Below are 144,179 nucleotides of genomic sequence, written 5' to 3'. Positions count from 1 at the left end.
CGGATCAGCAGGGACACGGTCTTTGTCACAACACCGGCCTGCTCCCCATTGAGTGAACGCCCGTCCATTCACTTTGGTTTTACTCTGGTGTCCACATTCACTCCAGCTGGTCCACAGTAACATGGGGATGGCGACTGGGTAAAATAATTCCTCTTCCTGTTTTGGTTGCACATTAGCAGACACGCTTCCTCTTTTTGACTTTCATTTTCAAATCCAGTCTGATGGAAGACTGAAGGACAAGACTCATGGAACCAGTCTACAGCCACTACACTGTGCAATCAGTATTTACTTCAGAATGAAGTTAAAGAACAGAAAGTATTCTATTGCAAGTTTAAGGAGTCAAAACATTAAAAAAGCAGCCAGAGACCATCGTTCCCTCTCCACCACACTCTAGATGTCACTATCATGTGGACGTGTGAGCCGCTGTCGTATAAGTGAGAGACGACGAAACATGATTCCATCTCTTCACTACAACCAGTTTCTACTGCAGAGGTTCGTCACTGGAGTCTACATGGCAGTATGCTCGATTCTTTTCACCTAGCAAAGGCTCCAGTCGAGGCTTCCACATTCACAATTGGTGACTCACAAACAAGTGCATGAGGAGGTAAAGCAGAAATCTCTTTACAACACACGCTTCCTGAAGCCATAATTGGTAAAACAGCATCAAGACCGTTATCGTCCTGCTTATTTCTGCTGGTTTTCATCTCAGAACTTTCCAGCACTGCAGGACGAACGTACACTATATAAACCACTTGTACTGATATACAAATTACTACACCAGCGTACCTCGTCTACATTTGGCACAATAATCCTCAAACACAAGCTACTTCTGGCTCTCCTCCCATCTAAGGTGCATAAAGAAAGGAAGAACTGAACAAACTGTAAAATCATAAACACTGTTGCGCATTATGACATTGTTTATAGTAGCTTATGAAAAACTGGCATGGTTAACACACTGCATATTATGAGCTGGAAAGATAGACTCCCTGACAAAACTTAGTAAAATGGTGCTTTACTTAGCAGGTCCAGTGGCAGTCTCATTAATCTGTCGTCCACAGAGGGAGGGAAGGTTTTTCAATTATCATCTTAACTGGGTGAAGCGTAAAGGGCACAATACTGTGGCAGAGACAATTACTTTGGCTTACTGTGGGTATATGAACTGTTTATTCTTATCAGCATGTAACTCACCATGAAGTGGATGGAGAGTGCTATCCATCCACTTCACACAGTTCAGGCTGCCACAGTTCAGGCTGCCACATCAAACATGCCACATCAAACATGACACTGTCATATCGTAAGTGACAGCACAACCTCAGGTAGACACATCTCCAGACAACACTTTGCACCCCAGGATTTTGGAAACTTTAAGGACTCACTATAAAAACTACACAGGGAAGAGAAAAACATGTTCATATAAATAAAAGTAATATGGATGACAAGGCATGCCGTGCGATCACTGCTTTAAGAGACTGGAATTCTCATATCTGTTTGTTCAGTCATGACTAGATGAAGATAAAACGTTTGGGGAGATGGGGAGAGATGAATTATTTAATCCACTTTGTGACGGGGAAATAGATTCCTATAGGTTAGAGGAAGCACATAATAACACCTGACTTAAAAGAGGCGTATTATGCTAATGTTCAGGTTCATAACTGTATTTTGATTTGTACTAGAATAAGTCTACATGCTTCAGTGCTCATAGTGTCCAGAGCTGCAGCTGTATCCCACATCTGTCTGAAACACAGCCGTCCTCTCCTCTGATTGGTTGGTTCACATGCCCGACGCATCGCTGCTAACAACAAAGCAGCTGTGCTAAATCAACCCTTCCGTGCCAGGCTAGCCACTTGGCATAAATCGTGCAAATGAGTGACACTATGATGTAGTGTGATGTCACAAAGTCACGGAATTAAAGGTGACACTACTGACGAGGTGTTTCAGGCCAGAGGAGCTTTTCCTGATGCAAACATTGACCTTTTTAAGTTTAAGATATTTTACATGCAGAAGAAACTATAAAAGCAAAACACTGAAGGAAAGGAACAAAAAAAAAAAAAGAAAGCATACAAGGTAATATTAACTGAGGCAGCTCAGGGATGCTACTACCTACAGAGGTGAAAATGAGATCTTCTCTAAATCAGACCTTAGACTGCTGTGTGGTTCAGTCCACTGGAGCTCTGGGTTCATTGTGCCGGTTTGCTGATGGCACAGAGCTTGGCGTTCCCTTGGAGCTCGCAGTAAGCTGAGAACGGCTCAGTCTTTGTCATTCAGGCAGGCAAAGTCAAGTCATTGGCAGGATGTCGGTGGTGAAAGCAGCTTTGAGGTTGTGTGTTGAGTCATGGCATGGCAGTATCCTGGTGTAAACCTTTCACTGCCCCTGTACTGCCCCATATATACCCTTTTAAGACTGTTGCCTTGCCACAAAAAGAGATTGATATATTGGGTGCACCTGAGTTTTTATAGCAAGAAGAGCCGGCCTGTCTCTTTATGATGAGACATTCTAGGTTGCAGTCCATGTGGATTAGCTATCACATGCATGATGAGTGCAGGAGCTCCCTGTCTATTCCCTCAGCAGAAGTAGGAAGAATGGCTTGATCTTCTCTTTCTTACAGATTCTTCTCAACTTGTTGCCCTCCTGGGGGGCCTGGATGTTATAGATGTTCCTCTGTTGCTGGCCCGATCCCGGTTGATAAAACTCTTGGTACGGGTAGAAGGTTACATCATCTATTTCAGTGTAAATCCAGCAGGCAGATTTCAGGGGTTCTGGTGAGACACAGCAGGAGTTTAAAATCTGAAATAGTTCTCAGTAGAAGGCGTTCAGAATGTAGGTTGTAGTGGTGGAAACAAACTTAACGCAGCAGAGAACACATTTTTCTTTGTTATGGTCGTTTCAGGGGCAGCAGTGATAGTTTCTGTGGTTAGTAGCTGTTGTGTTGTGCTGGCTAGCATGCAATCTAAACAAGGTTATATGTTACACATTGTAGAACAATACATAACAATCCACACATCCTTTTTCTTTTTTGATTAATTAGGTCTCAAACATTATGTCCCTATGACAGCTTGAATTCATGAAGTTGCTTGTCACACACTATCATCAAAATCCCTCTCAGCAGGGAAGACGCAGATGTCAGCTATGTAAATGATGTCACTGACTGTGTTTACATGTCGCTTTCCTACCATACTGGACACAGTACGAGCTCTAATTCAGTGGTTGAGTCAGGATGAGTCTTGCTCAAGGGCTCTTCAACATGTGGCCACCAAGCTTGCAATTAATGGACGACTTGCTGCAGCTGCTGAGCCACAACATCTGCACACTATGTCTCATGCTCCTCATAGTGAGGAAGATAAGTAACCTTGCTGGAGGTGTTGCTGCCACCGAGGACTAGGTCATGTTGGAGCAATGCAAATTAAGCTAGGCGTGACTCCCCTCAAGTGACGGCACACAAACCCCTCCTTGGTGCCCCGACATCTCCATACGACTTGCTGGCCTTCATCTCAGATTCAATACAAAGACTTCAGTGGCTCAAGGGAGAACAAGCAAGACTGCGCTGACATCCGAGCTCCTGAGCCCACACACACACACACACACACACACACACACACACACACACACACACACTCACACTCACACACACACACACTCACTATCAGTCATCATACCTGAGAAGTACAGCAGCAGTGGTTTGATGCTGCTGTACAGAGGTTAAGCTCACTGTGTCAGTTGAGAACAGAACCACTTACTGCACAATGGATTATAGCAGCTTTTCAGCAAGCATTAACAAATTAAACAAAGTTTGCACTGTAATCTCAAGTTTAGTGATAAGACCAAAGACACACATGACATTTATTATCTCAACTGTAGAAATTCCTGTTTGGCCTACAGGGTTGTGTGTGTGTGTGTGTGTGTGTGTGCGCGTGCGTGTGTGTGTGTGTGTGTGTGTGTGTGACACTATATGTGCAACTCAGATGGGATAACAGCAGCTGGAACATTTCAGCAACATTTCCAAAGATCAACCAATAAATAAAGGCATATATATACAATGTAATTTCACAAACGCAGATTGTTTTTCTTGCCATGACTAACGTGAAGGGAGAGAGGATAAATGTTTGCAGTTTGCATTAACGGATATGTGTCAACTTAACATCTGCTATCTCGAAACTGTAGTTCTTTCAATATTCATTTGTACGTTGCGACAAGCTGTGCTTTGGGTCCTGATAGGTTCAGAGTTAGTTCATGTTTAACTGGTGCTGTTGCGTGTGCAAAAACGGCTGGAAGTTTTCCTGACATCTTGTTAAAAATATCCAGTGGTTGAGCACCTATAAATATTGAAACACTATCTTAAACCCCACATCCTTTTTGAAAGTCAGCTCATATACACGTCTGCATGTGATGTGATAAATATTAAACATACCAATTTCATTTATCCCAAGTTTTCAAATGTACAGTACCTTTTTTTCCAGTTACTACAGTTCTTTCCATGCAAGGTCACTTTATACCAGAGAGTGATATTTACTGTAAGCCCTGACACTTCCACTGAGATGTTTTCTTTCATCAGTGTAATCTAGGATTGTCTTTGCACCTGGAAGTCACTGCATTCAAATTCCACATAACCACACGTGGAGGGAAAAGGTCACAGCACAGTGTGTACCGCATGTGTAATATTCTCAGTTTCTGTGATATTTATAGTGCATTTCATGACCTTTTGGAAAGCGACCTTATTTGTATAGTGGTCTTGGCGATCTTGCATATTTGTCTTCCCCTGGACACAAAGAATGTATTCACAATGAACCTGCAAGGACTTGTCTGAGTAGTACAAAGAACAGAGTTTGACGCAAAACTGATGGCTCACAACTTTAACCACAATGTATTTGTCCCTGAATGAAAAGTTTCTACCTCAGTACTTTGTGTTCTGTCGTTGAGGGTGGTAATGACAGCTAGAGAATTGAAGACGGGGCGAAAAGAAAGCCAACAATTGTTATGTCACCCACACCAAGTTGCACTCAGCACTTAGCACTCATAATCAGTTTCCAGGGTTCTGTTCTGTAACAGTGATTACTGTAAAAGCCTCCTGCACAGTATATACATTCTGATTTATTGGACTGTCGTTTTAAAGCTGCTTTTAGCACGATACAAAGGACACTCTACTTTCACCAGACACTCCTCTGTTGTCCGTCTGGTTAGTCCCATGAGTTCTGGTGTTAACAGAGCAGAAACAATGCTGTGCTGTGCACATGAAGCCTGCAACAGATTGACTCATATGTGACAGTTTTAAGGCAATTAGCTGACATGTGTCCAGAGCGATGAGTGTGTGAGCAGCGGGAGCTCACCGATCTCCTCATGATGACAGTGAAAGTAGCTGCAGCATGGATTGAGTGATTACAGAAGCCAAAGTGAGGCTGATTTTTGCTTTGTCTCTGCTTTGTTAATATAAAGTCTGCAGATTGTTATTCTCAAAGGGACACTGCAACGCTATCTTTAATGACAACACAAACCCAATTCTCTCCTCAAAAGCCGAGTGCATCCATAAAGTAATATAGGCAGTTTGTTGTTGTGATTAGCACTGGGTGTACCGGGAACTCTGGGAAGCATCTGCACTTCTCATTCAGAACACAATCCTCATTTCATTACGCAGCGTTCAGTGGCGCTGCTGTGACACAACTCCCGAGGTCATTTTAATTCCAAATGGATTCCATGCAGTTATGTTGCATTTATTTAGGAATGTGGTTAAACACAGCTCTCTAAACACCACAGACACAAATCTACAACAAAACAAAGACAATTGAACGTCTTCTGCAAGATCAAGAACGAGCTCCAGAATCGACTGAAAGTGGTCCAGCAGCATGATTAGCACACAGGCCTGCACGTAGTGAGGATTTAAATGTATTACTTGTTGCAAAGTGATTTGATACCATCACGCTTTCCCTGAATCGCTCCTCTGTGTAGGAAACGTGGAGCGTGGATCAGAACTGTTGAATAAGTATGTGACATTACACAGAAATGGAACTGCAATCCAAACACTCAGACTGTCATTGTGTAATGCGGTCATGGACGCAAAGGATCAACTAATAACTGATCCGATCGCCGACCCACCTTTACCTGTGCTGTTCTCATTTTGTTATCATTGGATCTTTCTTGTATGTTTGTTGTGATATTTATGTGGATCAATCCCACCTTAGAGTTAGACATATTCATAAGCTAGCTAGCGGGTTAAAACACAGGTAGTCCAGGTTAAATTAGTGCTAGTTTATGTAAATATTGAGCCATATGACGGTTATGAGAGGCCACAACATGGCTGAATGCTTTGGTTGCCATTCAAGAGAAGGATGCAGGTGAGCTCGCCCAGCTTTCTGTCATCACTGTAATAAACCGTGGTGCTCGGCCATCCAGTGCGTTTCACCTCCATGATTAAATAAATGCGTCCCTGTGCCGTCTTATCCTGTAACACCATCGAACAGTCAGCTTAGCTTGGAAATGGCTGAATGCTTTCATTAGCTGTTGTCTAACGGAAGAGACACACAGGTTATTGAAATACCTCTGGACTTTAATTCAATCTGACAATTTGTCAGATCTCTACATTTATAGGACTTGTGACATAAAGCATGAAGTCCATTGTCCCTGTGTCTTGTCAATGATAATCCAAAGATAAGCGGTCTCTCACTTGGCAGCCATCTTGCCTCGCTGTCAGATGCGAGGTTATCGCACACTGTCCTCAGCGAAGAGTCCCTCCATATGCATCACACCACGCTTTAGCATCCATACATCTACTCTCTATCCAAACGCTACGCTGGATGCTATTTCAGAACCATGATGACGAGGAAAATGTTGTTTCGAGTTATGTGCAAAGAAAAAAGGAATGAGAATAGAACTGCCAAGAGCAAAATGGCTTTCCACTTCAAGTGTCAGCAAATCAAAAGTCCTGAGGTAGCTTATTCAACAGCCCTAAAAGCAAAGACACAATTAACCTTTGGCACTTTGGAGGTGGTCGTTAAATTGCACATAACATTGCTGGCAGGCACGGTAGCAGATTAAAGACCCTTTTGTATAGTAAAGCTGCAGCTGCACATGTAACAGTCGAGACTTGAACACAGAAACAGGCAGTAAAGGCATATACAGATACGTACGTATACGGGCCTTATCAGTGTGCTGTGCATTAATGCCCACGACACAGACTGCAAGTCAAGCAGAGAGATGTTTTCATTAGCAGGCAGAGCACAAACTGCAAAAGATCAACCGGCAGACTTGTATGGAAATAAAAAAGAAATGTGCATGTAATGTACAGGGCAGATAATCAAAATGGATGCAGTTCATTACAAACCAATTTAAAAATACGACACAATTACAAATATGGTCACTAGCAAGGAGCCACAAGACGTCCCTGGTTACGACTCAGAGGTGGAACCGTTTCACTGAGCGTCCATGTGATTGTGTTCAGTGCACCATAAATAAAACGCACTGTTTATTTGTAAAGTACGGCAGATAGCTCAGGGAGCTCGGGGTGTTATCACAGTCGTCTAAGGTGGCCAACTAATTAACAATCTGCTGTATACACTAGCATCTTATTAATATAGATAGCTGGATGATGGCTGTGTTTTCATTTAGTTCAGGGTTTGCAGTAACTACATACATAAATAGGACCTCCATTCTGAAACTGTGAGCACCAGCTAGAGTAATTCTTTCAGGCAGTCCATGAACCATTATACAAAAATATTATTACTAGAAATGGTTGGCAAGTTAAAGACAGCACAGAGATGAAAAGACAAACTTGTAATGGTGAATAACAAATCTGTGGATGAGTTGTGTCAGTTACCTGCCAGCTCGGTCACATAACAAGATGTTCTGTACTGCTGGCTTTAAGAACAACAGACACATTGTTGTTCGTATGTTTTTATACATGTCATACTAACATTTCTACATACATGTCATATTGTGTTCTGATCACACGTTACCTGACGTTCATGTCAAGGCCGTCAGAACATTTTGCAGCAGGTAACTGAGCAGGTGACAGAACCAGGTCGACTGAAACAAGATGTTTTCAAACCCAAAGCTGGTGGTTTCAGGGCCTGAACCTAAACACACCACAAACACAGCATTGTCACAACAACCAGTTTAAATTGCAACACAAAGAGATATATAGTTTCACCATATCCATATTCTGGAAACATACATTTGTTCAGCTGATCAAACATTCACAGCATTCTCACATTTAAATGCAAAGTATGACCCTTTCTGCCTGTTTCAGGCTCTCAGGAGATTATTACGACTCATTATTCTAACATAAAAAAGGAATATCACCTCTTTTGTACATTTTGTACTTTATGTTCTTCCCTCCCACAAACAGTCCGGAGGCTGATGCCTTCCACTGTCAGAACACATTTTCTGAAATCAGAACAAAAACCTAATATGGATCGAAGCTGGAACATTCTCAGCCGTATTAATGTCAGAAAATGCATTTCGATGTACATTTGAACTCGATGAATGATTTATGTGAGGGCCAAATGATACCAAAACGTTCCTTCACGCACAGATTACAAAGTGGGGTGGGAAGAAAACACTTTATATAAAAACAAAATGTGCCGCGTCACCTGACTGGAGCCACACCTGCTAATTTCCTGATTAAGACGACTTTTTTCATTATCCTCATATATGAACTTTGTATTTAAACCTCCTGTAAGTTTTTGACTGACAGTTTCCTGCAGCTTGTGATGGGCATTTGTCATTTTACTTAGTAGGTTTATACTGATGCTGAGATTACAAGTGGAGGACACAACAGGCCCGTGTGCCTCTTCTCTCTCCTCACATCCTGACGCCTGCATGCTTGCAACACAATTAATTCCAGCAGTGTCCTGTCTGTTGCAATCAAAGCTCACTTCAGTGATGTGCATGGTTTAAGATGTAATTACCCTTAGAGGTAGGAAGGTGTCAGGTGTGTATGTGTTGTCTGTGATTGGAAAAGAAAAGTAGTGACTATCCCACCAACAGCGTTCAAATGAACCGATAAGTGTGTAAAGTTACAATAAATGTCACAGGAGAACATTTGCAAACACGTCAGCTGTTTGTAGACCACTGCAGAATCATTTTGGACACGTTAGAAGAAAACAGGGTTCAGGAATGAAATTACCTCACATTCCTGCCTCTGTATCGGCCGAGCATTCAAGGTTGCTCTCTCTGATTCCACTGAATAACTTCCTCATATTGATTCAGGAACCATAAAGCTGTCTCTTGAAATGGTTGTGGAGACCCATGGTGGCAAACAGCAATAAGGTTGCTAGAGGAGCGTTACATTGCTATGAACTGTTGTGTACATCGGTGAACACACACCGAACAAAACACTATACATCACATGAGGGGCCTGACAACAGAACCCCCGGGGCTCAAAACATTGTTTAAGCAAACTACTGTTATTGAGTTTCACAGTGCTGTCATCCATATAATTCTTCACTGTTTCTCGGCCACCTAGGCTTTTCTTGAATACAGGGCATGTGGGTGTATAATCCAAAGTCATAATGCCTCAGTGCAGTGGCAAGACTCATTCATATTAACAAGAAAAACAACTATTTTGTTCCCTGTCGCTGTTTTTTGTTGCTCCTTTTCAGTTAGTAATGTGTGTGTTAATAAGTGTGTGTGTGGGTGTGTGTGTGTGTGTGTGTGTGTGTGTGTGTGTGGTCCTTTGGTGTATTAAAGTTTCTTCTCACAGGTCAAGGTAACATTTTTTAGAATGATCCTACTTCTCTCTTGATTTTTTACCTTTTATGAGTGTATGTTTGAAGTCTTCAGGACTGAGTGATGATCATGTTGTAAATATGTTCTCATGTAGAACTAAAATGCTGTCGGGCATGGCTGCCTTGTGATTGACATGTGTCATGTCAGTCCAAGCAGGAGATCGTCCCCAGCTCCACCTTCTCATTCATACATCCTCACTCCTGCTAACAGAAAACAAGCTGGCGGTGGCTGTAATGACTTGAGGCTTTGAAGCGGTGTTCTGCGTCACAGTGTGTGTGTACGTTGGTCCTGTGATGATCCAGACCGGTGCCACATGATACGGCTATTTTACATGATACTTCAGAGTGAATATGAACTGTGCACCTCGCTGTACAACGTGACTCTGGCCTGCGCTCCAGAGTGAGTCATGTGTTAGTCATGTCCATGCACTGTGCTGCACTGAGTTGAAAAGTTGTGCTGTGCGGCTGTGAGTTGAAAGGCAGTGAGAGCCCTTGAGCAGGAAATGCTGTAATAGATATGGGAGAGTGCTGGGCGCGAACACAATGCTGCTGTCATGGCGTGTCCGTGTGTGTACTTGTGTCTATATGTGCACATGTTTTTGCTTCCTTGTATGTGTCTGCTTTCTTGGCAGAGACCAGCTATACACAGCAGAAACATCGATGGCTGTAGGCATGTAATTCTTCACATCAGCAGTTCTTACGGATGGAAAATGAAATGTAAAAAAGCCCCTGGAATAACATTTGTCTCGCATCACATTTGGGTGTGTATCCTTATATACAAATATTTCAAAGTGTATTTTTAGGACTGGTTTGAGCTGTGAATGTTAATGTGAGTTCTTGCTATAGCTTTACACCTCTGCCTTTCTACATCCCTTCTCTGTCACGTTGATAATGATGTACTGTGAGGTGACGAGTGCTGTGATAATGAACTGCAGAAAATCTCACTGGCGGTGCTCTGAATTCTCTTATCAGTGTGTGTTGATTTTCAAATACAGTCATTGGTATTCAACAGAGAAGGCTCAAAACAGAGCCAGAAATCTTCTGAGTCTTAAACACGTCCCTCGACCTGCGAATGAAGGACTGCAGTTTGTTCTTGTGTGGAGAGGAGCAGGATCATAACTTGCTCATGGAAACCCAACATGTCCTCACACCTGAATGACTGAACAGGTAAATTGCTTCACTACCTCCTTTGCTGCTGCTGGAGGTCGCTGCCCAACAAGAAACGGGTGGTAATAAGCTGCTTTCACAGTCCACCTATATGATTGTCTTTATGATGAGGACAGCCTGCCACAACCTGTTTTGGTTCTTGACCTGGCCTTGATGCAGACATTCATGTTTTTCTGTTTTTGTTTCGCTTTTTCATTCGGTTCATACTGTGTACCAGGACTTTTAAACCAAAGTCATGTACATTGACTCTTTCCTGACACAGACGGCATATTAGAGTGTCTTCTCTGTGACTGAGCAGCCATCAGTCCACAGTCTCATAAGCAGTGTTTTTTCTCTTTACCTCCACGAGTCTTTAGTGGGTTGGTTGATGCTTTGTATGCAAGAGAGGACACCGAGATTCTGTTTCAACAAAATAATAAAACATTTACAGGAGAAAAGCCACAAAATGTTTGCAGTCCAAAAAACAGAATAATTCTTCACAAATGTCCCTAAGAACGTCAAGTTAACATGCAGCCTCACTCTCACCTATTCTAAGTCAGACTATTTAGCCACTATCACTATTTTTGCATCGATGATTTGTTATGACCAGTTTTGCTCAGTGGCTCAACGATAAGCTGAGGTGAAGGAACACGCTCACCTCAGGATAGTTGTTAGAATGATACTTCAGACATTATCTGAGAGAATAAAATGATGCTTTCCACTGTGTCTCACTCTGGCCAGAGACTCGTCATTTACAAGAATAAGCACTTCATTAAATTTGGCAGAATTGTTTTCATCAGCATCTGTCCCAGACACCCACTTTCAGCACAACATCAGTGTGTGGCATTTCATAGAGGGGTATTTGTTTTGCACCCTTGTGTGAAATATTTTTCTACCTCACCCTCGTCTCCTTCCCTGCAAATAACAAAAGTAAGAAAGATGGTGCATGGCTGAGCATTGTAAATTGGATCCTGGCCATTTGTGCAAAACCAAAGCAATTATCTTTCCAGGTGAGTAGGTGATCAGCAGCATAATGAGATCATTAGCTAACTGCATTGGAAGTGTGCTGCATTTCCTACAAAGGTAGCTAAAGTTCCAACTGTCTTATTTCATCAAGCACCGACTCTCAGTGATTCCCACTGTGTGAGGAATACTGTTGGTCTGCTGGTGACCCTCAACACAGAGCACATATTCAGAGTAGTCTCACATAAACACCAAAATCAGTTGCATAAACAAATTACAGCCAGACAATGATTTTCATTCAAACATTTTTCTTTGCTTGTGTCCTTCAAATTTCTGAAAAATGCAGGACAACACATCTCTTACTAAACTACTGAATAGATTGATTGCTTGTGAATCCCAAAGCAACTTATAATGTGTAACATGACCACTGCAGCGCTGACATGATTACAGCCCAACAGTGTTCGCCAACGTCTAACAAACAACATCAGCAGCTCTCAGCTCAGTTATCACCTCAAACTTGAATCCATTTCCTCAAAGGATCAGTGTTTGGTTTTGTTCTGCTGCTTTATATTTACACTTTTGATCAACGCCATGATTTCTCAACATATGAGACACAATGGTTTAGCACCGTCTGCTGAAAGAATGAACATATATCGGTCCGTCCATTCATTTAAGAGTTCTGTTTTCTGTGTCAACTTCTTTCTTTACGAGCAAGCCATGTTTTCTTCCATCCACATTTCAATTATATCTTCCAGTGATCGATTTGATTGATTCATTTCAGTGACACTATCGGTAAACGATCACTGTATTAAGTGGATTAGCGGCGCCTGCAGTTTGTTGTCTCCGCTGGGAGAAAAGCAAATCACTGTTCTATAAAGATTATTGCGTTTCCTCACTAATTTATCAGGAAATTGGTCGCGGGTCCGGATAGAACCGTCACCCGGTCTGTGCCTGGACCGCGGTCCGCCGCTTGGTGATGCGTGACCTAAATGGTTGTTTTTCTGGTAAGTAAGGGTTGGACAGGATGAGGGATCACATTCCACAACCAAGCTCCTTCATGCCAGCTGGTGTTCTTACTAGCAGGCAAAATGGTGTTGGGACACTCCTGGGCAGCCTCAAGCTGCAGCGTGGGTGGGCAATAACTCACACATGATTGGTTAGCATAAACAAGGAGAGCGTTGGGGATTAGTCAAGACAGAGTCCCAGAAAAGTAATCAGATGACAGCAGAGAGGGAGGAAGAGGCGAAGCTGTAATGTTGCTCAGTCTTTGGTCCGTTTTTGCATGTTGTTTTGATGTAACGTGATAAAATCTCACCTCTCCTGCATCTGACAGCCGTTACAGAAGAGCCAGAAATGTGTTGGCACTTCCATCAGGTGTACAGACACGGTTCTGACTCGGCCACAGAGTGAAAACTGCTGTGTCTGGGAAAGGAAACTGGGCATGACATTGACTGTGCCACAATCAATCTAATTTGAGCCTGGCTGTGGTGCAGAGTATACAGTGAGTTTTTATCTGGAGTCAGCGGCTCAAAGTATCACTGCCTCCTGTCCGACACAAATGAATTGCCTTCACTTATGGCTTGGCAGTTCAGAAATAAGATCTGTACCGCTGCTCTTGTTGCCGTATGAAAACGTGTCTCCTCACACTACAGCGTGAAGGATTTGTGAAATCATTCAAATCAAATGCATCTGAACTCTTTGAAAGGAGACGTATGAAAGAGCAGGATGATGATCAATGGAAGCAGCGTGGTCACCCTGAACCATATCTCAGTATAAAAGCAATTGGAGTTCTGTTCCCCTGTTTGTTTTAAATTGCTGGAACAGTCAGTCCCGTTTAAAGGCAGGGACAGCTGATTGCAACGCCACCTGCACAGAGTGTGGAGAGGACTACTTACCAACGTCAGGTTCCATTTGCCTCACGGGCACCGCGGGCAGGTTACCAGGACAGCTGACCTCGATAGTCAAATGGAGGGTGCAGCGACAACGGCTGCTTGTTGACTGGTGGAGCAGATCGCTACAAGTGGGTGAGCACACATCGTTTGATAAACACACACAGACGATCGCAGGCACCGGCCTGCTCGTGCAAATATTTGAGTGTGAACCAAGGACATGCTGCTGAATGTTAAAATGCACAGAGGCAAAATTAATTCCCTCCCTCTCCAGTTTTATCTGTCTGCACAGCACAGTCACACAAGAGCACACAAAGTCCACAGAAATTCACACACACACACACACACACACACAGCCGAACACTTTGATAACCAGAGTTTTGAGTTAATGTTAGCTGATGGAAGGTCGTCGCTCGACAGAAGTGACATTTGGATGGAAGTACATTTTTTCCTTTAATGTCGCACACCTGGGGAATTTTACGTTGCGTCGTCTGATTTTGTTGCATTGTGTGATCGGGTAGTCACGTTTCATATCTCACATCACATCACATCACATATCCTCCGGCTGGAGGATGGTGTCTGGTTACCATAGAGACGACAGAAACCATTCAAACACTGCTCTGTTCTTTTAATTCCTGTCGAGCTTCCTAACGTTAATCAGGCTTCAAGCTACATCTCACAGCAAAATCTTCTCCATCACTGCAGACTGTCGATAGTTGTTGATTAGTATCTCTCTCTTCTGTTTGGAAAATAAATGTTTAATATTCTTATTAATTGATTTGGTGATCTGGTGGTAAAAGGCAGAGACTTGAATACTCCAGGTCCAAGAGTTCAGTTGATGACAACATGTTACTTGACAGCTGAGGGATCGATGCCTGAGCTGCGGTACGTGACGGAGGAACAACATGTCAACCTGTTAGAGCCAAACTAACTATTGGAAGTGATATTTATGAGTCACACTCTTTAAATAAAGGAAGAATAGAGATGTCCGCTGGCTGAAGAGTTTTTTGGTCTATTGTCATGTATATAAAAATGTTGTTTTCCTTGTGATGCAAGATGATCCAGTCTAATCTACCCATGCTGAGCCGTGCTGTGAGCAGATCTCAAGCTGCATGCACAACACAACTGCTTCTCCAAACAACAGGACAGCAGGGGGTTTGTCTCGGTAAAGAGTTTGAAATGTTCTGGTTTGCACAAACTGCAGTTAGAGCCTGTCGCCTGCAGCTCTACAGCCTGCAGCTGAATGTGGCTGTTTGTTCTTCCTCTCGTCAATATTTAAAACCCAGCTCCAGACTAAAAGTCCCCAAACTGTCCACTTCTTTTGTGTAGACCTACAGGTAGCCATAGTGAAAAATGGCCCCACTAACAGAATACAATGCATTTCTTGTGGCTGCTTCAAAGTAAAAGTCATACTTTGTCAGTTGTATGCTTTTAATTTGAAGATGAAGCAACAGGTTTGTTTTGCATTAGCAGCAGAAGATCCAGCTCTGATGCGGCTGCAGATAGATGATCAATAACTGTAAGATAGACAGCTGTATGACAGATGATTGATAACTGTAGCAGAGGCATCAGAGAACAGAACGACTTCTACCAATATGATAAACTCACAAACACTAACGCTGCTTAACGTGGATCTTCTCCTGTCAGTCATACGTGCACCTCCATGTCAGAATGCTGACGATAAAAAAGTGGGAGGATAAAAAGTTCCTGTGACTTTTCATCACTTTAAGAGGTTGTAAAAGGTAAAACTGAAGTGATTGATTAGCACGAGTCGGGCATAGAGGAGCTAACAGACTCACCTGGCTGCACTTACATAAAGAATTGTCTTATCTTTATTCAGAGGTTCAATCCCTTCATTTCAAGTGTACAATTTATCAAGCAGTGGAGGTGTGCAGCCCACAGGCGTGAGGAGGCATGATGAATGTTTCGCGTAGGCCCAAACACTTCCCTTAGTCTTTCCAATAGTAATTATAACAGCATAATACGTCCCTGGAGACTCGTTGAAATTACTGGCCGGGACACACAGTGTCAACAAAACAATCATCCACCATAGATCACTGTTAGTAGCAGTGCGACGCAGGGAAGGAAACTACCTCCTCAAAGTCAGAAGGAACTCTGTCGAGCCAAAGAGGAAAGAGGTGAGACGATTCTGATAAAAGACGATGAGCTCGACATCCACAAGCGTGGAAGTGAGAACAGGAGGAGCTGAGAAGTTATCAAAATATTATTTATTTTATTAGATATGTATATCTGAACAATCTGAACAATCCTCCAACTGGACCTTGCTGTTTGATACAGTTTATATGAAGGACTTATTATTCAAAGTAGAATTTGAATCTCTTGGGGTTATTATCTCTATAAACAACCTAAACAAAGAAAGGAAACAAAGGCTGAATTACTGGATAAGTGAAACTTTGAAGGGAACAACAGGGACTTAAAGCTTTTAAAATGCTACGCTGTGTCGCTCCTGAACACCGCTGCAGTGGATAAACGACAAATCCTCAAAACACAGTGAGCATTTAGTGATTTCTCCCCGAGTCCTTCATTCCTCCCCGTGCTCCTCCCGTGGCTCTGTGGACATCATTAGTCTGACTGAGGGATGCCAGGCGACTCCTCTGTGGATGTGTGTGTGAGAGTCGCAGCAAAAATTGTCAACAATGCAGCTGTTTCATGAGGGATTTGATGGGAAGCCGTTGTGGAAAGCTTCACCAGTATAATGCTCCATAATTGATGTCCAATTATCAAGTTCCTTCAATGTGGTGCCTGACCTCTGCCTGGAGGTGTCTCCTGAGATACAGTAAATGATGTTCACACTTCATTTAGCACCAACTGGATATGTGACTGTGTGCTAATAATCGACACGGGTGTAATGTGTCTCACAAATGAGGCCGTGTTTGGATCCAGATGCTCAAACTGGGAGGATTTTGTGGTAAAAACTACGCAATAAAAAAAGGATTTTTCAGCAAAGTTGTCGTTAATTTTAAAAATCCATAATTCGATGATGACACTGCTCTCTGCATACAGAGGATCATTTAATCTATGTTTGGTTCACATGGTGTCAGTCAGTCAGCAGAGACTGGAACTGTGCTGACAATAGAGCCCGTCCTCGTCAGACAGAAAACAATGCAGCTTATAACGACCCGCACTGATGCTTGTTGTTAGGTGATAAATTATCTCTCTGTAAAATGTCTGGCTCTCTTGTTTCTCAAGGTTTTCTTGTCATTGGGTGATTCTGCAAAAGAAAAGAAGTCATTGTTGTTCCGGATCACCGGAGCTCCCTTTGCACTGCCACAAATAACCAGTTCAAGGTAAAAGTCAAGTCACAACAGAACAGCGGCTCGGTGTTCTGTTGTTGTTCTGTGTTGAAGCTGTTGGCTCCACCGGTGAACTCTTTATCGTCCATGCCAGTGTGTTTCTGCTGCTGCTGCCTCAGAGCTGCTGGTTTAGCACCGCTCTGTCTGAAGCTGCCTCTCAGATTTACATTTTCCTGATTCTTCAAAATGTTCGTCAGCACGTTGTGCTCTGGTAGAGAGTTTCACCCCTGCCTGACACTGTGGTTGTTAATAAAGAATGTTTTCCACCCCGTACATCCTTCACAGTAGCAGTGTGCATCAACATCTGACTGTCAGAATACTTCATTTCTTTTTGAAATCACCTGCAGATACTCTGTATGAATACTCTGTAGCCTTGGACACACACACACCCTCACACGCTGTGTTACGGACTTTTATCTGTCCAGTCTTTTTCTTAAGTTCTGTTTTTTCCAGCATCTCCTGCTGCCAATGTGTAAAAACTTGACCACCGTGCAAATGTTCATAGCAAAATGCCACATGAACATGTTCTACTTTGTTTCATGTTTGTGTAGAACCTCTTCTTCCTCTCCATCCAACAACATTCTGAGCTCCTTCATCTCCCCTTCTCCTGTTTATCCTCCTGTCCTCCCAAACCTGGTGGGATTTGCTCCTCTTGGATGGGCCCAGAACCAGATGGTGCTCAAAGGCTTAGGGGTTCTGACTGGCACCGTTTCTGATTTGTGCTTATCTGGCCGTGAGCTGCCTCTCGTGCTGCTGAAAACATCCGGGCCAGTGGTTCATGTCTGTTTATGCCGGGCGCAGCTGACCTTTGGGATCCCGGCCTTCCAGTCTGCTGCACATGGGACAAGCTGCCTGCCCCCAGTGCTCGATGATGCAATGAAACCTTTATACCACATGCGTTCATATATATGTGTGTGTGTGTGTGTGTGTGTGTGTGTGTGTGTGTGTGTGTGTGAGGAAAAACAGCAGGAAAACACAGACATACTGTTTCAGACAAAATTGTGTGTGTGCTTATTTGGTGGACAAACATATAAAAATCATTAAGATGATGCCTCTCTCGCTCACACACACTTGCACACACATATCACCAAGTCTTGGCAAAAAATTGAGCAAACCACTGAAATGGGCAATTTAATATCATGCTCTGTACCTCTGAACAGTATCTGCCCTTATCTGCCTCGTCATGCAGGCAGCTGTGGGTGTTCACACTGCATGTGCTCCTGAAGAGCTGCGTGATAAGGGAAGGAAGGTGGGAAGCTAAAGAAACAGGAACGTGACAGAGTTACTAAAACCAATATGGTGGTCGACTCCAGAAAACAAAGACCATGGCAACAAGAGGATGGGACTGGAGAGAAGCAGGGGAATTCATTTTCCGACTCACAGATTAAAGAAGAAACTGAGCCCAGAGGCTTCTCTCGCCAGAGCTTGAAGATCTCAATGAATTAACCAAAGGGAAAATTCAAATGAGTCTCACTGACGCAGCAGTGGAGAAAGTGTTGTCTGAGTTATTACTGTCATTTTAATCCAAACAAAAACCTGATGCTCGATGACTGCAGGAGACTCAGCGCAATTCTTAATATTCCTGAGAATGTAACTTGTTGTGAGATTTACGAAGCAGATTTACCAACCAGACAAAACCAGAACCAGACCCGGGTCTGCACTACAGCTGCGCACCTCTCAAAAGTTCTGGGTTGTTAGTGGTGTTATTGTGTTGGTCTGTGGTAAACTGATGTGGTCTGTGTGCAACGTCCCGTCTCATAGTGTGACCCGCTGTCAACATTTGGCTTCGAGGGTGCAATACATATGAATTTAAGTTAAAACAAGAATTTAAATTAACAACAGAATGTGCTAACCAGCTAGCCCCAGCCCGTCCTGGTCTGAAGCTCCCTCGCTAGCAGTGTGAACACCAGCACACCCCTCCAAGTTAAGTTTAGGCCGCTAGCTACACAGCTAACTGAGCTAACTAGCTAATGGCAGTTCCAGTTATCAGCAGTTAGCAGTTACGCTACCCCATTTGTTTTGAGCATTCATTTGACAGGTGGCCTATTCTTACACATTGCACCTTTAAAAGTTTTAAAGATGAATCTAATTTAATAGTGATGATTTTGAACTTGCTTTTTCATATTTAACAGTTTCAGTTTGGTTGTATTCGGACGCCCCGGGGTTCAAAGTAGGCTGGTAAGTATGCTGCACGAGTACGAGTGCTGCCAGGGCACAAGTGCACCATCACAAACACAGAGTACAGACTGAGCAGTCAAACTTCAGCTATGATGTCAAAATGGAACATGATCAAAAGTCACCACTGAGAATCAAAAGAAAACACGTTTACCTCAAATAGAGTTGTGCTTCTGGTTGCAAAGACTGAGCAGAGAACCGACCACACAGAGAAAATATCATTTCAAGCTTTTTTAATAAACTGGTATTCCGTCTCTAAACGTGACGTAGTATTCTGGAAACGTGGCCCTGCATCAGTCCACTGTTTTAAATAAATTCAGGGTAAGCCAGTAGGTGACACTGTTCTCTGTAAAGATTTTTGACTTTGTGGTATGACTTTCAGTGCTTTGTTTTTTTCCTCGCTCTAAAATATTCCATGGACAGAGAGGCAGTGACAGGAGCACGGGGAGAAGGAGGGACAGTCACAGAAAGAAAAGTGGGTGTTTTCCTCGGCCACTAATTCTCTCTTAGCATGATTGATTTTTGTTTAAGAGATGTAACTCTTTGTCAAGGTCAACACCGTCCCATTGACTGCAAAAATATTGCCATTTTTGTATCTATGAGAAGATGTGTGTCAGTGTGTGTGTGTGTGTGTGTGTGTGTGTGTGTGTGTGTGTGTGTGTCGGTGTGCGCTGCAGTTACCTGGACGTGCTTCTGTCCTGGTTTGCCCAGACGCTCAGTGTTGCTATAGCATCCACACCCGTGCATCGAGGCTGCTGAGGGCAACACATGACACTTGATGGGAGGCAGAAAATGAGCTGACATTAAATGCCCTTCAGAAGTGGGACAGCACAGTGGTGGACGGGCCATCAGGTGACTGAAAGGCACTTGGGTTTAATTAAAAAGGAGGCAGAGACACACACATATTAGGTGTGTGTCTGTGTATGTGTGAGCTGTGTGTTGTGTATATTAATGTGTGCGTTCAACATGATACGACAGCATGTGTTCTATGTTTGTTATGTATGTTGCTGTAGGGAAGCTGTGAACTAGCTTTGTGAGTCTGGAGGGAACAAATGTGTGATTATCTGAGTGTGTGTGCGCTTGTTTACTTCCATCTTGGTGAGGACCAATTATAATTCTCCACCTCATGGTGAGGACAGGTCTGTAGAGCGACGCCCTCACTTCTTCAGAGGGCTGTTTTTTAAAGGTTAAGTGATATTCTGTATGTTTGCTGTTGTCCCGAAATCACATTAAAAGGACAAAACCAATAACGTAATGGTAATCTCAAACCACTCTCAAACCCTGCCTGTGGCCCTGACGTCAGCCCACAGGCCCGTGTTGATCTTTAAAAACAGGTCACTAATACTTTTATTCAAAAGAAGCAAAATCATTTCCTTTATCAGCTCAATCAGGATATTATAGTAAAATATGTGTTTGGGACAAGAGAGTTTATGTTGTATTGCAAAGTTAAATGGGGTTGATGTTTCTATTTGTATTCAGTAGCTCTATATTCCAACAGTGATCTCTGTTATAGAGGGTTGGGTCAGTAACACGTGTCTCCCCTCCACCGCCCCGCCCATGTTATCCAATCAGGACAGAGAACTCCATAAGGGGGCGGTCCTGTCTGCTCTCCACTGTGCAGACAGCAGGTTCCTCCTGTTTGCTGCTGGTTCTGGTGATGACGTAGAGAGGAGGTCGGGATAGCTAACTGCTAAACTGACAGGAGGTCAGCTGAAACAACACTTAGAGCAGCTGTAATCACTTTCTAATTGGCCATAAGAAGATTGTAACTTGACTTGAAAACTGAAACCTTCCTCGTCTCTCTTGGACGCCAAACCAACATGTGGATCACTCGTTTAATGCTGCTGGACGCGAGTCCTGTGTGAAGGACCCGGGTCGGATTATCGGTGAGTGCCTCGTCTTAGTGCCTCGCCCCGATTCGCTAACAGAGAGCAACAGAGTCCGAAAACTTAAACCAACGACGGCTTGCTGCAGAGCACAGACGTTCCACAGAGCCCGTTAAAATGAACAATACGGACGTTTTCTGTTCCTCTGTTTAAAAGCCGTTTCACACCGGTGTGATACGAAAATGCGGCACGGATTTGCGGAATATCCGTGCAGCAATGTTCCGCATGTAATGCATGCACACTGAGTCCGTTGCGAAATGTTCGCATTCTTGTGCTCTAATTTCGCACCAAACAAAAAAAGTCGCGGTTCATTATCTGTCAGGAGTGCTCAAGCTCTTCAGCACCTACAGAGCCAGCTAATAACAATAGTAATTGGCTGGGTCCTTGATCAAGCATTTGTGTGTTGTTGTTTTTTTAATAACTCAAAATAATGACTGTATTTCAAGCTAGAAAATGTGCATCTCTCTCCTCCCTCCATTGTTGTGTGTGTTTGTGTCGCTGCGTGGTGTTACACGTGAGTTATCCTCATGCTGAAAACGTGACTTGTCGCACACGTGACATCACTCCCCGAGACGCAAGAAAAAAGCGAAAATCGGGTCATAACTTGTATCAGATTTTCTGTTAATGTAACTTGTAAACTGTGAATTGTTGCTCTTTTCTGTACATGCAACATCTATTGCATGTCTGTCCGTCCTGGAAGAGGGATCCTCCTCTGTGGCTCTTCCTGAGGTTACTTCCATTGTTTTTTTTTTACCCTGTTAAGGTTTTTTTTCCATCAACATGTGAAGTTTTTCCTCACTGGAATCGAGGGTCTAAGGACAGAGGATGTTGTTCACTGTACAGATTGTAAAGCCCACTGAGGCAATGTGAGTGTGATTTTGGGCTATATAAATAAAATTGATTTGATTTGATTTGATTTGATTTTTTGGGCCCGATCTAGGCTCTAGCTGGGACACCAGAATGATTAAACTTTCGCTCATTTTATCAGATAAATCATTTACGTTGTATGATGTCACTTCCCGTCTACAAAGCAAGCAATTTCATTGGTCAAGCGTGTAGTTTCGCAGACGGAATTCCGCAGACGACAAAATGGTTCCGGATTTTTTTTTTTGCCGCACGAAAGTTCCGCCCCGGTGTGCAAGCTCCCATTATAACCCATGAAATCATTATTTATAAATTTCCGTGCGAATAATCCGCAAGGAAATTCACACTTGGTGTGAAACGGCTTTAAGGCGGTTCTTAGATTACAGATTTTAAAATCTAGACTCTTTAGATTAGACGCAGTTACGAAAGTCAAAGATAAGGTGAGGAGCTTCTGTAGGAAGTGCTTTCCTCCAGCTCTGATTGTCCTCTGATCTTACGTCTGCGGCGCTCCGTCTCCTCCCTCATTAAGAAGCTGTTCCACTTCCCTCAGCTGATCACCAAACAAGTGTCAACAGATTTTTCTCCTTTCCATCGCACACTCACCCAATCACACCTTTTTTCTATCCCTTCTTTCTTCATCTTACTCTCCTCACCTTGTACCTTTTCCTTTATTCTCTCTCTGTCTTTCACACACACCCTTTAGCTCCCTCGTGCCCTCATCACGGGCAACATTTGTACAATTGCCCTCCATTAGCAACTGAAGGTCACTCTAATGGGGCCACTGGCAGACCAATGGAATTGCAATTTAACACAAAGACAATTATACATTGATAGGACAACCCACCGCCCTGCCTCTTAGAGACACACACACACACACACACACACACTCCTCTCTCAAATCCCTGCCTTGATCACCATCATTCTTCCACTCTCAGTCAACATCAGCCATTCCCTCCCTCAGTCACTCCATCTGCCCGTCTCATTGACCCTCTCAGTCATTAGCATCTTACTCACAGTTGGCCAAATGTGGAGAATGCCGGTGGATGCAGCCACATAGCATCGCTGCGGGCAACTGTCTACCTGTACGAATTAGGGGTGGTGAAAAAAACGATTATTGATTAATCGCGATTATAATATTGACGATTATGATTTGATTATTAAATTTCCAAAAATCGATTTAAAATATATATATATATATATATATATATATATATATATATATATATATATATATATATATATATATATATATATATATATATATATATATATATATATATTTTTTTTTTTTTTTTTTTTTTTTTTTATATAGTAATACAAACTGGAGTCCTCCTCTTACTGGCTTCGCTACATGGTCCACAGTCTGGAGCCAAGATATGTTATTCCATCCCGGAGCTTTTTCACACTTAAATCGTTTCCAAATCTTTACAAAGAGACAAACCTTTCCATGTCCCTCAACTCTGCTCACAGGGTAGCAATAACCTGCGATGAGTGGACATCCAGAGCTACAGTCTCATATGTGACCGTTACAGCTCATTATGTCAGCAGTTAATGGAAGCTAATTTCCTACGTACTTCAGACGAAGCTATGGATGATAGCCACACAAGCGCAAATATGTGTGAGTTTCTCAAAGCAATGGCAGACGAGTGGGGAACAGAGAAACACGCCCTGGTTCTCGTCACCAACAATGCTTCTAACATGAGTCCGGCTGCTGAGCTTGGCAGCTTTCTTTTAACAGTGAAACACTACATTTAAAACAAAGTAAAACATAATAATTTGGATATTACAGTTACACTATACAATATTGAAGGTGCTGTGAGGTGTTACTCAAAAGATAAGTAAAATAATTCAGCAGCTGACTGATGTTAAATGGAAGATCAATAATCGTTAATAATTGAAAATCGATTTGTAATCGAATCGAGACTTCAATAATCGGAATATTGGGCCGATTAACCACCCCTAGTACGAATAGTAACATTCAAATGAGTGTACACAGAATAATAGCATCTATTTTTCTAAATAGGACATGCTTCAGCATAAACGGAAATAGTTGGACATCAAATACAAATGCAATAGAAAAGTGACAAATCAACGGTGTGCTGGGAACCTTGTTTTTGTAATATTAAAATGAAATAATTAATTCAGCAAAGGGACAAAATGTTGGCGGTTGGTTTTAATCTTTAACGAGTAAACACTTCCTGATTGCTTGAAGTCGCTTTTTCACCATTTAATCAGAATCGCAGCCATTCTGGAACCCAACTGTCCAAACAAACAAATCACGATTGGTGTTGCAACAAGTCTTTTGTTTTCACACTGGACCCAAACAGCAGTCTACTGGGCCTGTTTAACCCGGCTACCTATCCCTCTATCTGGACTTTGCTGCTCTTGATACCACTTCCTCCTTTGGTCCTGTAATAATTACTTTGTCCACTAGAGGCCGCCACAGAGCAGGAACAATGGGATGCAATAAACTGCCTTCACAGTTGACCTACATGGTCATTTTTCTGATCAGGACAGGCAGAAATTCCCTAATTTATTTTCTTGGCCCTGCCGTGAGCAGTATCAGTGCATGCCAGTGTCCCTCGCACTGCCACAGATGATGACCTTATGAACATCATAAACGATCCGGGCAGCATCAGCTCACGCAGATGTTTGCCCTTCTGGCAGCATTAAACCAAAGCCATTTGCGTTTGTCTTGCATGTCAACAAAAACTATAAAAATTCAAAATTATAGAATCCCTTCAGACGTGGGAGACAATAACCAGGAGCTATTGGAGCCACAGAACGGGATAATTCAGACTTCAGCCTGATCTCCTGTACTGTTACTGGTAATTCAGGCCTCAGTCAGCAAAGCAAATGTTGTACCATGTTTTAAAGATGTTTGATGGAAATTGTACAGTAGCCTACATCCACTAACATAAAGCAGGCAGCAGAGAGGAAGCAGCTGAAGCTGAGATACGTGCACAGATTACAGCTCGTCTTCCATCAGTCAGTACAGGATGAACCTCCACAGAGTCAAAGCAGCGCACTATCCAGCGTTTTCCAGTAACTCATCCAAAGCTCAGAGACGACTGCCTTAATTTGGAAGGCTGTTGCGCTGAGTCAAGGGAGGCAGGGAAGAACAGGACACTTAGATTATGTGTGCATCTGTGCATGTGTGTGTGTGTGCGTGCACGTTCACATGCTTGCACTTAGCACCGTCTCAGCTGATGAATAGTTTAGCAGAGTTTCTTTCCATCTCATTTAAAGGCGTTACATGTCTCCCCTGGTTCCTTCTAATCTCATTACAGCTGTCACGGAAAAAAAAAAAAAAAAAACCTACCATGAGCGTCGGCGAGGAAACACGGCAGACTGAGATAAAGTTGCTGTCGTAGCCCTTTATTGGATAGAAAGCCTGATAGTGTTTGGTGGGGTTAAATTATCTGTGGCTGTGAATGTCTCAGTGTGTGTGAGAGAGGTTTCTGACTCTGTGGAGACTTTTACATCATAGATGGTTCGGGAAGATAAGATGAATTGACAGGGAACACTTCCCCATCTGACTGATATCTCATTCCACTTCTTTCCATTTAGAAACCACCCAGATTCCTGCGACTTCATCAACTCATTTGTCTGGTGGACATTTTAGTGTCTCATGCTAATAAATATAAGTGAAGTCATTTTGATAGGGCTGAGGTGAGCTCTGTCAGTCCTGTCTGCTTTGTGTACTCTCCTGTTAGTGAATATTGTTATTACCTTTGATTTAAAGTGATAAAATATGGACGAGGGTTAGTCTTCAATGAGGAATAATGTGATTGGAAGGTTTCTTCGCAGTGTCAGATATGTGAATAAGTAATAACCCCTGAAGCGCCTCGGCTGCGGAATTTATTTAACAATTCAAATGCACTCCCATTACGCACATCCATCATTCAAACAAGTTCAAAACAAATGCAAAAAGAAAAACAAGGCAACACATCCATTACGGATCAGAAGCACAGAACTAGGCTGTGAAGAACTCCCTCAAAGTCCATTTAAACACTGCCTCCTTCCTGGGCTGGTTATTTTCTGGGTTACTTGTATTTCTACAAGTCTGTTATGCAATTTGTGCTTCAGTATGCATTACAGTCAAATCTACTGTCCGATCACAAATGGGCCAATGAAAACACAGACATATTGTAACGGGTCCGGTTTGGACCCAAAGACACACCGGGAAGTTAGTAATGGTTTTAGTTCCCGAGACCAGCAGGCAGGAAACACAGGAGATATACAGCTAGCAGGAAATCCAGTCAAGCAAGCAGAAACTCTGCAGCAGGCCCAGTGACTGGGGAGGGAGAAACGCTCAGAGTCTTAGAGGAAAAGAAACCCATCGGAGTTATGGCTGGAGACTCCTGTAGCTCAGCTGAGCCGGAGACGGGCAGCCAGGAATCAAGCAGGACACAGACAGAACTCTGCTGGATCAAAACTGAGAAGTCAGTCTGAGGAGAAATGAGGGAAAGTCTGTCATGAAGGCAAAGAACAATCAGCAACCAGCAATGAGAAGTGAGCCAGAGGAGCCTTTAAACTGGCTGATTGCAGATGAGCTGCAGCTGAGAGTCCAGGTGAGGTGAGTCGGGTCACGAGGTGGGTGTGGCTGGCTGGCAGGTAGGAGCAGAGGCAAGGTGAGTGGAAAATCACTGGACATGCAGACTGTGACACAAAAGATTTGGTAAAACAGAAACCTCTTTAACTGAATGTGGCTATAGATAATGCATTAAACATCACCAGTGAAACAGACGTGTGTGTGAAGGACGCTGGAGAGTTCATAGTTTTACATCCGTCTCTGTTCAAACAGCCTTTGAACATCATTAGTTGGAGTTTTAAAGAGATGCTGAAGGAAAAGAAACAGAAAAGTAATCAGCATAACATTCTCACTGGCCTCCATGCTGCTCTCTGTGTTCTCATGTTTACCTTAAACTTTTTCTGGCTGTCAAACTGCAGCACAGCTCTAATATCTCGTCATGACTCGGGTCCAGTTGCACTGTTGTGTCTGTTTGCAGCTATTCACCCAGGCTGCAGCTTCCACTAAGGATCACAGCTGTCCGTTTCACAATAAGTTGAGCTCTATTTCATGTTCTTCAACCATTTAACCGCTTCTCTCACAAGATGTATTCTACATTGCTCCCACGCTTACCCTTGCTGATCTGTGATCCCTTTTAAGCTAGCAGCGAGTGTTCTTGACCCCCCCGCCATTGACGGGGTGACCCTGTTGCTCTTCAGTCCGCTACACCCAGCTGTGTCCTGTGGTCGCACAGCGTGCAAACACTGATGCACAGCATTCACGATACAGCGATCAAAGCGAATCCCAAATCACACATGTGAACCCGCTGAGCTACTCGTATGTGTTACCTTAAAACTGAAAGAGGAAAATATTGGGAGTTCAGTTTGTCATAGAGCTTGGATCATTCTGCTAATGTACAGAACTCCCCTGACAGTACATATTTTTCCATGAGAAAAACACTTCTGCTTCAAGAAAATGTATTTGTGGGTCAACGTCAACGGCTCTTCTAATTGCTTTTAATTCAGCCAACATCTCTGAAGAACTCAAAGATTAGAACCAAAGCCCAGACGATATAGACACTCAAAAAATGACAGCGGTGGAATTATACCTATAATTTGCTGATTGAGGCAGGGACCTTGCCAGACTTGGTTATGTTCCAAAGAACATAAACTGTTGCATGGACCACACCAACCGCAGATTGTTATTTATTGTGGGAAATGGTGTCCGGCTACGGATTGCCAACAGAGATTATGATTAGTGTGCACGTGATGACGAGTCAGTTTGTCCAAGCTTTATGCAGCAGATGATGACGGAGCCAGGATGCTTTCTCTTTTATTATTTATCTCATTTATTGCAAGTAGTCAATGTTCATCAGGGTCAAACCAAATTCAGAATTGGTGCTAATGTGTTTCTTGGCACGTATGTGATTGTAAAAGCAGTCCATGTTTGGGAGTATCTTAGCAGTATCTTGCTAAGATTTGGTGTTTGTGGAACTATATTGTGTATTCTGGTGTTGTTGACTGACCATGTTAGGGTGAACACACAGAGAAACAGACCACAGGGTACTTGCAGATGGTTTAATGTTAGCGTCACAGTAGGAAGCCGCTCTCTGTGAATTCATTTCCAGCATAGCCTTTGAGCATCTGTTAAAGTGGCAGCCGTGTTCTCTATTTATCTGTTCGTGTCCTTGCCGAGCCATTCAAATGGCACTTCTGTCTGTACTGAATCTGCTAAGCGACCACATTGTTGTTTGACCAGAGCGTTGATAGTTTTTCTCACCTTTGACGATGGCCCATAACATTTTGTTTAGTGTCGTCTTGTGTTTTGTGTCACATCTGGAAATAAAAGATGACGTGTTGTGGCAGGAAGGATGGGATTCACACGCCTCTCTCCCCCCAACGTTATCAAAACACTGACGTTCCCTTTCAGCAAACAGCATTTACATACTTACTGAGGTGTTTTTGGGAAAGCTGCTGACATTTACAAAGAAGATACTGACGGCATTGTTTTTTTTCAAAAACAAAAAACAATAAAGGACAAGATAAGATTGCAATTTTTCATAATGAAATGTAAAATAATAACACAAAAAATAATGTTCTACCAATGGGACATAGCCTGAACTGGAATAATAAAACATAATAATAATAACAACAACAACAATGCAATAACCAGGTGGTTGTCGAGGTTTACTATCTACACTGTTTTTACAAGAAACACAGAAAAGTCAAGCATTTACATCAGGCTCTGCTGACAGCAGCATCTCAGAGCTGTGTCACACTAAATGTCACTGAAGTAAATCTAAATGTTTAAGCATTTCACTCAAACAAACAAGGATCTGAACTCTGTGGCTTTATAGTCTTACCCATCAAAAAATACCTGGATTGGCCACAAAACTGGGCCGTGATTAGTTTGGGACCCCTCAGTGCCGTATCGTGGTCAACTGGACTTGTTTCCCTTCAGAAAGCAGTTAATATAACTGTACATGTGTTATTCATGTGTCTATGAGATTTCCGGACCACAGATGCTATGTGGTGCTTAGAAAGTAAATAAAGTGTTGTGCGTCATGGACCAACAATTTGGAGTAACTTAAACTTGGAATGATCCAGTTTCAGTTTAAACACTTCATTGTGGATGTGAGGACGTGAAGCTGAACATGGGAAAAGGAATGGATGATAATTAACTAAAAATTAGCTTAACAGGACAAATGAATGCGACTTATAATTACCATTCCAATTATGCTAAGATAAAACTAAAAGTAAGGTGGCGAAAAAGAACATTTTCTAGACATTAGTGTGTTTGCACTATACGTGTAAGACAGTAAATCAATCAGGGTGCTCCATCCCCCTTTTCTCCTTTTTCCTCTGCTGTCTTTGATCTAACGAGCACCTGACTGTGTTGGTCAGTGCTCGCTGATGCTCAGAGAGCCCCTTTACACCAAAACACTAACCACTCATCATGCTGCATGCCCCTGTTTTAACATAAAACACAGAAAACACTTCTGAATTAGTGTCAGCTCCCGCAGGCTTGTGCATCGCTGTGGGCACCAACAATGAATAAATGCAGAAGCAGCTATGTATGTGCTACAGTAGCTAAGCATTAGCTATGCACAGCATAATCCAACCTGAAATGTGCAATTTGCAACTTTGCCCTGAAGTGCTATGTGATGTAAATGTTCATGAGGAATGCCAGTCGCACTCTCACTGCTGAATAAAATTCATATACAAGCCGAGGCTTTGGCTTTCCTCTCTGGCACAAGGCGATTGATTATAGAAGCGTAAATACAGTGTGAAAGATGACAAAAACTATTTTGTTTATGCCATGCACGGCAATAACCAACCATGAATATTAAATCCTACTCTCACATGTAGAGAGGAGGCAAGAAAATAAGAGACTGGTGACAAAGGGAGACATGGAAGTCAGGAAAATAAAGAGAAAAGAGAAAAACTATGAAAATACACATTATTGTACAAGAAACCAAGAACACAAGCTTGTACACTGGAGCCAGTTCACTGAAGCAGCTCACATCTTGGTTTTGCGATAACAAAAAAAAATCAGAGACAAAACATTTCTGCATGGCTGACAAAACACCTTTTGGCTGGTCATGTTCCCTCTCTTAGAGGCTGTGTGAAGAATAATTACTCCCCCCGCCCAAAGCTGTATACAGGTCAAAATGACATTTGCCTTTCTCATGGGACCCCCTCGAAAATTACTTTCTTACCTTCTTATTAGCTGGCGTCCCTGTTGTACTGGTTCTGTAGCATGTGATTCTGTTTCCACCCTGGCTAGCATTAATGTGTTTTCAAGGATTGTCATGCCGGCGTCAAACGCTGCAGAGACTATTCTCAATTCCCCAACACATGCCCACTTCTTGTTTAAGTCGGCTTGCTCAACGATGCTTGGTAAACCTCCTTCTTACAGTTACAATCTGACACAAATGTAAAAATACAGGATTGGAAGCCACTATCGACTGCATTCACTGAGGTTTTCTTTTTGTCTTTGGAAAAATTGGAGGGAAATATGTGCTCGTGTCTTCTATGATCAGGCTACATCAACAAATAAATTACCAATTTGTTCATCTAAAGTCCCACTCCTTGAAGACGTGGCTGTATAAAATATAATATAAATAAATATAATAAATATAAATAAATATATTTAAATAATTTCCCAGTCTGGGATCATTAAAGTAATTCTATAATCCTGAAATGTATGTGATCAAATAAAATGACGTCTTGGGTTTTAGAGAATATGTCCAAATGACAATAAACGCTGGTGTCTGCCTCTCCTTGAAGCATTCAGCCACTCTGAGCAGCCGCACAGTGACGACTGATATTTTCAGAAAACAGCAGTTTACCGGAATTAAACTGGTGAATCATGGCGGTTTTCATTCAGAAGATGATGAGAGGTGGATTTAACATATTCAGATGACATGTGAGCCACTTGTAAACTGAATCAAAGGTTTTAACTTTGAACATTTGAACTCTGACTTGGGGATTTGTCCTCCTCTTGCTTTCTAGCTGCAGGTGAAATAAAACAAAACACAGCAGTAGTGACACAAATTCAGTGTGTGGTTTCATGCAAAATGAACCTTTTTCAAACGCTGCCTCATCCACCTCATTATCTTTTAAGATAATGGTTTCATAAATGTGAGCGTGCTCCTTCTCCATGCTGAGTGACTCAGTAAGCACCCTGAATTTGAACCCAAATTGCCATCAAAGCCAGCATTAATTATTTCAGCTCTTGTGTGGGGGAACAAAGTGCAGGGAAAACAAGGAATTCCAACAAAAGTCTGATTAAAGCTCAATCACACCTACAGATTACAGACATGGAAGGCTGCACAGGACATACATTTCATGGGGGGTAAAAACTACATCTAATGTGAAATTAAATTAGAAAGGGGCTTGGCAAGTGCCGATCTAAAATAAGTGGATGCTTGCATGTCATTCTTGTAGCCCTGAGCTACGCCCACACGATGACCCCAGGATGAAGCTCTGTATATGCTCATAACAACACAGTGCTATAAATATGTACTGTGGATGTGTGTTCGGCTCGTACGGCACAGTCTGATTGGAAGATGGTGGAATGTGCAGAGGAGCTGCTGCAGATGTTAAGCATGTTAATCAGCCACTGTGATTGTCTCCTACATGTGCACACATATGTAAACCCCCCCCACACCCACACACACACCAACGCATGACATCTATAAACAAACGTGCACAAGCACACACACACAAAGCCACACTCCTACACAGGAACACACTCCTACATAGGTTAACTAATTCAGGCTCGTGATGAGGACGGACAGAAAACAGTACTGAGATAGGACCAGCTGAAGAAAGTCAAAAACTTAAACAATGAGAGTTAACAATGATTGGCATCTTTGTTGTCAATAACTCTGTAATCATTCATAATCAACATTATACACAATAGAAGCCAATACGGCAACAAAACATTTGAGACAACCTGCTATTACTGGAGACAAGCATGACATTTAATTATAACCGTCAAATAATTAAAACTACTCTCCCCACCCCTCTGTTTCTGTAGGAATATAAGAAAACAACATTGTGTTGTGATGCCTTGCAGCCCAGGCTAATGATTCATTTTTAACAAATTACAGGCTTTGTTGAGTTGTCTTGATGTTCAGCGATAATTCTCCATTCTCTTACTCTGTGACATTTATTCAGGCACACGGCTGGTTTTGACTGCCTTGACTTGAAGCCTACTATTTCATGAGTATAGCATGTTTTCCTGCCAAAACACAAGTTCACTCAACATAAATAAATGTGTCAGTAAGTGGGCGAGCTTCAACCGGTTCTGAATTGGAGCAGGTGCACCAGCTGGCACTGCAGGAGAGAGCCGAGTCCCCTCTCTACCTCCAGCTGGTGCTCCAAACACACCCGCCCATGCCACAAACAGACACCATCAGTGTGCATCTTCATCTCTTCGCTCTTCCTGACATGTTACTTAAAAAGCTTTTCTCTCATCTCTACACAAATCCCTGAGTCCTTCACACCGTCCATAGTACATCTTCTCCTCACAGAAGAGGGTTTTACAATGAAGCATATACTTTAGCCTCTGCTTGAAGGAATGAAGGATGAATCACTGGTTTTTAAGCCTGTAGGTAATGTTGGATTCTACACAGCACCGAGCACTGAAGCGGAGGTAAAGTCTGATCACATCAGAAAATGGCACCGCAGCAATGCTCAGCACCGCTTCATGAGATATGTCGTTCGAGAAGCGTCATTATTTTGCAGGGCTGCTTAGTAAGATACTGTAGCTGGTTAGCTAGGTTGCCATACGGGAACATGGCCGTGGTAGTTGGTCATAAAGCCTGAGTCTGTAAATCATTTCATTAAATAAAGAATGAGTAAAGCTCGCTTGCTATCTGCCGGTTAATCACGTGACACATTCTTTTTGAATATTCCAAGTCCATCACATTCCATCTCTGCTTTACACCAACTGTCCCGTAGGTAAGATTCAGGCACACATGAGACCCCGTGTCTGGTTTTGCCAAGGGACTCCAAGAGCACTTAATCCAGCCCTGCAATGCCATGTCACCGTCCTTATCTTCCTGCTACCCTCTCTGCTTCTTCACCTTCCTTTTCCCACGTGTCCTCGCCATCCCTCTGAATGACACCCGCAGTCAAAGGAGAGGAGGAAGGGATGGAATTCAAACGAGTGAAGCAGTTCCTCTGCTGACAGCCTGCTGGCCGTCCGTCCAAACACAGGTCAGGTGTGAAATAAGAGCTGCTCAACCAGAACTCTTTCTCTCCTCTGTACTGCATGTGTGTTGGTATCTGTGTGTTACTGCATGTATGTGTGGAGACCCTGTGCATCATCATATGTTAATATGTTTAAGCACATTTCTATTGTCATTTATAGAGCCACTGTGCCGGCATACGTCTGACTGGATCCCACTGAGCACTGCAGGTTTCTTTTTCTTTCGTCCCCGACAGTGAGTGATAGGTTTGAGTCCAATCTAATTACATTAGACAAAATATAGGCTCTGCAACAGTTCGGAAAATGCCAAACTCTGAATCTGAACATCTTTATCATCATGAGGGACTTGAATATGACAAATGGCTTTGTTCAATAGAGACAACAAGCACAGACGCTACACAGATCGGGTTCCTTTTTAGTGTTTGCTGGCCTCAACAATAGATATTTATCACTTTATAGATTCCTGTAGCGAGGTCTCCCACAAACCCTGCTTCCTCTCTACCTCCATCATGCAGGAACCACGGCACTACAGTAACCCTTTTACCACCGGCTTGTGTATCAAGAAACCCACCTTATGTGGTAAGATGAAGCCTTAACCCTTCTTCAATATCTAGAGCTGCAACGATTACTCAAGTAACTCGAATAATTTGATTACAAAAAATGGTCCAAGCAAAATCTCTGCCTCGAGGCTTCGTTTGATTCCTATCACCCGCGTTATGTGGCCTGCTTAGCTCAGGAATCATTTTTCCACACAGACTGTTATTGCGGACACACTCCGCTACGTTCAGAATTGAGTTAGCACGATGGCGGAGAGCCAATAAACCGTCTGTAAAAAACAGAGAATGTCCAAAGTTTGGGATCATTTCACACTTAAAAAAGAAGATAACAAAGTGCAGCGTGTCTACTGCAAAGCAGAACTGGAGTCCCACAACAGCACATCAACAATGATTCAACATCTGAACCGAAAGCATCAGCTGTTAACACCAGCTCACCAAGCGTCGCCGACACAAGCTAACGTAAACACTGATGTTAGCGAATTTAACATAGCCTAGCATCGCTAGTTAGAGCAGTGGTATTTGTGGAGGCTGTAGCCTGATGTCAGTATGACCACATATCATGTCAAGATGTGGAAACTAATTTGTGTTAAATTGCAAGAGAGTAATAGCCGACACCAAATAACAGCTAACACACACCCACACACACCCTTACTCCTGGTGTTAGGAATAGTTGGAATAAATACCTGTATGTTTTTTTTTTTTCAGAAATAAAAGCTGATTGCTTGGTCTATTTAACAGGCCTGTCATTTTCTGCATTATTTAATATTGTTGTTTAATAATGCAAAATATTTTTTATTAGATTACTCGATTAATCGATGGGATAATCTAGAATACTCCATTCTAAAAATATTCGATAGCTGCAGCCCTCTCAATAGCTAAAAGAGACAAAGAGTGAATAACTGCCTCAGGTAATGTACGATCCTCACTCTCAATAATAATGTGGAAACCAGTGGGAACACACCTTGACCTGCAAACACTCATGTAGTACAGAATCAAATGCTTCAGTCTCAAACTGTCTAATTTTGAGTGCACTCTTACCCCCAATTTCCACTGGATACGTCTCCGCTGCGTTGCGTCTCCGCCACGCCGGCGGAGCAGATACGTTTCACTTTAGTCAATGTGTCAATCTCCACCAGGTCCGCTGTGCTGCGTGTCTGCTCCGTCCAGCTCCGGCAGTCCGGAGCCCTCCGGCACAGATACGCAGGACTTCTATTTCTGGCGGATGCCGGAGCACGACGCAGCAATTCAGCTGAATTTAGCACCGAGCAGACAGGAAGTCAAGCGCCGAAATAAGAAACAACATCTGGTTACTTTTCAAAATAAAACAGTCCGTGACACCAGCACACAAATCTCAAAAAAGAGACAAACACAAGCTCTTCCGCTGATCTTTCGGTCAGGAACACTTAGTGTTGTTGTTTTTAATAACACAGACCAATAACTGCGGTTGTGAGTGATAATGTGATTATCGCGGGAACTCCTCAGCCTCGTGATGCTAGCTGTCTACCGTACTGCGCTGTAGCAGACTCAAACCGCAACCGGTGGGGATTGCCGGACGGTGGAGCAAAACCGGATCGGAGCCGCAACGCAGCAAACACGTATCCAGTGGAAATTAGGGGTGAGTTTAGTTTCGTTGGTGCACTTTAGTTCATGTATGGAAACCTTTGACAACAGTACCGTGTGTCGGTGCCGTCAGCAGCACCGGGCCGCAGCTGATGAATCGCTCCCTCTTCACGGTGGAAACCGTTTCTGCCCGCGGCAGCTCGCAGCGGGGAACCTCTGTGTCCCTGTGCGGCAGCGAAGCGCCCTCCGTCGGCGACACTCTCCACGTTGACCCGGCAAAGCTCCTCCCGTCGTCACAGGCCTCCTCTGACAATGACCGTGCCGCTAGCCTAGCTCCTGCTAGCTAGCTTAGCGCCTGCTAGCCAGCGTAGCTCCTGCTAGCTAGCCTAGCTTCTGCTAGCTAGCTTAGCCGAACTTCGTGTCCAATAAAACACAAACACTTCGACTGAGAGTCCAACTCACACACTCACAGCACGTCGTCCGACAACAGTTCACAGTCTGTTAGCGATAAAAAACGACACTGACGACACACACTGTCCACTGTTAGCCGCCATTGACTCTCAGCTCCTTCTTCCTCATCACTCGCGCTCCGGTAAACCCGGAAGTGTAAAGTCTCTTAAAGGTCATGAACTCTCACATGTAATAAGAACATTCAGAACCCATGAAATTAGATTTTAAAGTCACACATTTTAAACAGAAATGATTTATAAATGTTTTATATCTTAATTATCTCTAAGTATGATTTATGCAAATTTGAACTTCACAACGACTGGCGTTTTATCTTTAACTTGTTCCCAGGAGAGAAAAAATAAATAAAAACAACTGATATTTATCAGAGTGGTTATTATATATTATAGTATTACACTATGATGCAGTCTTTGAGACTTCGAGCCCACAGCCCATTGACCGACATATGAAGAACAAATTACCATGGAGAAAGAGGCAAATCCATGGCTGATCAATGACTAAATCACCTCCAATCAACCTTCTTAAAGTACACTGAGTATGCAATGCTCATCCCTTCAATACAGTCTCTTGTCCACCTCTCTAAAGGCGTATGGAAGTCTTTGGACCCTGGCACCACACCCACCTACACTCCCTGCAAATTAGGCCCACATGGCGCTGCAGAGATAAACAGGCAGATACTCACAGAGATGCCAGTGAGCAGCTCTGTAGGAGGACTGACATGGCAGCCGTGTGTCAGGGTATTTTCCTGGAAGCAGAGAGCATCAAAGTGGCTGCGTGGATTCAGGCGCTGCGGGCCCTTTGGAAGGTTGTTCACCTGAACGCCACCGCATACCAATGAACACGCACACACACACAAACACACCGAGGAATACTTGTCAGACTGGATGCCTGGGGACCCATTTATTCTGGGAATCAGGTTTACACAGAAGCAACGCACTTAACCAGCATAAGCAAGCAACACACACACACACACACACAAACATACACACACACACACACACACACACGGGGAAAAGAAAAGAAAACCTTGTGTAGAATTAGTCTTAATGGAATATTGACTTTTGAAGTGTAATTATTTAAATCTCAACACATTTTTTTTCATGCAAAAGAATATTTACACTTCCCTCTTCAATCAGTGCTTATTGGAAAGCCAAGCTGTCCCTGGCAAAATTAAACATTCACTTTCTTTTAATTGTACATCAGCATTATTCAGACGAGGCAGGGAGCGCTGCCAAGCTCCTGCACTTTCATCTGGCAACAGGACAAGAATCTTCTTTTGAACTGGAAATCAGGTACCAGCGGTTTGTTGGATGATTGGGTTTCAGGCCCAGCTGTGGCCTTTTTAACAGCATTCACTACATTATTACATCTACAAGTCAAATTGTTCATGTGCAAAAGAAATTACACCTTTAAATACATTAGTCTTAACATTTTATACAATAGAATAATATATGTACATTTGAACTGTGTACATGGAACAATTTGCCCCGAGGATTCTCATATGTGGGTAAAACAAAAGCAAGTAATTAAAGGTGCACTACGTAGTTTTAGGGAATACATTTAATCTTCATTGACTGAATTGTTTATGCCTAAACAAACTAAATAATAAAACTGTCATCGTTTAAATGACTAAATAAACTAAATGATTGAATTATTTTTTTATATCTTTATAAAACATTACCTTTAGAAACAAGTAGGGGTGTATACTGAGGACTGGTACTTATTGGTACAGGCTCCTAATTGGAGATTCTGGACAGTACTGTTATCGGAACTTTAAAAAAAAACAAAAAAGAATAATTTTTGTGGATGATTTTTTATCGGTTTTTGACATAGATGGTTTCTGAACGTCTCCCCAACCGTAATGACTATAAACTTAACAACAAACTCCGTGACTTGATGTCGCAGAAACGAAACCGGGTGCCGCGGTCACGGCGCTGCAGTCTTTAGCATTAGCCGGGCTGCTAGCCGGGCTGCTAACTGTACTCGCTTTGTTATAGCAATCAAACATGACACACTCCTTTAGCTTTTTACTCTGCTCCAAGTGTTTGGTGATGTTGCTTACCCCGAATTTCACCTGGATACTGTCCGCTGCGTCACGGCTCCGATCTGGTTTTGCTCCGCCGTCTGCCGTCTGGTAACCCCTACCGGTTGCGTTTTGAGTCAGTCACGGCACAGTACGGTAGACAGCTGGCGTCGAGAGGCCGAGGAGTTTCCACAATAATCACATAATCACTCGTGACCGCAGTTATAGATCTGTGTCATAAAAACAAACACACAAAGTGTTCCCGACCGAAGGATCAGTAGAAGAGCTTGTGTTTGTCCCTTTTTTGAGATTTGTGTGCTGGTGTCAACACAGACTGTTTTATTTTGAAAAGTAACCGGATGTTATATTGATATTTTGATACTTGACTTCCTGTCAACTCAGTGCTAAATTCAGCTGAATTGCTGAGTCGTGCTCCGGCATCCGCCAGACATAAAGTCCTGGTTATCTGTTCCGGAGTATTTGTAATTGCATAGCTTCTGTTCTGTTGAAGCTTTATTATTACCTTGTGGTAATAAAAGGCTGAATCTTTTGACATCTTGTAAAGCCTTTATTTATTTTTACACAAAATTACATGTTGTAGCATCGATAAGAGTATCGATAAGTATCGGTACCAATAAGGAGTATGGTTGTCGGTATCGGTATCAGTATCGATAAAATCCTAACGATATACATCCTAGAAACAAGTCAGACAAAACCTGATGTGTCAAATCCATTAATATCAGATATAAAAGACAAAGCATAATCTAATCTATAATAAAACAAAACCTGAGTTTCGGAGTTTCAACCTGCGACATCACCCTGCTGCCGGAGCACTGTCAGTATTCATATCTGCAAATTGCTTGAGGGACTTTGGGTCCATAAGGGAGGGAGGAGGTGTAGCAGCATGTTCTGATTTTTACAGCAGTGTCCACATGAGATCAAGCTAACAGGATGAACGTGGCATGCTAAATTTCACGCCGTGATGTGAAAATTACCCACGCTAACCACATTTAGAGTCCTGTTTCATCGCTTCCCAGAGTTTTGTGACACCATTTTAGATATATTGGTCAACTGAGCCCCTTATTACAGCGACTTTCTGACAGTGACATATGACATTTTCGGGGTGTGCAGATTAAAATATGTCATAAATGGATATTCCGGTTTATAAAGATGATGTATTGTGACTTTGAGGCTTCACTGCAAACAGCTTCATGTTCGAACATGGCCAAGTTCATTATAACACAGCATTAACCTGTAGTCTTCAGCAGTAACTCACTGCTGGTTTGGGAGCGTCTGGTGTGCTGAGTTTAACCCTCCTGGAAGAAAGAAGCACTGTCACAGAAGTGTTGCTGTTCTCGCTCTGTGTAACAGAGTGCTAAAAAGTCCACACAAAGAAATATAACATTTAAATTGTGCATTGATGCCCTTCAGTCCACATGTGGCCCAGTAAAAATACATTTTAACAGCTTTCAAACAGCTTTGACAAACGTTTTGTGCCAATGTTAAGCAGCTATTTGGGGTTTTAACCTGATAAAGTACTGCTGCAGTTATGAATATGGATGAATCCTGTTTTGGGAATTCATAATAAGGCACATCGTTACATTCTGTTCATAGTCGACTAACGTTTTGATACTAACAATTACGCATGTTTAAAAATGATGGAACACAGCAGGCATCTCTTCCTACAAACAGAGAGAAACACATTGTGCTTACATGTTTGTGCAGACTTGTGCACTTGCATGTTGATGAGCTGTCACCGTGTGGCTGGATGTGGGGAAGAGAGTGTTGCATCCTTGGCAGTGTTCCAGCTTAGCTGATTATACTGATCCTGGTATTTAATTGGAGTTCATAAATAAATGCAACAGAAAGGGGGCTGCCTGGTATCACTCTCCTCACCAATCCAAACACTTTGAGGCATTATTTTATGGTTTTTGGATGGATCAATGTGCCAGATACCAATGATCTATGATGCTGCATATTAACAGCCGTCCCATCACAGCGCAGCGGTCTGTTACTGTGTGTTTTACTCTCTGTTAGTATGTAGCAAACATTTCCCTGTTGGCCTGCAACAGTCCAATTAGTACAAAAGTTAGGAGCTCACTAATTAATCAAAGTTAGATGCTTTTTTTAAGAGATTGATGAATCTCTCATCACATGTGCTGTAATTAATCTTCTGCCTCCAGGACACGTTTCTTTGTATTTCTTTAAGGTTGCAGAGTCTGGTGAGTCGTCCCCCACCACACGTATAAAGGAGTAGGTTACATGTTATAATTAGCTTCTAGATTGACTTTTATATGGTGGCTCATTTGTCCCCTGAGGATAAATGTAAGCCCTGCTGATCCATGGTTTTGCGCTCTCCTTTGTTTGGAGTACATGTATGCTTAGAAAACCAGTTCCTTTCCGTTGTGTTTTGTGTTCCTACAGTCAGATATGTTTTCTGATGTTCTCACTCTTTGTGGTGTTTTCAGTGTGTTTGAGACAAAGTTCAAAGAATCTAGAGGCTGGAAAGTCACAGCGAGTGATTCAGTCCCTGAATGTTTTTTGCTTAATTTTTGAGGAAACTAAATTTTACTTTTCTAACAAAAGTCTCAGTGTTATTTTCATCAGTGGTGCAGAAAACAACTATCGTTGGAGGAGAGGATGGAATATTCCAACGATATAAGATAGGGAGTCTATGTTTAGCTTCATCTAATAACTCATCATCCATAGTAGGAGAAATTAGGAGCAGAATGAGATATGAGAGTGTTGAAAGTTGAAGCTCGTCCTGTTTCAGAAGAACTTGTGACAATAATAAATTAGACGAGACCTGATCTGCATCTCTCCATCAGGACTGGTCTGAGAGAATCACTGCAGAAAAGAGCCACATCACACAATAAAGTGCAAACTCCACTTATTAAGAGATTACGGCTTCACATTATCAATCTTACATCGCAATATTTTTCTTGAACTTTTCATGGTTTTCTTCCTGAAGCAGAAAAAAAAGACAGTTAGAAACTGTTGATGTCTCAACACTAAAACGGGCTGATGATGCGTGCCCGTCGCTCAAAGGCAGCACGGAGAAGAGAAGGACAGACTTTAACTCTGTTCACAGGACACTTGGTTTTCAAGGTCCGGGGGCTTTTGAGGAGATGTTGGGACGTTTCCAGTCGTGAGCTGGTGAACTCTATCTGCTGCAAATTATTTTCATATACTAAACTGTTTCACCTAATACGTTTAAATATAACATGAGCTAGCTGCTGCAGGGATTATGTTTGCTGGAAACTTTGTTTTCCGCTCCACTAAGTGCTGCGTTCTTGTTCCATGCACACAGAAGTTGTAGTGAGTGGGTTGAGGTGGAGGTGGTAGAGTGGCGTTCATTAAGATTTGATAGAAAAAGTAATATGGCAGGCTCGAGGTTTTCTACGCTCTGTTTTGTAGCATCTAACATGTCTGCTAGAAGAAATAACATAAAATAATGATATAATATTATTATTTATAATATACGCTCAGTAAATCCTGTGGTAAAGAGTTCATGGAAGCTTTCAGAGACTCTCTTCTCTTCTCTGTGGTTTAAAGTGGAACAGCAGAGAAGTACATGTTCTTTCAACCACCTCGGGTACCTGCTGTATTTTTAAGTTGACCTTTTGACTCTTTGTAATATTTTGAAAATAAATAAATATTCCCGTCCATTGTCCTGTTGGTATGAGATTATTTGACTGGACTTTTCTTTGTTTGAATTATAAAACATCATTTTTCTCTTTGTTCTCTTGTGTATAAGTGAGGAGATAATATAAACATCTACTGTTACATGCTAACAGGAAGTGTTAGGCCGTCATTGTGAGCGAGGTCGTCCTGTTAATGCGTACACGAGTAACCAGGGATGGATGTGACGGATCCCATTAAAACCCATAGATCCCTTAAGTAGTTCTCCACCTCAGCCCTCAGAGAACTGCAACTATGGCCCCTTTGCATTTTGAATGCTGCTAGAAATGTGTACTGCTTTAGAAATATTTCAATGGTGCTAACCCATAAATGTGGGCTCTGATTCAATTTTCTGACAATCCACACGAGGGATTTACTCTGTATAAGACGTCTTGTTGAAAGCTTTTCTCCCGACTTCTCATTTCAGACTCCCGTGACACGCAAAAGAACAAACACAGTATTGCCAGCATAGTTTTACAATTCAAGCTAGGCACTAAAATTGGAAGATGAGTCAAGGTGAGAGACTGTTTTCTCTTATTCCTCCTGTTTTGGGGCAGATGAAAGACTTGACTGCAATGCTTCTATTTCCTGTGTTGTATCTCCATCTTCATCTGTCCCAGTGCACGCTGTCTGAGCTCGCCTTATAGGAAATGTTATGCTGTCGCTGTTGATAAGAGTGATAAAAGCAACCACAGCACTCCTGTGATGGTTATTTCAGTTTCAAGCCTTTATTCAGCATTAGAGAGAAGCTTCCCGCTGTGTCCTGCTGAATAAGACACTGACACTGGGATGATTCTTTCGAGACGCGGCGGTCAATATACGTAACTGCTTTATACAAACACACAGCAAGGAAAGAGACAAACAACAAGAGGATAATGTAACGTTAGTTTCAGCTTTGTTGAATTGTGCTTTTTGACGATAAAAGGCATTGATGATCGGTTCCATGCTTTCTAGAACACAAACACAACGGCTGAATCCAAATTATCCTCCTTTTTGACAAGTGGACCTCGTCCGGGCCTGAGACTGAAATAAAGTTCTGACACACAGTCTGCATCTACAGCCTGTAACATGATGTGGCTGACTACTGTACCTGGCCTACATGAGTAAAAGCCTAAGTAAGTAAGTAAAGTAAAGCTTTAATAAAGATGATTCCTTCTTTTGTAGTTGGCATTTTAAAAAAACAAAACTATATGACGTACGTATTGCAGTGAATTGTGGGTAATCATATCAGTATGTCCAGTGAAGTCCGGTCCACCAGGAGCCTCAGTGGGTTGACAGACAGAATAATGTGACTCGGCCTGCTTGACTGAATTCTTGAGTGTAATCTACATTGTTACAGCTCGATGTGCGCACATGTCAGAGTTTACATTTATTTAATCAGCACTGTTACGCTCCATGTTAGAATGAAGTGGTGCAGTGATTGCAGGTTTTTGATGAAGCGTCCTGGTGAGTATTTGCCTTCAGTGATGTGTTTGTGTTTGATTATGCAAGCCTGAGTGTTCAGAAGTTGTGTGTGAGTGGGTGTGTTTGTGTGTGTGAGGCTGAAAACATCTTTGATTTGGGCATGCTGTCACCGCTTATCATATTAATAATTTAGAGAAAAACAAACATATAAACAAACTCAGTGCAAAAGAGAGATAACTTGAATTTGAGTGCTGGCTGTTCACATAGAAGACTATGGGGAAAAGCGTTTGATATTAGTATGTGTGTGTAACTTAATGTGTTAGAATAGCCTGGGTGAGGTATTCAGGTCGGCGTCTCATGTTGTTGTGTTGTTTCATGTGGTAACTGTTCACTGGATCCATATTCACTGGTTCCTTCCTCTCAGTCAGTTCCTTGTGTTTGAAATGTTCATGTCTGTGACATCATGGTGCCGTATGCTGTTCACTGGTTGCAGTTGATTTAAAGCACCTGGCCTGTGATTACACACACCTGCTCTCTATCAGGAGACACCTGGAACACTTCTTATTATTATTTTACATAAGATGAAGAATGAGTTGTCACAGAGGGGTTGGGTAGAACAGAAAACCAATGTACCATTGCATTTTAGACGGGTGCCGACACCGATATATAGTAAAACATATAGCAGGTCAAAAATCACAATAATTGGGAGTTCCATTCTAATTTCAGCTTTGTTTTGTGGTCCGTCGCTCTTTATTCTCAGTCTCACCATGTCGGCCAGTTCTTAACTGTCTTGTCATTCAGCAGGTAGCAGAAGTCATCTCTGTATAACAGTCTGACTTCCTTCTGATTGGTTTATGACATTAAACTGTGATGATCTGTGATGTCGAGCTGAACTGAAGGGCGGGACTGACCTGTCATTAACATAAAACTACAGGCAGCAGAGAGAGAAGACGCTGCCTGGCTGCAGTGAGTGCAATGACAGTGCCGGAGGTTATTGGCAATGAAGCGTTCAATAAAAAGCTGTTTAATTTAAATCTTTATGTGCTGCAGTTGTGACCCTCTGGCCATGCCAGGCCCCAGTTTATTTTTCAAACCTACTCTATTTCCTGGCCTGCCTGCTTTTGACAAACCAAACACGTTTAGCCTGAAATCCTGTGTGACTGCGCTCTGGGTTCAGTTCCTGCTGCCTTCCTGCTTACGATCGCAGCCTGTTTTTGAGCCACTTATTTGTTGTAAACCTCATTTTCTGGAAAAAAAGGCCCTTTCACTGCACCTGCGTGGCCTCTGCCTCACATTTTTGGGCTTTTACGCTGGATTTTGACCTGTCACGTCAGGAAAAGCACAGTTGTTACTAACAATGTGTCTGTATTCTCTTTAGTCCGAAGCCACAGTCAGGATAAATTCTCATAACTCAGGCCCTTATTCTCTTTTGTAAAAAGGATGTATTTGTCTTCCACTGAGCCGGATCAGGCGCTCCTTGCCTCCGTCCTTTTTAGCCCTAATTATTTCCCCTATAATCAGTTGGGCAGTAAAGTCACAGAGTTTTATCAGATCTGACCCGGTCCTTTGCCACTTTACAACACATCAGTCCCTTTAAAGTTCCATTGTCTCAGGACACCCATTAGCTCAGCGTCCCATGTACAGAGGCTTTGTCCTGCTGCAGCAGCCACAGGTTTGAGTCCCGGCCCTATCAATGAAAAAAGTGTCTTGATCACCACTCACCATCTTCTGTCTGGCACTGATGGAGGCTCATACTGACACAGCAGCAGGACGCTCAGTTAAACCTTGATTAAATGTTTCTGTATCAGAAGAAAATCTGACAAAACAGCATGTGGTTGGCTGACAGCAGTGATGTCACTGCTGAGGTGGACATGACAACATTTGGCTGAGATCTTGTTTTTAGAAGCAGAACTTTTCTCTTCTTTAGGCTCATTTCAGTCAAATGGTGTTTATGACATGTATGCATGTATTTCAAGCTTTCTTCAAATAAGGAAATCAGATTCTTTGATGAATCTGTGATAACATGATTCTATTGATAGCTCTTCCAAGATAATCCCAGTCATTTCAGTAACGGAAATAACGTGCAATATAGGCCAGTTGTATTATGTGCTGTGCAAATTAAATGAAATGCAATAAAGATGATTCTGGGGTTCTGCTGGGTGATCATTTCTACACGCTCTCAACCGACTCCCTCACCACAGCATGCTGCGTCTGGTTGAGGCTGGAAAACCATCTAAATAGGCAATAACCAAAATCAAAAAGTCATCATAATGCAGTCGCTGCCTGCTGGAGCCGCCGTGATGAGAGCGAGTGCAGAGGCGATGGCTGACGCGAGCCTCCTGCCACTGATGAGCTAAGAGGAGGCACTCAGCAGGAACCGTCTGTGTGATGGCGCCATTGCAACATTGGCTATTTAAATAGCCGGGCATCCAGTAACCAAATGGCCTTCGGGAGGAGCCGAGAGGGACTGGCTAACTGACCGACTGAATGACTCATCCTGCACTGCCACATGGTTTAATCAGAGAGCACACCAACATGAGGCTGGATGCTGTGAGGGGATGCAGAGCATTAACATTCACATCGTCTGTCACGTTGCCGTGCATGCGAAGCCTATAGACCGTGTTCACCTCTTCACATTCTGCAGGAAGATCAGCGTGCACTGGGTGGCAGTGGACAGTTACTGAAGTTTCAGTGTTGGGGAAATATTCACCCTGTGCACATTGTTACATGACACTAATCTGACATCTTTATCAGAACTATCAGATGTACACTTGGTTCAGACAGTCTGAATTCCTTTATCCGTCACGCAGACAGAGACATTCGTGCATCACGGCGGGACAGTTCAATATAACAACAAACAATAATAATCGTGAAAAATAAACAATGCAATAAAAACATAAGGACTAGAAATACACTTCCCTTAGTTCCACTATGAAGTCGACATTTGTGGTTTTAAATTAAGTTGAGGGTCATGTGACGTGAACGCAGCCAATTAAAAAAGAATATTTATATACATATATAATATTGTGAAACTACTACATTGTGTCCTGTGGACAAATGTAGCTATCACACATTTTCATGTGAGACCTGCAGAATAATGCTCCCTGGTACAGAATGCACAGAGAATTCATTTTTCATTCAGTGAGAAAAGAAATGACTTTATTCTGTATCTGCTGTTATGTTGCAGTGCTATATGCTCGTCCATCTGAATCATTTAGATCCGACACATCATCAGTGACACACATTGTATTAATATCTTCAGTGACTCTCAGTTAAAGACTCCTTAAAATGAAATGTCAGCAGCAGATTTAATATTATTCTAATTCTTTATCACACAGGTAAAGGTCGCTGACTTCAATCATCCACTCGCAAATAAGGTGTTTATTTGTGATATTGTTATATTTGTGATAATAGACGATCCAGCGCTGGAGCTTTGGAAGTGAAGACAACCCAAGTGAGGCCTGGTTTTCTTCCAAACCATGTAATAGATACAATGTTTGCCACATCAGAACTGCTGAGAAACGACATGAATCTCTACATCTGATGAGAAATCATCATTTCAATATGTTTGATCAGCCTGTTTGTTTCCCCGCTGCATCGCATGTTACTCTTGAAGATGGAGGAGCTGGAAAATGTGCGTGCGTTCATTTGATGAAGCGCTGGCATGTTGCATTTGTTATCTGTCATGTTGGTTGGAATAATCAGAACCATGGTGAGGGAGAAGGGAAACACAATCCCTCCAATATTATCACGGATGTCAAAATACAGCCAGCGGGTGACAAAGAATCAAATCAAAATAACGAAATAAATCTCAACAAAGAAATAAATCAGTTTCATTGTGTTTCTTCTTACCTTTAATTTATGTCCACTCTTCCCTCGGAGAATTCTGAACCGTCAAACCAAATGAAATACTGTCAAAGTGATTATACCTGATGTCAGAGTTCAGTTTACACCAATGTGCTTGAAAAGTAATGATGAAAAATAATACAACATAAAGCGAGAAGTATTGACGTTCTCATCATGTCTGCTGTTAGCCTAACGGGAGCTGTCAGCTGTTCTCATGCACATGAAGAACGTCCAGATCGAGCGCAGCCTTGGATCAAAGACCAGTTTCTGTTGTATCTCAGTCAAATTCTGATGGACTGCCGTGCATTATTTAAAACTCCACATGCTCGGGTAAATTGAATGAAAGACATACTGTTACATGTTCACATCAATGCATTTATGACTGACTTCATTTATGGAGAGGCAGTTTTAAAGGAATGTACCACTGGCATCTGACGTGAGGCCTGTTTTATCAGCTACTGAGATTCTGTCAACAGAATTAAAACAAAGTATAATTAAAATTCGTTGTGAAACTGCAAAAGAAAAATTCCCTCGTAGTTAAGGTCAGCAGCCACATGTGAGACCCCATGAAAGACTGTTACATCCAGGACTCGCTGTGTTTTCATGTATTTTATGTGTCATTGTATAAAGATAGACTATTGTGAGCTGAAACTGAGGCCGCGCGCTGTGCGACAGAATACTGCTCTATATTCCCATTTTACTGTATCTATATGCAAATGAGCTCCCCACACCCACCATGTTGATTCAAAGTGAAAATCATTAAAGGAATTCTCCACAGACTCGGCCACTTATAGTCGAAAGGCCGATCTACATGTGTAGATGGCCCCCGACTCTGTCCTCCATTAACATACTGAGCAGCAAACCTGCAGCTCTCTGGGAATAACCGTCTCCCAGGAGCTGGAGAGGCCAAACAGAAGGTGGACTTCCTGTGCTAGTGCAGGAAAATGAGGTCTGCCGAGATCCCTGGTGTCACTGCAGACTCCCACACTCCTCACACAACTATTGACTTCTCCACACTGGTGGGCACAAGCTGAATAAATGACCGATGACAACACAGAGCAGCTGTTCCTTATGTGACGCCCTCACCGGCAGGCAGCACATTCTCACTCCTCACCCAGCAGCTCGGTCACGCTTCAAACTATGACGCTCTACCTTTGGCTCTGACATCAGTCACACCTGAAGGACTCTGTGTTCAAGTTAGTGATTACACATAATATGCCACGCCCAGACTTTCAAAATAAAGCTTGCTGACAAACAGTTTGCATAGTGTTACATATCATGAGTTTTGGAATGTGACTAACTTAGTAACAGCCACCTTCTGGTTAGGTTTAACACTTGATTGGTTAGGTTCAGTCTCCAAAATAACCCTGTCAGGTTCTGGAAGAGATTATACTTTGGGTTAAAAAGTGACGTCATTATGTACATTAATCTAGAAAACATTACTCTTGACTTTTGGTCACAAACGGGACACAAACCAAGACCTCCGGAGGGAAAATCCTGTGCACAGTGAAGGAGCTGTTTTATTGGCATGTCCTATGATTTTGTTCAGATATATAATTTGGTATGTTTTTAACAGCTGCTGATCATCATTGGTGTACATTCAGGGGCAGTGGACAGGAAACAGGAGCAGCAGGTAGAGAGTGGCATAGTTCTCATCAGTGCAGGAACTGGAAAAGCTTGTATGCCGTGTATTAATGGCCACTGGAAATGTATTGACATAAACATAAAGCACTTTCTGTATGTAAATGAGTCGGCGTGAAGGAGCTTCATAGACACACTAAGAGGATCAGGCCTGTTTTAAGACACGTACACTGAAAAAGCCCTCATGCCATATTGTGTATTCATGTTAACTTATTTAAATCATTCCTTTTGTCTTTTGAGAGCGATTGTTAGACAGACAATGAAAAGCAGCCGAGAAATATTTCATATTTCCTACTTCCTATGTTAGCACAAAATATCAGACCGAAAATAATCATATTTGTCTACACTAGGCCTTTTGTATTCTTCCCTCAGATTCTCCCAATGCCAAAAAAGATTGTAGGTCTCTTCTCCCACACAAGCTTTCCTCTTTTGTGCAGTTTTTTGTTCTCCTGAATCCCTCCAAAATGAAATCAATCAGCGACACAAAATGCTTAACTTATTGAAATATATTTCTGGGGGAGAAAAGGGATTTTATAATTATAGACTCGCTGCTGTGTTCAATACTCGGCTTCAAACGCTGCAGAAGATTAGGGACAAAACAAGAATGCATGTGTGTGAGATGTCTATAATTGTCAGTGATCCTATTCAGGCCAATTTGTTCACACAACTTGAACTCACTGTACATGACAAAATGAAAGCATTTTATTTTTTTCTGAGCTGGGAATGAATCACATTCTAAATATGTATTTCTAACCGCAGCTCAACAAGAGGACGCTTCGGTTACGATCCTCATCAGCAGCCACTGAACAGTTGCAAAAGCCACAACATTTGAGTTTTCTTCTGTCTTTTTTCTAACAACTAATGTCCCTCATTGTGCTGTTAATGTTGTGTAAATGAGGCTGCCTGGTGCTCATGTGCTATCAAGTGAAAGTGGGGCTATTTTTGGCGTTTGAAGCCATATAATTTAGTGCTAATGTGGCTAATCTGCAGTTTTCTTGGCTGTGAGCGACAGGCAGTCCAGTCTGTCCGCTTCAGATATTTCCTCTTTTGTCTTTTCTAGCCACACAGGCAGATTAACGCCTAATTATACAACATTTGTGCACAGCTATAGGCACCCTGTGGGATCCACCTGGCATGAGCAGCCCATGGTGTTGGTTTCACAGCGCCTCTCTTCCTCTGCACATGCTACTCACAGGAAGTGGAGGTCAGGTTAAATGATGACGTCATCCTGCCAGCACTCCATGGATTTGTGTACTGTACACTGTACACAGGTGATGATCACATCACTGACGTCTGTTTCAGAAAGCAGAGCCATATTAATGGGGGGGTTTGGAAGGTGACATGCAATTTTCCATCCTTTCTATTTTTGGTCTTTTTTTTTTGGCCAGGAGCATAAAGTGAATCACATCAGAGTCTGTGATGACATGTGTTTTATTGGTGCTACACCACAATCTTGGCATGAGTGTGCATTAAATTACCGTCTGTCCTAAATTGCCCCCTAATTGTCCGGACAGGAATAACCACAGTGCAGACACGCTGATGATGATCATCAAACACTCCGGGATGATTCCTGCATCTGTGTGTAGTGACCCTAACCCGACAAACATGCTGCGCGTGCAGTGGAAGTCAAGTTGACTCCAGCTTACTTGCGAATGCATTTTGCAACCTCTCCATCATCATCGTCGACAAGCTTGACATTTCATCATGATGACTGTCAAATAACACAATTCTCATTCCTTCATATCTTCATTTGTGAAAGACAGGTTGACTTCTGTTGTGACATTCTGACCAAACACATTATTTTTTCAGCGAGTGACAGCGAGTTGTAAATAGTTTGTCTCCAGTTTTGATGAGTGCCTGTTGTACTGACCTAATTACCTGCCACCAATGTCTTGTATATTGTAAAAAGTATATTTTTTCTCACAAATCAGGCTTTGCTGTAAAAAGTTATTTGCGATTTTGGCAGGCTGAATGTATACAGAATCATATTGTTCCTCTATATGTCCTCTTCCATTAATGAAGCTATAATACAGAAGGTACAAACCAATCCTCAGAATAATGTTTGCAAAGTGCGTTTCTGTTATAAAACACTATACGTTAAAAGTTTATATTTCTTTTTGTTACAACCTGACGGTTCTTTAGGTTCAATTTTCAATGACTCTCTTGTCACAACGCTGAACTGATGCTCTGATTAGGTTTAAAATCAAAAACATAGTTAGGGTTAAAAAAAAACATCAAGTCTGACTCAAAGTATCTGTTCAGTTTTGGTTTGGCAGCTTGGTTGTCTGTAACTCCACCTCCTGATAGGAAGTCAGGTTATATAATATAATGTGTAATACACATGTAACGTGAACACGACTCACGCATCACAAATGTCAATATGGTACACCATCTATGAACCTTATGTATGGACATATCTGTGGTTTGCAGATGTGTCCTGGTGTCACAGTTAAATACAGGGTTTAGGGTTTCTGTAGCAGATGTATTTATCATAAAGATGCTCACTTAATCTCATAATAGCAACAAAACATGTGAAGGAAAGATGCGTTTTTTTCTGGATTCGTAATGAAACGAACATGATTAATACGGACGTTCAGCGTCTGTGTTAATGACCAAACCAGCGTTCTGAATGACTGGGAAAACGTGCAGAAAGCAAACAGCGATAAAAGAACGTTCAGTTTTGTTCCGATAAGATGAGAACAGACAGACGTGAGCGCACAGAAGCAAATAGCTTTTGTGCATATATAAATATCTGATCACATCATTAGATTTATAAGAGCCTTTGATGCACATTCATGTTTTTGATCAACAAAACCAACTGACTAAATTAAATATTCTGCTTTTGATAAAATGCTTGAGACCATCCATTACTGAGCCAAAGCATCAAGACACTTATATTTATTGCTGCTGTAGTTGCTTTTGTACATTTGAATAAAAAAATACCTGCATGAGTTTGAAATGTTCCAGACTGCTGATGTAAACCTTACTGCATCACCAGAGCTGTAAAGATATCATCAGACTGTGAAAAAACATAATCCAACAAATGAGATCTTATATCATCATTATCTTCTGTTTATATGCATACAGTGGTTTATTTGACCATATGCCAGTGTTACATGCTGGAGTTCACTGTGTACGGAAACAGGAACAGAATCACTCGTGCCTCAGATCTGCCGGTGGCGTTCGCTGGCATACGTTAAAGAAATGTGGCTGTGCTGATCCTGAAGGTGTGTGTTTGTGTGGGTGAACTGAGCAGATGGTGATATGGTGAGTGTGTGTGTGTGTGTGTGTGTGTATGTGTGTGTGTTGTCAGTGAACGTCTCAGAACATGAGTGAGTATTGTGTTTGTGAATGTGTTAAGTGCAGAGTACGCTGGATCTTAAGGCACCTCAGTGGTCTTCTTCATTAATTGGACCATATTGTCGTTACTGTGTGGACTGTCGGTCAGCACATGTTCATGATGTTAAAGAGAGTTTGGTAGTGCTGTATAGAATATGATGGCATTAGCATGTGCAGATGTTTAGTGTTAAGATCACAGGATACGTGTTTTTCTGGTGCACATTTATGACTCTCTCTGTTGAGGTGACTAACAACTGATCAGAGAGCTGTTGTACTGACTGCTGTTTATAGCAGTATATATCCACCATGTATATAAACACATCTCAACACCTAAAACAACCGAAAAGCTCAATTGCTGTTGATGTTGTTTGGAGATGGTGATATATGTAAATGTCCTGCTGACAGGCCGGACCTTCAGTGTACGACTGCAGTTTGGTGCGACCCTAAAGAAGACGTCTAGAGATGAAATTACTTGAGTTATATGTTAGTCTTCTGGCGCTGCGTGTGTGTTTTGAAGTGTATCCGTGTCTTAAAGTGAGTGAAGTATCGGCGGACCATAAACTGTAAATGATTTATGTATCGTGAAAGAGGAGCAGGAGTTGAAAGGCTGGAATTAGCTTTTTTGCAAATGACATTTTGAATGAAATGATTCACACTGATGCAGCTGAAATAACAATACATACAGTATATCACTTCCATCCCCTGCTCTTCACAATTCAAGACAGCTGCAACAACTGAGACATTAATTACCTGTACCTTCCTCTAATTAGCCATACTTGGTTCCTTGACTCTGAAACTAGGTTCAGCCTCCAGTCTAATTAGTGCAGGCCATGTAGAAACAAAGATGAGGAATCTGAACTGTACACGTGTGTCTGTACTGCACATTTCATCCCATCACTGCACCAGTTCTGTAGCTCCACTCATCAGGGAGCGTTTAACTCTTTTTCTCTGCCTGCTTTTCTCTGTTTGCTTCATCAGGAGTGACCTATTTACGTAAACTCCAGCAACAATCTCTCGTGGTTGGCAGCACATATAGAAAACCAAGCGCGCCGTTTCAATTCGCTTGCACTGTAAATGTTTAACATCAAAGGGCATGTGATTAATATGCATGATGGAAACACCACAGGGGTCCAACGCCTCGTGGAAACAGTACGACAGCTCAGCCCGAGCATTTGTATGCAGGTCGAATGGCCTTGATTGATTAATAGGCATTTGGCTTCGGTCACTGGTATCCATTCATAAGAGGATATACTAAATTAAAACATCTATCATGCAGTAAATGGCTTGTTGCTTGGCTTTAACTGAAGAGTGAATCATTATTACAAACCTGGAGTCTTTCCCTTATTTAAATTCATATTGGTATTAGGTTCCATAAGACGCCTTTTTCAATCATCTCTTGAGGATTTCTCTGCCAGTTTGAGGTGAGAAGCGGCTTTCTCGACGAGCAGGAGGAGGAGATGAGTGGCATGGCTACGAGCAGAGGATTACAAACGGCTGCAAAGGCCACCTGGTGACAGCCAGCCGTGATTCCTGAGTGGAATTAAACAGAGGAGCCTATTATTGGATGACTGGAAGGAAAAAGATGGATGTGTGATGTTGAAAGAGGGTGTATAATGATAAGAGAATAGACAGAGGGAGGTTTCTGGACTCTCTGTGGAAAATGTTGCCTGGAAGGCTCGGTGTGTGAGATGGTGAGAAGGATTCCATTTATTTGTTTTCTCACCTATACCTCTTTTGTATTTGAGTCACCTGCTGTGAGGTGCAGCTGGGATTGTGTCGGTAAACATGAAGCAGTGCAAAACATTCTGGTGGGGAAAATGACTGAGATCTGCTCATGATGCTCACTGCACCTTTGATTTGTGTTGTTTCTGTGGCTCAGACGCATCACAACCAACTCACAACCAACTCACAACCAACTCACAACCAACCCACAACCAACTCATTAAGCAACCCGGCAGGCAGAATGAAATGTTGGCATTTAATGTTTCCTCAAACCGCTGATATGTTTAAATGTGTCTGTGTCATATTGACATTCAGTCATTACATAATATCATATTCAAATTAAATGTATATTATAATCTTATAATCTTACTTTCAGTTCAGAGTTGGGGTGGATTCTGTTTGAGCGACATGTCGGCAACAAGCCAGCGACTACAGTTCAAGACTGTGTTATAACATTTGTAAGTGTGAGACCTCTGAATGTTTTCAGGAACTCCTTGTATGAGATGTTGTGACATGTCACATGACATCGATCTTTTCTCAACTATAACCAAGTGTTTTTTGTGCCTGAGTCAAACTAAACAATGAGCACAGCATTCCCACAATAACACAGAAAAGTGACTGTAAAGAAAGTAAAGTCTCCACAGAGAGAAACATAAAGCTTCTACATATCGCAGGTTACAGTTCAGCCAATCACACAACAGCTGAGCTCTTCAGGGCTCATAGACACATGATTAAAAAGAAAACAGGAAACTTAAACAATTGTGTGGATGCATCATTATATTTAAATAAAGTGCTCAACTATGTCGACCTGTAAGATCCAGTAGGTGGTTGAGATCTGGTGACTGTGGGAGGCATTGAATAAAACATTCTGTCTCGTTTGGAAGCATATGCATTTGTTATGTTTAGTCAAATGGACAATTATGTTTATATGTAGTATAAAAAACTAAATATATATAAAAGTAATTCCAAATAAGTGCAATATTGTTGATTATTCAAGCCCTTCAGCGTCGCTTCAAAACCATCATCAGGAGGTTTCACGTGTCACGAAAGAACAAGAAACTGATTCCAGAAGTGTCGGCAGATGATTCAGTAGCATTGATTAGACTGTTCAATGCTCCTGTTTGTAAGATAGAACATCAACACAGGACAGCATCAATGGTCACACAATATTGAGACTTTAATTCAAGAGGCTTTTAGAGAGTTTAGTGTTCATGGAAACGTTGAAACTGGGACATCCTGAAGCTGGTTTCAGCCACAGGCTCCAGCTGCAATGCAATCTGACTGAAGCTATGAAATGACTGTTAAATGGACTTGACTCTCTGATCATAGATTACCTCTCCTCTGACTTCCTGTCATTACTAACTAAGTGCCCTTCTGTTTTTTAAATCAGAATTCATTTAAGGTGATTAATACAGGAAGTCCAGGGGGAATGTAAATTCACCAGAGAACATTTGCTAATAACAAATGTGAGTTTGGCTTTTGGCCCAGAATTACAAACAGCTTATACAACTGATGTGATCCTTCCAGGACAGGAGTGAAGCATTTAGAACATGTGCTAAACTAATTCAATGTGCTTTATCTTCACTCATTGAAATTCTGCACCTCCCACACAAGGACATCAGCAGTTATGGCAGGTCTGCACTAAGTTGTTGTCTTCCATCCACCAAACTGTCAGAGCAGTCTGCACTTCTTTAAAGGCTGTGGAGAAGGTTTGCTCTGATGGATCATGACTAATGGCAGCTCCTACCTCGGCTCTCATAATGTATTTCTTCTAATCCTGCCCATTTTTCAAACTGTGCTACATCTGTCTGTCTGTGCATGTGTTCATGTATGTATGTATGTATATGATCATGCAAAGATCAGTCTCTTTACCATCGCTGCAGTCACCCGCTGTCTGTCTTTGAAATAGATCACCTTCATTTCAAACACACTTTTCATAGCAAAGTGATCTCTCGACACTCTTTGTGAAAGGCTAAGAATTTATAAAGAGGAGCAGAATTCCATCATTTGTCACTGGCAGAACTATTTTGTACCATAAAGCCTTTCATTCCACAGGTGTTTCACATTCATATAACAAAAACTCAGCGACTGAATCAGTCAGTTTATCTCATTTCATCTCATTTCAAATCACAGTTTCAATCCCCAGAAAATATGATTTTGTCGGCTCAGGACATCATAAAGGTCGATCTGTCTCTGCTGCATACATTTATAATTCTGCCTTCAAACCTCAGCATATACTGTAGAGTCAGAGTGACTTTAAGCTAAATATCTGTCCCTTTCATGAATTAATCTAATCTTTGCAGTTCATTCTTCAGTGCATGCATCACTGCTCACATCGATGGCGGTGTGCGTACTGTATGATTGAGTCACTTTTGAAGCCGAGTGTCACTCCGTCTTACAACCTACAGATGTCGGATTCTCGCTTCCTTTTTTCACTATCCACATGGCACAGCATGTGGGCAACGCCAGAGATAGAAAACTGGAGAGAAGCCATCAGAAAAAACAGTGATGTAACAAGGAAGCGGGAAGAGGAGGATGAAAAGAGAGTGTTAAATAGAGAGGAAGAATTGGAGACGGAAAGAGGGTGTGAGTCACACGGAGAGAAACTGAGAGAGAAAAGGCATCAGAGAGACAGATAAAAGGAATTGTTCATATGAGGCTCTTGTCAATACGTCGCTGCTACGCCTGATGCACAACAGGGAAAATCTTTGATTTCTCTCCGGAAGTAAGAAACATGCACGGCTCAAAAGTGACACCGTGCACCTCGACAAAGTGGCAAAAAACACACGGATGTAGCAGAATCCCAAATAATACAGAGAGACGGACACACGGAGACAGACGTGGAGAGAAGACACGTGCAAACACCCACACACACGTATAAATAAGCCCATTATTAGAGGATCACTGTGTTCCTGTCTTAAAGTCAGCCTGTGGTCTTCTGCCAGCCAAAATGAAGAGATGCACCATGGCTGCAGCTACCTCCCACTCAACACGTCCAACGCCTCATTCCCTCTATTTTATTTTATAAAATGGAAATTCACCATTGTACCTAAGAATCTGTTCATTTCCTGAGCAGAGACCAAACAGATCCAGTACTGTGTAATCTTTTCATCCAGTGCATGTTAGAGCTGTGACGACTTCCTCAACAAGCGAGCCAGCAGCAAGACGCACTCATCACACAGACACACACACACTGGGACTGGCTGACAGTATCTTCGCTCTAATCAGAATCTTAATTAGTCTGCTAGCAGCCTCCCATTAACATATATTCCTCCTAATTAACTAGGAACACACACATACAGAGGCAGAGAGGCTGAGACAGAGAAATTAAAGATGTTTCTTGAAGTTTCATAAGATGAGAAAATAAATTAACAAAGCAGAATAACAAAAGTAAAGCTTTAATCTGTCAACCTAGTTCTGCCTCGCTGACAGAAAAAAACCCAGCTCAGCTCCGTCGCTTTGGTGGGCGAAGTCTTTGCCAACCAAAGTCAACAGAAATGAAGTTTCATCATTATACACTCTGTTCAGAGTCGTTTGTGTTCCTCGCCTCGTAACGTCAGCCATGTTACCTAATTTCTGTGGCTGCACATTTTCTCTGGACAATGCACTGATTAATTAGTCTGGTGTTACATACACTGTCAGGAATGAGGCACATTAGGAGTCCATTTCTGTCCCTCAAGGTACAATCTACACTAATGTACACCCTAGAGCTAAATATTGGACCTCATGATAACTAAATGTACCTTTTAAAAAGGTCAGTTGTTCCCTGTGACTGTACAAGTACAAACTCCAATGTCAAGGATTCAACAGCTGGTCCTTAGAGGGTACTGTGACAAGTCCATGTATCCTTAAAGGTACAATACAAACCTTCTGCTCTGACAGTGTAGCCAATCACAGCATTGGAAGAAAAGAGGTCAAAGTTTTCCACCAGCCGTAAGTGGACGGCAGAAGAAAGAGCATCAAGAACATTCACATCTGATGACAGAGACTGGAACAAAAACAAGGTTTTTATGACCATGACCACGTTTTAGGACATGAGCAATGTTCCACACTCAGGTAATTCATGCACCCAAACCATCTAACAACAGCACAGACACTGACAGAACCTTGATTCCATGAATGTATGATTAGAACCGGATCCAACGTCAGAAGCCTGGCTGTTATGAAAGCTGCTCAGTGCTGCATAAAGAAAATCAAGGGGATGAAATCACCTGAATGCTGCACACTGTGGGTCCACAGTGCATTCACTGGAGACTTGTTAGCCTCTCGCTAACTGAAAATGGTAATAACAGGATTTAATCGTGCTGCTCTTGAAGACATTTCTATGGTGGCCCTGATGGTCAAGAAAGGTCAGAAAACATGACAACATTTCAGTCATGTTGTGTTGTCAACAACAACACGGCTGAAATGTTTTCTAAAAACGTGTTTGTGTTTTACCTTCAGGGCCACCGTACTTTCCAAATGTTATCTGACCATTTCATGAAGGTCACAACAGTGAAATGATTCATTTCGTGGATGCAGTGACGCTCCAAAAACACCCCAGTGTTGTACAGCCGCCTCTTTATGATTTACTTTCATGGTGTGAGGTGTATGCATTAGGTGACTTTATAGCTGAGGCATTATGTAAAATCAGCTTCAAAGCCTGGTGGTCTTCCTGGGGGCCTGGTTACCTCTGTCATCACACCTGTAGAGAATCAGTGTCTGAGCAAAGACTCAAGAAGTAAAGACAGCAAAAGACTTGAAGCGGCTTCAAACAACTTACATGACTGCAGGGAAGTCTTTGTGCTTAGATGTTCAGCCATTTAACACACTGTTACCAGACTAACCCACCGGTTCTGCTGCTGCCTGCCTTGTGTATCTGCGCTGGAGTCCTTTCAAGCTACCGTGGCTAAGGCCGCCACAGTGGAGGGTACAATACTAATCACTCAGTTGTTCTGTGTCAGCGAGTTGGAGGAGCAAGTCTTACAGTGCCAAGAATGATTCATACAAGTCATTTACACAACTGAAAAGCAAATACACAAACAGACACCTAAACATGCTTGAGGAAGACTTCCTGCGCCTCACGTATCCCTCGGAGGTGAGTCACCCTTTATAATAATGCTGTTATGATATCTTGGCTGAACATACCGCTTCCCTTTGTCAGTTTAATCTGAAGCACTGGATGATTTATAAAAACGATGACGTGGGTTACGCAAAGACACACACGCAGGCTGTGGGTGATGACCAAAAAGGGTGTTGTGGGTGAAAAATGAAAAGGAGAATTTTGCATGGGACTCTAATGTCTTTGTTGTTCTGCCAGGCCTCCCTACAGTTCTGTGTCATGACTCATGTCCTCCTATCCTGAGCCACCACGGCTCTATTTCTACACCGCCGCGGCTCGGTTACAAATCTCAGCTTCACACTGCGTGAAAAACACAATGCAAAACTGAAAAGATCTCGGTTTCCATGGGAGGCAGATTCTTTTGATTATGCTGGCGTACAGTGTGCGATGCAATTTGAACACACACATAATGAGCTGGAGAGGGCTCACAATCTGCCAACAAACAGCTTCCACTGGAATTCTACTACTTTGCTCAAAGGCACTACTTTTTTATTTTGCTTGGTAGCATCTCACAACTTCCTCAGAGATTGTGGAGTGTGCAGTCACGTGGCGCTGCTTTCCTATCAGCAGTCCCTGTGACAGCTGAAAACCACATCCTCTCATTAAGAGAGCTGTCAGCATCGGGATTTGAACCAGGCACATTTCTGGGCATGCCTGTCTGCCTCCACCACCACAAGACCACCAAAGTACTGATCACACTCTGTGGAGCCAAAGAAATCTCGCTTCACTTCCATTTGTCATATTGGCCACCTACAGTTTTAGCATGTGTTACACAATGAAATGTACAGTTAACCTGTTGGTGTGGCATGCTGGTCTTCTCTCAGTGGATGACGTAATGTTACTACATCATCATGATATCTTTTTTTTAGCGCTGTTTCGATTGCCAAAGGCCCCAAAAGGAGGACTCGAGACAAACGGAGTAGAATTAACAAAAGGTACATTTGATGAACTTACTGGAGGTGGAAGCAGAAGCCGGCACAGCAACACAAATTAACTAAAGTCAGCTGGGAAGTCCAGGTAACAAGTCCAACGCTGAGCAGTCCAAACAGGACTCGTCCAGTGAAAACACAGTGAAATCCAAAAGGCAGCCGAGGTGAACTTGGAGCAATCAGGAACCTGGAACAACATGCAGGACTACAGAACTGATGAGGAACACACAGACGGACTGACAGCGAGAGAGGAAACACACACAGACTCAATACACAAAGATTAGTTAACTGAGGAAACAGGCAGGAAAAACTCAAGACATTTAACAATGCCTCTATATGGTTGTTAAACGTGATGAAGTGCCCTCCTGATGCCCCTCCAGCATCCTGCGTCCACCGCTGCTCTGCTGCATTAAAGGACGGAGAGGAAACAACATCATTACCTTGCTGACATGTTTTTACAGTATTTTATATTTACATATTTATACTAGGGCTGTCAAAGTTAACACGTTAATAATGTGTTAACGCAACATCCTCTTAACGCTGTTAATTTTTTAACAAAATGCGCGATTAACACTCGGTATTAAAAAAAAAGAAATGCGCATTGTTTGATTTATGGCCGTCGATGGCACCTGTAGTCTTGATCCAGAGGGCGGCAGAAGAATAAGAAAGGGAATCAGAAGAAGAAGAAGCAGGGTTGGCTTCGGGAAAAACACAGTGGACTGAAAAGTGAAAGTGAAAGTAAATGGAGAAAGGACTTATGAACGGCAAATTCACTTTCAAAACACTGCCAGATGGTTCGGTCCATAGGACAAAAGTTATCTGCACGTACTGTCGACATGAAATGAGTTACCACTGAAGTACGTCGAGTCTCAAATATCATTTGCAGCCAAACACACGGCAGATGCAGAGAGCCCACCGCCCCCCTCGCTAAAAGCTGACATCACCATGTTTTGATCCCATTTAGGGTGAGGGGATATTTACTGAGCCTTTTATTTTCCTGCATGATTTAAAGTGTTGAATAAACATTTTCATAAAGCATATTTGCCCTTTCTTATGTTGTTAAAAGTATTAAGAACATGAAAAAAAATACATTAAGGTACATTTAGAACAGAAAGAAATGTGCCAAAAAATTGCGATTACTTTGCGATTAATCGCGAGTTAACTATGGACAAAATGCGATTAATCGCGATTAAAAAAATTAATCGTTTGACAGCCCAAATTTATACATATTCCACTGAAGAGAGTTCCTTGAGTCACCAAGTCAAGATGCCAGAGAAGGATTCAGTATCAAAGGTGAAGTGAGCAGAAATAGAAAAGAGGCTATTCTGAGAGGAAATAAGTTGTAAATAATTGCCGCTCCATCTTGAGCCCTTGAAAAAGGCAGCTGCTGTATTATTGCATTCTTACAGATATGATGGAACAGACTGAAAGGCCTCTTGGCTCAACACTGTCGTAGACTGAAGCCTTAGCCCTTGGCAGTCATGTTTGCTGTGCTATACAAAGGCAAGAGCTGCTGTCAGTGATAATCCTCAGTTAACACGGGGCTGAATATTTGAGCACAGCCACTTTTACCGATATAGAAGAAGATCTAAAACTAAAACTGCCCTGATGCTTTGGATGTGTGAAACAGAAGCAGAGTGGAAGCGAACATACTTTCTTTCATCTTTGACTTTATCACTGCCTTTGAACTGCTTCTGTGTAGAGTGGACGTATTTTATGGTATCTTAAAAATAATATTAAATGTCTTTGTTAACTACCTCCCATTCAACAATATCACCAGACAGAATGTTAAGAGACAACTCTGCAAAAATCTCTTCAATTAAACATTTTCCCCGTCTGTGGTATCACTGAGAGGGGTAACTACAGAAGGGTTACACTGAGGGAAGGTTGACTGTTATGGCAAATAAGCTAATGATTAATATTAGGCAGGTAAATGTTGTTATAGTCAATAAAAAGAAGATTGAATCCTGCCGTCAGGCTGCGCTCCTGTCCTCCACAACCTCCTCGTCAGCCCGTGTTCTGCACAGGACACACTGACCGCTGACTGGACATAAATCTCAACCTGCACCATCGTCTACTATGGGAGTAATTCTCAGGGAAACTGGGCTGTGCATCTGTAAAAGTTCCTTGAAAAATATTTACAGGCCAGCTTCAGCAGTAGTTCCTCCTCTCACTGACACTCGCAGTCAATGTGAAACATGGAAAATGGGTTTGGGGTTTGCTGTAAACACATAAGTGCTTCTCTCTCCGCTCCGTTGAGGATCCTGACTGATGGTCCAGCACAGGAAGAGCTCGGTACTGATACAGTAACTTGTGTCTTATTTGTATGCAACTGAATGCAAAAATAAGGATCAGCTGAGAGTTGATCTGCTGCTCTTACACACTGATCAGAGCAGAGCCTGTTTTATTTAAGATAAAACACTGTTTTTCATCGCGGTCAGACCAGTGGGAATGTGCTGAAATCACAGCACTTAGAGCATCTCTCACTCCAGATAAGCATAATTTCCCTCAATGTTTAATGCGTGTTACTGACCTCTGTGATGCGAAGCCTTGAAATTGAAATGCAAATGCATGAGCAGTGGTTTGGAAAATTCACACTGCCAGCAAGGGTAACACTGACCTTGCACCTACTGAGCTTTGGAATAAAGTTGTTTGAAACTTCGGCCTTCGGTATTAAATCCACAAATCACTTGGAGCACAACTTACTGAAACAGTGAGTGTAGGATGTGGTCTGGTGCTGCGACGCCCCCGTAAGGCCAGAGGAGTAACATAGTCAAATAACACCGAGCAGAACGGAGGGAGAAGAAACAGGATGTGGTTGTTAAAGCGAAACTCTCGCCACAAAGCAACCGAGGCTTTATTTGGGATTGAATATGAGTCAAACCTTCGTGTAAAAGCATAATTACGACGAAAGAGGCACTTGTAGCATCACCAGGGTCTCTACTCATGAACACGAGCATTGAGAACATTGTTTGTGTACACAGAGTTTATGAAAAAGAAGGTTTTTGAATTACTCACGTTAGCTGCTGCGCTCCTGCACGTCGCCGTCATGGCAGACAAAAAGTGTCGATCCCCGAGTGCGACCTGACAGGCAGGAGAATAATGGTGAACCGCTCCCGAAGCGTGCCTGTCAGGTCGCACTCAGGGATCGACACTTTTTGCCTGCCATGAAGGCGACGCGCAGGAGGTGCAGCAGCTAACGTGAGTAGTTCAAAAACCTTCTTTTTCATAAACTCTGTGTACACAAACAATGTTCTCAATGCTCTTGTTCATGAGTAGAGACCCTGGTGATGCTACGAGCAAAGTTTCATGTTGTGTCGAGCCTTCTTACTGTTCTAAAAATAGAGATTTTGATGCTAGCGTGTCGTGCCCCATGCACTCCCGTTCAAAACTAACGTGACCAAAACCGAAACTACAGTAAATCTTAAAAGTGCCTCTTTCGTCGTAATTATGCTTTCACACAAAGGTTTGACTCATATTCAATCCCAAATAAAGCCTCGGTTGCATTTTGGCGAGAGTTTCGCTTTAAGCTAGAAAACAGTCTATTTAAGACAGATTAATCTCCAAAAGAACATGCAGTCTGAAGCTCAGTCACTGTGAGCTGCCCAGCCCACCGGCACCAGCAGCACTTTGTACCACCCGGCCCAACTGATGATCAGGATCAGGTGTGGACCTCCACACATGGGCGAGGAGGAGGGGCACCACACTGGTGCTGTTAAAGCTACTACATTACAAAAGTTTGCCCCTCTCGTCAAACAAAAACCTCATTGACTGGATTAAATTTAGACAAACTGCTAACCTCCTCCTAAACTAGTGGATTTGTATATTAGTTCACAGTTACTCGGCTGTGCTTTAAGTTTCAGTGTTTGTACTAGTTGTACCAATAAATGCCTTTCTGTCAGCTAAGACTTCTTCAGGCAACGTTCCTGCACAAATAACACGGCCCTGACGCAGGTTAGCAAAGTGAACGGGGACTTTTTTTGTTGTAGGCCGCTCACAATTTCCCTCAAGTAGAAAGAACAAGGCCAGCTCAGAAATCTCACCAGGACAGATTCTTAAAGGCATCATCACCTGATTGCATTATATGTTATATTATATATAACATTTATATATCAACACATGGTGAAAATGGATTTGTTATGCCTGACAGATGATTCTATTTATGGAGTGATATAAAGAGATTTCCTTAATTCCTTAGGTGAAAGCCTTTGACTGTCAATAAAATAAACGTTTCTGTTCAATTAAGTTCATTTTGTAGACACAAGCTCCATCTGATGTGCACAATCACCTGCATGCAAACACAATGCATCATTTGCATATTTAAACATAAATAATCAGTTTGAGACGTTTTTCAGCTGTTACATGCGTCTCACTTGTTGGATATAAACGTTCTAACGCAGAAACTAATAAAATGTAGCACGTTTGTCCCGTTAAACCACAAATAGAATTTTGTTCAGTCTCATTCAATGTAGTGTGAAAATAAACAGTCAGATTTAGAACTGTATACAATATTTATTGACAATGTATTCATAGTAAAGACAGACGCTGACTTTTACAGGCTTATCTTTGAGAAAGGGTACAGCTCTTGGTTTCTGGGAATGTTCTCGTGAGTGGCACATACAAGGATTTTTCAAGGTGGAGGGAGTCGAGAGGGTAAGAAGGGTTGATGCTCCTTGGAGTGAATTCCAGGCAGCGGGAGGCTAAGGCTTCTTCTGTGAGTGTGTGCAAACATACACTGTCACCAAGATGTGTCGTTTAGGCTTTTCGGATGTCACTCTGTCCTTGCTCTCCAGAGAAGACTCTGCTGTCCTGATGAAAACCTTGCATTTCCAAAAACCTTAACTTTCCAGGAACAAAGAAAACAAACAAAAAAAAGCCATTTCAAACTTTGTCCGACCATGTTTTTAGTGACTTTTTTGACTTAATATCAGGGATCATGGAGGATTTTGTAAGCATACATGTCATTTAGTTTTCACAATCCCTTGAGGACAATGTACTCGTTCTGTATAGTATAAATGTGAAAATTGCCAAAATTGGATTTACAAGGTTTTGCCAAAAAACAGTGTTTGCAGCTTCTTCTTTTTTTTTTTTCCTTTTTTTTTTTTTTTTTTACACAGGAGTATAGAAGTATAAAAATATATGAAAGAAAGAAGCGCTGTGAAGTACAAACACATATTCAAAGTGTAGAACTTATGAAGCAGACCTTCCTGCCAGCTGTGAGGCTGACACACTCACACACACCACAGCATCCGACACACAGCATCACCGTGGACAGAACCACGGGTCGGCTCAGAACCGTCTGTCACTGAGCTGGGTTTACCGTAAATGACTTTTAACATTTTTAGGTGTTTGGATTCTGCCGATGCTGTAAAAAGGGTGAAAAATGTAAAACTTTTATAGGAATTGTTTTAAACAGAGAAAAGCAGAAAACAGAGAAAAAAATAAACCTTCAGCTTCAGCTCACTAAGAACTTCTCCTCAGGTTCTGTTGGGTTTGACGTTTGGAGTTTGTTGTGTTGTTAGCAGTGTGAGTTGTGCTGACCTGAGATGGTTGACTCACGGGCCGATACAAAGGCCACGCTAGCCTCGCTATCATTTGACCCTTTGTGTGTGTGTGTGTGTGTGTGTGTGTGTGTGTCTGTGTGTGTGTGTGTGTGTGTGTGTGTGTGTGTTTGAGTGGTGTACATTATATCTAGCTGATCATTGGTACAAGAAATTGTTATAATTTTGCTGACACATTACAGCAAATACATGCTGCAACAGAATATCAACTACATTCATGTATACATGTTACATTTTGGCAAAACCAAAGAAATGTGCTTTGACAAACAGAGCGAACAGAAAGAAAAAGTGATCGAGTGACTGTAAAATAGATTATTTACATGGATTCACGTCAGCCGGAGCATTCTGGTAACACTACAGTAGAAATGATGTCCTTTTGTCTCGGCTGTTAAAAGCTCATGGGTATTTATTTACAGGAATAATATGTTCCAATTTCTGATTAATAATATACTGATATCTGATATATACATACTTAGATATGTTAGAGGGGAAAATGGTCCCATTTGAGTTCAGCTCATAATCATCTATAGAAAAATGTACAACGCCAATAATTTCCTTTTTTCTTTTTTCACACTTATAAAATGACCGTGTCGGAGATACAGGTGTACATGGAAGAAGATCAGGGCCGGAGTAAAAAATAAAGAAATGAGGATGTGACGTATTTCTTTACAATCCGGACTTCTTTCTCAGAATTTGGACTTTAAACTCAAGATTCTGATAAAAAAGCCAAAAAGCTGTTGTTGTTTTTTTACAGTGGGCGGATCGTCTTCCATATTAAACACAATGAAGGAGAGAAATGTGTTGGTGTAATCACCAGGACTATCAAAAAGAGCCCAAACAAATTCTTATAATATACTCACAATGTTTTCAATACGCAGATCAACACAATGTGAAAACGATTCATTTCCATGAGAACATGTAAACACCAGTGAGCTGACGGGCCGGGCTCGGGCTGAACTGGACTTTATTGTAAGTCTCACACGATGTTGAGCCGAAGTCGACGCTTCAGCTGTCGGCAGTGTTTGTGAGAATGCATCATTGTGTCATTCTTCAACAGCCGTGACTGTTTCTTAAATGCTTTATAGAAAAATGTAAATATCATCAATATCATCATCAATACTTGTAATAATCAGACACACTTGTTATAAACTCATCACAGAAGTATGATATCTACGCTCACCTGTGAGGTGAGTGAAGGACACAAAAAGCAGAAATGAAACGATAACAAACTTAATATCAAGGAGAAACTACTGTACACAGCATGCAGCGAGGAGCGCCTGGATGTGGACACGTGTGAGGTGAACAGTTCAACATGGTTGTTAAAGGTTCACTCACACCTCCACTATCAAAATGAACGATGTAGCAGGAGAAATGATCCTCAGGTGAACTCAGAAGAAGCAGGTGAGACAAAGGAGCGAAGCTTCAGCCACCTGAGTTACCTTCACTGCCTCTCTGCGACTGCTTCACTGTTGGCTTCCTCAGCTTCAATTCAGTTCACACTTTGATAAGTGATTTGGTATTGTGTGTGTGTGTGTGTGTGTGACATTACAGCCCTAGTTGTGTTTCTACATTTGAACTGTGACTGAAACTGAAACATGGTGCGATTTTAGTCGTATTAATAAAGTTCTTCCTAAGACAGCGTCCATGAGCACCAGGTTTTAGAAGAACTATGTTACAGCCTCTATGGCTTTTTAAGAACTTGTGTGCAAAGTCTTTTATAAAATCTACCTTGTGAACACGCGGTCAACGCACAGCATCAGTAGTGATATTAAACAATTATCTGTAATAAGTTCGTTTTGGGTTTACGGCTGTGTCCTTTTCAATCTGGAAACAATGCGTAATGAAGAGGTTTGAACCTAAACTAATGTGGCTGGGGAGGCACACACAATATAAAAACCCACTGGCGACAAAAAACTAAAATAATCTTTATAACAAAATATATTCAAATAATGGTTTCAAATGCTGATATTTGATGATTTTTGTGCTTTTCTGGTCGTCATGGACCAATGGAATCCTTTGAGCTTTGTAAATGTGTTCCTCTTGAACCATGAGATGATTATTAGAGCTAATAAATAATATAATATAATAATAATAACAATTAGGTGCCCTTTCAGCATCTGTGAACATCTTTTTTTATATACGCATTCCAAATAGTATGAATAGAGAGCTGAAAAGGAATTTTGTTGGTCGTATTGATCATATAATAACTGCTACACAGCTGATATTTACACACAGTTACAGACTAAACAGCTGAACTTTGTTCTTTGACAGAACACAACGATGAGCTGCATTAGCTGTATGCTTCTTTACATTATGCTATTTGTGACCTTCAACAGGTTTCTTGAGTGCAATCTGAGTTAAAACCTGGAAGTTTGGAATGATCTTCGTTGATATTATCTAATGCCACTTCATTAGAATAGCTACTGAAATGAGAAAATACTCAGAAATTAAGACAATTTGAAATTAAGCTATTGGTATGAAGTTACTTCAACACAACGATACGTTTCGTATCTTCAACATAATTATTGGTACAAACCCTGGAGACCCAAACGTGCTTCAGCACTTCTTGAGTCGTCTCAGTAAAAGTAAATTGTCATTTTCAAAATGCTATTTTGTCAATTTCTGTGTCATATATTATATTTTTGGCAATAAATGATGTATGCTGTAAGTCTAACATGAAAAAAAAATGCAAACAAACATTTGAAAAAAATGTCAAGACACACAATTCACAAAAAAAGTAAAATGTTGAACATTTACAGAGGAACAGGCACCTTATATGTTTGTAATCTCTCGTCTATAAGGTTTTCACGTGTTAGCCAGCAGATGTGGTATTCCAAGACACGATGATCGAGTCCTGAATGCAGAAATTCAGTCCAGTGTTACAAGATCACATAAAAAATGAAACAAACCAGATACAAACAAGAAATGAGCAACATCTTCTGCTGTTTCTTCTTGCCCTCACTGAAGTCCTTTTTCCTTTTAGTTGATATAGTAAAGCCAGTAAACGATGTTGAAGAAGGAAAAGACGGTTGGGAAGATCATCCTCGACCATTTGTCAATAGAGTTTACATCAGTCAAGTCTGGGATGTTAATCTTTAGCTGTGAAGCGCGCCTGCGTAGTCGACTCTTCTTTTGAGTCATGTGGCACTCCAGCGTGTTCCGGCCAAAGTTGTGCCGGGCCAGTCCGGCTTTACGGTACTGTAGAGTTGAGCTGTCGTATGTCAGCATGGTATTTCGTGGGTCGTTTAGACCGAGAGCCAGCTCTGAAACACCCATGTCGTTCTTGATGTCCAAGGTGCCCAAAAGGATGTTTTCATGTGAGTCCATCTGTCCAAGGAAAAGATTCATGTTTTTCCAGTCAATTAATATCATGCAACTCTTTTTTCCCCAATAAATCAAATGAGTAACAAATGAAAATACCAAAGTACCAAAGTTCTGTTTTAAAAAGGTTAATAATGACGTGTGAGAGGTTGTTCCAACAAACCCACAGACGTCTATGGTGCGTTTTAGCATCTTTCAGCTCATTGTTCTGATTAAAACCAGTATTCTCAGGTGTAAATGTACGGTAGCAGTAAAAATAGCTTTTTCCGGTACCTTATTCTTCTGATCGCTAAGTCCGATCGCTGCGTCGTCCACAAAGATCGGTTCCCAAATCGAGTCATGGCCGTCCAGATCCCTTTGTTTCATTCTTGCATACAGTGTGTCATCTCTGCCCACTACATTACCCACCAGCCACTGCAACGAAACAGAATCAAAATGGATACTTGGGTCAGTGTGGAGTGCAGCAATATCATCTCTACAAAAAGACGTCTGTATACGTTGGCTCACTGCAGGCAAAGGAAAAGATTTTAAAGGTTAAGGAAAGGTTATCGTTGGTTGCATGCAGGTAAACAGTCGGTGTGAAAAACAGAAACTAAACATTCAATCTGGAAACCCATCAGCTATCGTTTGATCAGGATAAGGCTCCTTACTTTGTATTCTTTCCAGTGAATATGCAGTCATATTCATATCTGTTCATATTTGAACATGTCTGTTCTCACATATTACGTTGCTGATCAAGCTTTTAACCCCACTGAGGCAATGTGACTGTGATTTTGGGTTATAAAAATGAAACTGATTTGAAAATTGATTTGATCTTGGCCTGGAAATCTCTTGTTTGTTATCTAGATTATTTGTTGTCTGCTGGCTGAAGTATGGGCAGTTGCCCCAAGAGGCTAAATCTTTGTCAGTCAATATCCGATGGATCCGGAGATTATCAACAATATACATTTTATGAAATAATGAAGTCCTTATTTCCACAAATAACTGCAAATACAGTTGTTGCGTATTTCTCTTGAACAATAAATGTTATTATCAGAAGATCGTCTGATCATCAGAGGCTCAGCTGATATCTGCACGTCCATGTAGCATCCCTGCATGTCAGCTCGGAGCACAGGATGGGAAAGTGAACGCACCTCTTTCAAGACAAAGCCAAGCGGCTCAGAGAACTCCTTTCCCTGTTTCAGCTGGCATCATGTCACATTCAAACAGGCAGAACAAGCTTATTAGGCCGGCTTTCCTTGGCACAGTGAGGCAGGAAACACTGGGTCAACCCTCCATTTGAAGTGGTGACATTTCTTTTCTTTTCAAGTAATTATCCCAAGCTCCTCAGACAGCTTTATGAATAATTAAGCTATCATCTCATTGCAAAGTAAAGAAAACATTTGATTCTGGGAATCTAGAGCAAAGAAAACAGCTTCCACTCGGGATTGCGAGTGAATTGAAGCTCACTTTTATCACTTTTATCACTTTTTTCACTTTTTCTTTTAATTTTAAATAGACTTGATTTCGGGACACCAGTCCTCCCAATAAACATATGAGTTCCATAAACTGCAGAAGCAAGTTTATCTTTACTTACCTTGTTTGGATCCATCCGCATCTTTTCATTGTTGGCAATCGCTGATTTCTCTGCTGCCCTTTTCTGGCGCTGAGGACCTCGTCCGAAGAAGATGTAGTTTACCAGCGCGTACTCCAGCAGAGCCATGAAGACGAAGACGAAGCAGCCCATCAGGTACATGTCTATGGCCTTGACGTAGGGGATTTTGGGGAGGGTTTCTCTCAAGTGGGTGTTAATGGTAGTCATGGTGAGCACCGTGGTGATACCTGGTGCAGAAAGAGCAAATGCTTGAGCGCTGACACCTCTCAAATATTTCCCTGTATTAAATAAATAGCAACAATCACCTGAATCCCTTCTTACTTCCCTATTCTCTCTGTATGTGTGACACTTTTAATCCTCCCGACCGCAAGACATCTTTGTGATCAACTCGCTGCCATGTCTGCGCTTCATTAAGCCTGTCAGGATCAATGAAACCGAGGGGCTTACCCCCATGACTTCAAACTTTGCATTTGGGAGACAAGCTAAGAGACGTGCACCTGAAGCGGCGCAGCGATTTGAAATTCAAATGTCAACCTTGGTCTTGTTCATTAGCGGAGAACACCTACTGAGAAAAGTTGTAGACGGTTTTTAAAAAGCCTCGCCCAGCACGCCGTGGGGACGGTTACTGTCAGATCGACTGTGCATATCAATGTGTTGAGAGCGCTTATTATGAGTGACACGCAGACTCTTACATAGACACTTTTATTGTTATTATTTCTGTGGTTTTAGCAAAGCGCTGGTGCTCGGATGTAGTGTGCTGACAATAGTGTGTGTCCATGGTATTATCTATAGGCAGGATTTACAGATGGTATGAGAGGCTGCTTCTAAAGCTCATATACGTTTTTTTCTGCGTGTGATTAAATAATTGTATTCTCAGCTCCTATAGCACTCACAAATCCTCCCCCACGCACCTGTACATCTACTTAGAACGCACACAGAGCTTCATTATTTAAGGCAATTTCTACTGAGTCTGTCAACAATTACTAAATTATTATACAGCTGTCACAAAGCTGTCAGGTGACCACCGCTCAAAATAGGATTCAGGCAATTTTCCCGAGCTGCTGCTGCGAGAGCTTAACAATAACAACAACGGATTTCTGCAGCATGTGATTCAGCCATTACAGGTCCATTATAATGCCCCAAACCAGGTCAGAGGAAAGTGGTTCGTGGATCTAGTGTAGATTGGGGAATGACCGAACATTCCCCAACTCTGCTGACCCGCCTCCATTATGGAGCATTACCTTTTTTTTTTTTTTTTCATCAAATCCCATGCATGCCTTCCCCCCGGATCACTAAATGCAGCTCAGTCGTCAATCAGCGAAATTGCCTTGTCGACGAAAGCGAGGGATGGATGAGGCCGGGTGGATGGAGCCGGGTGAAAAGAAGGCAGGGCAGCTTTCGATAAACACAGAGGCTGTGAGATAAAGCTCACGGGCTACACGGGGTTTACATAATCGAGGATGACAGGGGGAAATTGTGACTTCCAGAAAAGCACAGGGGCTCTCGAATCAGGAGTGGAAACAAATCACTTAATAATACATCCGTGGAACACTGCGACATTTGTTCTACTGGGACGATGTTTGACCCTGTTAACACTCACAGTGATTGTAAGAGAAGTGAAACAGTAGCCGCGGATCAGCGCCGGTGTTCTGCTTCTTTCTCTATCATTTCTGAATTTATAAAAAAAAACTTCAGGATTTTATTATTTATTTAACAAATTCTTAATGAAACCGAAGCAAAGAAAAATGTTATATATACCTTCACAACACTGAAACGTGGAGCTGTAATAATGGACAGTGTTGGAAAAATGGATGTCATACTATATATATACATATATATATATATATATATATATATATATATATATATATAGATATATATATATATATATTTCAGAGACACTTCCTGTATTCTCCTAAACCACTGGAGTGTGGGATGGAAAAAACAAACATACAAAAACATGGCTGACCCGTAACACTCGACGCAACGTTTCCCAGCTGACAAATAAATGTCCTAAATTGCAGACTTATCTTAAAATGTTAAAGATAAACAAAACAGGAAATGGCTCCATACAGCTTGTCTGAAGAAATCCAAGTCTCCAGAAGCTCCAGGATCCCAAACTGATTTGAAAAGATGACGTGTGGTCAAACTCAGGAGTGCACATTTACACGTGTAGTTTAGAAGCTACAATAAAGATTTTGACTTGAAACAGTTTTTTTAAACCACTTTGGGATATTTGGGATTCGGGAGACGTGGATCACACCAGACCAGATGCAGGGAGCCATTTTCATTTTCAGATTCTTTTTTTCTTTTGAATAATTTAAAACCTGTCCTCTTGTTCAGGAGAATGTTTTATGGTTCTTTAGAAACCCTCAATGTTCTCTGTCTTTATTTGCTCTTCAGGTGACTGATGTGACTGTCAGGAGGAGAAACTGTGTAAAGAATCTCTCAGCTGCTTTTGCTTGGATTTCCCCGGTCAGTCTATTTCAGCACCGGTGCAATCTCATTCTGCCCGGCCTATCTTTGTATATTGGTATCGCCAGCCTCACCTAGAGCCACTCTGGCAGCAGAGGCGTCATAGTTGATCCAGAAGGAGACCCAGGAGAGGATGGTGATAAGTATAGAAGGCATGTATGTCTGCAGGATGAAGTACCCGATGTTTCTCTTCAGCTTAAAACTCAGGGACAGCCGAGGGTAAGCACCTGCAGAGACGGGACAGGGGAAGAAAACATAGCAAGTCTGAGGTGATGATGTTCCAGCAGACAGGAATCAGGACTGTTGATGTTGGGTTACACTAATGAGGACATACAGTGACTTTCCTCTTTGGGCCTCAGCATTGATTCAGACAAAATGTGTCACAAACATAATAGCATCTGATTTGTCGCCCCTACAGTAAAGAGATGCTCACATTTAGATGATAAATCAAACTTCATTAGGTTTTCTTGTAAGAAGACTCAGAAATTGAGAAACTTGTGTTTTCTCTGGTCGGCAGGTAAAACAGCGACTACGATTTCTGATGCTATCCTAAACTACAGACTGAGCTCCTTCAGCAATTTTACCAGCCTGCTTCTATCAACATGTGCACTTCTATACTGTAAATCATCAGAATATAAAGCAGCTGGGGTGTGGACCACTCAGCACCGTCCTTAGTCTCTCATCCCGGCAGAAGCTCATATGTTTGTTATCTCTGCTGAACTGGAGCATCAGCGCTCTCCAGAATTACCTGTTCTAAAGTGTTGGTGCGAGAGGTTTGATGCTTGTCTGTTGAACACACACACCCATCTTCTTTTCTTTTTTTTGCTTAGCTCTGCTCTATTTGAAATGAACCCACAGCAGGGCAAATGTTATCAGCTCACATATTTCTCTCCTTAGGGACTCGGTTGTATTTTGGTTTGCGTCCCATAACAACTGAATGGAGAGCGGCACCGCGCCACATAGAGCCAGAACACACTGCAGATATACAGTTTATTATTGGAAAGTCATGAAGTAACAGATGAGGGGCGAGGGAGGAAGATTAAGCCTGTTTAATGAAAGCACCAACAATCCACCAGCCGCAGCTCCTCGCGGCATTTCACCACTTAGATCTGCTATGTCAGTTAGCTCGACCGAGCACGAGCCGACGAGAGAATCACTGAATTATTTCTTCATGCAGAGAGGAAACGACTTGGCTGGAGAGCGACTGGACTGAGGTAGAGCGCCGAATATTCATTATTCATAAGAACAACAGTGACATTGTGCATCCTTGGAGTAAAACATGACACTTGTGTTGGATAAATGCCCGGACGCTTGTGCTGACGTTTGCATCTCTGAGTGACCCCCAGGTCGCTCCATCGTACCACAACAGGCAGCACGTTACAAGGGAATCCCCCCGTCGACCACGTCTTTGTAATGAAACAAGGAGCACTGCAGGGACACACACAATGGACAACAAACACACACACACACACAAACACCAGACACACACACAAACACTGTGCATTCATCAGGAAGCATTCTGGTATCAATAGTGTTGTGTGTATTGTGTGACCCCTGCAGATAGAACGAGCGCTCTCATTGGCTGGAGTCTCTACGTCCTGCTCTCAATCAATACAGGAAACTACATTCAGCATGTCCCGCTTACATTTGTTGCCTGGATGACATATTCATGAATATGGAGATGCAGAGGAGATGAATATTTCATTGCATCAGACAGCATTCTTTTTGTTTATTGCTGTTAAATAAGTCATGGTGTCTTCTGTCTCCCAGGACGCCGTTTCATTCCGAGGTTTGTTTGCAGGTTCGTACATTTACATAACATTTTGCATTTCTGGATATGAGCGGATGCTATTTTCATGTCATTAAGTGCAAGCAATGAAATGAGTCAATATGTTGCCCTCTTTGCAGCGGCAGAATGATAATGACACAAAATAACCATATGAGACAGAAAATAATTAAAAGGCCTGTTTTAATGGAAATAAAGGCGACGTCATAAAAGTTAAGTGTGCGTGTTTGAACAAAGATACGTGCTTTAACTTACAGTCTACTTTTAGACCTGGTGATACTGGATCGCATTATGTCGTGCTGGTACTCAACTCACTCTGGCGGTAATTGCTCTCCTTTATGACCGTGTGACTGGTGCGTTCAGCCCGTTCGGTGCCGTTACCTGTGGAGAAGACGACATTCTTGGAGATGAGCTTATGATCCACGATGGAGAACTGCGGCAGCTCGATCTTGTCCACCCCCGTCACAGCATTGTCTCCTCCTCGCCAGTAGAACTCGATGTCATCTGTAGTGTAACCATCTGACACAGAGAACAGGAGTTACTGAGGATTGTTAACAGTCTGTATACATGTTCATAATCAGGTCCCATCTGGATCCCCTGCAGTCCACTTCATTCATCACTTGATTATGTTTCCATAGTGCGGACAGCCGACAGTCATTCATTGGTCTAAAAAGTGATGTTATCCAGGAGGAACGATGACTTTCATCATACTAACATTTTGTCTCTATCTACAGTGTGAATATGTTTTCTTGTCTTCTATTTGCATTTACACAGACGTGCAAACCTGGTGAGGATGAACGGACTCTGGCATTGATGTGAGTGATTCAAAGGTTTTATAGTTAAAACTATTAACTAAACTAGTCATCATGGAAACTTTTAGTAACTGATGATGAAAATCTAAAGTCAACAGGTAATTAAGTGTTCATGTTAATTACTGTTAGTGGTTACAAACGTTTGTGTGCTTGGAAAAGTTTCAGCACCAGCAGTTTATAATTATTACAATGACTATTAGTTTATATGCACGTCTACTCACTGCTCTTGACTGACATTTGCTGGTGACTTTTTACATTTTTTCTAAAACCTTTATTCATCAGCTCTCACTCAGTTCAGATTGAGTTCCCCCGTACAGCTACAGTTTGAATCGTTTGGCAGCTCCACGCCGTCTTTAAGTTCTCCTCAGCTGCGTCTGAGGTTCCCATGACTGAGACACACGATGTCTTGGTGCTGTATTCCTGACAATGACTCAATTATGAAAAAGCCTGTTAAAACTATAAATTATGAAATCAAAGTTGAGGACATAACATTCCACATAGCAGCTGAGGGAAGCCCTCATATATGGACTAAATTTATACTGTATGAGTCAACTTTATTATGTTTTGTCCCATTAGACACTCAATTATTAATTACCTCGAGCAAGGATGATTAAATAACCAAGCTTGGCATCCACTTTCATCACTAAAACCCAGTAAAATCTGCAAAGGGACACGAAGCATGTCCATTAATATTAATCTGAACCAAATCAACTCGGTCTTTTACTCTCATTCTGGCCGAATCAGTGGAGACATGGACAGCAAAGCGGCCAGTGGGCAGGAGCGATAAATGATTGAGTAACACGGCGCTCTGTGGTTATAGCTGAAGACAAGTACTGTTAAAAAAGGAGAAATCTTCATTAGACCATGAAAGTTGGCTCTTGCATAATCAACTGCCTCCTGTCTGCTCTGGTGCAGTTGTCATGTCTGCTGACTTCAGGGCAGAAGAGCACTGTGGTCTCAGAGAGAGGAGAGGACGGGAGTGAGGAGACGAGGACAGACAGGAGACAGATGGGTGAGGCACTTTCTTAAAAAGCCGAGCTAAAACATTGGGAAGCTTAATCAAAGGCTCTATATTATACAAAGTGAGACTTCCATGTCTTCTCTGATTATTAAGCAGTTCTAGGCTCTATATAATTACTGTGAAAGTATCGAAACGCTCGACTCACAGAGAAATGCTCACAGACCTCTTTCAGAAACTAAAGCACCGTCTGGAGCTCTGTGAGGTTCTGAGGTCACAGCAGAGACGAGACGTGGACGCAAGAACACCAGCAGAGCTCAGGCAGTTAGAACGGCGGGCGGTCGAGTTGAAAGGCCTGTGAGAACTCACTGACTGCACTGTTTAGCAAGACTTTCAACAAATTACTTCATTTAGTGCTCAAAGTTTTTTTTTTTGCTTGTTTATTCAGTTATAGAAAAAGTAAGTTTGCATTATTACCTCAAAAATAATGTAAAGAGTTTGAATTCCTTCTCCAACAATACACAGTGTCCCTTTAAAATAGCAATAAGTAAGTAAAACATTTAATATTACCATGTCAACCTCTGATTCCACTTTCAACAGTATGAAGCCATCATAAAGATAAACAGTGGCTGCTATAGTAGAGCAGTATTGAGGCCTGTGAAGGGGTCGTGACACAAAGCTAATACTCTCATAGTGCAACACAGTTAGGATGCTATATTTTGCACACAGCGAGCTAGCAGCGCTAAGTTCTCTCACAGCTCTGACAGCTCATCATGACAAGTGTGTCCAAGTGTAAACTTGTTCAGCTGAGAGTCAAGAGGCCAAGACTTGTAAAACCATTCTGCTGCCTCAAGACAAACAACTGAATATAGCAGTCTTACATAACATCAGATAACTGATGTGCATGTGTATCTGCTGTCTGGACTTTAGGTAACAGCAGGAGATGGATTAAACAATACTACGGATTGTTTTTGATTTTTGAGGAACTCAACATGCAACATAATAATCACTTGTGACGTCAGCAGCAGTTGTTCCGGCTGCGTGTTCGCTACATCGGGGATTTGTGTGCATGTAAGTTGAGTTTGCGTGACTTAATTATTTGATGGCATTCGTGGAGGATGACTCTCTTTTTGCATTACAGTGCGGCCGTTACTCCTCTGAAATGTTGATGACGGGGAGATTTAGCAGCTAGAAAGTGAATTGACATGTTTGTATGAGTATTATGTGAAGTGTGTGTGTGTGTGTGTGTGTGTGTGTGTGTGTGGGAGGCTGGATGAGGAATGAAAGCATGTTTAACAGCAGAGTTTACAGGGGATCTCTCACGCTGCTTCATTGATTACTGCACACACACTGAGCTGATATACGATACCTCCTTCCTCCTCCTTCCTCCTCCTTCCTCCTCCGCTCTCCTCTTCTCCCTCTCACCTTCTCTAACTTGTTCCGTTTTTATCTCAGCGCTTTTTCCATTTGATTACACTCCTCTCCGTCTCTCCTCTCAGTTCATTCCCTGTCATAACGACTCTTCCGTGTCCATCTTTCCCCTCTTCTTCGTCTCCCTCCCCCACACCCTGCTCTGCTTAATTAATACTTGTGTGACCTATTTAGTTGCTCTGAATTATTAAAGCAGACTTCAGTGGCTGCTTTCAACACCCTCACACTCTGACATCTCTTGTTTCTCTTGACTCTTGTATACTGCCTTTCTTTTCTCTCAAAACTAAACATCGTACAGTTTGGGAAGTCAGATCACATCATCATCATCATCATCATCATCATCATCATCACCTTGCGTAAGATGTAATCAATAGAAATCTCAAAATGTATTCCAGAGGCAATAAGCAGCCAAAGGAGGGATGGTAAAATGAGATTAATGTGTTCTCTTCTCTCCGTTCCAGTAAAAGGCCTGGCAACTGCATTTTGAACCAACTGCAGCTGATTAAGTGCTTCTCTACTAAGTGCAGAGTATAAGGAAATTATATTAGTCGGGATGGGATGAAATAAAGGCAGGTCAGGTCAGGGGCAGACAGGAATAACTTAATTTTGGATACATTTCTGAAATGATCAAACTGTGACTGAATAACCTCCTCTACTTGAAATTCAAAATGTAAAAAGTTCAGTCCGAGCTTATCACCGCCGGAGACAAGAGGCTCATTTTTATTGGTGACCCTCTGATTCTGAGCCACCACCAGGGTCACGTTTCCCCTCGTACGCAGGATAAATCTCACTGTGAGGGAGCGAGTCATGAAACGTACAGCAATCATTCTCCCTCGAGGATGAACCCTTTCTGTTCTGCACAACACGAGAGCAGAAATGTCAGCTTCTCGGGATGCAGCATGCAGATTGTGTTTCTGCCGTGTCACAGGCTACGTACCTTACAAAATGTGTCATATCACATTCAAATAGGACAACATGTTAATGACCTGACCCTCATATTGTGAGGTGGAGGGGGCGGAGTCACAGTCAAGAAAACTGCCAAGCCACTGACCACTGTTCAAGACTGTGTTTTAACATCTGTGAAACCAGCAGATATTTTGTGTGTGGGACCGACGTCTCAGCATCAGTGAGCTCGGGACAATCTCCAGTTGTGTGAGTGGTGATGAACAACTGATATTTCTGACGGGAGGTCCGAAAATGTTCAGCTTCAACAACCATGCTTGTGGCGACCAAAACAGGTATTTCAGACAAAACATGACCTAACCTTTAACAATTTTAGAGAGTGTTTCCAGGAGAGGCTCTACAATGAATGCACATAGAAGAACAAACTATACTGTCAGCTCCACCAGCACTTTAATGACTACCAAGATTATTTACACCACACGAAACTGCAATCACACAACAAGACACTCCAGATCTTTCAGTAAAGTAGAGTGAATGCTTTTGTGCGAACTGTGCTCACATTCGAGTCACTGATTCGATCCGATCCTCATATTATCGATTGTTCAGCTACCCAGTCCACTTAACTCCATTGTTTCTACTTCAGTGAGGCTGACTTTACGATTCTGCGTCACTTTGCTCCCCTGCTAACATTCTTACATCACAGTTTGACACAGAAAGATCGTCCTGATTATCATCCTGCAAGAAATTAACTGAAAGGAGTGACGGCAGTGAAAGTGAAAAATGGAATAGAAATAAAGACATATTAGATCACAGAGCAGACACTGTTAGTCCACAGCACATCTATTAACTATGAGAGAGGAAATGAGTTCCTTGATTCCTCAGCGGCATGAGATGCAAATTCTTCCTTTCAGGACAAAAAATATGAATTTGGAAATCTGTATTTTACACGAGCACAAAGACTTCTCTCATGGATTCTAAAGTCTGGAAGCGTCGGCAGGCCAAAAATAAATGAAATTGTTCACGATAGCATCAGAGGAGATAGCAATACAATACTAAAGCTATTTAACTGGGACTCTGGCATATCTCCCTGACCAAATCTGACTCCAGGCCTTTTATCAAGCTTATGAAATAATGTCTCAGTTGATTTGTTTTAATGGGCAAAGAAGGATTTTGGAGGGAGATAAAACACTGGCTTTGATATTGCTTTGGGCAAAACATAATCATGAATAACAAAGATCTTTTTTAAACTTCTGAATGGGGCTGTAAAACATCACACCTGTAATAAAAACCTTGAAACGACCACAGGTTTTACTGTAATAAACAATATTGCCGATGTGACGACACTCTCTAATGAGAAATTATTTTGAGGATTGCAATGTTTACAATTTGCGGTGCATCAGTACAACACATGTTCATAGAAGCAGGCAAACACATGCATGATAACATGATAACACATACATGATTGCATGAACACGCAAAAACCATCAAATCGCTCCTCTCCGCTCCCCTGTGAGCTGCGGAAGCTTCTCCACTCTTAAATATGTCTCAGATGAATTTTTGATTCCACGCACTTCAAAGCGACTTTAATGTTATTCCTGGTGTCCAATTAAAAAACGTCTTCAAACTTTTGCGGTACACAGCGATCTGCAGCCAACTGCCTGCCTGGACTGGGACAGAACATCTGAAGATAAAGTTAAATAAATAAGCTGTGTAAGCTCATGTGTAAGGAACCGTTCACACCCCAGAGGATGTGGGCAAGTTTCTAAAAATGGGCTCTGACGGGCACAGATAGCAAGAGAGGAGATAGACAGGGGAAGTGGCTCCGTCCGTATGATGTGGATCGCTGGTGCAGAAAATGTAACTATTACTGGATAGAAGTGCTGTAATGAAATGATAGTTTCATTGTGAGTGCACCGCAACTGTGTGAAATAACCGACGTCATGCACGTTTTACTCTCCTCTCTGAGCATATACGGAAATAAACAGGCATGTCCTTATCTGTTCCAGCATTTCTGAGGCTCGGAATGTTGCAGTGAATCCAATTTTGCCTTCATTTCTCCTAAAGAGCCGTCTACAGTCACACCTATACTCAGGCTAAAGCAGCCAATCAGGGAAGAAAGTGCATCAGTGGTAGTATTCAGAGTTTAATGGCTGAGTGATTCTACTCCTGTTATGATTTATTGAAAAGGTGCACAGCTGCTGTACTCGTGAAGTCAATCTTATATCTTCTACTACAACTTCCTGTGAATGTACTATAGCTACTATAAAGCACCGTATATATTGTACAAGGTAAACTGCATTGCCGTAACATTGACCCAGAACATCTGGGGTTTAACCCTGTTCAATAATGCAAAGCATGGTATTTCCCTGCACTGAGGTGAAACCGTATGTGGCCTACTAGTCCTGGATTACACATGCATTATGGAGATGCTGAGCAAGTAGTAACAAAACAAATGCAGGGTGACGTGCCTGCATTAGAAACCCAACCCTTATCCAGTCCAGCTGAATGAGAGATTTAAGGCAACGCGGTATGAACGTTGAGTTTTGCCTCCTAATAGAAACCAGCCAGCACCTGCAGCGTCTTCTAGTTATGAAGTCACAGCAGCAGTACAGACCGCAGACGGCTGTCAGCAACAAGGCAATATTTTCCTCATCTTCCACAACACATTGTATTCATATCCAGAGTGCAGTGAGTTTTATCACCTGTATCTATCTTAGTTATGGCCTCTGTTTATAGATAAGCTAACACAAAGCTGAGTTATGAGCCACGAGTCAACACACTGTCTCTCTCCGGATGATAAACCAGGAGCGAGGAGGGAGATTTCCTTCCTCACATGCAGAATTTGTCTTTCCATACTCTGACCTTATTCTGTGTTTTCTATCACTATCTTGGTCCAGGACATATCTTGAGACATAAATGCATACCTCCGGTCTTATTAAACCCTGTTATGACTCGATGAAGGGACCAACTTTACTGTGCCGGCGTGAGCTGCATTTGACAGTATTTGGGTAAGAGAACTAATTTCTGTGTCATCTTTACTGTCAGACGGTTCACTGGGGAGTTTGTAGTGCCAGAGAGATATTTTGTAGGTTCCCATCATCTGAAAAATTACCAAATAGGTTGACTATTTTCTATCAGATGGTGACCTCTGGTGGCCATAGTAATTATTACGGCAGCAAAGGAGGAAGTCAAGTGAAGTCCCTCAGTATAAATAGGGAGAAGTCTGCACAGGGAGGATGTCAGGGAGGTCATTGTTGGTCAAGTCAACACAGGACATTCAGCCTGCAGACCGCTGTTGTCTTTTATCATAACTTACTAAAATATTTAAATGACATCTGGTACAAAACTGAAGCTTTATACGTAACGTAGGTACGTTTGTTACTGGAGTAATTTATGCAACATAGTTACTTCAAGTCAAACCAGGATGTTTTCCCAAACTAAGCAGTTTTAGTGCCTAAACCAAACCAAACCAACGAAACCAAACGTACAACAAAGGTTTGGTACGCCTGCCACTGGCACGCTACAGTAATGTGATGATGTCACGTAGAGTAGAGCTAATCAGTCGTTAGGTATGACAGCGTGTTGGTATCTGCTTGTCTTGAGCACGCAGACAGACAAACATGCATGCACTCAACAGCGGGGTGCACACTAATGGTTTCCCAATATCCAGAAGAGAAGGCTGGTCAACGTGGATTTAATAATGCTGAATTATAAATACATACAAAAATCAGCTTTGTGAGTGTTTTATGAGAAAGGAAAGTATCAGACTCGTTACAGAGAGGAACACTTTCACATTCTGTATATATGTGACTTATGTTTGTGTAGAAAAACCCCACAGGGACTCTTTAAGTTGTAGGATGAGTGGTAAAACTGCTCTGCAGTAAAACGACTTTCTTTTAAAGTCGGTGCACTCATGGATGTAAGTGCGTGCCCATAAGTAAATAGTGATGTCAGCGGTGAAATCCCTGCGGTTACCTGAGCAGGTGGTTGGTTCCAGTTAAGTGAGGCTGAGAAGATTAAAACGCCTGTCAGCGGTCGGCGGTGGGGGAGCAGGTGGCAGCTTGCTGAGCTTTGTTTGTTGTGTGTTTTCTTCTTCAGCTTAAGATATTTATATTCAACTTGCCAGGACCTGTTTGTTTCCTCGGTTTCCTTCTTTCTCTTTGATAAATGCCACCTCGATGTATCGAGTCCTGCTGCTTCCAACAACATCCACGGTAAGTTTGCTCTGCCGAACAACACGTACAGCTCTTTAAATGAGGTTTCAGCATCCTCCAAATTGACCAATATTCATTTATATGAGGGTTTGCATGTTCGAACACTTCTATAGTAAAGGTCCGGTTTATTTTTGCTAACTAAAACTACTTGGTTATGATTAGTCATCATCAAAATAAACCAAGTTGATGGTTGTAAAGACACAGAACACAAACTGCAGACCCCAGTCAGCCAGGCGTTAGATCACACACTGTTTATAGAATCATTTGTTAATCTAACTCATTCTTTATTTAATATTCTTGCAATCCAAATATGGGTAAGCAATTTGTGAATCTACCAAATCATCAGTCACAGGCAGGGAGGGAAAACTCTGCAGGCTATCCAGGATGAATCATTTACACGCCTCCATCCCGACCGCTGTAAGAATCGGCTTTTCTATTTTCCCTTCCTTTCACTCTCATTCATTTCAAACATGCTGTACACGGTCAGTATCTGTGTGCTTTGAGGTTTGACTGCAGTGTCGACCTGACGCTGCTCTCTCCACACTCAGTGCAGCTTTAACATCCTGTCTGGCCTGAGACCTGTTTGTGGTATTTATTCACTTACTGTACCTTTAATTCAACACGTCACTTGGAGCAACAACACTGACTGGAAAGAAGCCAACAGAGAACATTCGAAGAGACGGGACGGGACAGAAAAAGAGGGATGGAAGCACGAGTAGAGACCAGGACAGTGAGAAATAACTCAAAAATAAACTATTCAACCCAATAAGTGGAGTCACTGAAGGCAACACGAGACAGTCCAAACCAGCAGAGATCTCGTGCATGCTGCTGCTCCGAGAGGCCATGAAGAGACAAGCTCACTTATTTAACACCACATCTAATGTAAGCACACACATAGCTGCAATCACTGCTCCCCAGCCAGTGAGTGTTAAACAAGCCTGTCAACAGATGAACAGAGGATGATGTGTGTTTGAGGTGAAGGCCTTTATAAACAGCAACATGTCTCCTTCAGTCACTCTGTCCACCATCCCGCCTGAGCCGCGTTCCAACAAGTTTAAATGGTCGTGCACAGTCAGAGGTGGCAGAGCAGCGACACGCTGCATCATCGTACCAGAAGCTTTTTCCAATTAAATCTTATTAGGCTGTTTTTGCTCTTAAGAAGCTTTAGATGAAAAGTGAGCAGTCCTGTAGTGTCAGCGTGAAGGTCACCCTGTCAATGACAGTACCAACACATTTCTGTTCTGATGGGTTTTTAATCTCTCCCTGGTCTGTGACCTGATGTGCAGCAGCCATGTTTCTAAATTTAAGAACCAGAAAATGAGTCTTTAACTGGAGACGAGCGGCAGAAAATGTTTCCCTTCTTTCTTTCCTTTTTGTTACCAGCAGAGCAGACAGATGGTCTGTATGAGTAAGAATGCTAAATTTAGGGTGTCATGCTTTTGACTCAAGAATGAGAAATGACTGATGAAATGTCGGAGGTCAGTGTGGAGGTGACCTGACTGTGACCCGGTTCACACGTCACCATGAGTCAAAGATGAATGTGAAGTGTTGAGAGTGATGCAGAGAGCTGATGACAGACGGGATGTAAATATGACACACCTCAATTTATCATCATTTCATGCATGGCTGCATCTTTTAAATGGAATTATCTCATCATATAATACTTGAACATTTTGGTATTACAAAGTTTACACTGTGGGTTGAAAATGGCTGTAAGTGGGATATTGTTCTTTTTATTAATTTTAATTCAGGTGTCGGCCAAAATATATAAATTAAACATTCTAGAAAGATTTGAACATTATCAGAAAGAAGGAAGCTAACAGTAAATGTGATGATAGAGAACACAGACGTTCAGAAACAGAATAATTCAAAGTTCTCTGTGCTGACGGCAGTTTGTGTCGCTGCGTGGGTTTGAAATCAGCATGAAAAAAGCCGTCCTGAAAAAACCTTTTTAACCTTTTTGCCTGAAGAGTGCCTCAGATTTTCTTTCTTTTTAGATTTTAATATTTAAATATGTGTCAACAAATAGATTGTGCCTTGCCACAAACCCTTTTTGGATTTGGGTAAACAAACCCTTAATGCTGAAGTGTTAAAAGAATGTATATCTTTGGGGAAATCAGTGAGGGTAAATATCACTGTAGGCTTCGCCAAACATAAAGTGTTTGCCAAATCCATGTTTCTTATCTCAGAGACCTGAGGAACATCCTGTCACACGCCTGTGATGTGAGCAGGTCATCAGGGCGGTGGTGACTAATCTCAGGTTGTTGAGGGGTTAAAGACAAGCGGCACCCTTTGTCACTGGAAAACTACCACGCTGAAAAGTGTCAGGGACGATCAGACCGGGAAGAAGGAAAGGGCCATGATGTCGTGTCTTTAGTGGAGATTTGATAAGTAGCTCTGACGCCGACTAACGACCGTCATCTGTAAAGGAGAAGGGAGGCCGGTGAAGCTGGCCTGAGGTCACCTTGTCAAACCTGTTAGAAAACAAGTTTAATTGGACAGCTGTGAACAGCTCACACACCAGAACGGTTCTCCTCCCACTCCAAATCTCTTTCCCACTTATCCACCACAGCTTGACTCCACATTCCTCTCTCAGGGAAGTTTTCTATTTCTTAAAATATATCCCCTGCCAACAGAACTATCTGGAGCCCAGATGGCCTCCGTGTTTGCTATCAATGATGGACAGAGTGTGTGTTTTGATTCAATATGAACTATCAACAAACTATTTTTAAAAGGAATGCAATATGCAATATGCAATATGTAATGTGCAGTATGCGGTACAGTTGGAGAGCCTTATGTGCTCATCATGCACCAACAAAACACATTCTAGTCCATTAGCTGACTGTTGTACAATAGAGCCTTCATGCATTCCTGTAAACACACTCTCACACACTCAGCAGGCTGCTGGACAAACGGCCTGTGTCTGGGTCCAGCACACTCTGTAAAGTGGATATGGAGCTGTGTGCATCATTAGCCTTGGATCCAGACAGTTCCATTTAGAGGAGGGAGAATCTCTGGAGAAGGCGATCACAGAGGTTCCAGGATAATATCTTTATAACAACAACGGGAATGTGAAAATCCTCAAAGCAGGTGCTGCTACTACAAGAACACTGCTGGCAAAACGTCAGTGTTCATTATAACTCTGCAATCTTGAGTTCACAAAAACTCTCAAACCGCCTGCTTGGCTCCGTATGCTCCATTTCCTTGTGTTCACCATCAGCAGCTGCAGGCCGTCCAGCTCACTCACACAGACGACTGTGAGTCCTTCTCTGGATGGCAGCAACATTCAGATGCATTGTTTAGTTGTCCAGTTGAGCTCTGACTAACTATCTGCAAGTTTAATCATCTTCTCTTGCAAACAACTTTTATTTTCTCCATGCTGGTAAATAAACGGCGAGCTCAGCCTTCGACCTCATCGCTGCCTTCAGGTCTCCTGTAATGTGCAGCGACGAAGCTGCTGAGGATTTTTGTTTTGTTTCTTCTTTTCTTCAGTCCAGTCAGCTGTGTTGGGACCTGAACTACAGTGAAGTTGTAACGATGAAAGACGTTCATGGAAGTAATGTGGAGAAACTACAGGAATGATAGAGACAGAATGTAACGAGTACACTTTTCAATTACTTCCACTCCACTGGAGGTAAATATTGTCTTTGTAAGACTTTTACTCAAGTACAACGTATATCTTTACTTTTTCTGAAGTATGACTTTTTAAAACTACACTGGTAATAAAACCATTGGAAAATCTTAAATAAAACTGAGGGGGCCGTGAAGAGCCGTTTATATCTTCTCGGCAGAGACCAAAGACAACTTTCCTGCCTCGGCTGGACAATAATATTTATTCTGTTCTAGTAAAAACATACTGTGACCCACAGAATTGTTCTGTTCTGCAGCAGGTTGAGGTTCGGTGCAGCGCCGTGGTGGAAGGTCCGGCTGTGTGGAGCTGCGGTCCATCTGATTCTGCCGTGTTGGTGTTGTTCCGAGGACGTCATAATGAAAGTTCACTTTGTAAGAAAAGTCTTATTCAACACTCGCAAACACTTATGTTTTGGGATTGTAGGTCAGGTCAGTCGTTTCTTTTTAGGTTCATCATTTCAACTTAGATAAGAGGAATGAAAACTACATCTGAGGAAAGCCATCGTGGCTGAGTGGGTCAGTATAAGACTTTAATTCAGGAGAGCAGGTTTGGATCCTGTTTGGAGCGTAACATTATAATGCTCTCTGTTATTTTTACACTGAGCTCACTCTTTTATTTTCCTTTTCTCTGCACTTTTCTCTCCCTGTTTGGTTTAGGAAACTAAAATGTGCCTCTTTCCTACAGTAAACACGTCTTTTCTCCCATGTGTGTATTCTTCTGGTCTTTTTCACACAAGTTGCAAGGCTATGACATCACAACATGACTGGTCAGTTTCCAAGATGACCCTTGAGCAACATTAATAGTGACAGCAGCGCAGTAATATCAGATCGTGCAGTGGTTAAATGGAAGGTGCCACAGCTTGTGACGGACTGCATTAACAGTATTTATCACCACAGCACCACGCACAGTGCACATTACACAAAGCAGTCCTATGGGTGTTAGTAATGGATCATCCACACCGAACTGTGATGAAATGGATCAAAACACAGTGTAGGCTGATTAAATCTATTTTACCTAAATCCCCACAGTCACAGCGTGTGTCTGCCAGTGTGGTGGGAAAATACAATTCTACTTAAATCCAATTTCTGTGCAATAAGAACAGCTGAACTAGTGGAATATTTTCTCTACGGTAGCAAACTCAGCTGCAGGTACATTTATGGGGGTAAGAATGCTTTCACTTTTGCCAAGGGAAATACAGTAAATTGGATGGGAAGGATTAGGTTGAAAATATTAAAATTCTGGGTAAATCCTTGTAGAACATAAAATGTTGGTGCCCAGCGCCGGCCATGTCACACATACTGCCTGACAGCTGACTGAGAGGAGGCTATGCCAGTGTGTAAGGGTGCAAGACATATCAATAAATGACAGAAGAGAGAAACCAACAAAGAAAGGAAGGGATTACTCACAACTCTCTATCTCAAGCGTGCAGTTCTGCTCATCCAGTGGATACCTTCTCAGGTCCATCATACAAGCAGCGGTGGTGGTGATCCTGGAAACAGACACACGAAACAATGATGGAGCTGAATGTTCAGCTCGCAGCTCTGTGGTAGAATTTCATAGACAGCAAATCAGATGTTTGGAATCAGAGTAGGAATGAAAGTAAATCCAGCATCTCTTCTATCAGATGTAAGTGAGGAGGGTTAACCATCGGTCCGTGGGGCCTCGTCTTTACCAGTTCAGTTTTTATCACTGTGGAAGGTTAGAAAGGTTCGTACACATCAACATTTTAGAGAGGAAAGAAATAAAGAAAAAGAAAAAGAAGGTTATTTATTAGACAATACACTCTCCAAAACACCATCCATGGGGTTATAAAATGTCCTGATACGTTTGGAAACGTTCTCCTACATCATGAAAACAGTTCACTGAAATGTATTTCTGCAAACATTTCCAGTGAGAAATAAGTGATGCAGGTTTTAAATTGTTTAAACAGTTTTTGTGCTTTTCTGGGACTTTGTAGAGGAGGTCACGTTGAGCACACCTGGTTTGAATAAAGTAGCCTTCACCTCAAATTCATCAAATAAAAAATACAACCTGACCCGGCCAGAATGAATCACGCAGCTGCTTGGATAAACAGTGAATGTGAAGTGTGGAAATGACGGATCCTGTGGACACTTGATGTTACTGTATGACTACATGTCACAAGCATGGTGACCATTTATTATCCTCAGAACCTCTTTGTGTGACTGAAGGAGTGTTTGAGGGTTTGGGGGCTGGCGGCAGCAGTGGTGGGAACTCCATCAGGGATTACAGGGCCAAAGCTAATCCTTATGTCCCAGTTTTAGCATTGTTTGGATAATCCTGTGGGGTCTCCTGTCAGGCCCCTCCTGAGATGCGTGTCACTGCAGGGATCAAACTCTCTGGGACGGCGCTGGCAGCAGCAGACCAGAGATAACAGAGGTAGTTTTTGAACTCTGACTAATTCATGTCATGTCGCTGTGGGATAAAAGTGTTTTACAACGTGGTGACATCCCAGAGACATTACAGGTCAAAATGAGTGCTTGTATTAATATTAACCACTACTAATATGTCCAGAAGAAAAAATAAAACATCATGAACATCCACTCAGAAACATTTGAATGGTTTTCAGCTAGAAACATCTGGCAGGCCAGTGGTGGCCCACTGAGTGCTGCAGTCACACAAACCTGAAATATACATTCATACACTTTATTTAAGTGACTCAAAGCTCTCTGATATGATTTGACTGACAGTGCTCTGCTTTGTGAACATTGCTGTCGAGTGTTAGATGAATATACAGGAATAATAAAGATCGTGGGAGGTTCTTTTATGTTCTTCTCCACTCCAAAACAAAGCACTTGTTATATTTCCAGTTCTTCTCCGTTAAACTGTCACTGGAGACAGAAGAGAAGGTTCCAGTCCATCTCAACAACAACGCAGAACACAGAGACGTGTCGACTGTAAGGCGATGAAATTATCTTCCTTCTGCATCTCAAGACACCCATCAAGTTTAATGGATTCAACATTCTATAATATAATATGTTTCATACACATTGATAAGCAAATGAAATCCTCTTTGAATGTGATGTGAGATTCTCTCCATCATGTCCAACATGGGACCAGTGGATCCCGACACTGTTCATTTATAATATGTCTCAGAGTCATCATTGACTTAACAAGTTTCATCTCAGGAAGTATTTAAATGACAAATACAAACTATATGATTATATAACAGACTGAAATGGGATCTATGTCTAATCTCCTGCACCTGAAGAGCCACACACCATCACTACCTCAGCATATGGAACCTGCTGAGAGGAAAGATCAATACGGCTGTAGATTATTATCTCCAATTTAACCAGGACAGCTCGGAGGGTGATTGTATAGACTTACACAGAGGCTTTAGGTAAAAGCACAGTGCAGCATAAAAGTGACACCTCAGGCTTCACTATGTGACTTTCCCTGAGGCAGAATCCAATTCTGACATAAAAACGTGCCATAAAGTGGGAAATGGTAAATTGGATTTCAGTCCTGTCAGTGATAAGAGGGAATCTGATTACATTCCAGTCCTGTAGCGTGCAAGAAAAGTGTTACCTTATGTTCTGTTTTTAATTACATACTTATAACTTACTGCTTGTGATTTTAAAACAGAAAAACACATCATGTGTTGAACTAAAACGTTCATGTTCTGTCATCATGGCCTGCAGCCAAATGAGCCGACTCATCAAAGTGTGAAACTTAAATAATGTGTGTTATTGAAACAGGTTGATGGATCTGACACCGAGCCTGTCTTTACTCAAAGAGCTGCTGCAAACATCACCATGAATTCATTTGATAAAGACGAGATACGTCCTTTATAATTCGACTTTCAATCCTGAAGCTTAAAGAATCTGGATTATTCAAAGAATCATTTCTGAAGAATGTAATTCACTCTGCACACTGACAGGCTCCAGCAAGGTAAGTGCTTCTATAACAGCTGCTAACTGCAGTGGCCAAGGTGCCATAACCTTTATTATCCCTATCATGTTTTATGTATATACATATACGTCAGCATTATCCTTCCAGTCACTATCAAAACAAATTGACAGGGATGGATAATAAGGGATAATAACAGCGAGCAAGCATGAGTCGATAGATAAGGTTATGTTGTCCATCAGACTTTGTGGGGGGAACATACGGACGAGGCTGTGAGTAATAGGCTGCCATTCTTTCCTGGCTTTGGTCTTGTGCGAGGAGCTCGACTCCCACTGAGGGAGTTGCCACAGAGCAGCACAGCATGGTGGGTAATCGTCTAGGCACACCTGACAACATAGATACATTTGTGCCAGAGGAGAGGCTCATCTTGAGTCCAATCCTCTGCTACACAGCAGAGATAATCACCCCTGTGTGTGTCTCTCTCTCGATATTCCATTATTCAGACCAGCAGCCACTGCACAGCCAATCTCTTTGCATCTCATAATATAAATGTTCTCTAAAATGCAAGCCATCAAATTGCATGTTAGACCCTGTGTGTGATATCATTTGTTGTTAAGCTTTTCAGATGATGATGCAGCAGTATGAGGGTACTGTCACTGAGCTGCTGTGGTCAGTTTTCTACACCGAGGCGTTCAATTCTTCCTGTAACTCATCTGTGTCCGAGCACCTGAGCTCACAGCCGGCACCGTATGGTGAACAGGTGGGACCACGTCCACCCGGCTCACAACACTCCATGTGGTATCTGCAGTAAATCTGAGGTCAAACAAAAACCACAGCAAAACTCTATAAAAGAACATATTAGTTATTTCAGTATAGATATTAACAAACATCCACAGAACTCTGAGTCAAATAACGACTGTCCACTGGCTGAAGCACAAACTTCAACAATGTGCCAACAGACACAAAGATTTCTTTTTACCTAACCCTGACAACATCTCCTTATCTTTATTTCTTTACTGACGGCCTGTTCTGTTGTCCAGGAATGACTAATTGTGCCTCTACACATGTCCACATGGAGGGACAGAGTGAACAGAAGAGAAGTTTAAAGAGGTTGTAATAATAAAATGCTGTTCCACATCATACACCTCAGGGGATTTCCACCCCTGGAGTGAGACAGAAAGGTTGTCTGAGCCAGAGGTTCAGATGTATTCCCCTTTCCTTTCTTTCTTTCTCTCTTTTTTCTGTCTTTCTGTCTTGTCCCCTGTCTTTTGTCAGCATTTATTTCCCTCTGATGGATTTGCTGCTGGTGATGGGGCTCCGTGGATTCCAAGTGTTTAACCAAGGAGTAAATTGCCGGTTACTTTCTGGCAACTTTCTGATCTCTGTGTCAAGACGGAGGCGGTGGTGTAGAACTGAGAGCAGGAGCCTCTGGCAGAGTCTCCACTACCACTGAGGAGAGGAAAGGTTCTGCATGTCTGTGTGGGGTCAGGCTCGTGTTTGTGCTCCTGTACATGTTTGTTATGTTGCTGTAACCCTCACACTGTGGATGTGTGTGTGTGTGTGTGAGTGTGTGTGTGTGTGCGTGTGTGTCTAAGTGCCTGACTGTGTTTGCAGCTGTCTGGCTCTCCATTTACCCACACATACTTTGCCACTTGTCCCATCCATTACATGATGCACAGCCACATTTCTTGCTCGGTCTTGGTCCTCGGTTGCTTGGTTACTGCCTGAGGACACTGCCAACCGCACCGACTGAGCCCCATATGTTGCGTCACCTGCAGTGGCCCTCCACATTCACCCGACTGTGCTCGGAGACTCCTTTCCTGAATGGATCAAACTTGTGAGGTCAAATCAGGGCCAAGTGTCCTTAAGGGATTCCAGCAGTCAGTGGGACTGAGGCCAAGTGAGCGCGTGGACTGCTGCTAACATACTCTGAACAGACGTGCTCAGTGGAAAGTAACTAAGTAGATATAACTTTATATTAAAGTGATTTAATTACAGAGTATGTGCTTGGTCACTTATTACTGCTGTCAACTGATCCTCATCCCACTCACACAAGTGTCCATCGCAACAATTGTGGTTAGGGATGGGCATTCGATTAAATTGTCTCAATCGATTTAGCGATCGATTTTCGATTAATCATTAATATTTTTATATTAAAATGTACTATTTATAGGCTATATTCAAAAGCTGCTAGTTGCTGATATTACCCGATATAGATACAGTGCAAATCCGTCATTTATGGCCAGCTGGAGTGTGTGTGCAAAGCAGGCAACGGAAATCCAGTTCACTCTGGTGGGACTGTTGGCAGCAACGGTATTGGCTGCGTTGTCATGAACGCATGCAATAACACAGTCTTCAATCTCCATTGCTCTACAGCCTCATTTATTTTCTCAGCGAGGTGGTCAGCCGTACGCCGGCCTGGTAGGCTTTCTGTGAGCAGGACCGCTGAGTTCATTTGCCAGTCATCGCTGATGTAGTGGCAGGTGATGGTGATGTAGCTCTCAGCTGTTAAAGCGGTCCAGCGGTCTGTGGTAAGAGCAACTTTTCAGCTGTGCTCAATTCTTTTAACAGCTCTTGCTTCCGTTCTTCGTAGTGAGTTTCTATCAGTCTGGTGATGGTACGTCGTGACGGAACGTGATAGGCTGGTTCCAATAAGTTTATCAGTTTTCGAAAACCTTCGCCCTCGACAATACTTAAAGGCAGCATATCCATCTCACTGAACTTGCAGATCCCGTGGGTAATTTTCTCTGCTCGTTTTGCATCGCAGCTCCTCCGTGTCCATGCTAACACCGAGTTTATGCTAGGTTGAGACTGAGAGCAGGATGCACCGCCACTAACCAGAGTCGGATGCGCGTTGTTCAAGTGGTACATCATTTACTCAAGTACTGTGCTTATCAGAGGCAAATATCGCACTCGCAGTGCCACTACATTTGATAACTTTAGTTACTTGAAGCTTCCACACGTAAATGTATCATCAAAGGTTAGAATAATATAATTTAAAGGATGGATGGTGGATGGATTACACGAGGACAGGACTCAAGGAGACGCTGACGAGTGACTTCTTCAGTCGTTCAGGTACGAGGATGTGGCAGGAAGTAACCGCTGTCACACCGTCTGTGCATCTGTGTTTGAAATAATTTTAGTATACTGTTCTTTGACAGAATATTTTTATTATTTGTATTTATATTCTATTTATTACTCTGCAGATTCAGATGTTACAGACAAAACACTGGATAGCCTTCTAACCGCCCCGACTCATCACACTCCAAGCTATCGCTCCTTTCATAAGGTATAAATACCTTCTGCATTCAAAGCAGTCATTGTAACACTGTGGAACATCCAGTAATGCTTCCATAAAGGATCTTAACACCTTTCTTACATGGCCTGCAGAGTTCTATCAGTATCATTCAGAGACACTGAATGTGCTGCGTGCCAGAAATACATTACTTGATATTTAGGATAATGACAGCATCCAGAGAGCACTCGTCCCCCGGAGCCAGCTGGTTCCCACCTACAGCCGACCAAGAAAACATAGGGAGTGAGATGCCCACGGAAACAAATCACTTGGATGCCGTAACACTAATCACATATTCAACAGGAATCACTGCGGTTTAATGTTGGAAGGCAAAATGTTTCATCAACACGTTATCGTTTAATAAAGTCAGATAGCACTTGCTCATTTCTCTTCTTAATGGGGAGAGACGCTCTTTGTTCATGCAGTCGTACTGCGTTCTCCCTCTGCTCACTAATCCTCAGTGACAAACACACGACTCGGTTCAACATTCAGCTCGATCCTGCAGCAAATAACCTGATAAAGAACAACGGCAGGACCGGCTTCAATGTGCCGTCTCAGGTCGACCCGGCTGAGAAATACAGAGACGCACGTTTGTTGTTTATCAACTGCTTTTGCATTCCTGTCTGACTTCCTGAATCCACTTCCTGCTGTTTGCTGTAGTTTCTTCACTGGTTACAGAACGTCCTTGAAATGGTTCTGAAGATCGATGCTGGGCTGTTAGGAACGATGTGAAGAGAGAACGCCACTTTGTATGTCAACAGGATGTGAGCATGGAGCTGTTTGCCTTTTAGCCGACATAATGAAACCGCGGGGTGAATTGGAAGTTGAATGGCAAATACAGTAAGTGTGTGCGTGAATATTCATCAGCTGTTTGTACATTCTGTGTGCAGCGTTCTCTATTATCAGCATCGATGGACTCGCTGCATCCAATTACATTTCCAATAAAGTGCCTCAATGGGAAGATTCCCCTTTTCAACAATGCATCTGGCTGTTTGTGTTTACAGATAATGTGTCCAGAATTTCCTTATTAAAGTATGAATAGTGTGTTTCTAAGAGCAGAAACGGTGAACTGTGATGCACAGGCTGCTATAAGCAGCACTACACTGTCGACCAGCTGAGAGAAGAGGCGCTGGTGCCATTCTCTTCTTAAAGTCTGATCTTAAAAACATGTTTTTTAAGTTTTAAATCAATACGCAGTTTGTCTAGTCTGAGGTTGCTTCCTGACGTGTTGTTTCCACTCCTTATAAAGCACCTTTTGATTTCATTCAGCTGTCACAGAATGTGGAAGACAGTCCTCAGAGTCAGACATTCCTACTTTTCACAAGAGTTAGATGCTGTAAACATCTCTTGATAAATAACACACTCTCCACACGCCCAACACTTCACTACAGCGTCTTCGTGGTTTCCTGGCAGCCTCACGGTGAGACAGGAAGTCACGACACCTGGCTGTCTTTCACCTGCAGTTCCAGCACATAAGGACTGAATAACAATCGTTAGATTTCTGTTTGTGTGAGACATGATTTGTTTAGTGATCTCTACTGAGCCACGCTAGCTGTTTGTACAGTCCTTCATTCCTTTTACAAATCTATGCTAATCCTGGCTTTCTCTCCGCTCCCAGTGCACGTGAAGTCAATGTTCTCGTCTGATAAGTAAATGAGAGTTGTTCTGAAGCTATTGCCTTAAAGGGTAACTCCACCAACTTTACACATCGCCATGTGTTTACAGTGCTTGTGGAGATTTACGGCACATATCAAGAAAGTACTTTAACACCTTATGTGGCTCCAGAGGAAGCTGCATGTGATCCGATACATGATCTCCACCACTGATGTCACTCTGGGGCTAAAGTGCATTGTGGGTAATGTAGGCGCCAGGCTTAAAAAAGGAAGAAGAATGTGTCAAATGAAAGAAAAGGCGATCCGATTGTGCTGTAACGATTTTGATAATTTGTTTTGAACGGTTCATGAGTCCGACAGTGTTACCAGATGACTGCTGTTCAAAACGTGATGCCTACATTACCCACAATGCAATTTAGCTACTGAGAGGCATCACATTACATACAGCTTCCCGTGCAGCCGCAGAAGGCTTCATACTACTTTGTTGACTTATAAAGAAGAGTTTCCCTTTAATGTTCAAACAAATCACAAAACTTTATCTTTGAGTTTAGATGCTGAATATGATTTACAGCATATCATAATAATATATATGTGCTTATAGTTTAGATGTTTCCCACATGAATGTTTTCTATGTCAAAATAACAATTATAACACTTTTCAGTGTTAGCAGTGACGGATGTGTGGAGGGACTCACAGAGCGTGTTGTTATACAAGCGCCTGATTTTTGTGCTACGCTTCTGTCTGCAATAACCCAATTTTCATCTCAGGGACCATTAAAGTTTCATGTGGTCTAATCTAATTTATTGGCATAATAAATTAAATAAGTACATAATTTGTATTAGGCTTTCAGGGGACAGTAATATGCTGTATCTGCATGTGCTGCATGGATTTGAATGCACTCACGGACATGCGCAAGATCCCATGACCCATTTTGGGATTTGTAAAAATCTGGTCATCCTACTTACATGATATTGAGTGTCAAGGGTGATGGATTTCTTTTCCCAGTTTCAGTCTAATCCCACTTCATCCAAAGTAATATTTGCACTGACTTTGTATCATAGCTTCTGCAGTGAACGGAGAATGTGCAAACCCAGATTCCAAGTGATTATGGATTTTTCATTTGCATATTGGATTAAATGGTTTGGTTGATAGTGTAGGTCATCCATTTTAACTCAGATGACCCGACACAGAGATGATTTGTATAATTTGAGTTCTATTTCAGAATAATCTGACCGTCAGAATGTTCTGGTGCCGCTCTAGCCTTCTTCTGTGTGCTGTGTCTTCTTTTGTTGTTCCGGGAAACGAGCGCATGTGCTCTGATGTGATGTGAGACACTTTGACGCACTGATCGAGTAAAGTCTTATTAAGCGTAATATAAGTGAAGTTGCTATGGTACCACGTTGATGTCCCAGGGGAGTGACAGTATTCAGGGTACAATATGTCCAGGATGTTGTTATGTCCCACTGCAATAAACCTCAAAAAGATTCAAAACAACAACATCATCAGACCGCTTCACATTCTGTCAGGCTGTGTGCTGGATGCTGTGTGGACTTTGTACTCTGACGCATTACGCTTTGCTTTTCATCAAATCAAGTGTCTGCAAATGTGTTAAATGCTGCTATGATTCTGGAAGAAAAGTTATTATTATAGAAAATATATCAATGATCATAGAAAACATAATTCTCTAACATCTGAATATAATTCACTTCGGCATAATTGGAGTGTTCAGGTTCTTTGCACTGAGGATCTGATCGGATTGCTGTGCTTCTGTTTGGAACAAAAGGCCTGCAGTGGGTCAGTTCAGGATGGATTCAGGATCATTCAGGAAGGTTTTCTTCTTTCTTTTCAAACTCAAGAACTTAACACGTAAAAAGTAAAATGTGACTGATTGTGTTTGTGAGGGCAAAAGAGCTCCATATGTATGTTCTGTAGGCTGTAATTACAGTTGTCTCTTTATTTATCTCCTGCCTTTCTCAAAATAATTTCACTCCTCGTCCCTCTCCTTCCCTTCCCCTGTACTCTTACTGTACCTACTTACTATTTGGTCTCCATTCAACTTCTGTCGGATGTCGGCAGAGCTGTTTCTGACGTGGAAGCAGTAAAAGAGACTCAAACATCCTGAACACTGTGACAGGTCAGTGGATGAGTAATGGAGACGGACAACACTGATGAAGAAGACCGAAGAGAACAATACTGAAAAGGTTTCCGTCTAATCCCTCTTTAAAGCGCTCTCTCTTTCCTTTTTTGTCTCGCTGTCTTCCCCCTCTCTCTGTTTAATATCAGTCTCCCACAGCGGTGCCAATGTGCTGCCGTGATGGCTATTAAGACGTTATGGTTTTCAATAACTTTTTATCGAGTTGGGGCATTAGAGGCCTATTTGCAAAATGAACTGATGAGGCATCAGTGAGGTGTGAGAAGTGCACTGTAATCATGTTAACTTTGAGAGGTTGGAACTCAGTGGAATGGCTCAATCAATTTATATTGCCCGACAGGGGATAGTATCTGGCAACTGGAAACCAGATGGGACGTGTCATATTAACATATCAAACATGCAAAAGAAGTCAGCTGAGGAAAATATTCCAAGAATGGCCTCCCTGAAGGATGTTCACACGGAAATCAAACCTGATGTTTTTGTCAAAGTCGAGTCTTTGTAGCTTTGAATGGCTGCATGCTGAGAGCTGACACTGTCTGAGAAATCCATCATCCATCATCCATCAAGAGACCTCAACAATTACAACCACAGGCCTTTTGAAATTGTTCTGTTTTAGGGAGAATGATTAGATAAATGGATGTTTCAGTCATCCCACGATCCAAATACGACTCAAATCGCAACTAACGATCTCTGTTTCAGTCAACAGTAATGTTAATATGATTCATTATGAGTAGTTTCTCTCATTGAAAGCAAGAATAGAAGGTCTTTCTCCTCTCAGCATCTACAGGGACGTGTCAGGGGATGTATTTGATTGACAATGGCACCATCAAGCTAAGCAATGATGGAGGAACGGAGAAAAACAGGAAGCAAACCTGTTCCGGAAGCTGAATGGTTCAAAAGCCAAAGACAGACTGTAAATGTCAGTGGACCTCTCCAGCATCTGCACTCACCATAATAACATTTGCAGAAAAGGTTTTGAGCCATTTAACACCCAAGAAAGTAGATTTTTGAGTCTCACTTTGCATCAGTATTGGACAAGTTGGGAATTCTTAAAATTGGACCTTTAATGTGCCACAAATTATCCTAAACTATCCTGCAAATGTACACTGCACAGCCCGCGGTGTGATGGTCCCTGCTCGTGTTTTCTGGGATGTTTGGTGTCGGTTCATTTGGCGTGCTGTGATTTGAAGTTAAGAAGGAAACATGAGCAGAAATGTTGTGATTGAAAATGTTGTGCTGCTGTGTGACGATGTGGTCCGCCTCTGGTGGAACAAACTGCTCTCATTATATTTGCAGGAGTTTTCTTTGTGGCCTCTCTCCAGCTTCAAGCAGCATTCTTAGGACCAGATGACACTCTGAGGACTTCTTGTTTATTCAGTCATAGAATTAAATACGTATTTCTGAGTTTGTAATATTACCTTATCAGAAATATAAATGTAACCTTTCTGAGTTTAAATTTATCTCCAAAACTACATAGTGCACCTTTAAAGTGTAAATCCTTGGATTGATTGTTTTGAGATAATTTGTCTGTCTAGGGATCTGACTGCTTAATGCACAGATAGAAGGGCCAATCAGGAAGCTGGACAGCATAAACATTAACATACATGTAATTATTGTGGGAGTCTATTAGATTTTTCAATTTTAATTAATTTCAGTAAAACTTGAAAACAGTTTTTTATGGTTCTGCAGAAGATTTGAGCCTCACAGGAGCGTTAAGTTGCACAACCTGTAAATGAGGACAGAAGAAGTTCAGGTCATCAACATCATCATTTTCTCTTGGGGGCAATATTGTCCCTCACATCAGTGCTTTTTTTCATCTGGCTCTAACGAGCTAATTACTGACTCAGTCCGACGCAGCAGTCATTGACTCAGTGTTGTATTACTGTAACCTGCTGGGAAGTTTGCTGTTTTTCTCCCAGGTAAGTTCAGGTGTGTTTGATATTACCTGACAACAGATGAAGGGATTTCACATGTAAATATCAACACATAGATCTTGTTGTGTGCTCAAACGTGTTATTTGAAGAGATACAAATCTCACCTTAGGCCGTACAGAACGGTGCCGTCCGGGTGCAGCCGGATCATTCTATTTTTCACCGTGACACCGTGAACAAACGACTTCTTGTCGTTGAGGAAGTAGGTGTCGGGGACCCAGAGCTGGTCAGCCACCCGGTTATCTAAGGTCAGGTTGAGAGGGATCTCAGAGTACGACAGCCGCTTGTCTCGCCAGGCCTGCTGGAAGTACATCGTCAATGTGTAGTCCTGAAAGTGCACAGAGAGAGGGCAAGAAAGGACAGAGAGGGGAAGAAGGGAGGGAAAGAGACAGGACGACAGAGAGAGAGGGAAAGAGAAAGAGAGAGGAGGACGGATGGCAAAAAATAGAGATGAGATGGAGAGACAAGAGAGAGAGAGAGGGTTACCCCAAAAAGTAAGTATTTCACACAGCTGCTCCACTGCAGCCTCTCAGATGAGACTGGACGAGGCTTCAATATTGGATGAAGTTCACTTAAAAGCAAATGGAACAGTAGCAGTACAGAACTCTCAGCACAAAGCAGTGGGGAATATTGCTTTTCATAGAAACATGAGGTTAAGACAGACAGTGTGAAAGAGTGTGTACGTGTCAGTGAGGGGAAAAGAGACCGAGACAGATGGTAAGGGTTGTGTGTGTGTGTGTGTGTGTGTGTGTGTGTTAATATATAATAAAATGGTGTGTGTGGCTCGTTCGGTTGGTTTATTGTGTGTGTGTGTGTGTGTGTGTGTGTGTGTGTGTGTGTGTGTGTGTGTGTGTGTGTGCGTGGGTGTGTGACACACATACAGAGAAACGGACCACATGTTCCAGACAAATGAAAATAACCTCCGAGCAAAACCTTCAAAAAATCTGTTTTGCTAAAATATCTCCTATATGCTCTATTTGCTTTGACAGTTTCTGTCTTTCTGGGATTAGGAATTGTTTGTGCAGTGGGTTCACTATGTTGCACTTGCATAACATATTCACATATTTGCTCCGGTTTGCCCTCCCAGAACTAGAATGTAGATGAACCCCTCGCTTCACATCCAGTCGTGTGCTGACAGCTTGTAGCCTGTGAGGCACTTTATATGTCCGCTTTACGTAGCGGACTGAGACATGAAATAATGTTGGACATAGGATGCATAGTTCTTAAAAAAGGAGGAAAATAAACAGTGTATGCAATGAATTAGTTCCTTTCTAACAAAATCAGAAAAGTCATGAGTTTATTATGGAAGGAATGAAGATTAGCATGCAGCAGTGTTACTGAGGCAATCTAACATCCTGACGGTTTACCTTTATGAAAATCATACTCATGTTCACATTGCCATCATTTATTCTGATGACTGGATTGCTTGTTGAGTTTTTGAACACTAGTTATACGACAGCAATGAGTTAATTAAATTAACTGATGCAAGTTTCCAAAGTCTTAAAAAATTAATAGAACATTTGAAGGCACTGTCTTTTAAACTGTCAAAATGCCTTTAATGTCCCGACATGCTCATGTTAGACCTTAAAAACAAACTGATGCATTTTGGCATCAAGCCTTCATCAGGTCTCAAGAAGCAGAAGTCCCACTGCATGAAAAGATTTTCGTCAGTATGCGGCACTGTAGATTGACGTGGAATTTCAGGTTTGCGACTGCACACGGCAATTTGCAGGCAACACCGAAAACTGCCATGAATTGTCGGAAATTGACGTGGGCCTTGCTTGGCAGTTGTCCCCCAATGACCCCCCTCCCCCTGATTCTAGGGGAGACTTTAACATGTAAATGAAAATGCTGTGAGCTATACAAATGCAAATCAGGGTTGCAGGGGGAGTTTTACCCAAGGTGACCTTTTTCTAAAAGGTGTTAACTTCATTTTAAGAAAATCTTTGGTATAAATAGATGAGGCTCAGTAGCCTAATTATAGACCCTTATATTTGAGCTTGAATTGATTTATTTAATGAACGTATGCTAGATTAGTTACTGTGTATGTCATTAGCAATGGCCAATGTTATGTAAAAAAGATTATTTATTCTTTTCTCTCTCTCTCTCTCTCTCTCTCTCTCCTGGGAACAAGTTAAAGATAAAACGCCAGTTGTTAAGAAGTTAAAATTTGCATGAAATATTTTGAGATAACCAAGATATTAAAATGTAATAATTTCTATAATTTCATGGGTTCTGAATGTTTTAAAAGCAGTTGAAAAGTAATTCTTATTACGTGTGAGAGTTCATGACCTGTAAGAGTTTTTACACTTCCGGGTTGACCGGAGCGTGAGTGACGAGGAAGAAGGAGCGGAGAGTTAATGGCGTCGAGCAGCTAACAGTGGACTGTGTGTGTCGTCAGTGTCGTGTTTTATCACTAACAGACTGTGAACTGTTGTCGGTCGACGTGCTGTGAGTTGGACTCTCCATCGCAGTCGAAGTGTTTGTGTTTTAATGGACACGAAGCAAGTTCGGCTAAGCTAGCTAGCAGGAGCTAAGCTAGCTAGCGGGAGCTAGGCTAGCGGCCCGGCCATTGTCGAGAGAACGTCTGCGCGGACGGGAGAAGCTTTGCCGGGTCGCCACGAAGAATGTCGCCGACGGACGGAGCTTCGCTGCCGCAGAGGGACACGGAGGTTTATCGCTGCGAGCATTTTGTTTTGACAGACTAACCTCGCCTCATAACGAGGCCGCGACCTCCTGTTAGCTCGGAGCCACATCTGCAATTCCAGATTGACACGATGCCGATAATGACGCCATTGTGTGTAAGTAACTGTTACTTTTTCCCCACCCTAGTTTGAATTTACTGCGACTTACGTTTCTTTATTCATACCACTCTCTTTTTAATTGTTTTCCAGCTGTCTGTAAGACATTACGAGACAGTACGCAGGACAACAAACGACCGGATCTTCAATCGCAGGCTGAAGCTGTGAGGAGTTCAGCTCGGAGTCGATCGAGGACAAAGAGGGTAAGATTTATTAGATTAGATCCGTTTTTGGTCAATGTGACTATTATTCTATTAAATAATATATGCGTTGTATCCATGCGCAGTACTGATCGTCTTTATTGATTGTTTTTACAGCTGCTGGAAGCGAGACAGAGTGCTAGCTGAGGATGAGGTGGACCTTTGGAAGTGCGCCGCCATGGACCTGATGTCTGAGGAGGAAGACGGCACAAGATGGCGGGTGTCTGGATGGATTGTGCGACCTCCGTCCTTTCGCAGCCTGGAGCTCACCGAGCTCTGCGCCACACTGCTGTCACATGAGAGGCGATTCCGGAGTACAGGGCAGCACCACAGATGTCTGCAGAAACAGACACTTCGCGCTGCTGTAGGATTTTGGGCCTCTTGTGATCTTCCCGTTTGTTGTGTGGGCAAATTATGCTTTGTACATGCTGTGTGTTTGTGCTAATAAAGCTCTGTCTTTGAATAAACACCTTCCTGGCAAATGTTCTTTTCCTCAATACATTCATTCATGTCCTTCATGATATCATAAATGAATGAATAATTAATATAACCAAATATATATATATATATATATATATATATATATATATATATATATATATATATATATATATATATATATATATATATATGCGTGGTTTCGCTGCTATTCATATGCAAATTGAAGCCGTTCGCACCTCCGGGAGCTCCACTGACGTCATGGTTCGTTTCCTACCATTTTCGGCACAGACAAACGTGTCGTTCACAGCCTGCAAATTGTCGTTAACTGCCGAAAATTAGGGAGATTTCCGGGCGTTTACCGGGACGAAAATCCCACTTTTCATGCATCCCTCATCTAAACACAGAAACACTGACAGACCACCTGATATACAGCTCACTACATTCATTTTAAAAACCTTCAGTGTAGTGAGATCATACGAGGACACAGTTTCTGTAGTTTCTTTATGATGGCACACAGGAAGCCTGAAATACATACAGTACATTAATAATTGAGAAACAAATAGAGGAAGTTTGATAAGTTGCAGTAGAATTCCCTGACGGTAAATCTGGGACAGGATGAAACAGTCAAGCCAGCAGTCAGGCGCTCATGTAGCTCACTGAGGTGAGACGCCCACCAATCATCCATGAAAAATGAAGTTAAATAAACTTGCTGTCTCAGGGAACTTTTTTGTCATGACTGGCACATCCACATCCTGGCAAAGAGGCTGAACATGCATTTTTGAATATGCCCGTCGGCTACAGATCTGACATCCCACAGCACCTTGGGAACTGGAGGCTGGGATACTGACTAGATGGAGTCAGGGAAAACAGGAGCAGCTTTCTGCACCCAAGTTCTTGTTTGACCTAAATGGATTTTGTCACGATGCTGTTGTTGTTTGCGCCTTATTTGGCTTGGGGAGCTGACAACCACGAGACTGAGAGTTGTTTTTTTTTCCCCAAATACATAAATAGCATAGTGGCAATTCCGGCGTTCAGCACTGTAATTGGACTTGGAATGGGAAGAGACTGGATCTGGAAAATCCAGGGTGAAGTGCTGTGTGGGAGTTTCCATCTTATAGGCCCTCTTTAAGAAAAGGAACGAGTGAGCGCCTTACTTAGGTGAGTTTAAAGAAAACATGATGGGGTCTGTAGAAGCTCCATGAGGTGTTTAGGACTGACACAAAAATTAGGTTGCATATTTCAATATATGGATTATGACATGCCAAGTAATAAAATGAGGGGCAATTCACTTTCCCAAAGGCCTAACCCAAAAGAACCATTATTGCCCTGAACAACATCATGAAGGGTTTCTGCTGTGGGACAGACATGATTACACATGCAATTTTATATATGTGAAGACAATCTGAAGGGCTGTGGAGAACAACACAGGTCTTTCTTTGCTGCATGTATTCAAACGATCTGATTCATCACACCGAGTGTCATTCTTCAGAGGATTACAACAAGGAACAAAACAGGGAAACAGAAATAGAATAATAATCTTATAGGCAGTATTTCTCACACAACAACAAATAACTGCAGAGATCTGAAGTCTGGGTGTCTTTTTACTTCCACCGACAGATCCTCGGCTGCACGTGCCGCCTTCCCAACACTTCATGCCGCTCGCTGGTTACGTAACAGCTCACACTGCGCTCTTACTGGCACGCTGCGCACCACAGCACATGTGGCTGAAGAGATCCTTGTTGCCATGTAGTCCTCATAAACCATCTCCGCTGCTCTCATCAATACACTCCATCAAACAGGAGGGTTTTACTCTGATGTATGAAACATCAAGGAGGCTTCTCTCCCTCTCTCGTGGCCACGCACAAACACACACTGTCTCGTCCTGTCTTAGATGTGTGGACATCGAAAATGACATCTGCAGTCTGTCTCAGTCCACATCAGGGATCGATACGTGCACTGTGTTTCTGGACAATGCAATCATCTGTATCGATGCATTTTGTGCATTTGGCGACACGTGTTCTACAGTGTGTGTGTGTGTGTGTGTGTGTGTGTGTGTGTGTGTGTGTGTGCCACAGCTGAACATAACAGTGCAGCTACAATTTTCACCCAGCAGTCTGGATGCAATGCGTGACATTTCAATATGCAACGTATCCTTTGAAAAATGAAACAGCAGTTATTAGATAACAAGAGCCATGATGTATTATATCACTTGCCGCCCAGGCACTCATAATAAGCATCGTTTGTAAAAAAAAAAACCATCAGGCATTCTGGCATGTGTACAATCTGTCCTCAGGTTTTTGAATCTGAAGTCCTGTTAATCTGCTGTGTAACTGTAGAAAATAAAGCTGACAGCGATGGATCACAAGCTGCTATATGACGTGTGGGGTAATTATCAAAGTGACTGAATGTATCCATTGTCGTCCCTAAGAGCCTATTATTACGTCTACTGGCGGCCTGCTCAGTGGGACGGCCTCTGTGGAGGTACCTGGGTGGCTAGTTTACAGTGAACATAAAGCTCTCCTCAAAGACAGCTATAGTGTGCCTCTCGCTCTCTTTCTCTGTGGGAGGAGGAGGCTGTAAATCACCAGGATAACTGCAGTGGCTGTGTGCATGTAAGTGCAAGGGAGGCTGTCATAACAACAGTCATAATGAGCATCAGTACATAAACTATATCGAAAGGGAGAAAGAGAGCAGGAGAGGATGGGGAAGGAGGAGGGAGAGGAGACAGAGAGTGATACAGGAAGAATGATGTCGGGAAGATGAGAGGAATGTTCTGTGCTGCCGAGCTGCCGAGCTGCGAGGAGAGGACACTGCAAAGTGATCATTATATCTTCACATTCATACTACAGAATGTGAGAGCCCATTATAACTAATAACTAATATCCAGTTCCACAGAATGCCTCCCACTGTGTTATTATTTCTCATTTACAAGATTTATTGCTGAATACTTTTCAACCGATCTTGTTAAACACACAAGATTTTCAATACAAGTCATTTTTTAAATTGAAACGCTCAATCCTCAGAAAAACGTTTCAGAAAATGTGCCTGCAAACAGCTTCTGTTACGTTGTGATGTCACAATTACAGAGTCACCGCCCCCAGCATGGCTATGGTTGCAATAACACAGGAAGTGCTGATGCAGAACCACAGTCATCCTCAAAAGTCTGTAAGAGAGCGCTCCACAGCCGGCAGCAGCACTCAGGTGCTCTAAGATCATTTCTATTCGCTGTGCTGACTCCGCTCACCTGACCCGCTGCCGGCGCACACTGCCGAACTTAGAGTGGGTCACTGTCATCACCACTCTTCCAACCTTATAGAGTGAGATGCAAAAGGAACAGGCTGCAAATATCTGCCAGCACGCACTAAAATAAGTCCTTCATCTTCTCCTCATCTCAAGTCATGTGACCTCCGAGCCACTAACAGGTGACACGCATCAAATAGTTGTAATGACAACATCCCTTTTCAGTTTGGTCCAGTTACAGCCTGTAACTGGTGTTTATATTGACTGGACAGTAGTTAGAATAGTTAAAGAGTTGTGGAAGATAAATGAACAACGTTTGTACTGCGCTCAGTGAAAGTCCCTTCAGGCAGTCGGCCATCATGGAAAAGTTTACATTTGAACCTTTGTTTGGTTTGTTATGTTCAGTATGTCGTTGCATAAACAGTCAAAAGAAAATAATAATTGAATGGATTTGGGTTGAGCTCAGGTCGCCTCTGCTGCTGCTGGTTATGGCTCCTTTAAAGGATTTAATCACATACTATATCTTCATGAAGGCTAATAAACTTCAAAATCTTCAACGTTTTATGAAATTACAGTCATTGGATGAGGAGACTACAAGCTATAACACACCATGAGCTCATGTTGAATGTGTTTGGTGATGTTTAATGTTTGCTAGGAGGTGAAAAGACCAGCGAACATTATCAGCTGAGCTGAGGTGTGAACGTTAAAGCGGCTGCTCTATCATGTGAATATCTAGCAGCTGACACGCAGAAGAAGTCGACTGATATCAACCTGAACTTTCTGCCACAAATGGCTGCATGTTCCTCGCGGGTCCAACACTACGAGCTCTATGTTCCTTAATTGAGCACTTAATCTGTGTTAGTCCAGCCCACAAGCTCTGCAGGTGATGTGTTCCCAAAAGTACTCGGGCAAACTTCAAGTTTGTGTTTCATTACTGAAAGGTCACATTTTACAGCCGGAGTCACTGTGTGGGCAGATCTCTCAGACAGAGGCGAAGATTCAGACCATGATATATCTACAGTATATGCTTGGTCAGACAGCGCTTCAGGCACCCAAATTGTGCAAAACCTCATATTGGCATTTCATGCCATGGGAATTACAGTTTGAGTCTGATCTGATTTGACTGCCAGGGAGACTCATGAATGCCAAAAGTGTGAGTCAGTAACAATCGCTCATTGCTCAGATTAATAACGAGGCCCGTAGTTTGTGCTTGTCAAGACTTTCTCTGCACCTTAAATTGCCCTTGAATATGTGAAATCTATAGCTGTCTCGTTCACCATCAGTATTATAGGAAAACTTGAAATCCAATTTCCGTATGCTGGATCTTTTCCAAACACATCAGTTTGAACACTTGGGACAACAACAAAACAATTGGAAATCAAGACGAAAGAAGAAGAAGAAGAAGAAGATGCCCCGTTCGCCCCGTCTGACCTCATCAGCCACGCTCATCCTCCAAGCTGCCCTGTCCACTAACTCCTCCCGCCTCATCCCGCCCCCGCACCACATGGCCGCTCTGACTGAGAACAACATGCAAACAGATATTGGACTCATTTTGTTGGACTTTTACGAGCCGTTCTAAAAACACTACCTTCTCTGTGTCTTATCAAAACAGCATCTATGTTCTGATCTGATCTGTTAATGTTTGATCAGGTTCAGGAAAAACCCACTAATATCCAGATACTGTCCTCCCACTGCCCAGCCAGCTGTTAGTGGGTGTTGGTGGGATTTCCGTGCGGTGTGAAAGCAGCAGGTGTTTCTGATATCACCGTGTTCTAGAATATAATAGTCAGTGTTGTTCTAGCACCATCATTGCTGTCAGGTAGCTGGGGTTTGTATCCTGAATGGAACATATTAGTATAACCTTCCCCTCACTTATTATATTACATTTTTTATTTATTTTTTGGTTTGGTCTATAGGAACTTAAATACTCTGTGAGGTTCTGAAACTAATATACTTGATAAGGTTTTGTTTAGTTGTTTGTTTGAAATGATAACTTCTCTCATTTGTGTATTTTTCCAATCTTTTTTGCATAAGTGGGTAAGCTGTGACGTACAAAATATAACGATGAGTTGTGTCCATTGTGTGATGGTCCTGGAGCAATATTAATTATGATGTCAGAGGAACAACAGCAACAACACGACCACATCAGATCATTCTGGTAAAACATACGGTCGTTCATACTGAGTATCTGAACAGATGACTGGTGCTGTCGTTTATTACGATGTAGTCTGATGTGGAAGATGAGGTGGAGGATAACTGGACAGAAAGTAGGTGACAGATGGAGAAAGAGAGGAAGTTGGGGAGTCTTAAGATCTGATGGGAACAGAACGAGTGGACGGGGAAGAGAGTGAAGGCTCCAGGGAGAGAGGGAAGAGAGAGGGATGACAGTAAAGTGAGTACTGGTTATATCTTTATATATTTTCTTACCACCACCCTTGAGGCTAGTTTTCCATGTTGGAGCAGTGGACTGCTGTGGTGAGTGTGCTGAGGGGATTGGCTCGGGTGGTGTTACAGAGGGGTAAATGAAAGGCAGTGGAAAGCTCAGCGGAGCAGGGATGCAAATTGCTTTTATTCTCACAGTTCTTCACTTCCAGTCTCTGATTTCAGCACCAGCGATGACCTCCCTCTGCTACTCTCTCTACACCCTCTTTTATCCCTCCACCACATCCACTTCCTTTTTTCCTCTCTTTCATCTTATTTTTTTCCCATTTCATCTCCCATTTACCCTCATTCCTTTACACAAATCTCCTTCCATCAACTTCTCCCTATAGCCTCCCCTCTTTCCTATATTCTCACTCCATCTCTCCATTTCAATCTCGGAGGAGTCCCTGTTGCATCCATTTGCATAGCAGCAACACACTGGAGGTGAGTGTGAACGGCTTAGATCATTACCACTAAACAGACGCAGTCGAGGGAGCCGTCTGGAGAACATGACAGGTGGTTGGATGAGCCTCTGAGGTGCTGGATGGGTTTTTGAAGGACCCTGTAAATCATTCACTTTTGAATATCTCGATGTAAGAGCTTGCTGACAGAAGGCTTGGGAGCACTCATCTCCAAAAAATGGCACTAAATTAACCAAATGATTGATTTCTAAAAGTTGATGAGCTGGATATTTCACATGTGATGTAAAATTGAACGGGAATTGTATGTTTCCTTCTGAGAGGGAAGAGGTAAACCCAAAAGAGGAATACGTTGCTGTAAATGATTTCTATAGTGCACTGACCTTGAAGAGTTGGACTGAATCCTAAAGCAGCCTGCCTCTCCTCCATCCTCTCTATGTCTGTCTTGCTCCCCTCTCTCCTTTCTGAAAGACCTTCAGTGGGGAGGAAATGTGATCCCTCCACCACTCAGCCATATGTCCATATGGTACTCTATCATCCAGCTGCTTCAGGTCCTCCAAAAAGCCCTCCAACAACAAGTGGCTTTCAATTTCCTGTCTCATACGGTCCTCATGCCGTCAGCGACAGGGTATGAGGAACCTGGCACAGGGCACAGCATTTCCAAAGAGGCCTAATAATAAACATGCCGATCCCCACAGAGCTGAGTGACATATATTCCTCATTCTCTGGAGATCTGTGCGAGGCGTCGTCAGGATTCGGCTCCATATCTGGAACAGCTTGTGCACCGCGTGTAGTAAATCTGCAACAGGAAAGCATACCGGGCTGCTGCAGGGGTTTCATTTGGCCCATTTGCTCCGGGATAAATAATGTCAATATCTTTTTAACACATCAGTCAGACTGACAGCTGAAGCAGAAATGCATTAAAATGCATATATACAACTGGGAGGACGCTTGCACAGAGAAGTCCTCGCCGAGGCCAAAAGTCAATTCTTCTAACAGACGTGTGAGAGCAAAACTCACAGTTAGTATTATCGTCCTTGTGGAGCATATCAATCTGTTACTACACTCCAAAAACAGGTGACTTATAGTATTCTGATTACACGTCAAATTTCCATCAAATCGTATTACATACGTTCAAAGTAAAGTTTTACATTTAATGCAATGTTTTGTTGAGTCAATGTGAGTACATTTATTTTGATGAAGGCCAAATCCTTCTGCAGCATATAAAATCTGTGTAACCGCCATGTGATTTGTTCCTCCTCGACCCATTCTGTCCATCAGCCAAGTGTCATGAAAATCAGGCCAAAATTATTTCAAAACAAAAGCTTTCTTTGTGGAGCAAACAAGAACAATCTGTAGCCAAAATACAATGTTGGCTATTGTTGAGGTCATGTAGAAACAGTGCCTCTGTTAGTTTGTCCAACACGTACCAAGAAACAAGTCTCGTGGTTTGCATCCCTCCCACAATTCTTTAATAACCCGGTGATGTTGTAAAAAGCAGCAAAAGCAAGCTGGATTTTGAAAAGCATCCCTCGTCCTGCCTTCAGAGCCACTAACACGAAGCCTTTCATTTGTCAGAGCATTTCTTCTGTTGATTGCTGTCACGATGTTAACAGATTCTCTACAAACAGATAAATAAATGCTTCCAGAATAACTTCAGAATCTTTAAATGAAAAAATAATATTGATAACTACTGGAACTGTTTTATTAAGCACTCAACATGTGTGTGCATACAGGCCTCAAAGTACTGATGTCAAGTGCTCATTACCTAATTCACAGATAACACCACGCTTACATGAAATACCTACATGTGTGTATGTGCATGTTTGGATGCGTTCTGGTCGGTCAGTGAGAGAGTGTGCGCCTTTTTGTGTGTTGTTAGACTTGAAATTGAATTCCCGTAAGGACATTACTCCGAGCCAAGCTCTTAGTCTCAGTGCACTTTATGTTTTTTTCCTCTCTGGAGACCGTCCCCCCAGTTTATGGCATGTTGGATACTAGATGACGGATTTCAATAAAGCCCAGACTCGTGTTTGTTTACTTGTACTTGGTCTAGCCGCCCTTTCCATCACACTACTCCTCTCTCTTTCCCCGTGTCCCTCATCCCTCTCACCCTGTATATATATCCCCCTCTCCGCCCGTGCTCTTTCATCATTTACTCTGGCCTGGACAGAGCTTTCAAGAGAGCTTGCTGCTGAAGGTGAATCAAATTTAGAGGAACCTTTTTTTTTTCCTCAGAGCCCTCCCAAAGCACAGGTTCGCAGCTTTGCCAGTTGGCAGTCGCGCAGCTTAACTGACTACATGCAATTTATTGGAGTCGATTGGAGCATCTGCAGGCCCTTTTGTGTCCCTGGAGAGGAGCAGAGTGGAGTGGCAATTCGGAAAGGGGGAAGATCGGTGGGGGGTTGATGGGGAAGAGAATAGGAGAGGGCAGAGAAGGACACAGATTATTAGGGTGCTTTTGAATTCCACTGGAAGACAAAGAGAGAAGCTGATGGAGGTTTTTCTCTCGGCTGTCATTCATGTAGAGGAAAGGTTAGCTGGGCCAAAGAGGAGATAGGAAAGAAGTTCAACTTCTCCAACTTCTCCTTGATATCATATGTGTCTCTATGTTTAAATTATGGTTTCCAGCTATGTCAGCTTTCCTATAACTTCTGCCTTTTTGGTGCCACTGAAGCTCTCGACAGCTGTCCTTTGACTGCCCCACATTCTAGATACAAGTACCCATACGCTGATCCATTAGACAAGTCCCACATCTCATGCATTATGGAGGTCTGGGGAACTGAGGAAGAAGCTGATTGCTATTCAGACAGAGTGCCCAGAAGCACACAGCACATCTACACATTGTCAACAATAAGATAATGCAATATATGCACTATGTGGATCGATGGCACGTATATACAGAGCCTGAGTGAGTACAGAAAACTGGTTATCAGCCTGCACATGAACCACAAATCCAGTATGCATGTGTGTCTGTGTATGTGTGTCTGTGTATGTGTGTGTGTGTGTGTGTGTGTGTCAGTGTTTGTGTGGGTCTATTGTACAGTTTGTGCGAGTCCAGATTTGATGGCCTGCATAGAGTATCTCCTTGAGCAAGGACACCCTTGAAGAAGCAATATCTCCTCACAGTTGGGCTGACCTACAAGAGACACAGGGGTGCTTTAGGAGGGTGTCAGCTTTAGAGTGTGTGTGTGTGTGTGTGTGTGTGTGTGTGTGTGTGTGTATATACACATGTGAGCATCCAACAGTGGACGTCAGAGTCATCAGAGTGGACCGCTGAGCCAACATGCGACAGGGAAATCATTAATTGAACCATTGAAATTTGTGATTGACCACAGCTGGCAGGACTGAATGTGAATCATCAGGTCTTGTGTAAAACAGGAGGTGTTGTTCAGATCTAACTAATATCCACCACTGAGTCAAATTTAAGTGTTTGTTCGAAGAAAAATGTGAGTGTGTGTCGGCTCCAGCTCAGATGATCTGTTATGGAAGCAAAACACCTGCTGGACCCGTTTTCACCCCTTTTCAGGTCCAATGCTATGACTCAAGTTGAGGTACATAACACTTTTCAATCTGTCTTTTCCACTCAAATATTGTTCTTTCAGTGCTGAGTTTGGAAGAAACTGAAGCAAAAGATACAAAAAAATAACCAATGTGACGTTTTCACTGGTTTGACCAGAACTGAGCAGCTGCACAACAGAGATAATATCCACTAATGGTTCCACAAAGAGGGCGTGCAATTCAGAATACTACTGATTGAGACTTTAAAAGAAAAGAAAAGGTGATGTCTGATGTGATCTGCTGCTCTCTACGGTTCCCTGTCGGCTGGACATTTGTGATGTCGAACGCAACACGCCGGAGAAACAAAAAGGAAAGGTAAGCTCACCTATTGGCAATGGGAAAGGAGTCAGTTGCCTGTTTTTAGTAGGTTTAGCTCTTTAAAAGTCCTGCACATACAGACTAATGTTGGTGTAAAGCTGCGTCTCGTATAGATGATCACCTCTCTGTGGCCTCTGCAGCAGCACTGACAGGTAGAAACAGCTTCATCCTGTAGTGTCCCACAATCAGTCAAGACCACCTGCACTGAAATGTGACTTTGCAGTTCATACTTTATCTGCAACATTATCTGTAAACTTACTGAGTTTTCTTGAATGCCACTTTGCATCTCTTTGAATACTAGATAACTGAATTGAATTTACCTGTTACCTGTGTACTCTATTGGAGTTATGTCAGAAGTTTCACTGCGGCCTGACAAAGATGTTCATACGAGTTATTTTCACATTTCAAAGCTTCACCCTAAAACATGTTGAACATGTTGATAGAGTACTTAAGAGAAAGACAAGAAATTAAAACATGCAATAACAAATAACAATAACTTGATGTGAGCATCAGGAGTCCCTCATACCTGTGGCACTCTGGGATGAAAGTGCATCTCACCCATACATCTCTGTCAACACTAATCCTCACAGTATTATTAGTTGTTCCTCTCCTCAGCTCAACCCAACCAGCCTCTTCAACTGGTGAGAGAGATCAAGATTACACACCTGTTGTTCGTTTCACTGCCACAAACATCTACAATCCTAATTTCACCTACAGTATCAAAAAAAGTGAAACAACAAAAAATCCTTTTTGTACTCTTTGTTTAAAGTTTAAGGGCAGGACTGACTGCACATGTACTGCAGAACACTGACAGTGCTTTGTTCCCTTATACACAAATACAAAAGGATGCACAAGTGGGAGAAACTACAGTTACTGGAAGGGAAGAACACGCCTGACTCGCCTCACATCCAGGTTTCCTTTTCACTTTGTTTGAATACACTCCCACAACTGACAATATAAAGCTGAATAATTAAAAGCGCTGGCTTCATCTTTAGCATACGTGCGGATGTAAAACCTTTTTAGGAGTACAACTGCAGCACTTATTCTCAGCTAAGTTCTCCCAGCTTTACCGCTTCGTGGAGTCAAACAGGAGAGGGAACGCTAACCTAAGACCCTGAGCAAGACGGCTGAGAAGACCAGTTTTATTTTTCTGATTTTCACAGAAATGTAGACTATAAGTTTAACTCAGATTGCATGATGAAGCACCATAATATCAGTGAAAGTACAGACAACTGGAGAACGTGAAGTGAAGCAAAAGCATCACTCAAACCAAGAAAAACTGCTTCATTATCTCTCTCGACGCCTCCCATCATCAGTTCTCAGTGTCATGTTCAGCGGCTGTGAAAACCAATCCACACCCGCCGCCTCCCCTGTTTGTCCATTATCAGCTTCTTGTGTTTTGACAAGCTGTGATAAAGCAGGATCTAGTCCTGTGCCCCACTGACAATTGGCAGTATGAGTTTCCACGCACTGTGAAATCTGTGTGTTAGTGTTGGACATGAGTCAGACCACGATGACCCACAAGACCACTTGGAAGGTTTGGATGACAGGGCAGAACGGGAGAAGCGTGTGAGTGAATCTGTTCAGCCTGTAAAGAACACAAAAATCAATACAAACGATTCAAAAAGACATTTATCTCACATATGTCAAAGACGAAAACCTTTCAACACGCACCACCTCTCTTTATTCTGGCTTCTTATTCCTACTGGCACCATCAAACTCAAAAATGGTTTCCATTAAATCTACTAAATGGTTAAAAAAATGAAAGACTTGTGATTGTTTATAAGACTGGATTTATTTGAAGAGAAAAGACTGTTCAGGTGTACGAGTGTGAGACAGTTTTCAGATCTCTCTGAATGCTTATTTGTTCTGTCAACATAACAAAAGAGGTGTTTTCACTGACAGAACTTTGTGCTGTGTCTGTTCGTGTGTAGCACCACGGTTTGATTAAGACTCTCAGTGCAGCAGACAGATGTTACTGATGGCCTGAGTGAACAGGCAGCATCGATCCAATCACAGTCAAATCACTTTTTAATGTCTGCACAGTTGTCATTGACAAAAGGAACCAGTGAGATCTGTCAATGACAACACCTTTGTTGTGAACTCAGCTTTATTTATTGCAACATTTTTATGACTTTGTTACCTTAAAAAACCTTCAAGCTTCAGAGTCACGTTGATGGCACAGTGTCTTGTAATTTGTGGACGATGTTTCTGCTCTGTGTAACTTCAGTGAGGGAGTTCACAGAATCACAGCGTTACATTCATGTTTACTTCAACACATAACGTTCTTATGATGTCAGGAGTTTTGCTTGTAGTCAGCACCTACATTAAGTCTGACAAATTATTACAGACCTGGGATCTGTATTTACAAAATGAAGTAGAAATGTAGTTACTACACGTGTATCTACTTAGATTTATCATATAAATATGTCAATTCTCATTTGCACAAATTTTCTATCATAAAATACGGATTCAGGTGTTTTCTATACTATCACAGTGTGTGCAGACAAGTATTGTGTTGCAACAGGTGCAAGATATGAATTATGTCACATAGCTTATATTTAGACTTAGTTAAGACTGAGACTCAAAACAGGAAACCAAACAGACGTACTGCACACACACACACACACACACACACACACACACGTTTTTGACCTCTGTTAGGTCACTGCGGATGGATGAGCCGAAATGAAGCAATCATACTCTACTCACACTTTATGGGATATCATACTGAGTGTGTCAGTCTGAACACGTTACCTTGATTAACAATCTAAAAATAGGTCCCACACAATGATGAGTGTTATCCCCACGACACAACACAACACAGAGGGGATGCTTACACACTCCAGGCAGCAGTGGTCGAGTGCCTGGTGCAAACAATGTGTTTCAGAGTTCATAAAAAAGTGACTGAGGAAGTAAAATCCATCCAGAGTCTCTAAAGCATCGCTATGGTTGGCAAAAATGAAAGTCCACACCTGATTAGCCTCCTCATCCTCTGTCCCTGACCCTCACTGATCACTCTGTACGACTATTAAGAGAAGTTGTCTGATCTTCGTACAACTGACGAACGTACATTTCTTGTTTCTAAAATGAAACACAGCGACAGCGGCACACATTCATACTGCAGAGACTGAGAGGACAACAGCGGGTGGAGCGGATGCAGCAAAGGAGAGCAATATGAGCTCGACACAGGACAGGTGTGGGAGTTATTGCCCTGCGATGAGCGAACGGCACAACGGCAATATGCTCTCAATTCCCCCCCGTTCCACTCTGCGACAAGAACACAAGATGCTGCTGTTTAAGTGGTTTAACAGACCTGCAGCTGCAGAGAACGGGCTGCTGTCTGATGGCCAAACATCCACCCCATCATTCACTGTCACAGGCAACGGTGAATCAGATGCCTAACTAGTGAGCTTGTTTAACCTGGGGGAATTGATTACACGCCTTCCCTCCCCTGACATTTACAGCTGTGTTACTAATTGTACAATAAGCGGCGTCTGTAACATTAATAATGATCCAAGTGGTACATCTTGATGATGCCGGAGCAGTGTGTGCATGAGTGTACTGTGATGTCACTCCATCTATCAATGCTGAATGTTGCAGACGAAGGACAAAAAGTCTTACATATCTGCGTTGTATGTCCAGATGATACGATCGAACACATGAAGAATCTCTCCACATGACACAAACTGTCGCTGTGGGGAAACATTTTAACCTACAGAAATAATGGAAGTGATGTTCATTTGTGCAAACCACAGTTCAAACTTTACATTTCTCTGTGTTGCAACTTTACATTTAGTGAGGTTCAGTTTTCAATGTTATGTTCTGACTACACAGTGCTCATGGTCGGGTTGGGTTAAGGCACAATACCCACTTAGTTAGCGAAAAGAAAAGATTGTAGAATACTTTCTTTGTTCACCACACAAACAGACATCCAGTACTATCACACTTAAACATGTTAAAACACCGTCAGATTGTGGTCACACGCTGAGCAGCCTTTTCATCAAATTTTATGTTTTATGATTGCTGAATCTTAATCAAATACAATCATACTGTATCATCACATTCTGTCCATGCTGAGACTAGTTCGGACCAGGAACTGGTCGAAGTAGGTCAGCCAGTTGCTGTGAGGTGATGTATGCTACAACGTGTTAGCAACAGTGCTAACAACAACTAACATCACCACGCACGATGTTTGTGTATAAAATATTTATTTATGATGTATTGATCCATGACTGTCAGACTATATTTGAGTAAAGCAGTGCTTTGAATAAAATGATAACATGAATGAAAATAGCATGTTAGCAGGTTGTTTACCATGTTCAGTATCTGACCTGCTGGTCGACAGATACGTGTAGATATATAGGTAAACAGGTGAGAGAACGCGTTGGAGGAGGAATGCAAGGAATTAGCACCATTTTTGAAAGAAAATGAAAATTGAAACCAAATTGAAAGACTTTTGACTTTGACAGAATAAAAGGCCTGAGTGTTGCAGTTGTGAAGCCTGAAGTCAGACTCGTGATGAGATTTAAGAGATATCTGCAGCGAGCACTGAAGTGGTAGTGGCCTAACGCTTCAGTCACCATTCACACAGACATCTTTGTACACACAGCTTAAGAGATTTTGACTGCACAGAAACCTGTGCTAATCTTGTCATGGTGACAGCTGCTCCGTCTACCTCTCCGCCCTCCTCTGCCTCGACTTTCTCTCACTGTTCCCCCTCTCAGCGGCACCGTTCCTCACCTGCCCACCAGCTGTTGCTCTTGAGATTTCGGGGTCCTGCTCGACACCTAACTCAGTCACCTGCTGACCCAGCATAGAGGATTGCTCACAGTTTGCCAGACTGTCTGTGTTTGCTTTACTGTTTAAGCCTCCTTTCTGTTTTCCCTGACTATACAGTACCTGTTTATTTAGGGCCATCTGGCTGCCTTTTGATTTACTGCCTATCAGTCTTAGTGTTTCGGATTTGTTGCCCAACTGTTCGTCCACACGGTGCCAAAGTAAATACTTAGATATTTCCAGAGTTTTTATTCTCTGTATGTTGATCGTTGCACTGTAATTGTGTCAGATGATGATTTTGGAATCACTTGTTTTGCATTAGAAAGAATGTGAATACCAATTCATTGATACATTTTGGGTGATCAATATAACTTCAGAGAAATAAGGCTTGTGTTATTCTACATGTTAGTTGTTGTCAACATTTTCCAGAGAACGACCCGACACACGAGCTTCCAACAGTCTTTTTCTCAACAGTTTGCACAAACATCAGTTACATTTAGTCAAAGTAAACTGAAGTAATCAGTGCATTTGTTGGGGACTATTTTTTCAGTCATGGATTAAAATAAATGTGCAGTCCTAATGAGAAAGTATGGCAGCAAGGAAGGATTTAGTCAAAACTGCTGAACTGGTCCTCTCTGTAATGATACACATCACCTGGAGTGGCTCATTTACATGTTTTAATAGACTTTTTGAACAACAATAGAGGTCTTCAGTAGAGAGGAAAACGATAGAGCCGATAAAGCTTCTTCTGTTATGACTCCAGAAAACAAACTGTGTGGCAGAGTCCACACTAAGACCAATGACTGTTGTTACCTGAAGTAATCAGTAGCCATTTTTAGACAGAGCACCAAGGCGCCAATTTGCTCGTCCTTTTGGCGGCTCGGTCCGCGGTTTTAGACAGAGGGCGGCAAATTGGGGGTCTGTTTTGGTCCGCTGATTTTCCTCCTCGGAGGGAACACTTATTTCCGCCTCGCCTGCTATCTAAAAACGAGGCAGCAATGTGCCGGCCTCTGCGTGAGGTGGGCGGAGGTGTTGATGACCTGCACTGTTGTGCGACCCACAGCCGGGGAGTTTTAAAACCAGGAAACAGCTGATCACAGCAGTCAGTCCATCACTTCATCCACGGACATTAAGATGAACAACTGGACAGCCGCTGAGATCCAGGAGATGCTAGCATCTCCTGGATCTCTGTAGCTGTTTGGTTGTGTTAGCTTGTTGTTGTGTCTGCAAGCTAAGGACGGTCGCTATTTTCAAATTAAAAGCCCCCCGCTAAGAACCCAGTTCTAAACTCCAATGGGGTGCAATGGAAAGCTCTTATTTTGAAGACAAATGTGTTGTCACGGTTCACAGCCCAACTTCAACTTCGCGTCACGTCACATGTTTACGCCTACCTCAGAGGCGGCTTCTGGAAAAGGAGGAATATTACACCTCGGTTTTAGAAAGACAGGCCGACACATTGCCGCCCTTACCTTGGAGCAAATGTGCCGCCTTTTCTATCTAAAAAGGGCTAGTGTTTGAGTAGCAGAGACTGATCTATATACACAATGTGTAATATACACTTCTTCTCGTATGAGGGGAGCAATAAAACATCACTTTGTTTCAGCTTTTACATTTATTGTTCCGTGGTTTCTTGTTCTTGTTCCTCACCTCTTGTGATAAGTTAGGATGAAAAACGTATTTTTTCCTTTCCTGTGTAACATCATGATCACCATCATCATCACAGCCACACAACCATGGTGACAAACATCAACCCACTAAACATTTGTTCAAGTGACACATGATTATGATCTAAACAGATTACTGAAACTATACAGGGATGCATATGGGGGAAAACATACTCGAATGAATAATGCAAGTTGGAGCAGTTGGAACTCAGCGCTCACATGTGTCCTTAATGACTCTGTGTGACCACGCCAATACTCTGTCTGGTCACTCCCGCACTCTGCCTGGGCACTCCCACACTCTACCTATTTCTGTACTTTTACTGTCTTTTTTTATAGGTGTTTTATAGGTGTTTGTTGTATGTGGTATGTTGTATGTTTTACTGTTGTTATTGATGCAGGAATTTTCCCTATACCCAAGACAAATTTCTCCCTGGGGAGACGAAATAAAATGACTTTGACTTTGACTTTTGACCTGGACACTCCCACCCTATGCAAGAACACTCCCACACTCTGCCTAGACACTCCCATCCTTTGTAAGGACACTCCAACGCTGCCTGGAGACTCCCACCCTATAGAAGGACACTCTCACACTCTGCATAGACACGCCCACCCTTTGTAAGGACACTCCCACACTCTGCCTAGACACGCCCATCCTTTGTAAGGACACTCCCACACTCTGCCTGGAGACTCCCACGCTGCCTGGACCCTCCCACCCTATATAAGGACACTCCCACACTCTGCCTAGACACTCCCATCCTTTGTAAGGACACTCCCACACTCTGCCTGGAGACTCCCACGCTGCCTGGACCCTCCCACCCTATATAAGGACACTCTCACACTCCGCATAGACACGCCCACACATAGTTTAAAAGCCTGCAGCTCCCCTCCAGTTAGTTAGAAGTGAAGAAGCCTCTATAAACGTCTTGAAGAAACTGACACTGGTCCAGTTCCCGACGATACAGCAGCTAGATGAACTCTGACCTGGATAACTGACAACCTTCACCAGCAGGTTGGAGCATGTTGGGGTGTTGTACTCTACTCACACAATGCATCCCCTCGTTTCCATGTCCACCATCCCTTGTGTCTTTCCTCTGCTGTGTTTTTCTGTATAGGTATGTAATGTATACATCTTCTGTGTCTGTTTCATGTTTGTTTTTCCTTTGTTGCCAAGTCTTCTGATTCAGAAAGGTGAAGCCAGGTGGAAAAGAAATGGTCTAATGAAAGGGTTATAAAAAAGAAAAATAGAAAATTACAGAGTGGGCTGAAAATATTCTGCCACCCGAGGGTCACCATGCATCAAAGCCTAATAAATAAAGTACGAAAATAAATGAAAATAATAAGTTCCCTAAGGATAATGGCTTCAGTAGATATAATCAACCACCATCTATATTGACCACGAGGTCAGCTGGAGTTACAGACTCTGCACTGGAGAGTTGACAGTGAATAGTTACGGGGAATAAATCACATTAAGAGCATCTGATTAATTTATAATCCAGAAGGCCGTTCAGGTTATTACCTCAGTACAGTTTCCTTATGACTTTACAGTCTCAGTCACTAGTTCAAAGTCTTCCTTTGTACAGCAAGATGTTTATTTAGTACATTTTTCTCACATGTACAGAAGAATGAACAGTTAGTCAGGCTATGACATGTGGCAGACTGTGACAGGTTGCTACCATGGCGGGTCAGTAACCCCACAGAGACTCTGCGTTATCTCTGCAGCGGAGGTTCACACAGAACCAGCAGCTCCGGCATGAAGCTGCACCGGACAGTGTGTCAGTTCATACTGCACTCCGGCCCTGCGGATCCAAAAGAGGCGTGACGGTACACAACGTGTTTCCTCCAGCGTCCACCTGTCAGTCTCAGCGTGTACCTGCTAATCAACTTTGTCAGGTGATAATACGTCCAACTTGTGTTTTCAGGATTCCGTTTGCTGCTTTGGGTTTAAAGGTTTTGTCAACATGCAGTACGGTTAAATGTATCTGCACTCATGCTTGCGCTGCACGGGGGATTAATTTGGTCTCTTCATGGCACATTTAAATGAGTGAAATTAGTCTCCGCCTCTGAGATTGTGAGATTGTTCTTGTGTAACTCTTAATTGAGTGATTCCCACTGTTTTATATTCTGGTGACAGCAGAGTCAGTGCAGTGCAGTATAACTGATAGCTGATAGTGCAAACAGGAAGGATGAGGTTAACCAATCATCTCATCTAAAACACAAGGAGGGGTTTTCAATGATGTTTGTGTTCTTAATGTCTCAACAGGCTGCTGTTTTCTTCCATCCTCACTCTAACTTTCCACATGCAGTTATTAAATGTGCGGTGACGTTCCATCTCTAGTGCACTGCAACACTTAGTTTCCTTTAATGTATTTCAAATCCTGTTTAAGCCAATTTTTTTATGAAATTGTCTTGAAACTGTGGCACAGAGATGAATCTGGGTCGTCCTCTACATCCACTGTATCATCTTTCCTAAGCAGTTAAAATTAATCAGTGCTGTTTTGTTAGCCTGGCTGTTTTTAGACATTGTATTTGCTCGAGCCCTGTCCAAGTCAAATCCTTGTTGAACCCTGGGTGAGTTTGACTCTGCGCTCTCTCTGTTACGTAATCCAGTTACTTCCTGGTAGCTCAATTAATATACCAGTTTATGAGGAAACATGACTGGAGACTGGTGAAGGTTTAGGATCAATGACTGTGTGTATGTATCCTAACTACAGGCATCCCAAGTGAACAAGTATGTTCATGTCTGCCCCATTCTAATAGCAGGCTTAATAGACTGTGGATTTGAAGATGACTCTACAAGAGAGACTCTAAAGGAGGAACTCAAACTGTAATGCAGTCATTTTGAGTCAATAATGACCCTTTAAAGCTCACTGCTCTTTTTTGTTTGCAGTTTTACTTTGTGCCGCACAATATCCCAGCCAACAACAGCGCTTTGGACCCATGTTACATGAATCTGTTAAACTGTATTAGTCCATTAAATATCAAGCTAAAGTTTTGAGATGAATGCAGACCCCCGCTACACACAACTCATCCTTATACATAAATAACTGACTTGATCGCTTGTCATCATATATCGCTGTTCCAATAAAACTACTTGGTTGGGATTAGACATATTTGGTAAGGTTTAGGCAGGACAAATGGTTGGTTAGGTTTAGGAAACAAATACTCGTCCATCTTCCACCGCAGCCGCTAGAGGTCGCCACCTAACAACAAACGGAAATATGGGTCGTACTGACATCGCTGATGTTTTTTACTTCATATGGTCATTTTTCTGATGCGGACGAGCTCTTTATGAGTTTGAAGACGATGTAAAGATAATTTAGGACTAATTGGACAAAAAGAGTGCCCTCACATGTCTGCACATTTTAATTGAGTCTGCCACATTTATTTTTCACCCTAGAATTGAGACGTGTTTCCGTCTGTGCACATTGCTTCTACTCCTTCGTTAGTTACTATGCAACCAGCATGTGTTTGCATCACTGACTGCAGGCAGCCAGACAGAAGTGTGTGAAACCAAACAGCGTCTGATTTCAGGAAGGTGAAAGTTACATTCTTTATCTTCAAAGATGAATTATATAATCAATCAATGAATTAGTATCATTAACATTACAATAAGCTCACTAAGGTGATGTTTTCCTCACATTTGCCTTCACATACTGGGCTTTAAATGTTTGAATCCATGCCATTAGCATTTATTTAAATCATATTGATTGACTATTCGATTATTTTGGCTGATGTCAGCTGCTCATCAATGTACAGCTCCGCCCACATCCGCATATAGTATTGAGGGTTGCTGTGAAGTAGATTTATACACAACGACAGATGCAGACTTAATATCATTTTAAAGCTCTCAGGTCCGGATGAGATATTAGTGAATACCACATAAGTGCTTCCTCAATCTTTCTTCCCTTTTACTATCATATGGCGAGCAATAATCTCTTTGCCTTTCAGCCAGCATCCATTAGAATGCATCACATTTGTATAATATATTGTGCTGGCCTCGTTTTGAGTGCTATCGTGATGCGTTTACAGCAGACAAGCCTTCAGAGATGTCTTCTGCTGCGAGGTGGAAGAAAACGGGTACTAAAATGGGGGCTCTGAATTTCATAGTCCCTCTCTGACGATCAATAAGCTCCTCTTGACCTTTATGCACATCAATAATGGTATTTCTGCCTTTTGGAGGAGGATAAGAACTGTAGTTCATCCTCAGATAGGAGTATTTCTTCCCCTGTGAAAACTGTTGGCTTAGGATTCAAGTGCTCAGTAGCTCAACCAAAAGCAAATATTGAGCCCTAAATGGCAGCAGAGAAACTGGAAATGAAAAGAATCAGCTGATGCCTCCTCACGCCTGCTGTGAGTTTTTCGCAGTGCATGAATTAAGGGCTGTGAAGCCACTCGCCTTGGGTTGAATGTCTAACATGACATTGGTATTCAGTGTACATATCCCTCTCTGTATGTCCACCTCTGAGTCATGCAGAATGAACCCTCAGCAGCTCGAGGTACATGACCTTCCCTCCAACACCAGCGCTGCTTCTGGCTCTCCACATGGTAACTTGTTAATGTCAGCGCTCTCTTTGCCATCTATCTCTGTCTCTCTCCCTCTCTGTCACATATGCAAGGGTGAAAAATTTGACCCCGGGGTCTTACACAATCATATCCTGTCCTTTTTCACCCTAGAAGGCTTGGGACTTTGGCTCTGACACCCAGGAACAAGTGACCTTTCATGGGTATGTAATGAACACCAGCCATTGCCTCCTCATTCTGTGTCTGGCTCCAGGCCTAAGTGGCATGTAATGTAGTTTTCTACATGGTACATGACTTAGTAGTAGAGCCAGCTATTGGTGCAGAGGTAGAACACCAAACAGTCATCGCTTACTGCTGTTTGAAGGGGTTTATCTTTACTAAGAAAAGGTTAGTTGTGATGTCCAACACAGTATTCATGTGGCAGCTAAACTCAATCCATAAGATGTGTTTATATTGACACAACTTTCAAACTAATGTATGCATGCAGGGGCGGTTTATCATATGGGCAGCTGCACAGGGCAACATCTGTGGAGCATGAGCATCCACAAAAAGAAAAAAAAAAAGTTTAAATTGTTTGTATTAATGTCATCCACCATGCTGGTGCTGGTGCAGCGGTGTGGAGGTGGAGCAGATGGTGGCCGCACAAAGTGCAGGATTGTGACATCAGACTCGAGGTCTGTGGGAAGATTTAGACAACCAAAGCACTTATGTTAAAGGGAAAGTTCAGCTCATCAAATGGTCATGACATGTAATCTGTAGGATTCTGAAAGACAATAAATACAGAAAAATAAAAAATGTGTCCATTTATCCACTTCATAAAGACCAAAGTGACTTTTTTCCGAATGCTGTAAAAATTACCCAAAGGTTATACTTCACTAAAAGATATTGTATTAAAATATTACTTTGGTAGAAGTGAAATAACAGTATCTGATATAAATGTACTGTTAGCACCAAAATTAATCTCTGGCAATAACTTTAATCACAAAAGTAATTTATATAAACATTTCTATGTATGTATATGGTTTTGATTGGTCGACCAAATAGTGGCCCAGTCAATTATCAGATCCAATCTTCATATTTCTCTGATTGTAGAATCAAAATCAAGATATTAAATTAAAGGAGCAATATATAAAAATTTAAATTGAAAATATGAAGTCAAATTATCAACAGTATGAGATGAAATAGCAGTCATGACATTATCATGAATATCTATTGTGAGATATGTATTGAAGTCAGCATGCTAACCAGCTCACCCAGTCTAAAGCTCACCTAGTCCCCGAGCTCTGAGACCAAACCGCTAACTGCACCGCTAACCAGCTAGCAGCCACTACAGCTCACAGCAGTTGGAGGTTCCTCTGCTGATAAGCTGCCTTCTATTTGTTTTGCCAGTTGTTACATATGTCACCTTTAGAATAAGCACTACTTTGACTGTGATGCAACCTGAAGTTCTTCATTTACCTCCAACATGCAGTGGAGTGGAAGTATAAAGTAGCTGAAAATGGAAATACAAGTACCTGAAAATTGTATAAAATTGTGTGAGTACAGTATTTGAGTAAATGGCCGTACATTCCATCACTTCTATTTCACACTGACTTGATGCTGCACTGGGACATAAGAACCGCTTTCACGAGAAATACCAGAGAGGACTTCATGCTCTTTGAGCAGCTCACGCTTGAAAGCTTGCATACTTAGTTTGGTGACTCATCTAAAGTGAGCTAGAGGCCCGTGTTGTTTCTAAATGGGTTTCTGCTCTGTGACATCGGTAACAAAGTGCTAAAACAGATGGTTTAAGATAAACCTCTTTGCAGTTCCTTATTTTAATGGCCCCTCTGGAAAAATCAAATGAATACACTATGCTATCAGCCGTTTATGTCTCTGCTTCTAATGGGAGGTCTTCAACAGGGAGCCGAGGTGGTCGGGTGGAGGAGAATATGTTGTTAATATACACCAAAGCACGGATGTCCCGCTCCGCCATAATGGCTAATGGGACACTGTTGGATGCATCCCTCAGTGACATCTCTCCATTATCCTCTAGCCTCTTCCTTATCAGCTCTAAAAAGAAAGTACACAGGGTGGTTCTCTTCCCCGCACCAAAATAAGTGGCAGACAGGCGGCCAGATGGGGGAGAGGAAATGGAAGAAAGGAAAGTGCTTCTACACCAGCTGCTATCCTGAAAAGTGGTTACATTTATAGGAAGGGGAGCAGATCAAAGATGCCGAAACCATTTACGCACACATGTGGCCTCTTCTTTTCATGACACTCCAATGGGTCAGGTGGTAATGATTCCCCTCTCACATTAGAGGGTGTTTAGTGGGCCAAACCCGACAAAAGAATGGGATGATCAAAGACGCTGCTGGCTTTGTGTGTTTGGATGGAGAGCGGGATGTTTTCTGTTCGGCCGTGTGTGTGGGTGTGTGTGTGTGAATAAAATCGCCGGTGCTGACGTACTTCTGGGCAGGATTAATAAAGCCGGGGTATACTCTGTGTTTGTTGTTCTGGAGGTTGTAGCACAGAGATGATAGCAGTGAACACAACACACCTTCAGTGTGCTGCTGGCTCAGTTATAGGACACTGAGCATGTATATAATAAACTGCTACACCTTCAGGACTGGCCCAACAAATACTTTGTTGGCTGACGTACCACGTCAACCATGGTGTAATGATAATATAATAATATCTTAATATAATAATAGCTTAGGTGTCATTTACACTTGGGACGTTTCTGAAATCAAAATTATAATCGGTAAAAAACGCTTTGAAAATAGTTTGCATGGGAACATCAGCAGCTGGACTGAATATGACTGCCACTGTTTTGGTTGGCAACTGTGACATCATCACAACACTGGACCTCAAATTAAAGGGGTACAGTGAACTATCCACATACCTAATGTTAAGTATCCGTACTATAATTATTTATTCTATCATACCCACATTACATTGCATGAAATTCAACATATTGACGGCTTTAAAAGAAAAAAATCCAAACATTTATATCCCCTTCACTTTTCAACACAAAGTGAATAGAGTTGAACAATATTCAAACATTCCCTAAATAAGCAGTGAACTAAAAAGATCCTGACATGGAGTGTGACACAAATATTAAAATAACCTAAACAAATAAAACAAATTAAATTAAAGGGGCACTTTCACAATTAAAACCCAAAACGTTTATATTTACATTATTAATGAGGTAATTCAGAAATAAACTCAGAAATATGTATTTTCATAACTGAATAAACCAGATGCTCTCAGAGGAAAAGAAGGTCCCAGAACTTTGTTTGAAGCTAGAAAGGTGGCAGGGTCCGCCACACGTTAACAAAGTCAAACAGTATAAACTGTGTTGTTCTTTAAGCTCACTTTGTTCATTCAGCCATGAAAACAAACAGTTTGATAATTTTGTTTGTTTACGTAGAAAAAAGAAATCAGTCAATAGTGATATTTCTCTTCTGATTTAAATGTCTACATAATGCTCCTTTAAATCAGAAAACCACAACAATTAAAATATAGACTCTTGAGCTCAGTTTACAAAAACTGTTTGGAAACACAACAAAATGGATCTATTGATAAGATAAGATACGTATGATGCACTGCTGCGGCCTCGACACAGTGACTCAAACTCTTTCTTGTGCGATATCAACATTTCTGTTGCACATCAAAACACTTTCTCCTTTAAAAAGTTCTGTATGAACTGAATGAAATGGCTGTTGTGCATTATGTGATTATGTTTCTAGATTTAGCCTTTTGCATAATACTTAAGCAGTTGATTCTTGGAAGTAAATCCCGTCTGCACACTTACAGTAAACCTACTGTACTTACAGCACTCACAATGTACGGTGGCTCTCAAGCTCTCGCATCGGTTACACAGAAAAACATCCATTTAATTAAGAATCCAGTGGCACTGTGGAGGGCTCTGTAGACCTGCACTGTGTGTGTGTGTGTGTGTGTGTGTGCAGGTCTTCTGCATAAATACATGCAAATAGACATTTGCATCATCTGTTCTCTCGTCTCATCTCTACACACCAACACAGTCCACAGGAGCACAAAGACAACAACATGAGGAACAGCCTTTGGGTGCTGCTGCCAAAAATACATCTGTGTGTAATCACTCCCTGACATCACAACAACATGACTCACATCACACCAGCAACGCCAAAAACAACTGCACCAGCAGGACACATCTGCACAAAGAGGATGAAAACCTGCTAATTCCACCAGCAGAGGTCAACCAGTGAGAGGGAAGAAGAAGAGAGCAAACAGCGGATGATAACAGACCCATCAGAAGCTCATTCACATTAACATTACTGTACATTCTGCTCACCTGGCCAGCTGTGTCTCAGTGTCAACAGTGACCTTCCATGGTGACAAAATGCATCCTTGAGTTTGTGTACACTGAGGCGCAGTTCTGCCCTCTCATCACTAGGAGGTGCACTTGTATGAAGCAAAACTTAATCTCCACTGCTCACATCCACAGCACCTCAACTTCTCCCACAGCCAGCTTCTGTCCCTCACACAGCAGCCACAGCATGAGGCAACACACAACATGCTCCACGTCCTGACACTTTACAGGTGCATGACAGTGACGGAGGGGATGAACTTTAACCCCCCTCCCCTAAAGAAAACACTGATATTGAGAAAAGTGAGTGATGCTTGTCTGTGGAGCTGCTCAGAAAACAGAGCGTCCATCTGTGTCACAGGGTCCCAAACCCCTCTGGAGGTTACATTCATCGAGCCTCGAACACACCGATCACTGCTTCTGAGCTCTCAGACCAGAAGTCGATGATCGGAGGGGACAGACAGTTAGACAGAGCTGCGCTGAGAGGGGGTTCCCCCGGTGTATGGGAGGGAATCTCCCCTGGTGGGTTCATGCACAGCAGGGATCGTTAGTCCAGAGGTGATAACGGCCTACTTACCATATTGACTTCTGATACCATGTCTATGCTGGCTATGTCTATATTCATTCCCACTCCAACCGGGGCACCTGGGACAGATCAGAAGAGCGGTGAGCAGCAGAGACACTGGACATCAGGTGAATGACTGAATGTGTGTGAATCATCAACACGAGTGTGCGTGATGGAACACAGATTAACACTTGTGAATTTAGCACTTGTCAGCCGGATAATAGTTTACAGTGTTCATTTCGGGCGGGATTAGATGCGCAGAGAAAGTGCTGGCAATTCCCCTAAAAGTTGTTGACAGTAAATCACCCAGCCCTGAACGCATCACGTCGCCAAAAATAACAGTGAAAGAGAAACACAGCCGGTGAAATGTGTTGGACTCCAGCAGACGTGCACTGGGAGCTGACCAGCGTTCTACTCTCGGGATGTTTCATTCAAATCACCGAGCTGGTGTGTTAACACATACACACATATATTCTTATCACATTTTAATCGTCCACATCTGCTCTGCCTCGGCTGAACCGTGTGACATGTCTCAGGACTGTGTCACCTGCTGAAGCCCGAGAAGAAAACATCTCCATTACTTTCCCGACATGTTGCAGAAGCTGCTGCGCCCCGCTGCTGGAGACGCACTCAGCTGCCTCTCACCGGCTGACACGAGCTAAATTCAAAACAGAGTTGCTTCATTTACCTCCGAAATCTGGCCTGAGTCGTATATCATAACCTTTGAGCAGCCTGTCCACCGTCTCCTTCACCACAGACATATTGCTGGGGTCGTTGGCACGGACGCTGTGGGAGAGAAGAAGAAGAGAAGAGAACAGGGGCACAGCAGAATTACAAGATGAGACATTCTTGATCCAGAAAGTGTCCAAGTCTCTCCCATGCCTGCCTGCACACTTAGTATAAAGCGAGTGGAGCTCCTCCGACCCTCCGCTTACCTCTGAGCGCTCACCGCGGTCACCAGGAGAGGGAAGATCCAGGCGCACACACACCTCATCCTCCTTATTCTCTGCACTGCCATACTTCTGTTGCTGCTTCTTTCTTTTTTCCCCCTTTTCTTTTGAATGAAGACAGACGTGGTCCAACTTATTCTTGCCAGTGCAGTAATTCCAATGCCGGGCGCATGCGTACTCCCGACCACAACATGAAGAAGCAGCGCCGCCGCCGCTGATGGTAGTGGCAGATGTAGAAGGCTACCCAGGCAGCCACGGAGGAGATTTAAAGGAGAAACAAGTCTGCAAGTGACTCGGTGGTGTGGCGGGGTGGGGAGGGGGCCGGGGGGACACACGGGGGTCTCCCTGAGTCTCTGTAGGCGGTGTATCTGCTGTTACATGCGGGTGGAAGTTGGCGGGTTTGAATCCGCGGGTGGAGGGGCGGGGAGGGGGCTGTGGGTGGGGTCGCCTCCTCTTCCGCCCGTCAGCCGAGTCATCTGGCCGGTCCCTGAGCAAGGCACTTAACCCCGCTGCTCCGGAGCTCCCAGCTGATCTGAGACCAGCTCCCGGTGTGAGAGCTGCAGCAGAGCAGCGTGCAGAGGACTGACCACCAGCGGAACCACCAGCGGAACCACCGGCCCGAACTTTTACTTCATGAAAGTAGAATGTCAGAGAGGAACTAGAGAAGATATATATTTATTTTATTACTTGCAAAATGCTGATCAAATATTGATCAGTGACGTCAGAGGTGTGTGGGTGAGAACTTTTGTGTCTCAGTTCTGGTGAGAGTCAGTCAGAACAGAACAGGGTCAGTGAGACTCTGTCCGTGGTGCTGACATGAGTCCGGTCCAGTCACCCTGCCCGCCTGACTCGGACTCTGTCCATGGTGCTGAATGTGCTCACTGCCGCTTCCTCCCGTCAGCCCCGCACCAACAGTTGCTCACGCATCGATCTCCACGCACTCGGGGCCTCTGACGAACACAATCAGATGAATAAGGAACGAGGAGCCTGGCTTCAGACCCGGAGGCGGTGCCAGCGCGGCGCCTCTGGGTCGGAAGCGGGACGCGCGGAGCGGAGCGGTATGAAGCCTACACTCCGCGCAGCTCCCGCAGCCGTGGACGCGTGTGGCTCCACGCACTGTGAGCAGGATGTGCGCCACCGTGTTCACTCGGACACGAGTCGTCACGGATCCGGTGGGATCAGAGGCGGATGGTGGGGCGGTGAGCCCCGAGTGAGTCCTGCGGCTCCACTGTGAGAGGAGAAGATGATGACTGAGTCCATGATGAATGCTATTCACTGGGAATCCCCTTTTATTATTATTATTATTATTATTATTATTATTATTACAAACACATATCACAGCCTCCTGCCCCCTGCTCGACCTGCTGGGGGCGCTGTGAAATGTGAATAATGTCAAAGCAAATTAAACACAGTTTGGATTGAATAATAATTATTTCTTTATTTCCAGCCTCATTGCACAGATTGATAACTTATCTGCAGGGGGCTGATATCAAATTGTTGAGAGACAAATAGTTGTTCCAACAGCTGCATGTGTGGCTTTTTTTTTTTTTTTTAATTCCTTCATAAACATCATCAAAACACGTCAGCTAAATGTATTTAAAATATATTCAGAGTTGGTTGAAATATGTTACCTATGATTTGTGTCGACAATGCAACACAAATCTGAGGCAATGTGTCGTTTATTGATTCAGTATTGATCAAAATAAATTAAAGGTGTATAAATGCAAGCCGCCTCTACATTTAGTCTCTGACTGTCTGTTAGTTTTGACATATTAATTAGTCTAATAGTGTTTAATTGATGCACCTCACAGATGGTTTTGCTCACAAAACTGACATCAAGCCATTATCTGATGTTAGACGGGCAGCATGTTGAGTGCAGTAGATAATGACTGCATTTATATTTTTGGGTGAACTTATCCTTTAATGTCAGACCTGGCAATGGCACATCTCATCACAGCGTTTGTGTTAACAGCTAACGACATAAATGATGGTAGAAAAACAAACACATTTTCTCCTCGATGTATAAAAACCTGTAGATACGTTTTGTCCGCGTGCTGCTGCCCATCAGCTGACTACAGATTAATTAACATGATTAGCATTTGTTCAATTAGTCAATCAATTTGATACCCATTAACTTAACGATCCTCCAGAACTCCTCCATGTTTCATGACTCAGCGGTCTGTAGGGACATTAGAGCACGCTGCTGGCTGCTAACCTGCCAGCAGGAAGTGCCTGTGTTTGCTCAGGGGCTCGCAGCAGGATCGGCCCTGCGGAATGCACCCATGACATTTTGTACTTTATATTTTTTTAATGGGCCTGCAACCATGTTTTATGTGAATTATGTAATCAGCCACAGAAAGGCTTCAGTCGGAATGGGACCAAAGGTTTCGGTTGTTCGTGCTCTCACAGATTTCAGAGTCTGGCTGTGAGGCGCAGAAAGGACACGATCACCATCAATCAAGGTTTACATATCATGACTTCTCCCAGCATGCATTTCATTTCACACTAATATCCATCAGAGGGCGAAACAGATGGTGGAACCGTAGAGCATTTCACCAACCGCAATAGAATGCGTATAAAAAAAGCAGTGAGTTGTATTGTAACCCTTCAGTGTCAGTGGGCGGGTGTTCACATCCCTTTGAAACTGCCACTGAGGGAAGCAAACAAATATTTTGACCTGCTCTGCCTTTCTTAATGCCTGATTTACTGAATTGTTTAACGTTCCCAAAAGGATTCTAGCTCCTCTCTCCTCTCTCTCTCTCTCTGTGTCTTTCTGCATCTTTGCACTCAGAGGAAGATAATGACTGCTTTTCTGAGCCCCTCAGTGAAACAAAAAAAAGACACTGTGCCTTCCTGCCAGTGGAATATTCAGGTTGTCCTGCGCTGATGAATAAAAAAGGATGTCCCCGATGTCGGAAAAAAGCATTCATGTTGTTTCATGTCAGTAAACAGGGGCTTGTTTGCTGGCATCTTGGCAGGCTGATGGAGAATGTGCATGTGCAGGGAAGAGGCTTGTGATTTCTCTCTGGCTCTGTTTGTGTGTGTGTGTGTGAGAGAGAGACAGGACTCTGTGCCTGAGTACACAGATATCAGATCTCAGTCCATCCTCCATCCTCTGCTGTGACACTGACTTTTAATTTTGCAATAAACAACCAGCATGATGAAAATCAAATGTTGGCACACAATCTCACACAGGGAGGGTTTCACTGGGCTTCTAACTTTATGCCAAAAGCTTCACTTCTTCACAAATGCAAACAAATCCACGCGTGCATCATCCAAGTTTTACCTTTGGTGGACGCGTCAGTCCTGCCAGGTGAGGCTGAAAGACTTGTGTCCTCACAGTCTGAGCAGGGGAAGTAAAGATAACACTTCACAATAAGATCATTTAAAGCTAATAACCAACTAACCAGCTAACTAGCTGACTGACTAACTGGACATGTTGACTTATAGAACAGATTGGGAGAAACTGCGTCAGTGAAGCATTAACATAAACAGAATCATCATCATTAATATGACGAGTTGTTCCTGATTAACAATGAACCAGCTGCAAACTAGTGATGATTCATAATCACTGATTTCTGAATCACTAGTTAAGTGAAACATCATGCTGAGTAAACAAGTAGACTTATTAAATACTAATTACTTAGTTCCTTCATCACACTGCACAGTTACCAAGTAGATAATGATTCATTAACGATCAGGCCGTTGCTGATTCATCTCTTACTTGCTCCCCAGTTACTTCTCAGTGTATCAGATTGTAAAGTGTCACCAAAGTCACAGTTTTGGGGCTTTTTGAGACTTTGTGTGGAGGTTTGGATTCGTCTCCTACCAAAAGACATCAACTTTATTAGAAGCAGAGGTTCATATTCATTACAATGTGGAGCTTATCCGAGCTAAGCGGTGTGCCTATAATTCTATCTCTGCCCACCACATGTCTCATTAATGAATGTTCCTCAATTAAATCGTGTTAAAGCCATTGTAAAACCCCCGCCAAATATTGGCAAACTAATAAAGCTCGTGTGATCAGCTTTTATTTATTTACACATCTCAGACATGTCCAGAGGGAAAGTGGAAGGAAGAAGGTGGATTACTATGCAGGGTTTAATAAACCTCTTCAGCTCGTGGTCTTACTGTGGAGTTGCACCTGGTCTGTGCTCAGCAGGTAACACCTCCCATGGATCGACTGTCTGATATCCATCCAGTTCCACAGAGATGCAGCGGCAGCATGCCAAAGCACGCGGCCAAAATACAGCCGCATCGCTTCTCCCACTTACTGTCATCAATATGTCTTTGAAATTTCCGTCATCGCTGTTGAGATTTGATGAATGTAAACAAATGGTGGTTTTGTATTTATGTTCTGTGTCCCTGTATTTATGTACATGTATGAATACTTAAATTAAGAAGAACTCATGAAAGTCCAGTTAAGCCTGAATGTCACATCAGAAATGACCAAACAACACGACCTCTGACAGTTAACATATAAAACATTTATAGTATAATCAAACATAATTTGTCAGCCAGAGATGAAATTGTGCTCTGCTTCTGTCTGTAATTAAAACACCTCTCTGTAGTTCTCTTTTATGTGTAGTGCAATTACAGCATTGACATTGCTGATTAGAGCTCCTTAACTCCACAGGTGAGCTCTATTAGAGGCCTCTGCTACGCACATTTAAATGATCGCCTTCTAATTATTGAGAAGGTGAGTATTTAGGTCAACGACACACAAAAAAATAATCCAGAAACCAAAAAACTGACAACCAGCGAAGTGTCGTGTAATTGTAGCTAATAATTATCCCGTATAAGTGGGATATGACTGATTTTATGTATCCATTTACTTTTTTGCTCAAGGAGATTTTAACCGGCAGGAAATACACCAAACACACACTCACAGTCATGTGGAGGACAGATTCAGAGCTTTTGTCTCAGTAACAGCTGCAAAACCGTTACAGGTGAAAGTCCTGCTTTACTAAACTAAAACCAAACATATCACGTATCACCAGCAGACTGTTCTATCTGTAAAGCATTAATATAAGAGTACCTGATATGCAGAGTGACATGTGTCAGTGTCAACATGTTACATCTGATATTACCAGATCACTGAAACATTAACATGATGTCTGTAAAAGCCTGATCTGCAAACAAACCACTGACAGATAAATGTTGTAGATTACAAAGTTACAGCTGAAGTAAAGTTGAATACAACTTGGTTTTATTTTCATGGCTCCAGTAATCTGAATAAGTTCTGATGTTGATGATAACACAGTGCTCACTGAAGTCGAAGCTGCGATCTCAGAATGTGGTGACACAGCTAACAATGAGCTTAAGAGAGAGTTTGTAAACAGCTGACAGTTAAGCCAGATTATCTAAAGCACTTTATTTAGAATAAGACAAAAATTGAAGCCCCTAATAATCCCTCAGTGAGTGTGTGCAACTACAGCGAGCACAGAAGTCAGTCTGTAACCTGCAGTGACTGTTCACTATAGACAGTTTGGTCATTTCACGGCCTCCCCCTCGGCCAGTCCTTCACTCCATCAGTGAGAAAATGATCCGTCGTTGCCTCCCTGGAAAGTAAGAAGGTGCAGGCTCCCACCTGAACTCAAAGTGAAGAGAACACGTCTTCATCTGAAGGACATTTAGCAGAAATAAAGCTACAAAGTGGCTACATGGGGGAAACACAGGGTTACGACATTCAGTGCTGCAAAGATTCAGACCATTTAAAATAATGTACAAATAGAAAGGGATGAAGTGCCAAACACACACATCAGATACATCCAGTAAAAGTATAAATCTCTTTCTGAATGATCAGGATACCAAAACAACTCATGTCTCCCTGCCTGTGATGTTGATGGTGAGCTGGGCGCGATGAGCCGACGCTCACCTGAAATTATGTTCATATATTTGTCACCATAACTCACAGATCCATAGTCCACCATGCTAACCACAGTGGCTGCACTCCATCCATCACTGTTCACCACTACTGGAAGCAAACAAGCTCATCAGGATGGCCTGACGATGCTCCTGGATGTGTCCTGGACTGCAGGGTTTGCATTGAAAGCCCTGGCACCACCAGAGGGATGCTGTCGGCCAGGATCTCCACCTGTCCCTGGCAAAATGTCACTGCAGTGGTTTCGACCCCTGAAGTGTAGATAAGCAGGACAAACGAAGTCCATCAGCCAACCTTTGCGCCTCATTACCCTCCCTCCTCCACCAGAGGAGCGGCAACCTGCTACCTCGTCAAGGTCGCGGTGTCCTTCGCTGGATATCCACCACCAAACAGCACGCAGTTCGCCAATTCTTTGCCTACCTTTTCACACACACACACACACACACACACGCACACACACACACACACACTTTTCATCGCACTCTCAGTCTTCCACTATGTCCCTGACAGACGTTGGTCATCAGTGCCAGAGCGGCTGACAGGAGTCCAGGCCGAGTGTCAGCTTTAGCCACAGTTGGATCCGGTGGAAAGATGGAGGGAGTGATGGAAGACGATAGGAGGATTACTTGAGGGCTTCTGCCAAAAGCCACTCTTTTGGTTTCTTGGCATCAGAAGTGATGATTTAGACGGTGACACAGGATGATAACACAGCCGTCGGCCTCTTGTGTCAACATATCACCATGCCACCTGCAGATTACAAAGATCAAGAGCTGGTGGAACAGAGCGAGGCGAGGCGAGGCGAGGAGAGGCGAGGCGAGGCGAGAAGAGGCGTACTCTTGATGCCATTAATTGTACTAAATTGTAAGCATTACTACACTTCTTCACTCAGAAAGTTAAGTAACAAAATGACAGTAATCTGTTACTTTATAATTAGTCACCCCCAACACTGAAGTTCGAAAGGTTGCCACTACAGTTGCAGCTTGAAGTCGTGTTGATATTAAAGAATATTATGAAGGTATTAAAAAAGATATTAAAAGGTATTAAATTCAACTTAAGAATTGCTGTATATCTGTACAATAGATGTTGCTTCATTGATTTTTGTCATTTTTAATGTCCCAAACAGAAGAAGATATACATAAAAGATCATTTCATGTTTGCTTTCTTTGTCATAATTTTGTGTTGCTTTCTGATTTTAAACGGTTTTGTCACAAATTCTTTGATTTCTTGTGTCTGCAGAACATAAATGATTGGGTTCAACATGGGAGGAAAGACAGAGGACAGAGAGAGGTTTATGATTCTGCCGTTTGGATGAATTTTCGAAGACATGGTAAATGTGATTATTATTGGGATGAAATAGATTGCCACTAATGAAAGATGAGCTGTGCAGGTTTTAAAAGCCTTCACTCTTTCCTGAACTGTGGCCACTTTAGACAATGCATAGGCAATATATAAGTAACTAAACAAGATGAACATCAGTGGAAGCCAAACAAGAAGAACTGGTAATAACTTACTAGTAGCAAAGCTGGGACTGCTGTCATTGCAGGCAAGCTTGTATATCTTTAGTATCAACAAGGGATTCAGTGATATAAATAAGGACATTATGTTATAGATAAGATAGTACCATGCTATGTCAATAAAACTGAGACAAGCTTTTACATTATCATCAAGTAGACTGATTATGATTATGGAGTTAACAGATTTCAATGACATTTATCACTCAGAGTCATATAGTGTAGAGCTCAGGAGGGAGATCCCCTCAGTGTTTAGGATAAGTGCATTTTCTTGTGTTTGTATGCGCGATCATTTCTGTTTATCTGAGTTACGTGTGTCATTGTGGCTGCAGGTTTATTCACACCAACTAGCCGGATACGTTACTGTACACCTGCAAGTTAACGAGATTTCACACCTTCACACCTCACCTCTCGTTGCTGCAGACAGGTTGAGAAGCGAGAGTGAAGATGAATCCACTTTTATAAATAAACTCTTTGTTCTCCAGGTGTATATTCCTCCAGGAGCTCCAGGCTCCGCCCACATCAGTGTCCCTCAGAGGACGCCGGCTCCAGCTGCTGTCTGCTGGTTAATGCAGGTCCAGTTGCCATTAGAGAGGAAATTAGATATAGAGAACAACATTGTTTTTGTTATTTTTTTTATTTATTTATTTTTTTTACCAGGCTTTAAGCATTTGTGCTGCAGTTCAGTATTTTAAGATGCTCAGCCTCAAGTGGCCACTCAAGGAGCTGCAGATTTGGGTTCCGGTGGGTCGGCTTGATTTTAATATTGGTAAGTAATGTTAAGATTATGTTTTCTGCTTAGAATTAAAACTTGCTATCTAGCTGCACAGGCATAATAACGGCTAATTTAGCATTAGCTACAGAGCAGCTGTAGAAAAAACAGAGCAAAAAGCAGCAGCATGTAATTTTTTGACAGTGTGGAAAATTTGGATTTGAATTTCATCGACTGGAATTTATATGAAGCCCATAAATACTATGACAGTGTTAAAGAATAGATGGTGGGAGTTGATCTACAGGAGAGGAAATGAAAACTGAAAAACTGAAGGCAATATATAATGTTTGAAAGCCTCATTGCATTATATCCCATTACAGATTTATGACTTATATTTAAGATATTTTTACCGTAAGTTGATGCAGAAAAGCACAAATTGGTGCATCAACTCACTGCAAAACACGTCCTTGCAGTACAATTCTCTTGCCCCAGTCTCACATGCGTCCCTCTTCCTACTGTCGGCATAAAACCTCCATCTCTGCTTGGTTAACCAATAACTGCATTAATTCAGCCTAATAACTTCAACCTTGAGAGACAACCAACTGTTCTGACCCGGTCAAGCTTAATCGGATCAGCTCGGTTTGAAGACAGCTCGGCGGAGTTGGCACATTACCACCTCTGCATGCTCGCTGACTTTAACTTGGCATTGGTACTTTTTTCCACAACTCCAAGTGGTAACCATGGAGACAGAGTACTAACTCTGTATTCTCACATCTGCTGCGGGAGGAATATCATATGCATGCTTTCGGTATGTGAGCCCAAATTCAGCATCCGACTACATGATCATCATGAAACAAGTGCTGCAAGAAGAAGAATATTGAACCGAAGCATTTCATGTGTCCGAGTGTGTTTTGTTGCTCTTGTTAGCTTTGAGGTTGAGTTTCTGGCTTCACAGTCTGGATGTCTCAGTCACTGTCACCGTTCCAGGGGGGCTCAGAGTAGCAAGAGTCAATTAATTTAATGAGGAATAAAAATTCAGAGCATATCATATGAACAGTTTGATGGACGTAACTGGTGTCAGTGTAGCGACGATGGTTTCATTTCATTTCATTTTGGCACTCAATAATCAATTTCTTTATTTTGGCACCAGACTCAAGTGTTTTATTTCTGAGTTACAACATTTTTCAGGGCATGTTTTGTGAACTGCAACAGAAATAAAGAGTGTAAATATGTTTTTCACTGCCAAGTAGAATATAGACCAGTGGTTCCCAGCCTGGGGTCCGGGCCCCCAGGGGCCAGAGATCACAGGGGGGGGCGCACAACTTTGTCTGCTCCGAGGTTGTGCACATTAGATTTATAAAATCCCAATAACACACCCAACTGGATAATCAAACTCTGTTTAATACAAATCAAAACATATTTTTGGTCACATTTAAATTCATTAAGCTATTTATCACCAACACCTCTATGAGGTCAAACATTAAACTGTGTGTGTGTGTGTGTGTGTGTGTGTGTGTGTGATACACCTGATGACACAAAAAGGAAGAAATGTATCTATACATTGTAAAACAAGGAGAATAAGAGCAACAACCTACAACTGTTGTTTATTTTTGCACATAAAAGTCTGTAATTAATCACTTTATTCTTTTAGTGTATGCGTGTTGGGCTCGGGGGGCGGGGGGGGCGGGGCTTGTCTTGGAGGCTGCAAGGAAAAAGGTTGGGAACCACTGCAGTGAAGGGTTATTAATAAAAACATGTTTCTAAAGTGATACATTCATACACACATTTCATGATACACACTAATGCTTTCACAGCAAAATATGAATGTTTGGAGCTCATGTCACACATGTCTCACCATGACACATCTGCTGAATCTGTCTGAAATGAAGGTTTGAATACTGAAGAACTTTGTCATATCTCACTCGAGGCTGCTGGCAAAGTTTTATGCTGCTCAAGTTTTCATGCCTTGTTTTTCTGGAGCTTTTTGTCTGTTCACAGGTCAGCCGAGGCTAAACAAAGTTTGATTCCACAAAGTTTCTCGTAGAGAAAATCTATCTGTTACCATAGAAATGGTAACATATTTGTTGTTGTTTTTCCTCTTTATATGTGTATTACATTCATGCAGTGCATTATTGTGTGTCCACATTTGCGGTATGTGTGCAAACTATTATACATAAATATATAAATATAAATATATGTATATATGTATATATATGTATAATATATGTATGTATAATATATGTATGTATATATATATATATATATATATATATATGTATATATATATATATATATATATATATATATATATATATACATATACAGATATATATAGATATATCTATTTATATATATACGTATATCTATTTATATATATATCTATTTATATATAGATGCATTTAGATGTTGTTGTGTATGTGCAAATCTGAAAATGTGCCCCGAGTGTTGTGTTGACATGTCTGTGTCAAGATCAATTATTATAAGCACAACATTCATATTTCAATAACAATACAACCCCGGGGCAATGAAGTATATTGGATCGACTTTCTGTGTTTCTCGACTGCCTTTATTTCCTCTCTCGGCACCGCGGGCTGTTGGCAGCTGTCCAGCACAGTTCATTGTGAAGCTTTTGGCTGCAGCCGGGCAAAAGGTCAGCGGAGGCAGCGAGGACAACTGTTTTCTCAAAATCAACATTTATTTTATCTTACTATGATATGGCTTGGTCTCCATGGAAACTGCAGTGGAAATTTTCTCTCCCCGATGTTGAATCCAGTGGAGGTGGTGCAGCACGTCACGTCTGAGGAGTGGGGAGATTTTGAAGAACTGTCTGTGTGCGCTCTTGAGGATGTGTGGCTGCGGGGGTGAGAGAGAAGCTGCATCCAGCCCAGAAGTTCTCCAGTCTAATGTTGTTTTTAGGGAATGAGGTCACGGACACGGAGGCACTTTTAAAACATACTACACGTTCGCCCATGCACACAGTTCATAAGCTATATATTTAAGCTGTGGGAGCATTTATCTATTTGTTGTCATCACTCTGGACCTCCTGTCACTACCGAACCACTAACAGCATCCTAACAGCAAGTCTCAACCCTAAACCTTGTAGCCCAGCTCACACTGATTGAGTCTAAACTCACACATTAGCCTTCAGATCATTCTAACTTAACATTCACTTAACATGTGACATCATTCAAATCACTTTAGGATGCAATGACCAGAAATATCTCACCTTTCCATTCCTGTGAACGCATTTAGTTCTTAATAGTCTAGAAATACTCTCTCTCTCTCTCACACACACACACACACACACACACACACACACACACATTCCACCACACCACATGCTGAGTTTCTCCTACTGTAAGTGGTTACCATAGATACCACATGGTGAGGCTCATGAAGTACAGTGGGTCCATCTCACGTGGGAGACATCATGTATTTATAGCAGCACTGTGGTGTGGCCAGAAACCAGTTTAGACAATACTCTTTTTTGGGTAATAACAAGCAATGAAGCGCTGTATTGTGAGAGAGGCCCGAGTGAGCATACGGCGTACTCGAACGTTATCAGTGACTTTGAAATGTCATTGCGTACAGTACTTCAGTGTGATAAAAATAAGTTGGATGTTGGAGCTGTTGGTGCTGAGCATGAGTACTGGAAGGTATCAGAATAGTCAGATCTGGAACAAGAGAGGTCTTTCGTCTGTTCTTCTTCTGCTGTTGTCATCTGTTTCTGCAGCTTTTCTTTTTTTTTTCTCCTCCTTGCGGCGTGCTTTTGTGTATGTCAGTGTCAGTCTGTTTTTCCACAGAAAACAAAAGAAATGAATGACTATCACTGAGCAAACGGCTTAGCAACAAAAAGCCCCGCCATCTGAGAGCTCCTCTTCCTTCAAAAGGTCGGCGAGTTTTTGGGAAAGTTTCTGGCAGTAATCTGCTAGCTCGGCACCCGGCTGCATGTTCTGTGGGAATCAAATCCAGAGTACATATCATGACGTGTTTAATTAAATCCTATTTTGTTGAATAATGAACTAATTAACAAACTCCTACTGAAGGCTTTTTTTCCCCCTTCTTCATCAAAACACGTTGGATTTTGAAGTGTGTCCCCTTATCTTCCCAACGCAATTGTACTTCCTAAATTGACATAATTGAATTGCTACCCACCCGGCATATGAGGTGTATTGTTCTCACTGAATGGGGCATACCTAATTGCAATCCATCATAATCACTGTGCCTTTTTCATCTCAATTCAGACCTTAAGTCTAATGAGTGGTTCAGTGATTATATTTTGTGGAAATATTGTCTGTTAGATATAATGGCCTCCCATTATTCAGCATTGTTCACTTGACATGGGCTTTAAAAAACTAATGACCAATCACAGGGAAGGTATAAACGAGGCCAGATGGAATAGAGAATGAGGTGTCTGAACATGTTAATTATGGCAGGTTAATCAATACGACTGTTAAAGCTACTGACTCTCAGGAGGTTGGGAGGATATATGTTACACAGCTCCTGTTTTCTAACCATCTGCTCTCTGTTCTCTGCTGCTCTTATTGTGGATGTTTGGCTGAGCGACTGATGGAACACACTTAACGACTTGGTATCCAGGAACCACTCAGGGAGACAGGCATTACATTTTGATCGCTGCCTATAAATCAGTCGGTGAGACAGTCAGTCAGGAGATGCATCTCCCCACTCAGCGCACCATTTAGCCAGCCAGTCAGACAATTAACCAGCCAGCAAGCCTCTATATGTAGGAAACTGATCGCTAACATGAAAGAATGTGAGTGCACGTATAGAATCCTGATATAGGAGGCATCACCTCTGATCTGAGCAACACTGCAGGCTGCAGACTCCTCAGAGTACGAATTCAGTATCACACTGTGTGAATACAAAAATAAGACAACAGGAAAATTATTAATAAATGGTCATTTATACTTAATTACAAAGTAGTTAAGGATTATTTTACTGATAACAAGAATTTAAGATTATTAGTAAGCAATTGTTTATTAATTAATGGTTTGTAAATTGTGAAAACAATATTAATTGAAGTTTGATTAAAGGTGCAATATGTAAGAATTGGATACAAGTCAAATTAATTCTCAATCACCAGAATAACTGCTAACTCCTGCTAACTGCAGCTGTATTCAGCTAGTTAGCCCAGTTAGCCGTGGTTAGCATGCTAACTTCAGTAGATATTTTTGCAATTCAGTACAAACACATCATAATGCCAAAACTGCCACGTATTCACATTCTGTTAATATATATATATATATATATATATATATATATATATATATATATATATATATTTATTTCTTTTTTTCTTTTTTCTTTTTTCTTTTTTCTTTCAAATATAATTCTTGCATATTGCCCCTTGAATGATAAATGCATAATGTATTGTGGCTGAATATTACAAAGTGTTACTGGCATACCTAAAAAGCAGGGATTAATAATGACTGTGCAGCTTAAAGCTATAGAGATGGATTAAACAGTAATGGCTCCCGTCCATGTCATGTGAGCATGTATGTGTGTGTGTGTTTGTGTGTGTGTGTGTGTGTGTGTGTGTGTGTGTGTAGATATACAGTGTGATGGTAGAAGCTGCTGCATGTAGCACGCTAAGCGCATTCGCACCAATTAAGAATAAGTTGTCCCGCGCTCATCCACAACCTCATCTAGTGGCAGCAAAGTGAATGAGGTCAGGATGATTTGGTGGTCAGCGTGCTGTGGTTGGTCAGATTGACCTCACGGTTGATAAGATCAAGTTGATCACAGTATTAGGGTCACGTTAGTTTGTCTCTCAGCAAGCCGACTGAAACAGGAACTCGCCTGCATTTTATACAGGATTCCTTCTCAGGGGCCACGAGCTGCTGCTACCAGACTGTACTTGTGACTGTACCACTTCTTCTGCGTCTCCCGTGCTTCTGCTGTTCCTTCTGCTCTTCCATTGTTTTTCTTATACATAAATTAATGTTACACATCAACTCCTACTACTGCTACTACTGCTTTGTCTTCTGTGGCTGCAGCTCTTGGATGGTGGGTTGTAGCAAAAGTTCTGGTCTGATCCCAAGAACATCCAGAAGGGTTTCTTTGTTAAAAAACAGTATAATATTGTAAATATTGATGTCTTTGAGGAAGATTAGCCACCTAAACTATTGGTAGATCATTAGCTTCCAGCAGTATAACACTGTGAAGACCACTTTATACACATTTTATATTTCGTTACAGTAATAAACAGTTTATGGAAACGACAGTAAGGACTCTAGAATAACAGTCTGACACTGGCATCTGGAGCTGACGGTAGTTTACTGTGATTTCCTTAAACAAGACACAACACCATCCAACTCCTCTCCTTAGAGCTGCACCACCACATATGTTACAGAAAAGTCTAATCTTCTTGTAAAGAGTGAACTCTGGGTGCACGGGATCTGACATTGTTGTTTGCATCTGATTTAGGATCATATTTTCCTGATCATTATATAACTTGTGTTTTTTGAGCACAAAGAGACCAGAGTTGAAGGATTATGTTGCGTAATCAGTCTCCACATTTGAATGCTGTCAGAAGAATATCCTATATTTCTTTTTCCTCCCTCTGCGTGAATTATTGAAAACCTAACTATGATACCACTTATAATGAAAAAGTAATGCGGTGCTGAAATAACATATCACAGCTCCGTGATCAATGGAGACATAATGTAGAGACGACTGGAGCTGAAGTTGGAGAGGGCAAACACTGGATCTTTGATTTCTCTCCTCCGTCACAGAACTGAGGTGGTATTTTTAGTTTAAAGGTCACATTGGGTGATGGTGAGTTCTGTTCCGTGTGCAGGTTATAATAAGCTTTTAAAATCACAAATGGTGGTGCA

General features: G+C 42.3%; 1 protein-coding gene across 1 annotated transcript; it reads right to left on the bottom strand.

Annotated features, from left to right (window-relative positions):
- Nucleotides 1-67,995: 67,995 nt before the first annotated feature.
- On the bottom strand, nucleotides 67,996-129,515 carry gabrb2b (gamma-aminobutyric acid type A receptor subunit beta2b). Its single transcript, XM_030438287.1, has 10 exons — nucleotides 129,201-129,515; nucleotides 128,954-129,051; nucleotides 128,278-128,345; nucleotides 99,110-99,330; nucleotides 87,548-87,630; nucleotides 74,574-74,711; nucleotides 72,481-72,633; nucleotides 69,914-70,158; nucleotides 68,611-68,751; nucleotides 67,996-68,343 (listed from the first exon to the last, which is right to left on the bottom strand). Exons 1-10 carry the CDS (start codon nucleotides 129,281-129,283, stop codon nucleotides 67,996-67,998), a joined length of 1,578 nt encoding a protein of 525 aa, XP_030294147.1. The 5' UTR covers nucleotides 129,284-129,515.
- Between the last annotated feature and the right edge of the window lie 14,664 nt (nucleotides 129,516-144,179).

This window comes from Sparus aurata, chromosome 13 (assembly GCF_900880675.1).
Source record: "Sparus aurata chromosome 13, fSpaAur1.1, whole genome shotgun sequence".
NCBI classification, from domain to species: Eukaryota; Metazoa; Chordata; class Actinopteri; order Spariformes; family Sparidae; genus Sparus; species Sparus aurata.
Note: the sequence above shows the minus strand (reverse complement) of the source record. Positions and strands in the feature narration are given on the sequence as shown.

Excerpts from the sequence above, each read along its gene's own strand:
- gabrb2b (XM_030438287.1), bottom strand. The coding sequence starts at position 129,283 with ATGGCAGTGCAGAGAATAAGGAGGATGAGGTGTGTGTGCGCCTGGATC. Across the intron at positions 129,052-129,200 it reads ACCGCGGTGAGCGCTCAGAG|CGTCCGTGCCAACGACCCCA; the intron begins GTAAGCGGAGGG and ends TCTCTCCCACAG. Across the intron at positions 68,752-69,913 it reads TGCGGATGGATCCAAACAAG|TGGCTGGTGGGTAATGTAGT; the intron begins GTAAGTAAAGAT and ends GTTTCGTTGCAG.